General features: G+C 37.8%; 2 protein-coding genes and 1 long non-coding RNA gene across 11 annotated transcripts; 2 read left to right on the top strand and 1 right to left on the bottom strand.

Annotated features, from left to right (window-relative positions):
• Nucleotides 1-23,525: 23,525 nt before the first annotated feature.
• Nucleotides 23,526-28,691, top strand: LOC109046778 (CCN family member 2-like). The gene is made up of 5 exons (XM_019064581.2): nucleotides 23,526-23,681; nucleotides 24,650-24,866; nucleotides 25,019-25,282; nucleotides 25,541-25,752; nucleotides 27,050-28,691. Exons 1-5 carry the CDS (start codon nucleotides 23,625-23,627, stop codon nucleotides 27,353-27,355), a joined length of 1,056 nt encoding a protein of 351 aa, XP_018920126.1. The 5' UTR covers nucleotides 23,526-23,624; the 3' UTR covers nucleotides 27,356-28,691.
• A 6,098-nt stretch (nucleotides 28,692-34,789) lies between these two features.
• LOC109092047 (protein 4.1-like) lies at nucleotides 34,790-104,489 on the top strand. 9 transcript variants are annotated; one of them, XM_042776014.1, is made up of 21 exons: nucleotides 34,790-34,856; nucleotides 59,244-59,626; nucleotides 63,503-63,982; nucleotides 66,042-66,146; nucleotides 66,643-66,685; nucleotides 66,805-66,880; nucleotides 68,631-68,849; nucleotides 69,097-69,184; nucleotides 70,026-70,178; nucleotides 70,833-70,930; nucleotides 71,032-71,207; nucleotides 74,426-74,670; nucleotides 75,010-75,084; nucleotides 79,156-79,194; nucleotides 81,569-81,631; nucleotides 86,003-86,173; nucleotides 96,466-96,594; nucleotides 97,924-98,022; nucleotides 98,413-98,493; nucleotides 98,782-98,898; nucleotides 101,610-104,489. In XM_042776014.1, the coding sequence occupies exons 3-20, from the start codon at nucleotides 63,557-63,559 to the stop codon at nucleotides 98,878-98,880; spliced, it is 2,385 nt and encodes a 794-aa protein (XP_042631948.1). In that variant the 5' UTR covers nucleotides 34,790-34,856; nucleotides 59,244-59,626; nucleotides 63,503-63,556; the 3' UTR covers nucleotides 98,881-98,898; nucleotides 101,610-104,489. The 9 variants fall into 9 exon arrangements, with proteins under 9 accessions (XP_042631948.1, XP_042631939.1, XP_042631947.1 ...); XM_042776004.1 differs by lacking the exon at nucleotides 34,790-34,856 and adding an exon at nucleotides 44,321-44,477 and having other exon boundaries at nucleotides 59,226-59,626; XM_042776005.1 differs by lacking the exons at nucleotides 34,790-34,856; nucleotides 81,569-81,631 and adding an exon at nucleotides 35,449-35,476.
• Nucleotides 73,095-80,292, bottom strand: LOC122148731. The gene is made up of 4 exons (XR_006162579.1): nucleotides 79,767-80,292; nucleotides 79,122-79,260; nucleotides 74,385-74,659; nucleotides 73,095-73,374 (listed from the first exon to the last, which is right to left on the bottom strand). It is a non-coding gene; the product is annotated as an uncharacterized LOC122148731 (long non-coding RNA).
• Nucleotides 104,490-144,179: the final 39,690 nt, after the last annotated feature.

The following is a 144,179-nucleotide window of genomic DNA, read 5'->3' as shown; positions in this document are numbered from 1 at the left end:
AAAGCATATATTATTTAGTCCCCACAGATCTGGATACACTCATGACATAGTAGGGAGTGTATGGACACCAGACATGTGCACACAGACATAAAGCGGGCTTGAGCACCCGCCCTTTTTCTTTTTTCTGGGGAGTATTTTCTTTTCTTTTTTTTTTTATAAATGAATATATGTATTATGTGTGTGTGTGTGTTTCTGTTTGCACACAGCTTTCCCTGTCAAATAAATAAAAAATCTAAATATCAGGTCTGGTCGTGAAATGTTGAGACTCATGTCGAGTTCTGATGCCTTTCTCCCCTCCTCATCTCAGCTCAGCACAGCAGTGTAGCGCACATTATCTGCACATCAGACAGGCAGAGAGCCGCAGAAGTGAAGCCCTCTCCCCTTTCCAGTTGTGTATGTCTTTATGTGGAGGTGAGTGGTGATGAACAAAATACTAAGCTACCTGTGCCTTGAATTTACAGCTAATTATCCAAAAGACAAAAGGCAGATATAGTCAATTTGTTAACACCCATGACTCATGAGCTATAATGTAATAAGTTAGTTAAAGTTTAGCTAAGGCAATATATAATGGGCATAAAGGCTAACTTAATGGAGAAACAACAGCTGAATACAGTAAAATTAATAATGTCATCAGAATCACCACATTGCTATGCAAATTAAGCATTAAGTAATTAAAATGCGCTAATTTGCATACATTTGACACAAGGCATTGCAGATGAATAGGATAAACAAAATAACTAAAGCATATCATCACAGAACTTACCCAGTTATTAAGAGTCTTTTCGCCTGAAATGTTATGTTTAAATATGCATATAGCTAATTTTAGTTAATTTAAAAGAAATCTACAGAAGCAAACAGACGAGGGTAGTAGGCTTAAAACAAACACCTTGATGTGTATTTTGGAAATTTCCTTTCCATTAGAGCAAAAGAAGACATGGAAGCAAAATCTCAAAATTGAACTGTACATGAAGTGTCCTGCCTTAAACAATAACTTCATAATTTTTGATTTTCATCTAATAACTTTTTATTCTGTTAGTATGTTGAATGCTGATAGATCTGAATTTCCTTCCCTTAAATGTGCAACAAAGTTCCTGTCACCATCAGTGTGTGCATGTTTGTGTGCATGATACAGTAAGTGTAATTATAACAAAATTGTGAACTGATTATTTTGTAGACATTAAAGGGCCTTTCGCACCACATGAAACTTTTAATTGTGGAACTACCTACTTTTTGGCATTTTCGCACCGCAGGAACTGGATGCAGTTTTAGTACCAGACTGTCTTCATAGAGAACCAAATTAGCTCCTACTCCGGAGCAGGGTCTAACCAGCACAACTGGTACTACCCGTGACGTAAGTAGACATTGATTGGCAAAACGCATACAAAAACACCCTCACCCGCCATAATTTAAAATGCTGTGTAAACAACATACTGTAAACATTGTGTCAATTTATTTCGCAAGTATGGAGAACAGCGATAGATGGACAGACGCAGGCACTTGTAGCAAATGTAGCACTGCCAGTTGTCGTTGGAGATTCTTAGTCCTCCTTTCCGTTCTTTCAATCGCTTTACGTATATGTCGACATTCCACGTCTATTATTGTGAAACCTGCAAGACACAAAAACACAGCTCCGATCACAGCATCCTCCATCCTCCCGTTGTTAACGTTGTTCTTCTTTGTTTTTGTTGTTGAACATTGCGCAAAAATGGCATCGCTGTCAACCGGCTTACGTCATGTCCTAGTACACACTGTCGGTGTGAATGCAACCCTTTAAATGATACTGGGAAATAGTTCGCGCAAAATCATCCCAGTACTTTAGTACTGTACATTTAGTCCTGGAACTAAAGCTGTTCGAAAGGCCCTATTTATTTGGCTTCATATTTGTTCTGTCTCTTCCCCGTTTCTTTGTTGATACCATCAATGTCATCAATTTCATATACTCTGTTTAACTCTGGTAAACCTTCTGGTTTTCTGTCTGTGAGCTTCCTCTGTTGCTTTGGCTGAAAGGATAACCATATAGTGCTGGGGTATCCAGACTCAGTCCTGGAGGACTACTGTCCTGCAGAGTTTAGCTCCAACTTGCCTCAGCACACCTGCCTGGAAGTTACTAGTATGCTAGTAAGACCTTGATTAGCTGGTTCAGGTGTGTTTAGTTGAGGTTGGCGCTAAACTCTAAAGGACAGTGGCCCTCCAAGGAGCAGGACTGGACATGCCTGGTATAGTGAGATGGGATATATATATATATATATATATATATATATATATATAATATATAATATATATCTTATATATATTTAGATAAATAATTAATATTCATTCTTTCTAGATAAAATTTTCTTTTGTGGTATATGTGTACGCATTTGGACTTGAAAGCCCTAATGGAGTTGATTTGTTCATTCCTGTCATCACTAATGGATGGAGCAGATGTGACTGAACAAGTATGTGTGTTCTCTTTTTATGTGAAATAATGATAAATATAAGATTTAGCATGCTGACGAATTAATAAATTACTATTTTTATCGTAACCATTGGTATATAAAATATTGATGCTGAAGACTTTATATTTAATTACTCTATATAGATATAGTTTTCATTCATTTTCCCCCTCGCTGGTGAAATGGTGGGGTTGTGTGATGTTTACTTCAGGGAGGCATGCTAAGGGCGGGTTTTAGAGTAGCGCTGCTCCTACAGTGGAAATATAGCTTGATTTTGGCCTCGCGGTTGAGGCGTAAGGCTATTGGCCCACCATGGCTAGTTGTTAGCCCTGGCTCGCTCTGGTCTGACAGTGGAAAAGTGGCTATTGAGCCCATTGTACCAGTCGCACTAAGACATTTCAAATTATAATAAATATGATTTGCATTTATGTAGAACATTATATTATGCTGTTGACCATTCTGAGTGAGCTGAGTGAAGGGAAGGATGGGAAAAGTGAGATGTGGAAACACATTCTGACCTTGACCTTGACCTTGTTTGTATTGTCCGTACCTCAGAAGATCAAAGTGCCTGAGGTTCTTCCAACCTTACAACCAATTCATAGAATGGACCTCACAAATCAGACATTGTTAAGACATCGAGAACTAGGACTGTAATACTGGAAGTGAGCTTGGACGATGGCGTCTAAATGACTACTATGTTATTAGATCTGGTGTGGAAATATGTCCTTCTCAGTTAGAGAGAGAGATGTGCTCCTTAAGAACAAGGGATTGGTGATGAAGGAGGGAATAGGGAGAGGTGGTAATGACAGAAGAACCTAATTCTGATGGGCTGTGTCTCCCTGACTCTGGGAAAACTGGTCCAACCATCTCATCCACCTCCCCCACCCATTAATTCCTTCCAGACAGGCCGAATGTTGAAGCTGGAAGGCCTTCAAGGGCCTCTCCTGTCTGGAATGTGTGAACGCACTTTAGGGGGAAACAGTGAGACGGGTTACTGGGCGCTGGAGAGAGCCAGGGCAATGTGATATGCCACCCCAGCCACTGCTGAGCACCTGTGAGATTTAGTTTGAAAGGAAAAAATTCCCCTGCTTTCTTCCTTGAGGGCTGTCGGCTCTGTGAACACTCGCTGCCCAGCCGATATACCCCGGCCTCCCTCCCACTTCCAGCCTTCAGCCCTGGTGCAACATTTCATCCGTTCAGCTCAATGGAGACCCACCCCAGAGTCAGTATGGGCCGTGCCAGAGGTATTTCCGTGCAAGAATCTTTCCAAGTCAAACCTCTGGGGATGGAATAGTCTCTGCCAGCATGGAGCAGTCAAAACAAGCCTCTATTCTGACCAACTGCCCTGTGGGTCTACCAGTGCCGAATCCAACCAACAACTCTGGCTCTTTACTAATAGAGCAAAGGCTGGTTTGTCTCTTCTGGTTGGTTTATAACTTTCCTCACATAGGGTTACCAAATGGGGTGGTGAATATGTCAGTTGAGAATATGTCTGTAATAAAGCATAGTGATTGATGTAGAACATTTGCTCTAGGTATAGGGTTGTGTAATATGATGTATTGTAAAGGTATTATCTATGCTAAAGATACAGGAGGGATCAAGACACTATATGTTTGGTCAACAGGTCAAGTTTCAAGTTATATTACTCACAGCATCATATATGAGCTAGTCTCCATTTCTTAATAAAACAAATTATGCATAAAACACAAAGAAGACACATTGTGATTTTGTTCCCACATGTATATAATAATATAATATTGGTGACACTTGAGTTTTGGGGGTGATTGTGTTAAAAATCTTTGGAAGACATGTGATTTGGAATAGACATGTGAGTTTTCTTGACGCTATATATGTATTTATTTGATTCATGCACCTGCATCAGAAAGGTAAGACTATCTTACAGTTCGGCTTAAAATTTCTAATAAAGTTACCAGCCTAATGGCAAGACAATTTTTCCTTATGTTTGGAACTTGAATGGCAATAGCGGCCTCATAAATTTCATTTGGCCTTTCAGTGTATAAATGTTTCAAAGTACAGTATCATATTTAAAAGAACACTAATGTTGTTATACCGCATGGAAATATTCACATTTTAGCTAAGGGAAATGACCTTTCAAACCAATGTGATGTGTTGTTGCTAATTTTAGCACATTTAGCTCCACCCTTTCAGCTATGTAGGAAAAGCCGCAACCATAGTGTGCATGAAGTGTTGAGCTTTCCATGCTTATTTTTGTCAGTTGAACAGGTCCCTCTTCCAGCCACTCATAGTGCACTATACTTCAATGTACGTTTCAGTTGTAGAACAGTGCTAATGTATGTAGAATGCACTTATAGTATTTCCATTTTTAACTTGCTAATTTCTTTACAATGTGAAAAAAATAAATGCCTCATAGTTGTTAAACATTTGAAGACTGATTTGTCCAGCACAACCTTTCCGTCACCCCTGGTGCTGTACATACAGTGTATTCACCACAGCAGCCCCCCCCCCCACACACACACACACATGCACACGCACACACTCACACACACAGACAAGCATGTGGAAAACCATGTCTGCTGCAGTGCTTTGCATTCCTGTGGTCTGACCTAGAAGAACATTCTTCAGGTCTTGTTGCTTTTTTCTCCTTTGCTCAGTTTGTCTTTGTCAAAATGTACAAAGTCCATGCAAACCCAGAGGCAGTGATTGTGTATCCATGCAGGATGCTTAGCTTTGCTGTGGCCATGAGAACAGCTACCACATCTTTGAGCCACCATTCACTGCTGATGCCAGACTGATTAAGATGATAACAAGAGTTGCGAGTTGACACAGATGTCCGAATGTTCTCATATCTGTCTCATATCCAGCAGTGAGAGGGAGGTCTTTTAAAACTGTACAAACAGAGGGACCCTTTTTTTAAATGGCAGCCAAGGATACAAATTCAAGACCTCATGTTTTTCTGGTTGCCACATGCAATGACTGAAACCGACAGGATTCATTATGTTACCTATAGGAACTTCAGGACATCATAATAAATTTGTATCCCACCCTAAAGATCTTCCCTAAGCCTAGCATGCCAAGAAACCATAAGTTTATAGGAAAAGCAGTATGAGTTACGTATGATCTGAAAAAGCTAAATTCTGGGGATAACCGAATGCAACCCAAAGCTTTTTAGTTTGTGAACAAAGTCTATAAGACTTTATAGACATTACAATTATGATCAACATGAAATAAAATGGCCATATTTGCATGTTTATCAGTGCACATTATTCAAAAATAAAAAAAAGTTTGTAATGTTACTTTAAAATGTAAAACCTTGCTTTGCTTTGCCTTTGAAAAACTTTGAAAAACTTTTGAAATCTAATGAACATCTATATAGTTTCTGAAGAATAAAAAAACATTCCCACTCTAGTTTTCTTTCTTAAAATATCCTGTTTTACTCAAAAATATGTTAGATTGCAGAAACAAAACAGGATGAAAATGGCATGTTGAGCAAATTGTGACTCAGTATTTATGAGTCAAAGCAAACATTACTTGGATGTTACTGGTCGTTTTCATGTCTTTCTGTGTCACACTGAAGTAAATTTGAAGTAAAGTCAGAATGATTTTGATGTCCACAAATTGAAATTCCTACATAATATTTATTTTCTTCCTTCACCTGTGCATTGAATAAATACTGCTTTCATTTGCCTTACCATGATTTTCCCGATGCAACTGTTCTTGCTATGATCCATTCATGCAGTTCTGCGCACACTTAAATTGGCCTTCCAGCTGTGCATTTTTCTGGATCACATTTCCATTGAGCGTTAGCCAGTCACAATGGCTAAATTTAGTACAGTGTTCTATAGTGAATGAACAATGCAAATCGTCAGAGCTGATTTTGTTGTTTTTCTTCAACATTCCGACTGCTGCTGAGAAAATTACAAGACATTACAAGAAATTACAAGAAAATTATAGACATTACAATAATGATCAACATGAAATTAAGTGGCCATATTTACTTTCTTAATGTATGTTGATCAGTGCACATTATTCCAAAAAAGAAAAAAGTTTTCCTTGTAATGTTACTATAAAATGTAAAACCTTGCTTTGCTTTGCCTTTGAAAAACTTTTGCTCACTATTCTTCTTTTTCTTTCAGAAATGTACTAATCTAGTTACAATAAACTTGATTATATACAGTATATTCTGCAGATACTCAGACAAGCACACTAACCAGATTTATTTTTTATTTATTTTTTATAAACATCAGAGGCATGCCTTTATTAAACAACTGAATAATGAATAATATCAATAATAACAAATTTCAGAAAGAACCCAAAAAAGGCAACACTCAGCAAAGGAAAGAGTCATTTCTGAGAAACAGAGCTCATGTTCCTGTAAATGTTCTCCCTGCCTGTGTGTGTTATTCTAGCCTCATTACCAGGTCATTTCACATGGAGCACAGGGTCAGCTAACAGCAGCAGATGCTGTGGCTTACACTGATTGTTATATTGAATATGCACTCATAACTTGTCAGATTGGGTTTGATGGTTGACCGGGCACAGGGTAAATGAAGAGGAGGGTGACTGTGGAAGCATGCGGATGAAGGAGTCATGAGACAGTGACGTGGACGTGCATCATTCAATCAGCACCTCTCATCCACAAGAGTAGAGAACGTGAAGATCTTCTATGAACACACTCTGCAATGTTTCAGAAGTAGCAATGGCATTCATTTAGATACTGCAGCTTTCTTTTAAAATAATTGACATTGTCTTTACTGTTGGTGATGTAGATGCATATACAGTCTAACCTGAGTGCATTTACCAGTCTGCATTTGAAAATGCATTCCACAGCCAGATTTCGGTAAACTCCAACCTCCTGAGATCTCATAGCGGTGCTGTTATGCAATCAGTTGTTCAGGTGAAAAGTTTCCACAGCATAACTCACATAACTGTTGTGCATTTGTCTCAGAATAGAATGAAAAGTCCTGTTCGACTCATTGCAGCTCCACGTCAGCAATGCTAAGCCATATTAGTCTTCTACTGTATTAAATTCGAAGTGTCCAAACCCACCCTGAAAATGTCTTCCTCAATCTCTTGGGTCAACACAGTCAATGTAGAACTCTGTTCAGAAAGTAGCTCACAAACAGAGTCCAGTATAATGAAAATGAACAGTCAAACCACATCCGGGCTGTAGGTTATAGTTTCTTGCCTCTGCAAATACGCAAATTTTGGGATGAGACATCAGACCACCCCAGAGTTTTGGTAGAGTTCCATTCTGGGACAGAAACACAAATTTTTAACTCAATATTTCATGGAGTATATAATTTTGGAACAGCATATGTCTCCCTTACCTCCCATGTAAAGCACAGAAGTGTGTGGGAGAGATGAACACATGCCGAATGAACAGCTTAGTTTGACATAATTCACCTCCATGTTTCTAATTAACACATGGTAATGGTTTTCAGGATGCCTATAAAACAAATGTTGCTAATTATATTCTGAACATTCTGATGGCGTAAATATGTACCAATTACAACCACAGCTCATTGGAAATACATGCTTGTGGTAATATTTTAGCAACAACGATATTACGTACCTTACTGCACATTTTGCAGCAGTCTTAAAGTGAAATATCGTTTAAAATGTGACCGTGTGTTTTTATTACGTTGGTACAGGCAGGTATTGTGGTGGTTCAGAATTCAAATGTGAGTGTTAGAAAAGGGTAATGCTCTATCTATGTCTACTAACTTCCATTCATTTACTACTACATGTAAACTAATTGGTATTAGCAGACTGTTAGGTTAGGGTTAGGGTTAGTAGAATACGTTACTTATATGAATGTCTGTTGTAACATGGTCTGCCAGCCTAGGAAAGCCTAGGAAACCACAGAATGGTTAAGCTTGTGTTCAGATGGTTTGGCTGGTATCACAGCCTGATCGGCTCCAAAGTACCCAGACTCTTCTAAAACTAATGACCACCCTGACCACCCTGAAAGAGCAGATAAGTCCAGTTTAGGTTGGGTTTAGTAGTGTAGTCCTTTGAAAATGGCTTTTATAGGTGCTAGAGGGAGTTTTACCCTCTGAAGTTAAAGTCAAATTTTGTGGTTTTAATGTGCATGGTAATCATTAGGAATATAAATGTAACCAGTATAATATAATTAAGCCAAATAACTATTCAGCCATTGTTTTAAGCTGTAGGTAATTAAACTTTCCTTTCCTTTTAATGTTAATGTGATTAAGGTTACACCAGTAATACTGTAGCAAATGATGAATTTGATCAAGTAGGGTTAGCATTAGGTTCTCTGGAGATTCTTGAATTTTACAATTCAGTGCAAAACTTTTTCTCATTGATTATCAGTGTTTCATGTTGATTTTAACCTCATTCCAGAATGCATGTCAGGTGCTGCTCTTGCTGCTATTTATAGGAACAGGGGTCTTCTTTAGGGTTCAGGACCTCTACAATCATTCAAGGGTTGAATATGGTTCATTGACCTCAGCTCAGGGGTCATCAGTTAGTAGATGGTTGGACCACCTTCTGGCCGGAATGGTTCACATGTGTCTGTACGTGCATCCTCTGTGGATTCACATGCATTCAGTGTGTGTGTCTCACCTAAATTGGGTTTATCAATCATGTAACTGCATTAAAAGGTCAAGTGACTGTGTGAGATACATGCTTCAGAAAGGCACATCTGGGCTGCAGACTGGAAACCTTATATTGAAATTGGTGGAATCTGGAAGCACAGGATGTTCTGGAATTTGTGGAACATTGAACATTTAAACATTCTATCCTTTTCTTGTTAAGGGTCACCGGTAAAATCTCAACCTTTGTGAAAATGAGGACTTTCATGAGTTTCGGTGCACTGATTTCATGTAAATTGCAAATAGCACCCCATCTTTCACAAGTTCTGACATTGAGTCACCCTTGTGAAATACAAGTGTCCTTCATTTTATTGAATGTGCACTTATATCTTTCAAAATACTGTAAATAATATAATATTAATAAATTAATACCACTTAAGTGTACTTAGAGACTTCATGACTATATTTCTTAACACACTTAAGTACACTTTTTTAAAAGTGCACTTTGTAATAATGTCAAATTAAACTTAAAAGCACATTTTAAATCGTTTTAATATTTTGTTGTGCGCTTATTTTAACATGTTTATTAACATACAAAAACACATGTACTTGATTATGTACTTGAAAGACAAAAACGAAAATGGATGATAATGCAGATGGGTCAAGTGTGAGGAATGTACCAGAAGCTTCAACAACATTCTGAGGAAAAAGAGAAAAAACTATTTTTAGCCGAGTACGATTCACCTCATTAGAGACAAGGTGCTTTTGTCATCACACTGAGTTACAAGAAACCTTTATTACATAAAATATAGAGTCCAACAACATGGGCTGTTGAAGAAATAATTCACCCCAAAACAGAAGTTCTGTTTTCAAAGCCATATGACTATTTCTGTGGAGCACAAAGGTGAATATTTGAAGAATATCCTGGCTATTTCTCTGGCTTGCTAACATCAGTAAACCAACAGTTACCATAAAGATTAGAAAACTCTGGCTGTGTTTTGAAAATCAATGATGAATAAATGCTTCTCTCAGAAATCACCAGTCAAAATAAAGAAAACAGCATCATTTAAGACATTTAAGAAGTGAGGGGTAATCTGTAAACATGTAGTCTAATAATGGTGAAAATGATAGTCCATGAAGATTAGGTCATACCCTTCTTAGTCATTTAACAAATATAAAAAAATTAAATAAATAAAAAATAAATAGAAGAGAGAACTCACTGTAGAGGATTAAAATAATCTGAAAGCAGGTTACAAACCAGGTTAAAAAAAAAGTCCTAAAAGCTTTCTAAATCAAATCCAAATCACTCAAAGTAAAATAATGAAATTATAATACAAGACCTATCAACTTTTTGACTCAATAACTTTTTTCAACCTCTTGACTATCAACAGATTTATCAGTTTAGAATCATCAATGAATTGAATTTAGGGCCTAAAACCCAAACTGAGTTACACATAAATTCAAAATAAATGTACCTCTTTTCTTTTTTTCCCAGGTAAAATAACTGAGTATACATATACTGAGTTGACCCTAATGTGGCAGCATTACAATTCACTAAAAATGTTGACACATTCATGAGTATAGCCATGTCCAATTCATGAATCTATCATTCTTTCAGTGAATAATGACTCACAGAAAATGATCTGTTTTTATATGGCCCGCAATTATGGAGAATGATGCAACCAAGACACCTGTAGGTTGCTGTAGCAGCTTTTTTGAAGATTCAGTCACATCTATTGTGACTAAATGGAAAAGAATGCCCAGTACACTGCTCAAAATTTCTTCTTTTGAGTACAACAGAAGAAAGAAAGTCAGATGAGTTAGGAGTTACATGAGTAAATTTTCAAAGAATTTTCATTTTATATGAATTGTTACATTAATGTCTGCACATTTATGGACTTTGTCTTTTGGAACCGTTTGCCTACTATGAAACCCTTCACCTAGAACTTTTTTAAATGGAGCCTAAAAGTGTTTTACTTTAATTTTTGCTTTAAGAGAAAAAATTGACAGCTGTTTTTTGTGCCCTCCCCACTCATGTCCAGTCACTTATTGAATGGGCTCTTTATGTATGTTGGGAAATTGAACTTGTTTTAGATGTTAAACTTACTCTCTGTTATTAAATTAACTTTGACTGAATTGTGTCTGACTATTTCAGACAGATGTTGAAGCAATTTATTGCAGCCTACCGAAACTATTTGAACCAGCGTTATTAGAGGGAATATTGGATTTGTACAAGGCTCTCATTGACAATGTCTTACATAAAACTTTTGGAGTTGGATAAAAGAGCATTTAAAAAGTTGGAAGGCCTCCTGTTTAAAAGAATGTGACCAATAAAAGAGCAAATTGTTGGATTTATTTCATTGGGTTTTGGGAAACAACTTGATTTATAATTTCACAAATCTGTGTTTCTTTGTTTTAAATAAGCATGCTAAAGTTCACAGCAACCAATCTATCTGCTGTAGTTCTTTAATGTGCCTTTTGCTTAAGGCCTTGACACACCAAACCAACGTCGAAGACAACAGCAACAATGGCAATAACTATGCAAAGTGCACAATGCAAAAACTGGGCTGACAGATGCTCAGTGAAAAATAATGACAGAGGAACTGCCATGCTCAGGCTCATAATATAGTGAAAACAGAACACACCTGGGCCTTGTTTTACCTAATCATTACTACTGAAATCCACTATCATGTCTCTCAAAAGAACACCAGCCTCTCTGCACTAAACTAACAGCTTGGACCATTCCTTTTATCTCTGTCCAAAAACTCTGTGCACTACTCTTTTATTGGATAGTGTGTGTACTTACTCTACTCCCATTTATGTATAAGGGGTCCAATCACAACTCTAAATCTATGTTATCCTGAATCAAATAGTCATGTTGTCTTGCTTTTCTATCAGGACAATTTTTTTGGTTGTTTTTGGTGTCCCCATCAGGCCTCTCATCTTGCTTAATAAACAAAACTTCCTTGGTCAACCAGCTTTACTATTCACTGTTTGCACTCCTGAAATCCCCTGCGTACAGCAAGACAGAAATCAGATGGAGAGTAAGCAAAGGCAGGTGTGAAGTATGACATACTCATGAGAACAGGTGCTTACCTCTGCATTCAGTCAAAAGGGGAGATTAACCAAAACAGGAGCCGCCTAATGAAAGTACCTTAGACATAAGCATGAAAATATACCCAAAGCTTTGCCCATTCTGGGGCTCTTTGAAGTGGGAGGTTATGAACTGAATACAGGATAAGTGCACTGAGATCTTTACAGACATGATGTTCACCCTCGTCTCCCACATAACTAGCACATAACTACCAGAAAATAAACTAATAGCTCTGATCTAAGACTGTGATACAAAGTGATCTGATAGGGAAAAAAAAGAAATAAAATACACACTCTCAGAAAAAAAGGTACAAAGTCTGTCACTGGGTTGGTACCTTTTCAAAAGGCACACTTTTGTACATTTTAGGTATTAATATATGCACTTTAGGTACTAATATGTACCTTTAAGTTACCAATATGGACTCTTTAGGTACAAAGGTGTGCCTTTTGAAAAGGTACCACCCCAGTGACAAAAAAAATCTGAGAGTGCACTGTGCTTCTTTCTTTTTAATTTGCCAAGATGTGGTTTCATTGGGTAGCACTGTTGATTCACAACAAAAAGATGTGTGGAGTTTGCATGTTCACCCTGCATTGGTGTGAAATTTCATCTAGATGCTCTGCTAGGGGTGAGTGTGAATATGTTTTTTTTTTCTGGCCAACTTTGCAGGACAGCATTTCTCAAAAGCACTCCACTCCCCATTAATAAGATACTGTACTAGGATGGATTGAATCTCAGAGTGAAATGTTTTGCCCCACCATTTAGAAAACCCAAATGGACCTAAAGGTGAGCCTTGAAGGAACCTCAGTGAAAAAAACTCTTTATCTTTAAGCTGTTACACAAATGCTCTGCCATTCTATTCTTTCTGCTATAGTGTTAAAAAGATAAAGACAAATGCAAAGTCTCAAACTATTTACTGTCATTCAGATTGGTTAGTAAATCTTTACAGATGCATGATTTGACAGTTTGCGGAAACACTTTCCGTAATATATTTTTTTTTAAAGTAAATTTCCCATTCTCAATGTATTTTAAATTCCAGATGTACTGTAAAATGACATGTTAAAAGTTTATGTTTTCCAATAAAGCATGTTTAGGGTCTCAAAAATGCATGCATAATTTTTTGTAACTATAAACTATCCCATTCGGACATGGAATTAAAGATCCTCTCTGTCTCTGTAAAATGATAGCAGTGCTGTGAAGGTTATCTGCTGAGGCTACAGGAAGGAACCAAGACTTCAACTTGAATAAGAGCAAACACCTCATGTAATGGAGAGCCACACAGAGAGGTCAGGACCCATCCTCATATCCTTCTCTCTCCACACCAAAGGGGGCCAAGATGCTTCCGATAGACCACAGGATAGATGCATGTGATTTGGGCTGGCGAAGTTAACATGCCTTTGGTGAAGGATGTTACATCCTCCTGACAGCAAATACAGAGGAATATTTCTTTTCAAGCTGTGTAGTGTGATTACCGGAAGATTCACTTCATAGTTAATCCGGTCAGAGAGGCTTGGAGTTCACAGCTAGAGCAGCTTAATCACTGAAACCATTCATTAGAGTCAATGTTTTACCAATGATTTTTTCCTCCTGAAAGGCTCAATGAAACATGAAATGGATTAATATTCATATTTTTCCCGGTCTGCTGCCTTTGATGTTACAGTAGTCAGTAGTGGAGGGCATTGGGACTGTGTGTGTTCTTGTGTTGTCATTTACTGGTTTTCTATGGTTATTAGGCATACTATATTTATGGCTCTGGTAGTTTCAAGAAGCCAGTACTTTTTATTCAACGTCATGTTTAAAGGTGGATAAATGTCGCTACAATAACAGACTGCCTTGGTGTAACAGACTAAATGTATATACCAAATATATTCCATTACTTCACCTTAATCTCAGGAATCTAAAGGTTCGGCCAAGCTCAGAAAATAGTACTTTTCCCATATGAGATGTGAACACATCTCTTTTAAATTTAAATGCCTCAAACTTGTAAATAGACAGAGGTTTTAGTTTGAAAACTCACATACACTAGATGCTCCAAATCATCCCGAGGTGGCTGCATCTGCTCCAGATCGTCCCAAGTCACTGGCATCTGCTCTAGATCTTCCTGAGGGAGCATCAGCTCCAGGTCCTCCCGAGCAGTCAACATCTGATTTAGATCCTTCTAAACTCCCTGCTTGTCCTATTACGATCAGGGAGGTCAGCCTTGAACTTCCTGTTTGTCCTGTCACAGCCACAGAGGCCATCCTTGAATCCCTTGCCTGTCCTGTCACGGCCACGGAGGCTACACAACTTTAAAATTGTACTCCTTTAAGCATAGTTTTGTGGGTAATATTCACCTAAAGCATGAATAAGTCACAACATTGAACTGAAAGGCACTGATCTGATTTTGATTAGATCATGCACATTAGTTAGTAGACAGTGACAATCAATTTTTTTGAGATGCATAACTAATCCTGAAAATATGTTCCTTTAGTCACAAGAAATTCATAACAGGCTACTTAAAACTTCTAAGAACAATATATGACTGCATTTGTGTCACAGATACAGTGCTGCAGAAAGCAAGAGCAGTCATTTTATGTCCCCATAAATTTGTGTCATTAATTTGGGATAAGGTATACCAAAGCCTGGAAGTAAACTTGCTCATATTGTGAAAACACGCCACTCTGTGTTCCATAACCACTGAGACAAGCAGATGGCAAAAGGTATTTAACCTGCGTACAACATGTTTGACCACTACACTATAGGTGTTTTGTTTTTCAGGCCTCAGCTGAAAAAAAAGAGAGTGAGAGAAAAATATATACACGCAACTAGGGTAAGATTAGACACTGATGTTGGGCAGTTTTCATCAGAAGAGAATCTCTTCATTTGTAATGTCCTAAGAATTAATGTCAGAACTCCAAAAATCTTCCAGATAAACACATTAATCTAATAAAACCTAGCCTGCTAAGATAACTAGCTACATTTACGTGGACACCTGTTGTTTCTGTCAGAATGAAATCATTACGATTGATGAATCCGAACATAGTGTTTACATGAACGCTAAAAAAAGCGATGGGGTTGACGTGCGCATTTAAATGTCACAATCTTCCAATCGGATTTGATCTTGTGACATGCAAACACTGCACAAACATGCAAAGTTTCCCTGCTGATTGAAGATGCATGCTAGCCATCCTCTTACTTCTTTTCTTTGCTTTTTAAAAAACAGACTTTATAAATTTATCTGTTTAGGGTCCTAAGTAGGAGGCAACAAACACATGAATTTTTATGCTGTGCTGGATATATTTATCAAAAAGTAAAAATGCCACTTTCCATACCCAAAATGCAGTGATGAAAAGAGTACTGAAAAATTGTACTTACTGTAAGTAAAAGTATTGCTACTTAAGGAATAATTTACTTGAGTACAAGTAAAAGTACTGAAAAATAATATGACTCAAGTAAGGGTAAATAAGTAGTAAAAACTACTCAAATTACTGGGTTACAAAAGTACTATTGATTTATTTTTCTATTTTAATGGGTGTTTCACAAATGAGACTCATAAAAGTTTTAAGTTTTTGATTTATTTTTAAATTATATAGGTTATATGTTATATGGAATAAGGTATTATTTATTATTTATGATGTGCAAATAGAAACGTTTTGACTGATGTAATATTAAGACAATTAAACGCACAATTGCAATGATATATATGTGTTTATATCTACAGGACAGTGGGTCCCCAGGAACAGGGTTGAAGTCCTCTGCTTTAAACCATTTCGGGTATTTTCATAAGAACGATGTAAATAATGCAATGCAAACCAACATTGCCTGTATCACAGTAAAGAATTTTATAAAATAATATATTTTCTGTCTCAGTCTGTGATGAGAAGCAACGCAGAACCAAAGAAACAAGTTATCTCAAACATAAATGTTATATAGTGATTTTGGAGCAAAACATGATATTAATCTCATAAATTATCATGTAATTTACAATTTAGTTTGCCAGTAAAAAATAATGTGGGGTATGTGTAGATTCCACTTATTGATTCAGATTTTTCGATTCCTACAAAAATATAAAAAAAAAAAACATTTATTCTAAGTCTTATTGCAAAACATGTCATTGTAGCTGAATACTATGAAGTAACTTGGGCATCATAAAGATCACTTACTCAAATAACCTTTGCCTGGTTTAAAAATATCATAACAATAAGAAATATAAATTTCAAGCACTATTAAAGACAAGTAAACAATCAGTAATTCAAAAAGAACAAATTAGCAATCACACAAATAAGAACAAATTAATTAGCAAATAAAATAAGCAGTGTTTTAAGATTTTCGGGTACAGAAACTGTAATAAATATACATTACAATATAGTTACAAAAGTTATTTAGTCAAGAACTGCAAGTGAATTTTCTGTCTTTTGTTTGACTAATGTTATTATAGAGACAGCAAAAAGGAATATTAGGCTGCACGTATTTAATAAACAGTTACAGATGTGCTTTCTTTCCGAAATCATAAAAAGACATGGAAGAGGACTCAGTTCAGTATCACGCAGTATGAGAGGCAGCTTTCTGTGCGCACATCTTGGATGTGTGTGCACTGTGCAGTACAGAAAACAGCGCATGAGTCTTCTTGTGCTTGAATGGTTTGAAGTCATATTAAAATGTGCTTAAAGTAATCAAAATTTTCATTTTTTTAACAAGTATCCGATTCTTAAATATCTAATTCCAGAATTGGAATCAATTTTTGAGTCCCAAGCCTAGGTATGGTTTAAAATGTTAAATAAAATGCTTTTATTTTTATTTTTATGAAATTTGTGGATTCGTACATTTACTGTAATTGAACTGCACTGCTAAAGAGGGCAAGCTTTACCATTCAACTGAACTGTGTGCATGCATTTTAAACACTTAAATTATTCTTGCTCCGTCCATGCAATAACTGTTTCCTTCTGTCAGCCGAGTTTTCTATTTACTTAAACTGCTGAGTGCTGTAGTAATATCAATGGCATGACCCATTTCAAAAGCAGATTGATGTGGTCACATGAGAATGTACAGGAAATGTTCTCACAACTTTCAATAACATTTTTCCCAATGTTATATAAATGTTAACACAAAACGCTCTTAAATAATCTTTATGGAACATTTTCATATATTTATTAATATTTGATATACATTCTCATAATGTTGAGAGAAAATGTTCTGAGATTAAGATTCTCGGAACATCCTGATGATGTTATTTGTACTTGAACGTTCTAAGAAACCTTTTTTTGTAAACCTTTAAATAATGTTATAAGCATGTCATGTAGAATATTAAAACTAATTCAAATAACATCATATCTGGACATTAAAAAAACAAAAAATAAAAAATAAAACAACAACTGGACATTTCACCATTTTTGAAACATTTAAAAACAATGTTCCCACAACATTTTTGTAGCCTAAATTTGTAACCTGGGATGTGACTTTTTTATTGAGACTGGGTTACTAGTCCGATTACAAACTGATTATTCGGGTAGTATAACACACCTAGTGTCACCATGAAAAATATGATTGTAAAATTTGAGATGGCACAGGCTTATCCTAATTATATAGAACAGCTTCGACAGTTTGTTGATCTAATATAAAATATCGCTCATCAGCCTATGGAGGAGTTTCATAATCATTGTGTTCAGAGCAACAGATCCTCACTCAACATCTTGTTGATATTTAATGCGACTCCCATCCTGATATAGTCTGAAACCGGCAGAAGACTGAACACACCAGATTCGGACATAACAGATTTGAGAGAGTGAGTACAGTTAGGAGCATGTCCCACAGTCATGGTAACTCCACAGTCTCACAGCTTGAGGATATTTACAGCACTCAATAGTTATGTTTCTGTTTTGAACTTAAGTACATATTTCATGGCCATACCGGAGTATCCCATTGTTATAGCACAATCCCCAACCCACCACTCTGGAGGAGAGGAAAGAGACCACGGTGCACTGCTTGCTGTTGCATTCTAGTTTTCAACTTTGAGAAATAAAATTCCCATGAAAACAAGAGAGCTTGTAGCACGCCACAGCATGATAAGGCCTCTGTTTGCAGTGGATATCCGCACATTTTAGTAGGCTGCATTGACAAAACTAGTATAGAAGTCTGCAAAGCTTTAACATATTGTAAAGTAGCAAGACATGTTCTGAGGTTGTTTTGTGGTAAATTTGTTTAATTTGTTTTAATAAGCATGACATTTGAATTATATTCTAAGTAGTTTTTGTGCTAATTTAAAAAGTTGTACACATTAAGAATTTTTTTTTTTTTTACTAAGTTTAGGTCGCTTCCTCAGTGTATTTCGCCCAGTTTGATATGATGCGATCCGCAGTGTTTCACTTCGTCACTGTAGTACCATTGTGTTGTTTGATAATGTGAAGAGCAAAAATTATACAATGACACATCTTTATTATCGTACTTTACCAGTGGACACAACGAGAGAATCAGTACCTGTATGGCTGATTAAGCAAAATGGTTTGAAGCCAGAAGAGAGAAGAAAAATTGTGTAGACATTGGCACTGCATACACAAGATGGACAGATTTGATGATGGAGAAAATTCGAACTACTGATGCCCAAGTTCTTGTTGGATGGATTAGGGAATTAATTAATCGTGTAGACTGCTGTCCAAGGGGACATGACACTGTTTATAGATAAAAACTGTAATACGGGGGAACTTCCACTTCTGTTAATTGTGTAACAACAGCATTTTTGGGGCCTGAAAACAGGTTTCAAAATGCAAGTTTCTGAAAATGATACCGTTATGATCTCTATGTAAACTACAAAAAAGCAAATTTTTGAAAATGGTGATGTCATGCTAATGTGCATTACATGTTCAGTCTATAGGTATTTGTGCAGGCTCGTAGTGTTTCTTTACAAAGTTACATCATCATCTTCTGTCCTGGCTTAAATAGTACAGCATTTTTAGTCATTTTTACAATGTTGTTGCCACTGGGTTTCCAGCAACACATTCTGGGTTCAAGTCCCAGCTGTGATAGCAAGACTGAGCCATAAAATGATGGAACCAGCAGAGGCTGAACAGATTCATGGAGCCATTAGCAAATAAGGAGTCTTGCTTGGATCAAATGAGACATGGCTACAGATGCTGTGAACCAGATCGGAGAGACTTTGCAACAACTACAATAACTTTTTTCTCAAGAACCTGTGGCGATAGCCATATGCTGATTGGTATTAGCGATACCAATGTCCCAGGAACCCAAGATTCTATCCCCTAAGCATTATGATGCTAAGCCTGGTACCTGCAAGTGTTTCATGACTTAAGTTTCTCTCACTTAGAGAGATACTAAGGAGAAGATGATTACATTGAAAGCATTTGTGGATTCAGGTGCAGCTGAAATTTTTTGGACATTGATCTGGCAAAGAAATTATGTATCCCCTGTGAGACTTGTCCTTCATCCTGGAAAATTGAAGTCCCTGATTGCAGACCTGTTGTGTCTGGAATGATCAAGTTTAGAACAGTTCCTCTTCGTTTAACCATTGAAGCTAACCACCATGGAACAATATCCTTCTATCTTATTGAGTCTTCTAAAGAATCCCTGATCCTGTGTTACCCCTGGTTGCGGCTTCACAACCCTCAATTGTCTTGGGCCTCGGGAACCCTTCTTTTTTGGGGTTCTGCGTGTAAGGACTCCTGCACCCCTCCTGCTTCCTTCATGGCTGGGAGTAAAGAAATTCAGGTAGCAGTTGGAGAGGTGAGTGCTTGTTCCTTGAATAACCAACTAGATTTGACACCAATACCCTGTAAATACTGTGATTTGAGAGAAGTATTTAGCAAACAAAATGCTTCCAAGTTACTCCCTCATAGACCATACAAATGTGCTATTGACCTTCTCCATGGCACACTCCCTCCACACTCATCTATATTCCCTCTCTGCCCCTGAAAGTAAGACCATGAATTAATTTATTCAGGATGCTTTAAAGTTTTGGCATTTGGAACCAACTGGCCCCAGTCCAAAACACTGAAGCAGGTACAGAGATTTCTACAGGAGGTTTATTCACAACTTCAGCACAATTGCAGCACCCTTTTCTGCTCTTACTAAGGGTTCACCCACTCATATTTGCCAGACTCCTGAAGCTTTGAAGTCTTTTGACAGATTAAATAAACTGTTATCTTCTGCCCCAATCTTAGTACACCCAGAACCTGAATTACCTTTTATTGTTGAGGTGGATGCACCTGAAGTGGGAGCAGGAGCAGTTTTCTTTCAGAGATCAATCATTGATAACAAAGTTCATCTGTGCTCATTCTTTTCCAGAAGCCTGTCTTCAGTTGAAAGAAATTACGATGTGGGAAACTGAGAACTTCTAGCTGTAAAACTTGCACTAGAAGAGTGGTGCCACTGGCTGGAGGGGTCCAAGCATCCTTTCACTGTGGGGACAGACCACAAGAACCTGTCCTGTCTACAGCAGGCAAAGCACCTTAACCCTCAACAGGCTAAGTGGGCCCTCTTTTTTACCTGTTGTAATTTTGTGATTTCTTACACACCTGGATCAAAGAATGTTAAGGCCGACACCATGCCACACCAGTATGATTGTTCCCAAAAGAACCATTCCCCAGAACTCATCATTCCCAGAGACCACATTCTGGCACCTATTTGCCGGTCCATTGAAGATACTGTGCATGAAACACAACGTGGCACATGCTTTCTAGATGAGGTTCCAACAGGATGCATGTTTGTTTCCAAGGAAGCAAGATCTGAGGTCCTTAAATGGGGCCACCCCTCTCCTCTTGCTGGACATTCAGGGGTAGAGAGGACTTTGGATTTTATTTTTGGTGGCCAGAGATATCAAGAAAGGTTGGATCTTTTGTGCGGGCCTGCACAGTCTGTGCTCAACAGAAGTCTTCTAATCAGTGTCCTGCTGTTCTTGTGTTTAACAGAAGTCTTCTAATCAGTGTCCTGCTGGTCAAGGTAACACTGTTGTTTTGGTGGTGGTGAACTGCTTTTCTAAAGCTGCACATTTCATTGCTTTACCTAAACTTCCTTCTGCTAAAAAAAACTGCTGAGATTGTTCTTCAAAATGTTGTAAGGATCCATGGAATTACAGCGGATATTGTTACCGATCGGGGTCCTCAGTTCATGTCTCGCTATTGGAAGGCATTTTGGTTTCTGTTTGGCCCTTCTTTCAGTTTCTCTTCAGGTTTCCACCCTCATTCAAATGAACAAATGTTTAATCAGGAACTGGAGAAATACCTTCGCTGCTTCACATCCCATCAGCCATCCTCCTGGAGTCGGTTCCTGGTTTGGGCAGAGCTGGCATACAACACCTTACGCAGCTCATCCACTGGTTTATCCCCATTCAAGTGTCAATTTGGTTTTGAGCCATCACTGTTCTTCAGTCAGAAATAAGAGGAAGGGGTTCCTGGTGCTGAAAGGTTCATTGAACAGTGCAGAAGGTCATGGAAAAGGACTCACTTGGCCTTGAGACGTGCTTCAACTCATTACAAGAAGCAAGCTGACAAGAGAAGGAGGGTGACCCCACTCTTTAGACTAGAACAAATGGTCTGGATCTCAGCTAAGGACTTGTCTTTAAGAGTTGAATCCAAAAAATTTACCCCAAGATTTGTTGGCCCATTTAAAATCACCAGACAGTTCAACCCTGTTACATACCAGCTTGTCTTACCTAGATCTATGCGAGTAAGATCTACTTTTTATCTTTCTCAATTGAAAACTGTAATAACCTCGCCTTGTCTTCTCCAGCTCCTGCCTCTCACCCTCCTCACATTATAGAAGGTGGCCCCACATATACAGTGAGGAGATTGTTAGATTCAAGACAGCATGGCCGGGGTTTTCACTACTTGGTCAACTGGGAGGAATATGGGCCTTAGGAGCATACTTGGGTGCCAGCACGACACATCTTGGACCCAGACCTGATTCAAACATTCCATGGCCTGCATCCTGACCGTCCTGGGCCGTCTGGAGTCGGCCATAAAGGGGGGCCCTGTCACATGACAGTCTGTCCAGAAGAGGGAAACAGAGAGTGCAAGACCTTCCACAACATACTCCTGATTTCCTGTTCATTATTAGCTCAATGATATACCACTTGTTAGTGTGTGTGTATAAGACCTGCATTTGTTTGTATTTTTACTCAGTCTTGAAGTTCTTATGATTAGGCAGATCTATGGTGAATGCATGTTCTCTTAAGACCCATGTTTGGATCACTTAGAAAGACTTTTACACAGATATTTCTGACCTGTATGTTTGGGAACTATTCTTTATGCTACTGGACATTTTGCCTGCAAGTCATTGGGAATCTGTACCTTCTTCAGCCCTTCCTTTGATGCTTGATTTTTTAGGACTTAAGGACTTACTTTTAAGTCCTTACTTTAAGCACTTAAAGTAAAGACTTTTTACCTCAAATCCTGACTCTTGTTATTCTCTGCAAAAATGGGTCCACACTGCTCCATAGTGTAGTGGTTAGTGCTCTGGTCTTCCAGCAACACACTCTGGATTCAAGTATCAGTTGTGGCAATTTCATATAATTCTTTATTTATTTATTATTTATTTATTCATTCAGTATATCTGAGAGAAATTGTGTATTGGAATGATGTGGAGGGACCTCAATAACATAAGAATATCACTGAACTTGGGAGTGGTCCAGTAAATAACCACCCAGAAACACCGGAAACAACTTAGGACATTTTAACAACTAAATAGCAATGACTTGACAACCACTGGCAGTAATGTGGCAGCCAGTTTTGCACCGGCACTGCCACTCATGTTTTCTTCAGAAATGTAAAAGTCTAGTCTGAATTGCTTACTGTTGTTGAATACATTTTCTCTTTTCTCTCATACAGAATCTCAGGAGATTGACATGCTTCAGGAAATAGCTGCAAGGAGGGAAAAATAAACAATTTCATTCTACCACGTTTCTTTCTCTGTACCTGACAGACGGATTTCATGAGCTTGTTTTGGATTTCCAATAAACTCAACTTCACACTGTCCTCTTTGTAATTTAGTCTCAACAAAAATTTAATTGCGGGCTGTGTCATATCCTCTGCCGTGCAGGCCTGTCTAGCATGACATCATGTGGTGGAAAATAATTTTGTATCAAAACAGTCTGTGTATATCAGTTTCAAAACATGGAAGCATGCATGCATAGTTTTACACAGAACCTGTATGACATCTAAACATTGTTGCATTTCAACAGTATTTGATGAACATTCTAATCTATGATCTGCCAAAGCATCCTGAACCGTCCCGATTGACTGGCCCACATTAATATTCAGATAAACAGCAGTCCAGACATTTTCCCCCCATGTGCACACTCTGGAATCTGTAGTGATTAATTGAAAAGCTGGTCGAAAGCATCTCTTGAGTTTTCAAACATTATGGGAAACCATCTGGAATTGAAATATTTTCACCCCTCTGGGGCGTGTGGCATAGCTTGACTCTGGTGGGCTACACCCCATTCTGACAGTATTTAAAGAGGGGCTCTCTGCTCTCCACTCCACTACAATCCTGCAGTCTGACAGCGATCACAGACACCAGAGAACCAAAACAAACCCGTGGAGTGTGTGCTTCTGTAGGGAACTCTTGGAGGAAATGGCTGGAACAGTAATCATCAGATCATGCATCATTCTCTGCTTGCTTATAAATACGGTGAGGGAACACAACAATGATATATTCAAAGTAAATGAAGCTCTATTGCTACTAGCACTGTGCAGAATTTACATAAATTAGTTGATTTGATTATGTAGATTAATGATGTATTATTTTACGATCATTTGAAATGACATAACATAAATAGTAATTAAATAATCTATTTTACGATCATTTGAAATGACATAACATAAATAGTAATTAAATAAGTCACAAGTGTAGTTTTAGGTAATTGGTCTAATTAGGTTTAATTAAGTGCATTCTAAGTTTCCCATAAAAATGTTTAATGTGAAGATTATATGTCACTATACTGGTTTGTGCTTGCATGTAATTTTGTGATGGTGAGAACAGTGCTAAGACTCCAGTCTACCATCTGAATGAATGTATTTACATAATGTAATATATAAACCTAATATTTATGTATAATATAAGTTGCATTTAATAAATATGTCTAATTTATCATTATTCTTTTACTTTTATATTTTCTGTGTACACTGTAAAAATGATTTTTCTAAGTTAGAAATAAAACAAAGATTACTTGAGTAATTTTACAAGAAAATACTACTTTAGTTTTTCTACTTCTACTAAATAAATTCGCTGTTACTACTTGTTTGTGAAATTTACTAGCAATTTCTGAGTGAAAATTGTTTCAGTGTAGCAGGCACTCTTTTTTAAACCTTTCATATATTTCTACACCTTTCATTATTTCAAACATGTTTTATGTGCTGAAGTTATGCTAGAGTATTTTCAAAACATCACGATCCAAGTTACAACTGTAATGCATATTATCTCCCCCTTGTGGCCATCAAGAATATTGCATATGGACTGTCTGATCATAGCAATTGATTTGTCCCAGGCAGACAGAGACATTTCAGAATAATCTTGGGAGTTGATAAAATTATTATTACCACAGATTAATGAGAGAAAGCTTCTGTTGCAACCCTAACATTTTGTCATATTTTATGCAGGTGCTGTGTCAGGACTGCTCTCAGCCCTGTGACTGCCCAGCTGAGAGCCCTTTATGTCCTGTAGGCACCAGTCTAGTGCTGGACGGCTGCAGCTGCTGTAAGGTGTGCGCCCGACAGGCAGGAGAGCCCTGCTCTTTCCTGGAGCCATGTGACCATCATAAGGACCTGTATTGTGACTATGGTGTGCTGAGTGACACTGAGACAGGCATCTGCATGGGTGAGTATAATGTTGCATTTTGGAAAGTAAATGTTATGTGAAAAGGAGAGAATTCGAATGTTTATGCGTGTATTTCACTACACCTTTTGTCCACAAGTGGGAGTCTCTTAGTGTTGTCTTAAGTTGTCTTATGGCTGTTGCACGTGTTGCAGCTCAAGAGGGTCAGACGTGTGACCTTGGTGGTGTGATTTACCGCAGTGGTGAGACGTTTCAGCCCAGCTGCAAACATCAATGTGTCTGCATGAATGGGGAGATCGGCTGTGTACCAACATGTGCCAGCAACATACGGCTGCCCTCTCCAGACTGTCCCTACCCAAGACGTGTCCAGATCCCTGGCAAGTGCTGTGAGGAATGGGTGTGCGACCAGATCCCACAGGACGACACCTTCCAGTCAGCAATGGCTGGTAGGCCAATCGGCAAGTCAACTTTTCTTTCATGTTTTCTTTCACAGCTGGCCTTTTTGAAATCTCCCAATCTTCCAAAAGCACTCTCATTGGGCCTAAGAGAAAAGGGGACCACCTATAAATTCAATATGCTGAAATATGGTCCTAGACCAATATTGTCTTTTGCCATACCAAAGTCATTTTATTAGCCACACTGCATTACAATATTATAATATGCTTTCCAAGTTGTCATTGGTGCATGAATTTAACATGCACTTCCTCTTTTTTCAGCATATAGAGAACTGTTTGGTCCGCATGTCCAGCATGAGAGTGCAAGGGACAACTGCATCGTACAGACCACTGATTGGAGTGAATGCTCCGCAACCTGTGGCATGGGGATGTCCTCTCGTGTAACCAACGACAATGAGCAATGCCAGCTGGAACGGCAGAGCCGCATGTGCATGATCCGCCCCTGCAATGCAGAGCTGGAAAAGGACATCAAGGTAAGAGAGCACTAAGTTAAACCAAACATATACTGGCCTTGTTCTGCTCTGGCTCGCTAACAGACTGTGTGACGTAAATTTCATCTTGAGCACTGATACTGTAATTTGAGCACTTAAAAACAAAAGGTCACCAGGATTGGGAACCACTGACCACATTCCTGGAGGACCACCAACACTGCACATTTTGCATGTCTCCTTAATCAAACACACCTGATTCAGGTCACCTTCTCATTAGTAGAAACTCACAGACTTGTAATGGGTGTGTCAGACAAAGGAGACATGCAAAATGTGCAGTGTTGGTGGTCCTCCAGGAATGTGGTTGAGAACCACTGTGCGTAAATTTCATCTTGAGCACTGATACTGTAATTTGAGCACTTAAAAACAAAAGGTCCTCTATGTAGTGTGCGTACACACAATGCGTGGGTTATGGAACATGGAAAATTAAGTATATCCTGGACTTAAGGCAAAAAAAGTACAGCGCCCTGAAGATGGCATGCGAAAAAACAACCTTGTTTTAATTGAATTCAGTCAAGTCGTAGTTTTTAACCCATTGAATTTGAGTGGGAGACGTTTATTGTCTTTTTTATCTTAATTTTATTTAGTTACTTATTATTATTATTTTTATTATCTTTTATGTTACACATGACATGGATTTGTTTATAAAATTTCAAGTCCAAGTCCGAGTCTACCCTAATCTGTCCAAGTCCAATTTCATTTCAAACTGCAGTCTGAGTTGTAGTTCCCCGACTCTAAACTACACTAAACTGTCACCATGTTTATAGCTATTTAATGGCACAGACTTTTGAAAGTAAAGCCGAAGGTTTACCTCCCATGTCCGTGTTTTGTACCGACTCACAGAGAGTTTGCGTGATATAAATCTGATATCCTAACACACCATCTGCATGCAGCCTGCACAGACAACAGCATATATGCAAGTGATTTCAGATCTTGAAAAGAAAGAGCCACTAGATCAGGGTTGTCCAATCCTGTTTCTGTAGGGCCACTGTCCCTGGAGTAGTTGGTGATAGTCACCATTTTCACAAATACACATTTTTGTAGTTTACACTGAGACGATAATGGTATCGTTTTTTAAAAACTTGCACTTTAAAACCAGTTTTCAAAAGTTTGCATTTTTAGACCACCAAAAAGGCATTTTCATGTAAAGGAACAGCCAAAACATATAACATGTTTTCCATTGTTAGTTGAAAGTGGTGTTTAGTTTGTTTTTGGCCTTTTTTTTCATTAAACCCATCAAAAAAACGTCAAATATTAATAGCTCACCTCTTTCCCTTTATAGAGAGGGAAGAAGTGTGTGCGGACCCCAAAGAGCCAGCGCGGGATGCGTTTCGAACTGTCCGGATGCCAGAGCGTCAGGCTGTATAAGCCGAAGTTCTGCGGGGTGTGTACAGATGGCCGCTGCTGCACGCCTCACACCACCGTCACGGCCGAGGTGGAGTTCCGCTGTCCCGAGGGAGACTCCTTCAGGAAGAAGATGATGTTCATTAAGACCTGCTCCTGTCATCACCATTGCCCCCGTGAGAACGACATATTCCTCGCCTCAAACTCACGGAGAATGATTGGGGACTATGATAATGACATGTGAGGAGCTGTCCAGTGTAACACACGCACACACACACACACACACACACTGATGATCAAGCACATGTGCACATGAGGCAGCTCCGTGTTTTACTGGACCTTGAAATTCTCACGACTCGTGAACAGAAAAAAAAAGAGAATGTTTGACATGAAGTGGCCATTGATAATGGCCCCGCAAACTTTTCTTCTCTTGTTTTGTATATTGTGAAGCTCTGAAGTCATCTGGCTGTTTGACTGGTTCTGCTATAGCAGACCTAAAGCACTGAGAACTTTGTGTTAATAGAATAGTTTACTCAGAAATTACATTTCTATTATCATTTACTCGACTGCATGTTGTTTCAAACTTATAAACGCTTTTTCTTTTGGAACATAAAAAGAGAGTTTTTGGAGAATCTTGACACAGGTCTTTTGCATACAATGAAAATTCATACCACATCTGTAAAGCTTATAAAAAGGAGCACAAAAAGCACCACAGAACCAAAACCGAACTATAGTCCATACCAGTGTTTCACTGTATTCCAGATTCTGATTTCATGCTATAATTTGTTATAAGGAACAAATTAAAATTTAAATCGATAACAATTTGTTCACTATACACTGTCATTGTACAAAAAAAGCTTAATGAAGATTCTTTAAAAATTCTCCTTTTGGCATGGTTTTGGAATAGTCTGAGGTTAAGCAATTACATATATTGATGATTTTTTTTTTTAAATGTATTCCTTTGGTTATTTTTGGGTAAACTATTCCTTTAATACATTGTGGACATGAAGTAGCCTACTTAATTAAATCAGTCATATAATGAGTTAATTTCAAGAACATTTTCCTCAATACAGGAATAGACTGAAATGACAATAATGTAATCATACATTTGATATGTATTTTTTCGTTTAAATTGTCAATTGGGTTATCATTATTTACGATTATTTTTACTTTACAACAAACAAGGTACAATATTTAACAACTGACCTTAATAATTTTGTATCTAACTGAACCCAATCTGACAAGTATGAAAATCACTAATGAGTCCCAAAGTATTTTGGGAAGAAAACACTTCAGCAAATGAGGCTCAGATAATGAGATACTGCCTATGTTGTTTACTGTTTATTTAATAGGAAATGAATGGAAAGGAATTGAACAATGATGAATACACCTTCTGTAAATACTTTAAGAAGACCGTGTACAGATTGTACTAATTTATGTAACTGTTGTTTAACTCTTAAATGTAGTTTCATATGTGTACTGTATTACTCTGTGTTCATTGTAATCACCTGGCAATGATACCAGCGAGTTATTTTCTGATGCACTTTTATTTTCCAATAAAGAAATTATATTTTTATATATATTCTGTGGATTATTGATTTTTAAAGTCACTTGATATGGCAACAATAAAAGGCAAATGTACATTTAATATGATTAATACATAAGGAACAATAGAGTTACAGGTCTAAAGAGGTAAAAGTGCTCGGATTGACCCTGTAATACCCAATTATATAATACGCTCACTATGAAAATACTATAAAACTGTCTTTTCTTTGTTCTTTGTTGTTGTAAATAAAAAAACTAACCTTAACGTGTTAAAATAATGGTAGTTAAATTAATAGTTGCAAATGAGATTTAAAATAAATATTTCTTGATTTTACTTGTTTTACTAATATTTTCACCTAAATAATCAAATCAGAAATTTGTTTTTGCACTGACAATTTTGAAGTTTACATTAGATAAAGAAGAATTAGCAGGAGTTCTAATCATTACTGTCTATATTTCATTCTGCATCTATAGTGTATTTTTAGAAAATATGTTAAGAAACAACAATTCTAATCAGGAAAATTTTGATTATTAGAGTACTGTTTTACTTTTTGATTTTGTATTAGAATTTGTTGTTATATATTTATTGAAAGGTTCATGTTATGTTGGAGCAATTAAATGTAATGCCTAAAGAATTTATATTTCTAATAAATAAAACGAAAATAAATAGAAAAAAATAGACAAAGAATAGAGAATGCTAGTGTTAAATACTCTTTCATTTTAAATAAAACAAATGGTTAAAACAGAAATAGAATAGAAAATGCAAATGTTAGAGGGTCAAGTCTTTTTTAATAAAAAAAACAAACAGATAAAATTAGAATTAACATTAGAATAGAGAGTGCTAGACTAAAGTGGCAAATGAAGATGAAAGATGTTTTCAGCTGTTTCTTGAAAATGATTAAAGGGGCGGTTGACTGTTTTTTCTAGGCTTGATTGTGTTCATGGGGTGCAGTCTAACGTGTTTATGCTTCGTAAAAAAAAAAAAAAAAAACACACATTATTTCTCACATAATTTACCTTTATTCCACACCGCTCTGTCCCTTCTCTGAGAAACGTGCTGACCATTTCCTGCTTTTATGAAGCCCCTCCATCAAAAATAGGCGATGCTCTCTGATTGGTTAGCTAGACCAGTGTGTTGTGATTGGCTAAACCGCCTCTAGCGCAAGTCTAAATCTTTTTCTGATTTTGTGGATGCTCTCTGTTTGGTTTGCTAGACCAGTGTGTTGTGATTGGATATCGCTTGATTGGTTAGCTAGACCAGTGTGTTGTGATTGGCTAAACCGCCTCTAGCGCAAGTCTAAATCTATCAGTTTGATCTAATGGTAGGACTATGTTTTTTGTTTGTTGTTGTCTCATACTTTTAGATACGCTGTTATTTGTAAATGCTACTGCTTATGTTAGCTTTTAATATATGGTTTTATCCTGATTAAAGCTTTAATACAGTATGGCAACTGCACGCGTGTCCATGTTTAATGCTTCTCATAGCTGTGTGAAAATAAGTGTATAATTTGAACAGTTCATTGTTGGAGCTGAGCTGAAGGGGGGGAGGGGAGAGAGAGAGAGAGAGAGAGAGAGATGCAGAGGGTGTGCAGAGCAGAGGGACGCAAGGAACAGTATTAAGAACTGCTGCTTTAGAACATTGATTGTGAAACTTAGAAGACAGAATCGCAATTCATTTATGAATAGATTTTTACGTGCAACTCTAGTTTTATCTTCCTCTTCTCTAAAGCAGTGCAGCATGGCCTCACCCCCTTTGCTGCCTTTTCCTGAGGGTGGGGTTTATCTGTGTTTGTTACGTCACAAACCCGGGAAGTAACTTGTAGGCCCTATAAGCCGTTTTTGTAAACTGCCAGAAATTTAAAAGTTTATATTTTCGTTTGCATTGAACTTTCAGCTTTGTAACTTTGCAGATATTGTTTATGTTCAAACAGGAACATTACAAACTAACTAATGTTAAAAAAGTGAAATCACAATCAACTACCCCTTTAAGGACTGCTTGGATTGAGTTGGGCAGGTCATTCCACCAGAAAGGAACAGTTAATGTAATCCGTGTAATCCAATGTAGTCTGTGAAAGTTTTATCATAGATAGAATGCAAAATGTTTTAATACAAGCATTTCATTTAAATGTAATTTATGCAATATTTCAGACCTTTAACCTACTTGGGAAAATCAACCCAAGGCAATAGATTAAAAGTAGCCCAATTCTGTGGAAAAAACAAGGAATTGACAACCCTACATTTAACAAGAGCTGCAGGAGTCAGATCTGATTAAAAACAGGTCTAGGAGTATAGACTGACAAGGCCATGCTGGAGTATTTGCTGCCTAACAGATCCTGAGCTCATTGACAAATATCTGATCTTGTAAGATGTGCTCCCGGTCTTTACACAGAGTGCCTGTGATCGCAAAATCGAAAGTCAAAGTGAATAGCGCAAACGCTCATTCGAAAGAGATTTAAATACTCTGCATATTGAGAACTGGTCCCTGATGCACCAAAATTATACAATATTATAATGTTTAAAGGAGTAGACGCGAAAATTGCAATGAAATTGCGAAAAAAACAAATGTTGTGGGAGCAGGCGGCAATGGTCAAAGATTTAGCGGGAGCGGGACTAAGAAAACAGCTGAATCCTGGACATTTTGTGCGATTAAGAAATCCCGGCCGGACGCATTTTCTAGGTCCAAAAAGAGATGTCTGTGGAAAAGAGTACGTATTGTCACCCTACATTTACACCTGTCCATCTTTTTAATTTAAAAATAAATAAATATATAAATCAATCTTGGTTATGTCACACTATGCTGCCGGAAGGAAGACAGAGCCGAGGATAATCAAAATAGTCTTTATTAATCCAACACAGGAGTAAATCCGACATGGAGAATAGGAAGAAGACACACGTATGGAAATCTTAGACAAAATTGAACAGAAAGGACTGGGGTTTATAAAGACAGGATAATGAGGGAACTAAGGAGACACACCTGGGAACTATTCAACAATCCATGGGAGACAGAAACTAGGTCACAGAAAACAAAAAAACAAAAAAAAAAACACACACACAGATAAGTTCATAGTTCTGACATTTCGCCCCCCTCCCGGAAGGTGCGTCCTCGCACAGTAGGCAACAACAGGAGGAGGCATGAGTGGGAACTTGGGAGGAGGCTCCGGTGGAGGACGGACCCCCGGGAGGGGGCCGGCAGAGAGAGACCACGGAGGGAGGAGACAGGGAGGAGACAATGGAGGGAGGAAACAGGAGGAGCTTGGAGCAGGAGGAGTCCAGCTGGACCCAGGTCACAGCCATAATGACGGCCCATGGTGGAGCCATCGATCCATCAGCTCCACCGGGCTCCCTCGTCCCTCTGGCTCCGCCTTGGTCAGGCGTCGACCAGCCATCGCCTCTGGACTCCTCTCCCCTGGCTGCGCCTAGTCGCTCTCTCCCACCAGCTCCCACCAGCTCCATTGGGCTCCTTCCTCCCGCCAGCTCCACCTTGGTCCTCAGTTGCTCTGGCTCCACCGCGGATCTCTGGATCTCCGCCTCGGTCGCCAGAGGCGAGGTGGAGCCACTGGGACTCTGGGCCGATGCGGAGTCCGGCCTCAGAGGCTGGAGGCGGAGGTGAGGGAGACTCTGACCATGGCGACGCTGGAGGATGGCAATCCCGCAGGCCTCACACCACATAGATGGTGGGCTGAGGGCGAGCAGAGGGTCTGCCAGACGACAGTGGTGGAGGAGGCAGGAACGGGTGGCAGGGCGGGCATATTGGAGGAGCGGCCACTGGAGGGCACATTCTAGGAGCAGGCACTGGAGGACACTTTCTAGGAGCAGGCACTGGAGGACACTTTCTAGGAGCAGGCACTGGTGGACACTTTCTAGGAGCAGGCACTGGAGAATAGGAAGCCCCCTCAGGGTTGGATGAGGAAACCAAGGACGAAGGGGTGCTGGACGGGACGAGCGGAGACGACAGAGAGAGGAGAAGGGGCAATTCAACCTCCAGTTCAGATTCCCAGTCTATAAGATCCTCCTCCTCATTTTGGCCCTTTTGGTGCTCCATACTCGGCTCACCCTCAGCCGGGATGCAGGAGGCAGAGCTCCACTCCGCACTCACACAGTCCGCGGCTCTCTCCCTTGCGATGGGCACTGCAGCAGGCTCTTGCACCTGGTCTAATGGGTTGGGCTCCATATCTGGGGTAATCCTCCACTCAGTCGCTCGGCATTGCTTTGGCTCATTGATCGTGGCAGTAATGGACTCGCCGTCATCAGTGGGCAATCTGTTTCTCGCCAGAATCCACTCAATGAAGGCAGCGAAATCTGCTCAAGGGCCATCTTCGGAGGATGGCGCTCTGCACGTGGGATTGAGGCTTGCGTCATAGAACGAGCAGAGCACGTTGTCCGGGTAGGTGGTAAAATGGGCGATAGCCAGAAACAGTCTGGTATGACCCTCAAGCGAATTTTCCCCCTGCTCCAGCAGGAGGAGGATGAAGTCAGGGCAAAGGAGGGGATCCATAGGGTACACAACGGAAATAAAAAGCAAAAACAAACAGAGGGTAGACACGCAATTTAAACTGTTAAGGTCGGGTCTTCTGTCACACTACGCTGCCGGAAGGAACACAGAGCCGAGGATAATCGAAATAGTCTTTATTAATCCATCACAGGAGTAAATCCGACATGGAGAATAGGAAGAAGACACATGAATGGAAATGGTAGACCTGACAAAACTGAACAGAAAGGACTGGGGTTTATAAAGACAGGATAATGAGGGAACTAAGGAGACACACCTGGGAACTAATCAACAATCCACGGGACACAGTAAATGGGTCAAAGGGAAAAAACACACACAGACAAGTCCATAGTTCTGATAGGTTACAGTAAGACAAAACTGAAGTGAATGGCGCCAGTTCGGCCAAAACATTGCTTATTGTGTCAAAAGTAAAGCTACACTAAACACAATAAAGTTATTTTTGTGGTAATGAATATAATGCTGCAAATAGCTTTACTTGCACTGAATGCAGAATATTCTTCAAAGGGAGAGTTTACCCAAAATTTTTAATTCTGTCATCATTTACTAATCATCATATTAATCCAAACACATGAAACTGAGATGGATGGTATGGATGTGCACTGATCAATGTACTTATGAATAAAAGATTAAATTAAATCCCCATATAAAGTGTGTCTCTTCAGAAGACTTAGATTAAACCATTTTATTCTTTTGAAAACTTTTACAAAGTTATTTATAGAACTATTTGAAGCTTTACATTTTTGGCCCTTCCAAGTGGTAGATGTGTTTATGAACGGTGAATTGGTGCCATCAAATCCAGAGTTCAAACAGCTGATAAAAATCAATAATCCACACGAATCCACTCAATCAGTTAACGTTAAAGTGAAAATCAGTGTTTTTGTAAGAAACAAATCTATTATGTTTTAACCTTTGCTTCCGGTCAAAATATGAATCCATAATCCATGCAACACTTCCTCTGGTAAAAAAAAAAAGTAAATAGATAATCGTTTGTTCTTTTCTGTTTACTGTTTTCACTTGTAAACAGTGATTGATCTGTGTATATTTCTCTCCTGATTCAGACAAGATGACTTTTTCACTGGAGAAAGCAATATCAGTCAGAGCACTTGTATTTTAGCCGGAAGCAAGTTTGAGGATAAAAAAAGCTTTTGGATTACTTACATTAGCCTACTTGTGGATTATTGTGATGTTTTTATCAGCTGTTTGGACTCTCATTCTGACGGCAGCCATTCACTGCAGAGGATCCATAGATGAGTGTTGTAATAATACAAATCTGTTCTTAAATTTTCATTTTTGTTTGAATTATTCCTTTAGTTGACATGACAGTTATTTCATAATGCAAAGAGAATGACTTCTGAATGAATAAAGGCTTCATTTCCATTATGCAAAATATAATTTTCTTTTGTGTGGGCAAGGTTTTGTGAGAATAGCCCTATGGTTCCCTTTCTGGAGTTTCCAAAATATCTTGATCAAGGGCTCAGTGGTAGTCCATATATTAACCCTGCTGAGCTTTGAACCTACAACCAGTTTCCAGATCCTTTACAACCACAAACACCCACACAGCAGATTTGAACATCAGAGAATCATCAGAGAGCTGTGACGCTCGCCTACGAAAGAGCACAGCGTCGACTCAAAAACAGTATTGGAAACCCACGGAACGGGGATAAAGGACAGCGCCTTTTCTTCGCCTCAGGTAAACACTTACTCTTTCTGGGTTCGCCATTTAAGCCGGCCGGTCAGAAGAGTGAAATATCCCTGACTCGCGTTATTTCGAGTACAGCAGAGGTGCGACTGGTTATTACTGAGGTATGCTGCTGATTGACAGATAATGTTGCTATAGTTACAGCAGTGACCGTTAAGAGCGGTTCGCGCCTTCAGCTGGATCAGCGCGCGCATAAGACCGATCCAAATAAAACACATTTAAGAAATTTCCAGCTGGATTTATTTGCGGAATCAGATAGAGATGAATATTCTGCTCATTGCTAGCATGGTTACTATTATTGCATTATTCTGTCGTGAGTTCTGTCATTTCGATGCGGTGCTGAATCGCTGTTGTCATTTTATGTTTTTATTTGGTAATGACCGACGATTTCGATTAGTTTCAGTCATGTAATGCAGATTTGAAGCATATGGGTCCGTTTCTATCCGTGTCAGCTGCTGTGAGTTATGTAATGCATATGCATTATCGTGGTGTTATTTATCGTACTGCAGAGAAATGAGCAATCTCTCGCACATCTCCCCCTCACTTAAATGTCGTGCGGATGTAAACATGTGCTCGAGTGGAGAAGAAGAACAGTTTCATGCAAATTAGCAGTATGTAGATTTTTGTTGTACTGCTGTTTTTAGACATTTGTGCATGATAGTCTCGTGTGTTCATTGTGAAAATCATTGTTTGAAGCATCTAAGTGAATAGAGTGGTGAGTATTCTTACATGACCTTGCAAGGTCATACGACTCCTAGATTATTGGAAAATTCATCTCCTTAATGGTGTGAATAGTGATAGCATTGTACAGACGTGGCTGAAACCATCACTTTGGCTCACCAACCCTTGAAAAATGGGTTAAAATCAAAACCCTGAAAAAACACACATTTTTTAAGGAACACGTGTACACTACAACAACTTTCGAAACTCCATAACCCTTTGAAACGTGTTACATCACAGAGTAGGAAAAATAAGGGAGAAGGGGAGAAGAAGGATGTACTAAATGCATTATTAATGACCAGAGAGTTTTGCTTTGCATGTGCTACTGCACAGCAAACAGCTCAGATCCAGTCAAATAGATACAAAGCACTAAGAAACAACACATTCAATATTCAGAGGGATGGATGTATAGATCATATGAACATATAATGTATTAAAGTGCAGGTATTAGGGTCTGGGCATACACTAACCTGGACGTTTATTACGCTCAAAGTAGAAATTATAATGGGGAAAAGCTCAGGTGGGCATTGTTTTATGAAGTGAAGAGTGGCTGGAAGCGTTGGTAAGTCTGTTTGGGTTATTTTTAGTTAGATATTTTAGTGTTACAGTGGTTTTTTAGTGTTAAGCTTGAGATCAACAATGTGCTTTAGTGTTTTTGATGTGTTGTTGTAGGTGTTGTCTGCTTTTTTTGATGTGCTCAATATGGGATGTCGGCATTGTTATTTATGAGTCCAATAATAGCCATGTCGTCTGCATATCTGAAGATTTCATTGAGCTGTGATGGGATGTGAAGTGGTTTGTCTGGAGAGAAAACCGCAGAGATTAATGTTTTAAAGCTGAATGCTGATTGTCATATTCACTGCTGTTCAGGGTTTGAAACTGTAATCATAAGCAGTTCTTTTCCCATCATTTAATGTCTTATATTTTACCATTTTTCATTTATATAGTTCAGCACGTAATGTAGTATATTAATTTATATTTAAGCTTAACAGATTAATACTTCTGTGAAAGTTTTAGTTCTTTGACTGAGAGGCCCTGAGAAGTTTTTGGACAACTAAGTCATGCATAAAAGCATATACACATCATTTCATTAGACCAAGAGGCATGCATTTACAAAATAAATGATAAAAATGTAATTAAATAAATGAATAAAACATTATATGAATTCAAAATTACTAAAATAATTAAAATAAAAGATTTTCTGCTTTTCTGTTTAACAATGAAAGTTCTGTCATAATTTTGTGATCCTTATTGTCCAAAATGGTATGACTTTATTTCTCCTGTGGAACACAAAATAAGATTTTTATGTTGGTAACCAAACAAGTTTGCTGACCATTGACTTTTATTGTAAATAAATAAATAAAATAATACAAACAGAGACATTTTAATATCTTTTTTTTTTTTTTCAAGAAAGCCATACAGATTTGGAATTAAATGAGTGTCAGTAAATGATGCATAATTTTCATTTTGGTATGAATTAATATGATTCCTTATACCTGTGGTTACTTTCCTAGTACACCTGTAATAAAAACAAAAAACAAACAAACAAAACAAAAATAAATAATTAAATACAAACCTCTTGACAAGGCTAAAATTTACATAAATTACTCTTAAAATCAGCATTTGAGTCATTTTTTAGGTTTTTGGTTTAGGTATTTAATGCAACGGCATTCATACATTTTAAGTGTTACTTTAGTATGAAAAAGAAGAAGCATACTTAGCATACAGTACCTTTAAAAACTAGTGATATTGAAATAATATATTTTAAATCAACATACTTGCAAACTCAGTGCAATGTTTTAAGACACTTAATTTCATGTTATTTACAATTAAATAAAAAAAATGCTATGTAGTTTAAATTCATGTTAAAAGCAATTAGTTGAACTTTAGCTGAAGAGTCCTTTTTTAACCCACTTAAGTAGGATTTAAGTTCATCTTTGTATGTAATTTCTTTATTCTAGATTGTCTGAAATGTGTACTGATGAATGTACTAAAGCATTCATGATAAAATTCAATACACTTTAATGTCATTTCTACTGAAACTTTTACATCATGTATTTAAATATTATATGTAAATACACATTTATAATGACAAAGTTGCAATTTAGTGTACATTTAGTGCAAGTAGAACTCTTACTTTGGCTATTTCCACGTAAAGTAAAAACTCAATGCCCCATAGACCACTGTATGTTTTTTTTTTTTTTTTCTCACAGCAAGGATTACCGTAGCTTTTTCATCCTGATGAATAATGTTTGTGGTGAATTCTTAATGTAATGGCATGCAAATACTCATTAAAAGATGAGAAGGGATATACAATTGTCCGTGTGTTTAAAGTCAGATGAAATAGCATTGTGTGAGGAGCAAAGTTTAAGTTGAGTTATTTTTCTCTAAAAACCTTCAACTTATGTCATCCATCCGCTTGATCAACTCATGTTCTTCACTATCTTTTGGAAATGGAATTCAGGGGAGCAAGAAAGGCAGTGGAGAGGAGCAGCGTCAGAATAATGAAACACGAGGCACCTGTCTTCAGCTTAATGGGGGTTTGGTTTAATTCTGGGCAACATTAAATATTGAACATTACTAGCAAGAGAAAGTATTTATAGAGAGCTAGCTCATATTTTCAGTTTCTCTTTTCTCTCTCCCATTTTTTCAATCTGCTGAGGTAGACAAGAACTATAAACGTTGACTGAGTTTAGAGTAGCACTTGGAAGGAACAGAAAAATCCCTCTTACATTTGTCCCTTTAGTACGATTGACCACACTTTAAATTGGCATATGATATTTAATGGTTTAGTGCAGTGATATTCGACTAGGGAGCAGAAGACTTCTAAGGGAGCCTCAAGATAACTTCTTGACCCAAGATGTCTAGTTCACCCAAAAATGAACATTTGCTGAAAATGTACTCAACCTCAGGCCCTCCCAGATGTACATGAGTTTGTTTATTAATCAGATTTGTATAAATGTAGCACTTCATCACTTGTTCACCAGTGGATCCTCTGCAGTGAATGGGTGCCGTCAGAATGAGCGTCCAAACAACTGATAAAAACATCAGAATAATTCACAAGTAATCCATACCAATCCGGTCCATCAGTTAATGTCTTGTGATGTGAAAAGCTGCATGTTTGTAAGAAACAAATCTAAAAAAACTTTTACATTTAAACCATTGCTTCCAGCTAAAATACGAGTCCATAGTAACGTAAAAAAAAAAAAAAAAACCCCCCACACACACGCTTGTGCATATTTCTCTATTTCATGTAAATTTCATGTAAATTAATCAAATAGTAAAGCTCCATAGGTATTTTTTATGATAAATACATAAAAAAATTTCTAGTTATACTGAACTATATTTTATGGTGTAGAAATTGTGAGTAAAATTTATTTTATCCCAAAAAAGTTCCAATAAATCCCTAGCTGGAAACATCATGGGGCCTTTGAATACTGTTTTAGACAATGAAGGGCTTTGGAGTCAATGTTTTTTTCATACAGAAGTGAATGGAAATGTCTTTGAAATCAAACTTAATATTTTAATAAAATATTACCATAAACACAGGCCCAAGAATATCCGAAATTTAAGAATATTCAAAAATGAATGTCTTTCAAGTGTCTATTGAATTTCAATAGATTCATTGCACAAGTAATAATAATAATAATTATATATATATAATAATATAATATATATTATATATATATATATATATATATATATATTATATATATATATATATATATATATATATATATATATGATATATATATATATATATAAGGAAATATAAAGAACAATAAACAAAAAACAAACCAAGTATACCTTTACATGTTATTATGTATTTCTTATAACTTTTCTCTGCCTCTTTTTTTCTGTTTTCACGCTCTGGACTGGATCATCCTTCATTGGCTGCTGATGTCGTTGGAAATGACCCGGTGTGATTTGTGGTGAGTCTGTCAGTTTACTTCTAAACTTTAGGCTTCCCACAGTGAACTCACATTTCTTTAATGCAGTGTGTAAAGCAGCATCAAAGAAAAATGTGTGCTGTCTTCTGCACTGATTTCATAATACTTGCTATTAAGAACGAGACATGGTTAATAAAACTGCTTTTAAAACAGGTCTGAGACAGACAGATGGAATCAGATCAGTGTATCTGTGCTTTCAGAGATGAGGCCTGAAACACAAAACCTCAGGCTGATAAAGAGACGCAGGTTATCAGCACAGCACTGAAAAGAAGTTGCATGTGGGTCTTCATGGAGATCTCGTTATTTGCATGTGGGTGTTAATGGGTTTCTTGTTGGTTTTTGTTTATTTATTGTTAAATGTTGATTATTCATTGACTGTTGCAGATGAAATATAACATAGATAACATTAAAAATACCTTGTTTAAATACATTTTTTATTTACCCAGTTAAATGTTTTAATTACTTCCATGTGGGTCTTCATGGTTATCTCGTTAAATTTTGTTTATTCATGTGGGTTTTAATGTTTTCACTCAAAACATCCACCATGTTGTTGTAGTTTTTTAATGCTTTTTATTCCTGATTTGACAGTTCTGACACACCCACCAAACAAGACCAAATCGTTTCTCAACCGTTGCACAATGGAAATGTGTCAACCCCTGAAAAAGATTGTGGGCAATATTCATTCAGGTGTGTTTGATTAGGGTTGGAGCTGAATTCTGCAGGAAAGTGAGTTGAGAACCCCTGCTCTAAGCCATATTTTACAAGTGAATGAGTTCAGTGGGTCATTAGGAAGCTATGGTATATGAATGTTTGAGCCAATACCATTCGGTTATTTTTTTTTTTTTGTTTAAAGTTTATGTATTGTTTTTTTTTTTTTTTTTTTTTTAACTGGAAAGATTGCAAACTGGGTGAAAACCTGATTACTGTTTGAAATGAAAGCTGAAATAAAATCAGGCTATTTCATCGATTTTTGTTCCAATTTAGTTTAGTCCAATTTTGGTGTGGGTCTTTGGGATTTGTAGGCTTTATTACTGTGGTCTTGCCTTTGATTTATCATTTGGATAAATTTAAAAGTTATTATTATTATTATTATTATTATAATTATTATTATTTAATTTAGCACATTTAACACCAGCTTAATTCTAGCCTCTCTCTTCATAATTTATACCATTTGAATGCAATAACTTAATTGTATAGCCAATATGAGCTTATGCTCATTAAAACATATCACACATATCAAACACTTTCCTTAATTTTCTTAGGAATGCATAGGATAGCTTATTTTATCGTGCAGGATTGAGATATATCATACTTTATTTGCTTCATCTTGTAATCCAGAGATAAAAAATGACCACAAATCAGCACTCATGTGATTCTTAATACTATCAGCAGATGGCAGCAGAGAGTCGGATGAGGAAATGGGGAACAGGTGGCCACTGGCTTGAGCTGTGGATTAACAACATGCCAACATGAGTTTAAGTGTGCCCTAATGGGATGCGATAATTAAATTAATCCCAGGAGGGCACACTGAAACTCAAAAACACCCAGCGGAGGAGAGCACGTACACTAGATGTTTTCATCACATCAGCCTTTTTTTTTTTTTTTAAAACACACACACACACACACACACACACACTTAAAACACACACACACACACACACACACACTCACACACACACACACAAAAAATATATATTTATTATGTATTTTTATTTTTTTTTTTTTTTTTTTGTTTTGTTTTGCCCAGCTGTTAAACTTTATATTTCATTTATTGACTTATAGCTGTGACTAATTCTATTTTACCTCATTGTCACCAAAATGGCATTACATTAATGTTTCTTGTCATCTGTCTTCTTATTTCTACTTACACTGTCAGTTAATAATCCGTAGTAATACGTTTTTAATGTTTTTGAAAGAAGGCTCTTATGCCAGCCATGGCTGCATATTTACTAAAGCTGTGATAATACATTAGCAACAAATACTGTGAAATATATATTGTGATCAAAGCTGAATTTTCAGCATCATTACTCCAGTCTTCTTCAGTGTCACATGATCCTTCAGAAATCATTCTAATAAGCTGATTTGATGCTCAAGAAACATTTCTGACTATTATCAATGTTGCTGCTGCATCAAACGTAATACTTTTATACAACAAGAACAGACTGAATTGATCAAAAGTGACAGTAAAGACATTTATAATTACGAAAGATTTCTATTTCAAACAAATGTTGTTCATTGAATTTTCTATTCATGAAGGAATACTGAAAAAAATATTACAAATGCCACAAAACTATTAAGCAGCTGTTTTAACATTGATAATAATAAGAACCATTGTTATTGAGCACCAATAGTAACTGAGCATATTAGAATGATTTCTGAAGGATCATGTGACACAGAAATTAAGCTTCACAACAGAAATAAATTATGTTTTAACATATATTACAATAGAAAACACTTATTTCACTTTGAAATAAATATTTAACACAATTATATATATTTATTTATTTATCAAATAAATGCAGCCTTGGTGAGCATAATAGACTTCTTTGAAAAACATAATTATTATTATTAAAATAATTCTTTTTTACTTTAGCAATGCATGTACTTTTATGTCAGTAATGATAGTGTTTATAAAGTGTTATCTGCATTACTATATGTAAATGTGACTGAACTTTGACTGAAGTCTCTAGGCATCCTGTGAGGCTCAGAAATGGGTTGTGTTTGAAACACAGCCGGGGTGCTGGCGGTTTTTGGCTTCACTAACGATCCCCAAAATTTCTGGCCCATATTAGTGTGAGTGCGTCTGACATGACATCATTCATCCTCCGGTAGGACGTCTCCTATGGCCTGTCAGGTTAGAGGTATTTGACTAATGATGTGGTGCTTGACAGGGCAGTAATTATGGCTTTGGTGCCCAGCTGGTGCCACTAGCACAGATGTTAATGGAGAAGATCTGGGGGCAGGGTGGAGATGCAGAAGGTTCTGGAAGGAGGGGGTGGGGTGTGACTGTTTCCCCTCTGTCACACCCATCTCTAGGGACTTTGTCTGTCTGGCTGGTGCTGTCATTTTGTTTTAGCAGATGTATGGTAAAGCACCTGCCCTTTAAATTAGTGAAGGGAAGGGCCAATTCTCCTGATGTAGGATGCCACAGAAGATAAGAATGTGACTCACAGAGATTCATATACTATGAATTATCAATCAAACCAGCCTCTGATAAAAGATCCAGTTATGTTTTCAAAAAAGGACAACGTTTTATGACGTCCCACTAGGTGCCTAAAATCAAATCTTATTTTAAGTGACTTTTTTTTAGATTTTTTTTTGAAAAATTTTTTTTTTCTAAGTTTTGGGTTTTATGAGTGATTTTTGGTTCCCCAAGAACCTTTCAGTGAAGCATCCTAAAAAGAACCATTTTTTTCTTGTGTTAAGAACATTTTAATATTCTAAAGAACCCTTTCCCTCTGTATAGAATCTTTTGAGAAATGGAAAGATTCCATGGATGTTAAAGGCTTTTCATGGAACCATCAATGCCAATAAAGATCCTTTATTTTTAAGAGTGTTGGCTGAATGCTTAAAATGTACTTCCACAGCAAAGCAAATAAATGTGCACACATGAAAGTGCTCATGCACTTTTTGTTTGTGTAGTCGCTAGAGCGGCACCATCATGCATTATTAACTAGTACTGATGGATGATGGCGTATTTTGAGGGCAGAGGGAACACACCCAACCCTCCAGTCATAATTATTGTGTGGTTGTACAAAACGCTGAGATTTACTACAATCCAATGGATACATTATATGTCCTTTAATGACAAGGGACGTACACCTCATCATAGCTGAACCTGAATTATGCCGTTTTTATCTGAGATGTGTGGCCATAATTTATTTTCTTTAAACGGACTGGTAATACAATAAAACAGAGTCAGACCAAAATTTATTCAGACATCTTCAACATGTCACACATTATTACAGTTTATTCGCTGTAGTTTAGAAAATGGTAATAAAATATAAGAACTCAGAATTAAACTGTGTCAGAATAAATTCATCTTGATAATGTCAGATAACACTTGGTCTGGTGAAAATGTCTGAATAATTTCTGGTCCCACATTTTTATCAGTTTTACTGGTAGTCCACTGAATGAAGAATTTTTCAGTATAATGTCACAGTTTACTTTATTTTGGTATCCTCACTTACATAAATGAACTACAGTGTCCTCCACCCACTAGTAAAAAAAAAATAAAATAAGTAAATAAATTGTGTTATATATATATATATATATATATATATATATATATATATATATATATATATATATATATATATATATATATATATATAATATCTGGTGTCTGATTAATTTTGGTTTGACTGTACATAAAATAAAATAAAATAATAATAAAAAATAAATAATAAAATAACATAAAACAAATAATTTATTAATAATATAATTTCCCAAAACGGCAGATGAAATAACGAAATGAATCCACTTTAGTCAAATACACATAACGCTTTTCACCTAAGATTTGTGGCTTTTTATTTTACTTGGGGGATAAACAGCTGTAAAAAAGCTTTGTTTTTCAGTCATTTATACCTCTTCTGGAGACAAAGTAGCATCTGAAACGAAACAGTAACAAAACAAATCCAGTTGGTCCCGTTTCTAAACAAGTCTCCTTGGTTACGATGCTGCTACAGCCTTAGCGCCAGGGACCGATCTCGCTTCTGATTGGCTCATTCCAACCTCTGCTCGTCTCCCATTGGTCACCTTTACAAATACGCTCGGCTCATTGCATAGCGAGCCCCCCCCCTTTCTACTAGAATCTAAACACCGTTTTAAAAAAGCTTGGATGATTTTGGACACGAGTTCGCTTGCGTGATATCTTTGGAAAAGCGGCGGCTGGATATTTTGTTGTGGATTATTTCTACCCGTTGATGAACTGAAGGGAGAGGTAAGAGGGGAATCTTGCTGCTGGATTATGTATTGTGTGATGCTCGCCAGAACGGGAATCTGTTGACAGTGTATTTCTTGTGTTTGTTTTTTTTCACATTCCCATTCCATTTTCAGACATTCCACTGGCGCGCGCACCTGCTCACCCGTTACAGAGTCTCAGCATCAAAGCGTTCTGATGGACGGCTGTCAGAAACTACACGAGCTTTAAAGTTATAGCTGTTCGATGAGCGCCAGCTCGGATTTATTGCATTGTTTCGGCGCTCTGTTGGCGGGCTGTCCGCATCGCACATAGATATGATGGTTAATAACACTCAGTGCATGCAAATGTTTTCATTTGTAAGCATTTTTTTGTAAGCAATTTGATAAGAAATTTAGCAGATTTATGTGTGGTATGTTTTGTTTCTTTGTAGTCTGTCTCGTGAGGCTGTGAGAGAATAAAGCGCATGTTTACTTAACGCAGGTGTATTTACTATAAACAGTGTTATTTTGCCATTTGAGTGTTTATTAAAGCTTGTTGTGCATAATACGGTTGTAACTCGGTTTGATGGGGTGGGAGAATTAGATTATCTAACATCAAGTTAAAAAGGCGCTCAAGTTACCTTTGTTCTCCTACTGTTTCTTTCTTTCTTCGATGTAAAATCATTTGTCAGGTAAAACGTGCTTCAGATGGTAACATCCAAATCAACGTGTTTTATTCAGTATTATTTAATAAACCTGGCTGCATTAGGCTACACCAACAGAGTTCATTTCTAAATGTCAGATCATATTTTGGGCAGTTTCACTTTATACACTTCAGATTGGTGGTCTAGAGGAAAATGAAGCATCCTTTTGCAACATCAGTCTGCCAGAGCTGCTCACACAGTCTTGAAGTCAGCAGATCACAAGCAGGGAGTCCCAGAGACTTTGCATTGCATTTCAAACCCAGAGGCCGTGTTACTGTAATAGCCACCTTCAGTTTATTGTTTCTGTGCTTTGGCCTCAGTCTGCGCCCATTCAGAAATGTTATGCAATCAAACCCCATTTATAAATTGAAGTGATGTAAGCCTTTCCTGTGTATTTGTATGAAAGGCAGAAAAGAAGTGATATTTTCCCTCTGACTGAACAGTGTTCTCTCTTGAACATGCATGCTCTTTGTTGTTGTTGTTCTGACATGCAGCAGATGCACTCAGGAGTTTGTCTGTTTATAGTGCAAGAGTACAGTTACGGTTCCTTAAGGTCTTTCCGGTGTTTGTGTGTTCTTGATGGCTCAACAACTTCTGCATTTCAGATCAGACGTTTAACACTCCAAGGGTTTGTGCGTTTATGGACGCTGTTTTGTTAAAATTAGAAATTCTTAGTAGAATTATGAGTTGTGATGTTTATGTGTGTTTATGTGTGTGTATACCACACCTGGAGTGTTAATAGTTGAAGTGTTATTGTTTGGGGCCCTGGGTGTTAAAAGTATAACAGTTTAAGATAGTTCTGTTTCTCATTGATCTGCTAATGAACATTTTGATCTTTTAATTCAAGGTACCTAGTACATTTTGAGTCATTTTCTTCTTTGTTTTGTTAAATGTTTTTAGTTAGTTCTTCTTTTCCTCTCTTCCTGCTTCTCTATTTTTTTTTTTTCTATTGTGTCTTTCCCATCCCTGCTTCTTTTTGTGTTCTTTTATATAGGGTGTGCTGTGGTGTCGTGTGCGTGGATGTGGTCATTGATTGGTTTGATTGTTCTGAGTTCATCCTCCTGAGCCCCACTCTGTGTGTGTGTGTGTGCGTGTTTACGGCCCCAGCCACTTAGCCTTTGGTTGTCCCAAGAGGAAACTCTCAGTTTTGTTAATTTGGTCCTATATGGTCTGTCCATTAGCAGTTTGCTGAAAATTGGCATCTTAATTTGGTTTATCGGACCTTTCCATGACTTGACACTTGTGTATTAAATCTAGAGGCTCTCATAATGGTAAAGTGTGTAATTTTGGCACCATTAGTGACAACAAATGGAATTACAAAAACAACTACATTATTACTTTTATGAAAATGCAAAGTGGTTGCAAATCATATATATATATATATATATAATATATATATATATATATATATATATATGATTTGCATTTATCCAAAATGTATTTTAAGATTTTTTATTATTATTATTTTTTTTATGTATTGGATGCATTTTTTTTATCTCTTGAGATATTTTGTAATATTATGGCATTTTATGGTTTAAACAAAGCAGAGCTGTTTACAAAATATATTTAGCATATATTTGAATATTTTTTTTGTCCAGAATTAATTTATTTATTCTTTTTTCTTGTATGGGATTAAATACACTTAAATCTGCACGTCACCTCTGTCTTTCGGGGCAAGAACAATCAAAGTTCAGTTAATTCTTCAATCACATTCTCTAGGTTTGTTAGTTTGTGTCATTCAGGTTAAGACATTTACTTTAAAAAGATATTTTTTAAAGGTGTGTCTTTTTTTTTTTTTTAATGTGAATTTTGTAGTGTGTGTGTAAGTATTCATGAAGTCAGCCTGCTAATAGCTTACTGATAGTCTCAGCTCATTATATGAAAAAGGATTCAGAAAATCAGAAAAAATAGACACTTAAGCTTTAAATGGTCAAAACATAGGCTATACTGTCTCCATCCATGATCCTCATTTCTGTTGTCTATGTGAATCCAAATTGCTCATGCAAGAGTTTTTGGGTTATTCATGTCTGGCTCTTGTCCTCGAGCTCAGGGTGAGCAGAAACCGGGTGTCTAAAGATGCAGACCCACATGACAGTGAGAACAAGAGCATTTGACAGTGAGATCCAGATGCTTGTTCTACCTACATTAGAGAGAGAGAGACAGAGAGCATTTCTCTCTAATCCCACACAGGACCCCGATTAATTTTAAAGCCGATTTCCAGTCTTAAGCTCACTTTATGCATCCAGTTACAAAAGCGTACAGCACTTAGGCTTTCCACTACTCTGTTTACGTTGTCTTCCCAGCGTTTACTGTCACTGTAGTCCTGAAGTGCCTCTGTTGGTGTGGCATCAGTCGTAGGTGTGATTGGAGGTAAACACAGTGGAAGAAACAAATAAGAGACGATGCACCCAGAGGAAGGAACATTTGTTGCACATACATCCAATCAAGAGCCAAAGTTGTGTGCATATGTGTTTTAAAGGATAGTTCAACCTAAAAATGAAAGTTATGCTCATGTCAAATCCTGTATTATTTTTTCTTGAGTGGAACACAAAATCAGATATTTGGGAGAATGTTCACGTTGCTCTTTTCCATCCAATGAAAGTGGATGGGTACCGGGGCTGTCAAACCAAAAAAAGCAAGACTCTTGCACTAAATTTCAAATGATCTGAATGGCGTGAATGTGTTTGTGTATAAATGGGTGTACTGTCACTGTCAGCATTCGGGTCGTGTACACTTGTTCCTGTGGGGCTCCTGCTTCCCTTTTTATGCCCAATCAGCAGCTCCTGCTCCTGCCAACCAATCACAGAGCAGCATTTCAGAGCTGGAGCTGTTATTCCTGCGGATTTAACCAGAGACTTCCAGCACTCATCATATTCTCTCCTCACCTTCCTTTCTCAATCAAAAAAAAAAAAAAATATTAAAAAAATAAAAATAGTGATTATACATTTTCTAATTATGTTAAATTATATAATTCGCTAGAAAACTCTCACGCTATTTTATTTAATGAACACTATAAATAACCAGTAATAAATATGTCATAAACACAATGTTTGACTTAAGCTTAAAAGCTTGCACCCACAGTTGTTGAGTATTGTACAATATGCTGTGGTTTTATTGTTTTCATATTCGTAGACATATGTATATGCTTTCTGTCTTTAAATCCTTAATCTCATGTGAGGACTCTAAAGCATTGAACTGCACACTTGTGTCTGACATGCAAACTCAAACTTGTATATTAATGCTGGCTCACTCACAACACTGATGATCTTGGACAGAGTGTTATACTCGAATCTCAGCTGATGTAACTGTGTAATTAAGACCAGAGCGTCAGAATGAGTTCAGTACATCTATATACACTGTTAAAACCTAGCTTGCCATGCAACTTAAATGTACTTAGTTTTTGCATTTTCAGTTTTGCATTTTCCTGCATGTGAAATCTGCACATTTCCTTTTTGCAGATTGATATTTACAGTATTTTTTTTAAATTGAAATACACTTTCAATTTTGAAAAGATAAGACAGTATGTTGATGTATGATAATGTAACTCCATGACAGATATAAATAAATAATAGGGATGCACCCAAAAAAAATTCTGGGCCGGAACCAAAACCGAAAATGCTTTATAATAATTATTTATTATTTTATTAACTTAATGATTTGTATTGTAATTATTTATTATTTTATTAACTTAATGATTTGTATTGTGAGTGACGACACATTGACCGTTCCAAGATGGAGAGCAAAAGCGTTGCATTCAAATTTTAGGTGTGCGTTAAGGAGGCTTAAGGAGGTGCGTTAAGGAGGATAATTTTCGGCATCCGAAATTTCGGTGCATCCCTAAAAACATGCACTACTGTTTAAAGCTGTATTTATATATAAAAAACTGTAAAAACAGTAACCTTGTAAAATATTACAATAACAATATTATTCTAATATATTGTGAAATGTCATTTATTTCTGTGATCAAAGCTGAATTTTCAGCATCATTCTTCAGTGTCACATGATCCTTCAGAAATCAGTATAATACACTGATTTGCTGTTCAAGAAACATTTCTGATTATTGATGTTGAAAAATTCAAAAGAACAGCATGTATTTGAAATGAAAGTCTCTCTATATCTTTACAAGTAATTACTGTCATTTTAAATCAGTTTAATGCATTCTTGCTGAATATAAGTATTAATTTCTTAAAACAAAAAACTTACTGGCCCTAAACTTTTGATATAAACATGATAGTATGTTTGCTGGAAAATGATGGAAAAATTAGTTTAATGATTTATTGCTGCTTATGTTTTCAATACCATCACTAGTCATTCTCACAGTTTCAGATTCACCCGAATTCACAGCAGTGTTCATTATATAATAAATCACAGAAAACCTCATTTTTAAGATTGCAAGGCAAGATCTAGTAGAGTCATTGGGCAGAACTGGCCCAAAAGAGCAAGTGTGAGTTTGGTCAATTGGCCAGGAGCACACAGCATCAGTGCGCTGGACTGAGACGCGAGTCTGCTCTCTGACTGTATAATATAGTACTCTTTTATGAAAATGAAAACAACTTCCACTTTTACACATCTTTGTTTTTGAATGATCAATCTGTGCTTCCTGGAACGTTTCCACAAGAATCCCCTAATTAGCTTGATGTTTGTAAATAAAAATAAATTTAGTCTAGAAGTTTAATGTAGCTGTTTTAATTAATTACTGTGAATCTGCACTACTGAATAAACACATACTGAACTTGATGATTATTGAAACAATGCTTTGTCAATCATCAAAATTTATTGTAGCTGTTTTAATTAATTACTGTGAATCTGCACTACTGAACAAAATGTATCAAAAGGTACACCATTGTACCTTATTTACCCCTAAAGGGTTACATATCGACACCTTAAAGGTAAATTGTAGTACCTAAATGGTACATATTAGTACATTTTGAAAAGGTACCACCCCAGTGACAGCTTTTGTACCTTTTTTTCTGAGAGTAACAGACCCGTATATATAGGACAGACTGATTATTATGCCAATGTTTGGCTGTTTTGAGATGATTGGCATTGATTGATGTGCTTACTTGGTTAAATAAAAGAAATGTGATAGTTATTGAATATATATTAAATATCACCAATAACAGACCGAAAAATGAGGTATGTTTTATTTTAGCTCTACAGCCCAACCTGTTTCTCTTCCAGAAAAGAACAGGACTAGTCTGTATATAAGTGACAGTGAACAGTACTGTTGTGTCAGTGTAATCTGATCTTTGGTTCTTGTGGGATGGATGATGATCTGAGTCAATCATTTGAGTGTGTGTTGCTCTATGAAGGGTGCCGGACAGGTCAGAGGCGAAGGGTCTCACATATGTCCACTTTTCACGGCCTCTGAGAGGCCAAAACACCCCACACACATGCCATCTGTCACCACTGCACCATCTGACACGTGTGTGTGTGTGTGTGTGTGTGTGTGTGTGTGTGTGTGGAAGATAAGGAAGATGGCTTCAGCAGCACGCAGATGTGTTGTGGACGTGTTTCCTGCTGCCATCTGAGTGCAGTCGACTGTAATATACTGTAAGTGTTGCAGTGAGATATAATTGGATGAGTGTGTGTGTGTGTGTGTGTGTGTGTGTGTGTGTGTGTGTGTGTATCTGCACTTGATGCATAAGAGGATGAGGGAGTGTGTGTGTGTATACCTGTGCGTTTAGGTGAACTGTAAAGGGATGGTGTTGTGCGTGGGCAGGCCTGTGTTGATGTTGAGAATGATCTGTGTGTGTGGATAATTTAGACAGCTGTAATTAGATAAAGTGTCCAATGGCAATAATGGGAAAAAAGTGTGTTTTGGTTCGGGAGAGCTCGGGATGTGTGTATTTTGAAAGAGTTATAAGTGATGTTATTTGCATAGAAGAGCTGTGTGATGTATTGATGGATGGCAGATGAAGTAGGGAGATGGAAAAGTGTGTGTGTGTGTGTGTGTGTTGTTATTTGCATAGGGGGACTGTAGAGTCTGGATTAGTGTCAGTGCAGTGGTTTTAGCGACCAGATGATCCAAACAAAAGCAGAAATACACAGAGTTTGTACAGTGGTGTATTCTTAATGGTCATTATTTACTTATTTAAAGGTGACCTATTATGGAAAAATCACTTTTATAAGGTGCTTGAATATAGATGTTTGGCCGCAGTGTGTGAAAACAACCAGCCTACAATGGTTAAAATGCACGGTCCACTCATTTTTGATATAATCCCAATGAATCATAAACAGTCCCTTCAAACGAGCAGTTCCAGATTTCTCTCTACAATGACATCTTACTGGGGAAAAAGTCCCGCTCATTTGTGACACTCTCTGCTTTATTAGCATAGACCCCAACCTGATTGAGAAGCAACAGTCTGCCATTACTGTTTTCTTGCTGTAGCTGCTGGAGACACAATGTCAGCGCCGAAAAGGCATTACAAGTGTTGAGTTTGGGGATGCACCAACGAATATAGGAGTCTCCGTAGACTGCTAAGGGACACGGGGGTTAAATTTCATCTTTGAAGGAAATGTCCTCGAAAAAACACTAAAGTCTAATGTTTGTGCCAATCATGCTGGAGCATCATGGAGATCATGAAGCTCCGCCCTCTTCTGAAAAGGGAGGCGGGAGCATCAACTTATTTGCATTTAAAGAGACAAACACAAAAACTGTGCGTTTTGGCTCATACCCTAAAAATGGCGATTTCAATAAACTATAAGAATTATCTGTGTGGTATTTTGAGCTAAAAAAATTCACATACTCACTCTGGGGTCATCAGAGACTTATTTTACATCATGTAAAAAGGGTTATAATAGGTCACCTTTAAATATTATATTTTTCATTTTTATTACCAATACTATTTATTTATTTATTCTTTCTTGATTAATATCCTTAATTTTTTTTTTATTACATTTATTAAAACATTTTCTTTTTCTGTCACTGGCTTATTTATTTGTATGTCTGTTTTGTTGTTTGTTTATTATGTTCATTAATGTCATGTATTTATTCAAATATTATTATTTTTTTATGTGCAAGTTATTTGAATTTTGTTGTGTTTTGTTTTGTGGCTGACTGATCTCCTGATAAACTCAGCATTGGTGTTGTTGTCTGATGATCCGGCAGGGTTCAGGGCTTCAGCATGTCTAATGCGTCTCTGTCTCGGTTTGGTGTGTTTGTTTCAGTCATTGTTGTCTCAGTAAATCCGTGCCGTCACGCCCTCGGCCCCTCCTTCCTCCACCCCATACCATTAATAGCAGCCCTACAAAAGCATCATAAAGCACAAATGCATGTAGACAGGCCTCATATTGAACAGGATATTAGTGGTGTGACAGCGCCTGCAGAAAGGATGACGTTGATTTGGGCGAGGAATTGGACAGCCTGTGGGGAAAGAAGCTTGTGTTTGTCTTCTGTAATGGCAGACGGGCCGAATTATGTCCCAGGGATCTTCCAGACATCCACACAGTCTTATTGCTCACCTGTTCCTCCAGGCCAGCAAAATGAGATGGGCTGAATTATACCCCTTTCCCACAGACACAGCGCCGAATACAAGACAGTTCTGGGTCAGAAAAATGTGCCTTGCACCTGCTGGTCTCAAATCAGGAACTGACACAAAACAAAACTAGATCACTCCCATCATTATCAACCAAGTTATTCAGACTGGAAGCATTCGGTTGACAGAAACCACATTACTGTTGTTGTCAAATTACACACAGGCTCTAGACACTTTATTTACCTTTTTCATATGAAATAAAACCATAGGGTCATTCCAGGTGAACTCAACAGGCTAAAAATTATTTAGATTTTTTTTTCTTGTTAAAGTAATACATAAATGAAGAAAAAGCCAACATATGAAATGTCATGGATGTACATTTACTGTTATTTTGATTTTTTTTTTTTTTTATTGTTATAGTTATATGTAGATGAAGAAAACATATGATTACAGGGGGGTAAAAAGGCAGCATCATTATGCTATTTTTACACAGAGACTGGTAGGTCTGTTAGTAAAATCTGTTGACTTTAGCAACCTTTGTTGCATTATTTGCCATTGGTGATGATTCAAAAATGGGAAAATCACTTTTCAGTTTTCCCTGATGTTTGCATGGCTGTAACTCAAGAAGTATTAAATATATCTTAAACTACTTTTAGATTTTGGTTCTTAATAAAATTTTGGCTTTATATGGTCAATTTCCAGGTATATTGGGATTGCACTGTGGCTCCATGAGTAAATTGCTAAGCTTTTCAGTGGTCAAAAACCACATGTGGGTCAACTTATACTAACTGTCACCATTGGCGTATAATGCAAACAGACCAAATAGGCCTGACAATCTCTGCGTAAAATTAAATTATGATGCTGCCATCTTTCTAAAGTAATTTTGTTACCCCTCCTAATATCAGGTAAAAATGTCATTTTGACCCCTCTCTGCGAAATAGTAAAATACATTTGATTTGACAAGGAATGGCCCTGTTTTTCTTACAAATATAATGTTCTCAACTAGTAACATGATTTCAAAAGTCGTAAACAGAGACATCATGCACCGTGTGTTTGTGGGCAGGTTGCAGTTTGTGTCATCATTTGACTCTCAGGTCAGTGGAAACGTGGGCCGGTTCTGAGAGTTTCACAGATCCCCTAGCAGAGCAGTGTCTCTCTCTCTGTGTGTGTGTGTGTTTGCTGTAGGGTCAGTCTCTACTGTTGTACGCATGTGAGCAGGTAGATCCAGTTCTTTAAAGTAAGAATCTTTGGCAAAGTAGAAAGGCACTGCAACACACACTCGTTGCAGGAAATCATATTTTTTGTTTGTGTTTGTGCAGCTGAATGGTTCAGTCCTATTAGACACTAGGTGTAACGTTTGGTTGTTGAAGACTTTTAAGTAGATAAATGGAGAAGTTGAGAAGTTCACTTCCTGTTTGGTTTAATTTCAGATTGGGAGGTGTAACATTTTGCTTTGGGGAGTCATGGCACACACCTGCACTCTCTTGAGAAGAAGCAGCCTATATTCACACAATCCTCTCTGCTAAGGGTGGGCATAATGGCAAAAATATCTCCATTTGTTTTCAGGAAAATCATGATTCTTTGTCTGAGCAGTACAGTCAAACTAATTTCTCTATTTCAAAAACCAAAGCCTTACAAGGTAATAAAATATAAAATAGAAAGGAATGGCAGATATTTAGGCCAAGTCATTTTTTTGTGTTTGTTTTTTTATATTGTGATTTGTTATTAAAATTTAAGATAAAAGTTATATGTTAATAAACCAAATAGTGCTTTTTTCGGTTGTATTCAGCAGTAGGATTTCGAGAAACTAAAACTAAAACACTATTCACAGTATAAAAGATGCATTGCTTCTTATTAAAGCAAATGTACTTAAGTTCTTCAGTCAAGAGCTGTGAGTTATTTTTTTCTTTGTGTTTTCTTTGTGTTTTGTTTTATTAACATTAAAGGGATATTTAATGTTATTTGATTTGTATATTTGTATTTTGAAGAATAATGGTAACCAAACTGGTCTCCAGTGACTTCCATAGTATTTTTTTTTCCAACTATCAAAGTCAATGGGGACCAGCAACTGTCTGGTTACCCACATTCTTCAAAATACAAAATATTTTGTGTTCAGCGCAAGAAGGAAATTAATACAAGTTTGGGAAAACACGAGAGTGAGTAAATAATGACAAAATTAAAATTTTTGTGTGAACTATCCCTTTAATGACAAGCGGCAGCATGTTTAGTGCTATTAGTCTGCTGTCACTTTAAGACCTGCACACATCTAATATACAGGAATGCATCCACTCTTTTCTCAACTGTTTACTTTCACTTTAGACATAACCAGCTGTTTATATGTAAGCCTTGTGTGATTTTGACAGTATTAGCACATTTAGAAAGATATCTTAGTCCAGTAATCAAGTGCTGTTTGACAGGTTTAGTGTGGATGTGCTTCAGGTGTACACACTCAGAAAAAGAGCACGTAAAAACAGCACGCAAATTAAATATTTAACCGTTTAAATATTTAAAACGTATGCAAATAATGTACTTTTGCGAAGAACTGCATATGATAGAATGTGCGCTGTAGCACAATACTACGATATTTCTTTAAAAGCAGAGATGTGGAGATATTTTAATCATCCATGATCAAAAATTGTGTTATTGCACACTCCTACTGCGTTTTTATACCGTGTTTGTCATTTCTAGTTTAATTAAAGGAGTAATTCACCTTTGGCAAGATGGGGTTTTAATAAAAGTTGGCAAGGTTAATGACAAAACTTGCAAGGTTAGTGAAATTAAATGTAAATTAGATATTCAAAAACTTGTTTAAATGAAATGCGTATTTGCTGTATGCTGACTGTGGATGACAAAGTATTATAGTGTTTTTTTTTGTTATTAATAATAGTAAAGCAAATGTTGGAATGCTTTTTATATACCCTTTATTAACTTAATTTAAAAGTTCTGTGTAATAATTTATTAATCAGGAATGTTCAACAGAGACAGTAAACTGATAAAGCACAATGGGAGCTCCATGCACTCGTGTTCTGTTGTGATCATTTTGGTCATAATAAAAGTCCCACTTACAGCATATCGTCCAACAGAAAAAAAATATTGGCTAATGCCAATATTTAAAAATACCAAATACTGGCCGATATATCAGTCTCTGTGATATATAGTGTTCAACCTCTACCCACAATGCAACTGTATGTGAGCAGTAGAGGTGGGAATCTTAAGGCACTTAACGATTCGATCCTATTTTATTTGTGCCGAGTTGTTTGAAAGATTGAGCGTTATTACATTAATTAATTATTACCTGTGTGACTTTCGCTCATAGCACGCGTTTGCAGAACACAAGCTGCAAGCTTCCACTCATCTGTAATGTAGTGTGCCGTAAATAGTGACATACTATTCTGTTTGTAATTGATGTCCATGCATCGCATGTTATTGCCACTCTGTCCGTATTACTTAGGGATTCTAAGATGTGATCTTTACACTCACTGTAGAGTGCGGGGGACAGCCGTCTCACTAAAATAACGACGCGAGGGGCAAAGTGTATCGTGGCTCAAGTACCTGTAACATCGTGCGAAATCTTGGTTTTCCACAACGGAGTACGGGCGCAGATCTTTGGCAATAAAACCCGCCACTGATCGGGTAATTCGTTTTGCCATTTTTCAGAATTCGGTGGAAGCTTTGCTACTTGATCCAGGGTCCTGTGAATGTAACCGGGAGTGTTCGTGATTGGAAGAGAATTCTGTTTCTCCAGCTCTGAGTGGAAACCGCGTAATATGTTTCTTCATGTTAGTCGTGTTTTGCCGAAATATTTGAATTTGGCGCTACAGACTTTGCACACAGTGTGGCTTTTATCACGACGACACCCTTCGGTGTCTTCAGAAAATCCAAAATGTGTTGCCACACATCCGATTTCCGTAAATGAGATGGTGCAGGTCGTAGTTTGTCCATTTTATTTATAACGAAGCTAATTCACCAGCATATGAACGATCGTCCATCAACGTCTTTTTTGTTTGGTCACGTGAGTCTTGACAGCGCTCGCATTTGAATTGAACACAGAATCGATTCAGAATTTTTGAGAATCGATTCTGGATCGTTAGATAACGAATCGCGATGCATCGATGCATCGAGCTTTTCTCCCACCACTAGTGAGCAGGGATACAAAAATGCAGAAGTACAGCCTGTAGTTTCTACAAAAGCCATGAAACTTAAAGACTGCCAGATAACTATAACAATACAAAGCTGGCTCAAACTTACCCTTTAAGTTATTTTCCTCATGCGGACCATTTGCTGGTCCACACGATGTACGTGATTTCAGACTTTACTGTCCTTGTAGGAACATTTAAAAACCTGACTCACAATTGATAACAAGGGCAGTTGTGCTCTCAACTAGAATGGCAACTTAATAATCAATCATTTTATTAATTGTCATCTCCATTAATTTAGTTTAGTCTGAATCTGTATGGGACAGCGTGAGAGCTTGTTTGATGAGATCATGTTCTTTGTAGTTTCAGTGATTCTCCTTTGATGTAATTCAGGTGCAGCTAGTTTCCAGCAGCCGTGTGACCAGCTTGTTGTGTTTGTCCAGGGCGACGCTGACACTGACACAGCAGCACAATAAATACAATGAGATTCTTGGAGTTAAGGTGCAGTCACATTAGCATTTTATGGCAAAAAAGGTCCAGTAGTGTAGCGATATATGAGGCATATTTACACAGAAGTCACTTTCAAACCGAGCAAATTTATTTTGGTGAACACAACTAATTCACTTGACCAACTTGAACCTGTTGTGAAATCTGCATGGGGAAATGTTTCACCCTCACTTTGAAATTCAAGATTGTGAAACACAAGTTTCGCTCATTTTCAGGTTGGTTACATGAATTCATCACGTTGAGCTGTGTAAGTGGTGGTTCTTATATCTCTACGCTATTAAGAAGAGACAACTGACCTTTTTTCGCTTGCAGTTAAACGTCAGCTTTGTGGGTTGAACGGAACAGTACAACATTTGAATTATTCAATGAGTCGCTCATTAACCAGACATCAAGGCATCTCTGATGAACATGACAGGTACAGGGTCTGAGTAACCATATGGGCAATTGGGCTCATGGCCAGGGGCGACATGTCCTGAAGAGGCAGCAGTGCAGGCACTTGCACATATTTACAGTGAATTGACAAAAAAAAAATACAGTTTCGCTGGATTGGGTTCGCACATTCTTTGCATTTGAAAGTCAAGAAATTGTGGGCAATATTGGCCCAAGAAGTGTGGACGGACACATATGGCCCATCAAAATGCCCACACTTGCGGATCTTTGTATCTGATCACTTGTCTACTTACAGTCCATTTCCTGTATTTGGTCCAGGTATGAATATCACAAGTGTTTGTAGAACTGCTGATTAGCCAATGATACACACTTACAACACAGAGTTGTAAAAATGCAAGTGAAATTTTTATTTCGATTTTCAACTATGCACTTTAAAATAATCTTGTAAATGTCTGTTCAGCGGTCCTTGTGTATCAGACAACACAATTTAGTGATTGTGATGCTTCTAATTAAGTGATATAAAATAGGTGCTAGTGTTTTAAAAAATACATATGTTCATTTATATACAGTACATACTCATCTCTACACCAATACAATGTGTATACAAAACACTTTACATTTTACTACTAAATTATATGTAATAAGTAATTTAACTTAAACTGTTTCTGTGAATTCTTTTGTTTGACAATCAAACTATGAAAATGAATTTAACTTACACTGGATAGTTTATCAAATTCTCAGGTTTTACTACACAAATTATATGTAATATCTAATTAAATTAATTTACCCTGTAAAGTTTTCCTTGATTTCTCACATTTTACTACTAAATTATATATAATAACTACTAAACTTTACCCTGTAAAGTTTTCCTTGATTTCTCACATTTTACTACTAAATTATATATAATATGGAATTTATTTAATTTGCACTGTAAAGTTTTTCTCAAATTCTCATGTTTTGCTATAAAATTATATGCAATATCTCATTAATTTAACTTACACATTAAAGTTTTTACTCATTCTTGTTTTACTACCAAATTATATGTAATTAATATAATTAAAACCAATGTTTTCCTCAAATTCTTCTTGTTTTATTTACTGTCAAATTTACTAATTAATTTAACTTACACTCTATGTAATTAATATAATTAAAACCAATGTTTTCCTCAAATTCTGTTTTACTACCAGATTATATGTAATACCTAATGTATAGTTGTATAGTGTATAGTTTTTTGCTACCAAATGTCAACTTATCCAAACTAATATCTAAAAGTTTTCCTTTAATTCTTGTGATTTCAGGCCACATGAGTTCTTGAACCTGATAATGGATGGGATGCACTTACTTAGCCTCAAAAACAAAGTGATAAAATAGATTTATTGTGGGTTAAGGGCACTGAGCATTTTTTTCAGACCAGACAGTCTTACGCACTTATTTCCTATTGCATGCACACATTCTGAAGTGCCTAGGCCACAAGTGTGGGTACTGGGACAGACACATACTGTGAAAATCCACTGGAAATAGTATAGCATGTAAAACAGATACGTGACTTTAACTGAAACGTCTCTTCCTCCAGTGACTGCCATGACCACAGACGAGGTGGAGAGCGTTCATAAGAAACAGGTCTGCGAGCAGCAGCAGGAAGAGGAGGACCCCGCTGCACAGGAGCCAGGCCCCGCTGACACCGCTCAGGACAGCCCCTCTGGCACCTCGCCGCTCCCTGGGGGCTCGGAGGAGGAACAGCAGCTGAAGCCGCGCCAGCGCACCTCCACTGGCCGCGGCCTCTCCCGCCTCTTCTCCTCCTTCCTGAAGCGCCGCTCACAGTGCTCGGACGGCGAGGGGGTGGAAACAGAGAGGGCCCGGGAGAAGGACAGCCAGGAAGAACCCAAAGCTCCCATAGCGGACCCTGAGCCAGAGCTGCACATAGAGGGCGATGTTGCTCTAGATCAGCACTCAGTCAGCAGTGCTGAAAACCAGGTGAGAAAGAGAAACAGATTTTTACAAAGCTCATCGTTCTGAAAAGCGAGGTGTGCTCTGATTGGCCAGCTATCCAGTGCGTTGTGAATGGTCGAATACCTCAAGCGTGTGATGTAAATGTTACACCCCTTACCAGGTTCAGGAAACTTTCCTCCATAAAATGCACTGCACACACTCGAATATTTGGGTTGAACTGTTCTGGAACAGTGTTGTAAATACAACTTAGCCACTGATTTCTAGTTGTGTCCTCTTTTGGAAGGCCAAACAAAGTAGGTTGGCTTTCGCAACGAAACAAGCCTTCTTTCTTTGCGTGTACATTTGTGCGGTGTTATGCAAATCTTCCCACACAGTGACGTAGACATGTGGTTGAAAGAGGTGTTTTAGGAGGCCGTGGCTGAGCATTCATTTTTATAAAGAATCTCTCTTTGGGTTTGAGACTTTAAACTTTACAGATCTTCTGTATGCACAAACAGAACAAAGCACTCCGAAGACCAATGAAAACATGAAACCGCATCATATGACCCCTTTAAGATTGAACTTTGACAGAAATTCAGTGATGTCAAGGCTGTTGTAATGTTTTGGTTATCAAGACACATGAAAGCTGACTGTTAGGCTTTCTCCAACGGAAGAGCAGTGAAATCTTTCCATTTAAGAGAATCTTTACTAAAATGTACCTCATCATTTTGAAAATTTTGGTTTTCCATTTAAGAGAATCTTTACTAAAATGTACCTCATCATTTTGAAAATTTTGGTAGCTGATTTAGATGACAATTATGCTGCTATTTCAGCACATAATAATAATAATAATACATTTATTTTATATAGCGCCTTTGTTTGTTGCTTTGTTAACCAAACTCGGTCCTGGACAGCCGGTGTAGCTGCAACCCTAATCAAACACACATGAACCAGCTAATCATCTAATAGTTCGGTGACCCCTGGTTTAGGCAGTGTGACGTGAAGAGCAGAAGTTAATGGCTTGATGCATTAGATTCATTAAATATGATTACAGCACAGTTGTTAAATCTAACATCATACCTGTTCCAGATGTTTAACAAAAGTGACTTTATTTGTTTTATATGGTTTTTATATATTTTTGTATATTTATATTTTTATTTCATATATTTATGTATATGTTTTATATACTTGTTTTTATATCGAATTATTGTTGGAATTTACGTATCATTGAAGTATGATATAGAAAACTTTTATTTTTCAACAAACTTTTATAAAAAGGACGAAATGCACCATGAAAGTAGTGATGTACTGAAATATTTTTTTTTTACTTAAACTGAAATTAATTTAGCTGAAGATTAAAACCGATTATAATTAAATATAATCGATTTATCCGAGTATAAACATTTAAACTGCATATAAGACAGTTTTTATATCAACTTTTTAATGATATACTTGTGTTTCTACTCTAAGTCGTTGTTAAATGTATACATTTAAATAGTGGCTGTCAGAAAAACCTGTTTTCATGACAGATTTAGTAAAAAGTGCATTGAATATTGAAGACAGTGTAAAACATATAAACTAAATGTAATACAGTATAGACCATTTTAAGGGATGAAACAATCTAAAGCAACAGAAACTTTTGCAACTGAAACACTGATTGGGCGATTACATGAGTCATGATACATTTTAGTATGTTGTACTGTTTTTTTTTTTTTTCAACATACCTTTCATATTCATATCAAATAATGTTTGTGATGTTTTATTCAGGCATCAACTGAAAATAGCATAGACTAAAATACTAAAGATCTTGGTTGATCAAAATGAAGATCCATTAAAATTGAGAAATTGATATTGTTAAACCAGCCCTAGAATCCACGCAGCTGACACGTTAGCCTGTTATAGTTCATCCATTGTGTTTGTAGAAAATAGACACCGACACTGTCAAAATGTCTTATTAGAGCATTGCTAATTAAACGTCACCATTTCCCTCCAAATCTGTTTTGGCTAAAATATAAGTGCTCCACATGATTAAATCCTAAATCTTCTGAAGCAAAACAGTAAAGAATCTCCAAAACGTTTAAAAGTCAGTGTAAACCTCAGCCTACTGGTGTGTGGGCTTACTGACAGATATGACCTCAGGGTGACAACTGGATGTTCACACTTTTTGCATGTAGCAAGGGATGTCTGTGCAAATGCAACTGAACTGTGGAGCTTCACATTCTCACATTCACACATTGAGTTACGTCCAAAAGTTGTGTGTTAAAACCTTCTCTGTGCAGCTCTCATCTGCTCCAGCAGCACAGTTCACTAAAAGCTTTCTGAGAGGTTTTTCATACTGAATGGATGGTATTTTAGGCATTGCTAACTGCTGTCAACATGCTTCGGCTTTTTTCCACCAATGCTAGCTTTTCATTATTTATTCAGCTTTCTTTTCTCTTTAATATTTGAATCGTTTTAAAGAGATGACTCACCTATAAATGAACATTTTGTCATAATTTACTCACCCTCATGTTGTTCCAAACCTGTATGAGTTTCTTTCTTCTGTTGAACACAAAATAAGATATTTTGAGGAATGTTGGTTACCAAACCAACTAAGTGGCCATTGACTTCAATAGTATTTTTTTTTTCCATACTATGTAAGTCAGTGGCTACACCTTGAGGGTAAATGATGACAGAATTTTTATTTTTCAGTGAACTATCCCTTTAAGGTACCATTTGCTTAGTTTATATCCAATAATTTTTGCAAATGTTAAAATAAAAAAAGAAGTTGCAGCGCAACAGAAGTAGTGACAGATAATTTCTAGAGCATTGTGGTGTACAAATGTGTAATGAAAAATAACAAATTTAGGCCAGGGACTTAGTTCAATGCATCGGTTGTTGATTGGATTGTGAGATGTGGACTTTGCACTCAAAAGTGGAGGCAAATGAACATGAGCTTGCAGGGATGGGGTTAAGTGGACTAAATGATTGGAGAAGTCCTACATTCACCTCCAGAGATACATTTTTTGATTCAAAATTAACCGTAAATTAAACAAAAAATGAAACATATGCACAATTTAATCATTCATAAAAAGATCCATAACATGCATTGAAAAATAAAGTGAATTTTCATTTCATTACGACTTCAGGAAGGTTTTTCTGAAGTAAGTCAAAATGTGCATTAAGGTGATAGAAACGCATAAACGATGACGTGTTTTAAACAGTTGGACATGGAGGAGGAGGCAACACACTGAGGATTAATTTACATTTATGCATTTGGCCCACTGTAAACAATTTCAACTAAATTCAAATTAAAAATGTAATGCAGCAGCTGAACTTGTCTTTGCACATAATTGAATTGGCTGTACAAGTCATTTGAATCCTTAATGAAATCTACTTGGCACAAACTGATTGGTCTCTGCTGCATAATGAGCTTGCTGCTCAACATTAAAATATTGTGGTTCTGAAACCCTCCACCTCCCCCAGCACCACCTGTATAGATCTGCTATAGTTAATTTTCTATGCTATTTGTGCAGCAGCAGTATGTCTTACATGCTCACAGAAGCATGTCTGTGGATGCACTGGCAGTATCGGCAAGTCTTGTACTTGCTCTGTAGGAGCAGCAATTACCATGCCAGAATATTCCAAGAGTTATGATTGAATATAAAAAATGTTGAAGTAATGGAAAAACACTACCATGACTTATTGATCATATAATTATTGGTGGTCTGCTTTAAACCATGAGGATACATTTGCTAATTTTTTCATAGTCAGTGTTAGTATTATCTGAGACTAAAAAAATGGCTTTTAGTTTACACATAGTTTTTTTACACATACAAAATGATTGTTTATTGTTAAGCAAGTTGGCCTAATTTAAAAAACTCTGAAATAATCATTCTGTAAGAAACCCTGATTCTAGTAAAGGTTTTTGTCTTCCTTCAGCAGATCGTAGCGGATCAGAAAGAAGACGCCGAGCTGGAGTCCGGCAAGGGAGAAATGGGGGAGAAGGGGGAGAAGAAAGAGAAGAAGGAAAAGAAGAAAGAGAAGAAGGAGAAAGCTGATAAGGAGAAGCCGGAGAAGAAGGAGACGCCAGGGAAAAAAGAGAAAGCAGAGAAGAAAGAGAAGAAGGACAAAAAAGAGAAGAAGGAGAAGAAAAACGAGGACAAGGCCAAAGGAGAGGAGGGAGAGAAAGACAAGGAGTGTGAGAAGGAAAAAGAGAAAGTAGAGGAAGAGGCCAAGCCGGAAGATGCATGTGCGGCAGAAACAGAAGTAAAGGAGGAAGGAGAAATAGAGGAAGAGAAACAGGAGGAGAACATGGTGGAGGAGGAGGAGGGGAAGAAGCAGAAAGCATCTCGCCGCCCCAGGATCATGCACTGCAAAGTCAAGCTGCTGGATGATTCTCTCTTCGAGTGTGAGCTGGAAGTAAGTGACATACGCACACACAGAGCACACCACTGCCGCTTTTGTTGCTTATCAAGTGCGGCGTATCGTTGTCTAGTCCCAGCAGAGCGACTCTGAAACTCAAGCATTGCTCAAGGGCTTTTACTTTCTTTGCTAATTAACTCTCAGACTACTGAGAGACTATTTCTGCTGATGTGACACTTTGGCCTGTTTTTGTTGCCATCGTACCGTGCGGTTCTTGTCTCTACAGAGATAGCATCCTAAGCGAAACAGAACATCCTTATTAGCAGCAACTTGACCCGCAAGGCTCGCTTTACCTTCACAGCTGTTTCTGCTGTTAACGTGTAGCGTGCTAAGCTAACAATTCGATTTCCACACAAGAGGCGTGTTCAGAATGGAATACAACTATTTTTATAGAACATGAACTGTATACGTCAAAAATAGTACGACAAATAGTCTGCATAATTCCACATTTCAAAGAGCAGTGTGCTACTTTGTCACATGACCTCCCTACTTTGCATGTGTACTAGTTATCATCTTGTAAAAATGTCTTAGTCTTTGGCAGTCCCACAATGATAATTAATCAAAAACATGATGTCCCTAATAACTTCCAGTTCATTCACCCTGGAAAGTGAAGTCGTACACATTGCATTGTGGGATACAGTATCCAGCACAATGTGCTCGGTTGGGTACTGTGGAATATGTAGGTATGTAGGTCATCTGGGTATTCCATGCATAGAAAAAGTTTGCTTACTGTGCACAGCATACATTTTATATTATGGAAGCACATTTCTGCCACATAAGAAAAAAACATCATAGTCATGGCATAATATCTCATAATTTGCACTTTTTATGTCATAATCGTGAGTCATGGTTATGAGATAAATAGTTGAAATTATTCACTTCAAAAATGTTTTCATATTAACATTGTTGTACTTATCATTTCCGGCTTTTGTCATAAGAGTGACATGCCTTTTTATTTATCATTTTGGTTTTCTAGCATAATTATGACGTTTTATGTCATCATATGAAATGTTTATGTAAATTGGTTGTTATAGTTTTTACTTATGTCATAATTTTCTCTCGATTTTGACTTAGTATCTCAAATTTTTTACTTTTTTCGTAATCATGAGTCATGATTATGAGATAAATACTTGAAATTATGGGATAAAAAAGTAAAAAAAAAAAAGTCACATTAACAATGTCATATCTCATAATTTCAACTTTCTGTCATAACTATGACATTTTATCTTATAATTTCAACTTTCTGACACAGTTATGACTTTTGTCATCATCGTAACTATTTATGTCGGTTTTTGTTAGTTTTAACTAGTTTTAACGTCATTTTGACGTTTTCTTTCAGAATTCTGATTTACTGTCACGATTATGACTTTATTGGTAATTTCAATTTAAGTAATAATTTTGACTTTTCATTTAATAATTATGACTTAATATCTCATAATTTCAACTTTTTCTCTCTTAATTTTGATATTATAATTCCAATTTACCAAAGCATTTTTTTTTCATGTGTGGCAGAAATTGGTTTCCATACTATATACCAGGGTTCCTCAAATCTTGTCCTGGAGGGCCAATGCACTGCAGAGTTAAGCTCCAACCCTGATCAAACTCACCTACCTGTGATTATCTAATGATCCTGAAGACATTGATTAGCATGCTCAGGTGTGTTAGATTAGGGTTGGAGTTAAACCCTGCAGGAAAGTGGATCTCATATGCCAGATTTGAGGATCCCTGCTATAGAGTGAAGGAATAGAAAAATAATATTATAGTAGTATGCTACTCTGCACATTACATCACTTGCTAATACAGCTGCTCAGTGCATAGACCTAAAACTCTGAAGAGAATTTCAAGCTATGGGTTCCCTCACAAATGTCTTGGACTCTCATGTTGTGTTCTACAAAATAAATTACACACAGTCATACCTCATACATTTTGAAGTCACTGTATGCTTTAAAAACATGATGTCGCTAACAAGTTTCTATATAAGGACTACAGTTGTTGTCTGACTAAAATACTAAAATAGAATTGCTTCTGTGTTTTAACTACATGTCTTTGTTTCCAGAAACATGCCAAAGGCCAGGATCTGTTTGCAAAAGTGTGCGACCACCTGAACCTATTAGAGAAGGACTATTACGGTCTGGCCATATGGGAGACGCCAACCATAAAGGTGCCTCAATCTGTCAGCACTCACTCTCACTCAGACAGCTTTTTTTACAGCATGTTTTCTTCAGGTTTAGATTAGCTTTTGGAGTGTAATTAATGTCAAAACTGAAAGACGGACATGTTTTTCTTTTAAATTATGGCCGTATTGATGTTTTTTTCTTTTTTAGTTTATCTTTTGTGGTTTAATTAATGTAAATGTTGTTAAACTCGTTTTTAATGTAACTAACTATGAAGTTTTAATGATCTTTCTACTGTAATTGTCTAAAAATAGAATTATAAGTTCACGCCACAGTTATAACAATAACTACACAGATGAAAAAAACTATTTCAGCTGATGAGCAATAAAAACATTGACAGCCAATCAGAATCCACTCGACTTTAAAGAGCTTGAGCTTTTAAAGTGGCAGACAACTTAAATGCAGAGTGTTTCATTGGTGTGGATAATAATATAGGCGTAATGTAGTTCTTGGTGTTTAGTTAAAGCTTTATTTGTCTTTCAGACATGGCTGGACTTCACCAAGGAGATCAGGCGACAAGTACAAGGTGAGTAGCATCATGCTGCTCATCTCTTTGACATATGAAATAACCATCAGAAAGTCAGTCTTCTAGTCTAGTTTTCTGTACTGTAGGTCCGGTTTTAAATTATGTTTGTATTTATCTAGGCAGCACCTACGATTTCACATTCAATGTGAAGTTCTACCCACCTGATCCAGCCCAGCTATCAGAAGACATCACCAGGTGAACAGCACTTTATTTTATGTATAATATGCTAACTGGTCAGATGATTTGACTTTTAAATGAACCCCTTCAATCACCCGTCCCTTTCCCTGTCTCTCCTTAATGTGTCCTATTCCTGATCTCTAGGGTTATATATAGCCATATAGAAATAAAATAGATTTTGTGGTATAGCTCAGTGGGATTATCAAATTGCAAAGGCTGCGATTTAACTAAATAAATATATGTGCTGCTGTATGTGTGTTTTAGAGTGATTATTTAGTGTGAACTGAGCCTGGGACGCTGAAACACCAAATTATGAGCCGCACACAGTGCCGTGCTTCACTTTTAAATACACATTGCATATATTTATTTATTGAAATCACAGCCTTCGTGATCTGATAGTCGCACTAAGTTCTATTTTGAAATGGACAGTACGTGTGTAAATGAACACAGTGCTAAGCTTCACAAATATGTGACATATTTATTTGTTGGCAATCCACTAAAATACAAATTTGATAGTGTAATATTTAAAAATGAAATAATGTAAAAAAAAAATACTTTTAGTAAATACAAAATTTTACTTAAAACTATCATCATATATCAATATATTTGCTTAATATTTTAATACTTTTCACAATTAAAAAAAAAATCATAAATATTACTATTATTTTATGGTCATATTGAATGGGCCAACAGTGGAAATGCGGAATATTAAATATGTAGTTATTGTTATAACTGTGATATGAACTTATAGATCTAATTTTAGAAAATTACAATAGAATGATTATAAAAACTTCATAGTTAGTTACTGTTAAAAAACAGGGTTTTACTGCTATCAGAACTTCTGATGGAATATATTTGCTTAATATTTTAATACTTTCCCAATAATAATAAAAAAAAAAATCATAATTATTATTATTATTTTATAGTCATATTGAAATGGCCAACAGTGGAAATGCGGAATATTAAATTTTGTATTATTTTTATTTTTACCTTTATGGCTACTGAAAGAGGATTGAGTTGGTTTATATAAAGATTATACCCAAGTGTGAACATACACATTTTCGTTCAGTCCTGAACTTTAGTAAAAAAATAAGTAAACAATCAGTCAGATGTATAACCATATTTTGCATATAATGCATATTTTTATATTCAAATGCATTGCCCTTTGAAATCATCTCAATCATTGTAGAAGTTTTCCGATATTGTGCAGCCTTAGCAGGAAACAAATAATTTAGTAACAGAGTAGATGAAAACCCTACTACAGTACCTCGTGTCAAAAATGCATTCAGCAGTGGCACTGCGACTTCATTTACAAGTGCCACAAAAAAGAACAAAAAGTGATTTTTGTGATTTGACAGTTGGAGACAAGTATAATTCAAGTCCTTACAATTCTCATCCTTACTGATATCTGTTTCCCGCCATATAAGATAGCAGTTTGTCTCTCTCTCGCTTGCTCACTCACTAATTTTAAAACTAATCTCTGATACTTGCCAGATTATATCATTAATAAAATAGAAAGCCTCCTGCTGTTTCCTACCAAGTGAGCATGCAATTCTATATCCAGTTTCATTATCACACTCGTAAATTACAAAAGCCCTTTCACCCTGAATAATCACAGCGGCACGCTGACGTCACTTTACTGCTGTTGTCATGGTAACAATTCTGGACTCTTGTGTATTAGATTTTGCAACAACATCTTGTCCCGACTTGTAACATGTGATAACGTGGCACATAATGCCTTTAAGTCTAAATTATTTGTGCTCTGCAGGTACTACTTGTGTTTGCAGCTGCGGAAGGACATCAAGAACGGCCACCTGCCCTGCTCTTTCGTGACCCTGGCCCTGCTGGGATCTTACGCCCTGCAGTCTGAGCTGGGCGAGTACGACCCCGAGGTGCACGGCACAGACTACGCCAAGGAGCTCCAGCTCATCCCAGGACAGACCAAGGAGCTGGAGGAGAAAGTCATGGAGCTTCACCGCACATACAGGTGATCATGACTGCTTCTTACTGCTGCGCTGATTATTTACACATGTATATTCTTATCATAAATGGATGTTTGGGAAATATTTGTTAATACCGGCGAAATAAATGCACATTTACAGGAGGTTAAGATTAAAATATAAGTATTTGCACTTTGCTTTTCTTTAGCAAGGTAATGTTGTTATGACACCTGAATAGTGTGTTTTTTAAAAATGTATTTATTATTATTTTTGTTTGTTTGAATTTTTCTACAGATCTATGAGTCCGGCTCAGGCTGATATGATGTTCCTGGAGAATGCTAAAAAACTGGCCATGTATGGGGTTGATCTCCACCAGGCAAAGGTACAGTAGATCCACAGGAGACACTTTTCACAAATATGATGAATAATAATAAAAACAAGCAAACAAATAAATAAATAAAAATGGTTAACCTTCAGGAAATTTTGTTTGTTATACTAAATATTAAATTAGTTGTTTTATTGTATTTTTTTATGAGGCTTGCAATACATTCTAATATTTTCTAAAAAAAAAAAAAAATGAAATAAACTCGAATATCAAATAAATAAATGTTATTTATAAAAATGTTTAACATTCAATAAATAAATAAATAAAAAGAAAACCTATTTTATTTACATGAAGTTGGTTTTGCAATTATTGATAAGTTTTTGTTTTACATTATTTGGTTGTTGACTGGATAGTAATAATAATAATAATAATAATAATAATAATAATAATAATAATAATAATAATAATAATAAAATATTTACATTACATAAATACACTAAGTCTCCATTTACTGAGGCATGCTGTGACTTAAAATACATTCAGTTACAGGTCCCAGTTAGACAATGTGACTTTCCCCAGCACTGATTAAACCACTGCCTTCATGTGAAATCATCGATCTGAGCTGTGGTCAGATGGAAATATCCTTCATCTCACAGGAGTGCTTGTGATGTTGCATGTGCTGTCACTGCTCTGAATTGATAGCTGAAACCAGGTCAATCTGTTTGCATCAAGCCATGGATTTAAATAAATTATGGAGTTCACTTTTTCAAAGAGAAGCAAGGTCGCCCCGTAGTGGTGGAACTTTGTAATTGCAAAATCTTTGTTTATACACAGGGCTTCAATACCTCAAGTCAATAATGTCAGTAGATAATATATATTTTTTTCATCTTTGTGTCAGGATCTGGATGGAGTGGATATAATGCTGGGCGTCTGCTCCAGTGGGCTGATGGTGTATAAGGACAAGCTGAGGATTAATCGATTTCCGTGGCCCAAAGTTCTCAAAGTCTCCTACAAACGCAGCAGTTTCTTCATCAAGATACGGCCATCTGATGTAAGTGTACATAGCCTTAGAATTACCAAATTTATTCAAGTCGCATTACATTTTATTTTGTTTTGATGTTGCAAGTTGTGATAATTTTTTGATGCTTTAAAATATATTTGTAATTATTTTCTCTCTTTATATTTTTTAAATATATTCTTAATCATTCATTTTTAATGACTTATTTTAACATTTTTATCATTTAAAAATATTTGTTACATTTAAAAAAAATTTTATAGCTCATTTCTATTCTTTTAAATACAATTAAATATGAAAATATAATCAAACTTTTATTAAAAAACAATTTTACAGTTCCTTAATATTTTTTTTAAATAATTGTATTGTATTGTTTCAGTTTTAACCATTGTTTTACAATATTATCCAGATATATATTGATGTTTGAAACATAAAATAATTTTTTATTTACAATGTCAGATATTTGATACAACATACAATAATAAAACAATTGATCATGTTGTTTAAATGTATTAAGTTGTCTGTTTTTCAGCACAATTAACTGGAAATCTAAGATTAAACAGTACATTATCTATATGGTCTTTATATATTTAAGAAGACACACATATACTCACATATTAAATATCTTTTTTATTACTATTAATTTTAGAATGGTATTTCAGTCAGCTTTTGTTGTACTGTATTTTTTAGCTGGAACATTACGAAAGTGCCATTGGCTTTAAACTGCCCAACTACAAGGCGGCCAAGAAACTGTGGAAAGTGTGTGTGGAGCATCACACATTCTTCAGGTACGAATGTCAAACAGTGCATCATCACAACATGCATTCACAGCTTTAGTGACTGTTTGATTTTGTGAATTCATGAGTCCACGTGATCTCTGTGGTCTCAGGTTGACGTCCACAGAAGCGGCCACCACTCCCAGGAAGTTCCTGGCTCTGGGATCGAAGTTCCGCTACAGCGGCCGCACCCAGGCTCAGACCCGTCAGGCCAGCTCCGTGATCGACCGACCCGCACCACATTTCCAGCGCTCCGCCAGTAAGAGGGCATCCCGCAGCTTAGATGGAGGTGTGTCAGCAGTTATTCTTCTCGTTTACACTTTATTTGCATAGACATTCCAGTATGTTAATTTGGGTTTGGGACTGAATGTAAGCTAGGATTTTTTTTTGGTGTGTTAGGTTAAGGTTAGTAACATAAGTTGACATGCACTTCGACGTGCAGAATGTCTAAAGTGGACTATCAAAATAAACTCTTTTTTGGCATTTACTTTAGTCAGTTCTGATTGCCTCTGGATACAGCTGGTTAGGTGGAAAATAGAGGCAGATGATTGGCCCTCTTTGTTGGATTCTGGCCAATCACTGCCAGTCACCTCGGGGAGTTCCATCACAAGTCCCACACTCGCTTTTGCTCTGTTTGGGATCTCTTTTACTCTTTCAATCTCCGTTTCTCGGCCTCCTTCCAGTTCTCTAATGCACTTCTCATGGGGAGGTTCAGACTCTTTATGTAAGTTGTGCTGCGAGCATTTGAGCTGTGAGCAGAAGTCATTTGTCTCTGCTGGCTTTGCGCTTAAGGACGGATAGTCTCAGCATTCAGGCTACTCTCAGCAGAAAAACTCACTAACAACCTGATGCTGGACAGCTTTCTCATTCCTCAGGTGTGGGGTTTGAGTCTTGACTCCTGCTGGCCTTTTGGGGATAGAAATGTTTAGAGGTCGACCGATATGGGTTTTTCACTGGCCGATGCTGATATTTAGAAATCAGGGCAGCCGATGGCAGATATATGATGCCGATTTTTTTTTGGGCCGATTTTTTTTTTTTTTTTTTCATTCATCTCATAAAAGTGAGTTTGATCAAATTATTATTTCAGGGTACAAGATAGTAATAGTAGTAGTAGCCCAATTTAAAGTAATAATACATGGCTCAAAACTTAAGCCCCTTCTCAAAACAGTTCTGAAGCAGCTTTTTGTTTATGTTTGCTGGCTTTTTGGAGTGTTTCCCACAGACTGCAAATTAATTCTCTGCCAGCAGGAGGCACTGTTGGAGCGGAGATATATCGGTTTCTCCGGTAACGGCTGTAATCAAATAACACTGCTCACAAACACTATTTTTATCAGGCATGACATGAAAAACTAAATGAAAATGGCATCAAATCTTTTCTAAAGATAGTCGGTACTTTTCAAAGATACATTTATATAAAAACACCCACGCTGCATTTTAATTCTGAAACGTGAAGCACTCATTTTATTCAATGAAGTATGCCGATTAATTAAAAAATGCCAAAAATCGGACGATTAATCGCCTGGCCAATCAATCAGTCGACCTCTAGAAATGTTAATACAGTACAGTGTATTTCTGAAATGTGCATGTGACTCAAACTTGTGTCAAGTCCATTTCACACTAATGCTGCTCTATAGGATGCCTCCATTTGGCTGAATAAAAAAAAAACAAAAAAACAAAACAGCATGTCATACTTCATGGGAGAAAAGTCAATCCCAGAATGCAGACCCTTGTGAAAAATAAGTACACTTTAGCAAACTTTTAAAAAGAGCACTTATTACGGAAATAATGCAATGAACTGAATGTGTTATGTAATGTTTTTACACACTTAATTTCATGTTATAATTTAAATTTATATTAAATGCCGTTAGACCTAAGTATATGTTTATATGCAATTGCATAGCCTGTGTGGACAGTGACAGAGTTTGGAACAGAGCCAGAGTGTCTCTGAGGTAAAGTGGAGGTCATTTCTTGTGGTATAAATAAACTGTGTTTGCTTTAGGCAGTGCAGGAGAGAAATCATAGCAGGGTTGCGATCCAGAAAAACAACCCTGGTTAACCCACTGATAATTTAACCGTTCAGCCCTCAGGTAAAACATGGATGCAGATTAAATTACTTTCTGCAGACTGTAGGTTATTTACATAAAAAAAAAAACTCCTTGAATCTTACACAGTCAGTTGATGCAATCAGCAAACGACCCTCTCTGAGATGCTTGTAGAAGAAAAAGCGAGACAGATTGCTGTTTTGATTAGTAGTTTGATTGACAAGAGACATTTAACTGAAGGTAAGTTTGGTATTGTTAATTCTTGTGGATCACAACTCCCAGAATGCACTGGTGAAGACATTAAAGTCCTGAAGCAGTTGTTTTTGTGTTTGTTGGAGTTAAAGCGCAGAGCGTCTCCCACAGTCCAACAGGAGCCTGATCAATTCAAAAGGCATGAAAGTCCTAGAGCTGAAACTAAAAAAATGTATATCATGGAAAAAAACAACAACCCCAAAACAAAACAAAAACCAGTGCTGGTTGATTGTTTTCTGCTCTGGGCTGCACTCTTCCTGAAACCCTTCTGACTCGAGGTGGAGCTAATTACCCTCAGCTTGATCTTCTTTCCTCCTAAATATTCAGCTCTTACAAAAAACAAAACATTGTTACTGTGTTTACATGATCTTGAACGTAATTTTATGTTTTGAGATGACTCAATAGACTTTTTTTTTAACTTGCCCTTGTGCAAAATGTAGTGCACTTGATTGTATTGAATGTGCACTTGTAGTGTTCTTCAAATCTTAAAAGTATATAAAAACTGTACTTGCAGAATGTTATATATAAATGAAATAAAATGCAACTTGTGACTTAAAGAGAGACACTTTCACACCTAAGCAGACTTTTAAAAAGTGCACTTTGTAATGTTAAATTAAAAGTTTTAATATACAGTATATTTGAAATCATTGTTTAATAATCTCTTGTGTTTAAAGTACACTTATTTTGATGTGTTGAGAAACATACTAAAGCACAATTTATGTACTTGATTATAGTATTAACTGTAGTTTGTTTTTGATACTACATTTTGAGTTAATATATAATAAATGTACTTAATGCAACTTCATTCATCATTGAAGATGCATGTTCAAATATATGTACTGTACATACATGTCAATAAAAATGACATTAAATTATATATTAGTTCATCATAAATGCTTGCCAGTACATTAAGCAGTAAATTTTAACCAAATTTCAATAAAATAGAAATATGAAATTATATTTAAAGATGCATTTAAGTCTTACTTAAGTGGTTTATAAAGCACTCTCGTGTTCAGCTAATAGCATTTAAAATAACTTTAAATTTAACTATGTTTCTCATGAGAGTTGCACAGAAAACAGTTAAACTGAAGAGAAAACCCACACAATTAACACTCTCTACAATATGTTAATGTGAATATGGATTTTCAGTCCATCACATTAGTGTAACATACCCTTTTTCTTTCTCCTCTGTCCCAAACAAACTCTCTGACAGCCATGGTCTCGACCCCGGATAAGAACACCCGTCCCGTCAGCGCTCCCATCATATCTCCCATCTCTCCAGGTGACATGGCTCCTTCCCCAGTAGCATCTGTCGCCCGCACTGACCGTAAAGAGACGTCCACGCCCACGGGCCGTCCACGCTCCACTGAGAGGAAGAGTGAGGTGAAGGCAGAGGCCCATGTGACAGATGGCTCCAAAACACACAGCACCAAAGCAGAGGGCACACCTGAAATCAAGGTATGACACACACACATACACACACACTTAAGCTTTTCAGTGAAAACTTTAAGAATGCTTTTTTTTTAAACACAATTTAAGAATGCTTTTGATCCTTGAATCATTTTTATAAACCTGCAGCACAGACTCCTACCTGACTTTTGAATTGATGGACTAAGTGATCAGAGAGAAATAAATTAAGAAGCCTTAAGGCTTATTCTCACCAAGATTGGCTTAACAAACCAGTGCAAATTAGTGGTGAAAAACATCTTTACTTGTGACCACAAATGCAAGGCAGCCACGATATTTAGGTCTGTGTGAGACAGCAGGAGTATGTGTACTCTCTCTGTGCTGCTGCAGACGGTAGCCCGGCGAGAACGGCGGCACCATGATGCCCCGGTGGTGATGGCCACCAATGGGGAGAGAAAGAGCAAGGTTTGTGCTCATGATTTCAGCCAATCACATAAGAGCATGTACAACAGTGATTTACCCTAGGATCATTAAGATGTTATTATATTATAAGCAATTGACCCTTCACTAAGCCCCACCCATTTTTAAAAAAATGTTTGCTTCTTATATATGCAAAATAAGTGTATAAAGTAAATTAAGTTATTAAAATTAATGTACCTTTTTAAACATATGCAAGTCAAAAGTTTGCTACAATTAAGATTGTTCACTGTCTTTAAAAGAAATCTCTTATGCTCATCACGGCTGCATTTATCTGATCAAAGATACAGTAAAAGCAGTAAAATGTAAAATAATCTTTTCATGTAATTTATTCCTTATTTGATGCTTGAGAAACATTCATGATTATTATCAATGTTATTCAATGTTGCTGTTTAATTCACTACCATTCAAAAGTTTAGGGTAAGCACGGTTAAAAAAAAAAAAAAAGGAAATTAATACTTTCATTTAGTTAGATACATTAAAGTCACCATGATATCAAAATTGAAAATTCTTACTTTTTTAATGAAATACTGTAGTGTTTATTAGAAATAATTTATCCGTGCACTTCATTATTTTTTTTTAATTCATGTGCCCTCGTAATCTTTAATTAAAAATGTTAACCTCCCCTCCCCTTAAAAGGACTCATCTTCTCTTCTGGTCACGAGGTATGGCGCAAGGGCGGAGCTAGTGACGTGAGGGCTAAACGCTGGGGGAAAAACTGAAGCTGATTCTTCACTTTATTGAAATCAATGCATTGACCAGTGCTGACACAAGCCATGGGGGAATAAACTACCCTTAAAAATTTAAAGGATATTATGATATTACCACAACATTACTCTTAGGACATTGCAAACAATTTTTTTTTATGAATATGACTTAACCTGATGGAGGACGCGCTCGGTCATTCAAGCAGTCTCTCTCTAAGCACATTTTGTGCCGTTGATTGTCCTCGTCATCGTCTTCCTCAATAAATAAAACATTTCTTCATGCTAGGGTCTGGCCAGTGAATCCAGTGGAGAGAAATCCCCTCACAACTAAATGCAAACTGGCATTCAGATCTGCCTCAATTTTGTTAGCAATGCGCCAACAATGATCCGATCAATTCCCGAAGGACGAAATCAAGTCCTGCTCTCACATTTCAGATGCAACTTCACTAAGATAGACGTCACAGTAAAGAAAAAAGACAATCGCTACTTCCGTTTCATGCCGACTTTAAAGGGGTCCTATTATGCTCTTTTACAAAGTCTTGATTTTGTTTTGGGGTGTACTAGAACAGGCTCTCATACTAGGTTGTTCGAAAAACACATTATTTTTCACATATTTTACATTATTACAACACCTCTCTTCCTAGTCTGGCATGAATGGCTTGAATAGTTCCCGTATCAAATGAAGGCCCGCCTTCTGAAATACGAAATGTTCTGTGATTGGTTAGCTGGGCCAGTGTGTGCTGTGATTGCAGGGTTTCCGCGGGTCTTAAAAAAGTCTTAAAAAGTCTTAAATTTAGTTGTATCAAATTTAAGGCCTTAGAAAGTCTTAAATTGTACAGGAAAGTCTTAATTATGATTTTAAGCGGTCTTAAATTTGGGGAAGAAAGACCAGAATTGCGATATGGCTGAATGTGACGATTAAACTTCAAAAGGCTAAAGTTATGATTTCACGCTTTGTGTACAGCTGTTACCGGGGAAACAGTTATATTTCTACCAATCGCTCCACCTGCTGTCAGAATGAATAAGCATTTTCAATAAAACTGTTTTTTTTGTTCAGAGTTCAGACCAAACTTGCAGAGTTTTTGAAAATAATTTGATTTAAAAGATGGTGCACACTTTTAGAAAAAATGGCCATAAAACTTGTTGTAAATGATTAATTTCTATTATTGCTGTGAACTTACCAAACAGAAGATGAAGAATATCAAAACATTCAGGAGCCAGCTGTTAGCACAATTAGAGATAAGATATCAGCCCAATAACACACTCTATAGCAAAATATTATCTAATTACCGCTATCAATAAAATCCCAGAAAATTATCGAGATATAATTTTTTGTCAATATCACATACCCCTAATTTATATTATTTAATTGATATATTTTATTTATAATAATTGTTTAAATTAATATAATAATTAATACTTTTTACTCATCTATTTTCTTAAAAAATGGTTTAAAGGCTGAAATGTAAAGTTTAGCATTTTATAAAACGCTTTGTTTTTGTGAAAACTTGTATCTGAACTGTACTTTTTACAGTAATTTTACAGTTTAATATGATACTATAGACATTGCCCTACCCTGCTCATATGGTATTAATTGAAATGTTTGAAATTAATTCAAATGTTGTTGACAGCACTCGGCGCCTGGCCGGGAAATGTCATGCCCCTTACCATAGCCGCCTGCTGTGAGCTTCAGTGTAAATAGTCAAAATCAAATCAATTTAAGCGCAATTTAAACCCGGATGATTGTAACCACTCTAAGTTCGTCTGCCTTGGGAAAGCTAGCGTGTCTCTAATATAGTAAAAACACATCTCTATTGCAGCTCAACCAGGTCTCGTCCCATTCGTCACAAATCCTGGAAAAAATGCTTGTAGTCCAAATGAGTTGTTCATTGTAGTTTTTGAAAAGTTGTTTCTGTTACATAAAATATCTACTTTTGAATTAGACTTTGAGCTTTGTAACTTTGCAGATCTTTTTAATGCTTAAACCGCAACATTACAGACTAACTAAAGTTGAAAAAGTGAAAAAAAGCATAATAGGACCCCTTTAAAAGGATCAAAGGTAACGGTAAAGACAGTGTTACAAAAGATTTCTATTTTGCCAATCAAAGAATCCTGAAAAAAAAAATTAAAAAATAACACGGTTTCCACAAAAATATTAAGTGGCAAAAAATGTTTCCAACATTGATAATAATAAGAAACTTTATTAAGAAATGAGCAGCAAATGAGCATTTCTGAAAGATAATGTGACACTGAAGTAATGATGCAGAAAAAAATAAATTATATTTTAACATATAATGAAACCGAAAACTTATTTTAGATTGTAGTAATATTTCACTATATTACTGTTTTTACTGTATTTTTGATCATGAAATGTAGCCTTGGTGAGCATAAGAGTCTTGTACCTTGAATGTCATGTGAGTCACTTTGGATAAAAGTGTCTGCCAAATGCATATATTTAAAATGTAAAAATGTAGTGTTGGATTGGTCAGTAAAGTAAAGGTGGGGCTTAGCAAAGGATCGATTCCAAAAGCAGCATTAGCAGTATTAGCATCGGGGGTTATTCTGTGATAACAACCAGCTGGATGTACATTATCCCGCTTATTACACGGCTACTTGACAAATATGTAAATAATTAGACACAAAATATTGATTTAAGTTGAAATATTTGAATGCAAAGCTTCCGTGAACACAGCAGTTGCAAGCGGCAAGTTCAAACTAGACAGACATTTAAGAGATATGGTGCACATTTACATTTCACCACATAAATAATTATGACGATAAAAGATTTAAGACGAAAATGTTTTAAAATCTTACCAGTTTGTTATTTATCTTATAATCCAATTACAGCAAACAGAACAGTCATCACAAAATGGCTGCAGCTGCATTTGTATGAAGCGAGAGAGCGAGTCCATGATACCAGGATGACATAATTAAAAAAATTGTGCACAATTTTGAATCGGGTTTTAATATTTTATTAGCTAAACAAACGCATGACTTCCACCAAGAAAAAACTGTTCCTGGCAAGAGTACAGCGCCGACTTCAGTTACCCAGATGAGCCTGTGTTGTTAGTTTTTACCGGTTGTTATCGAGGGATAACATACCTCGGAATGTCGTGACTGACCAATCAGAATCCAGTATTCCACAGAGCCGTGTAATAAGACTATGTGTTAATGTTAAATATGTTATGTTAAACTATACATTAGTGCTTGCTGACAATATTACATACTATAAAACGTAAATGAACAGCTGAAGAAAGTACAATCATCGTGAATGTTTTTTTTTTTAGTAGCAAAGTGACTTGTTTCATAAACACTTACATGCTCTCTTCCTTCCCCTCTGGGGTCTGAACAGTCGCCACGGGCGGAAACAAAGATGGTGCGCATGAGGAAGGTCAGAACTTGTTCCGGACGGGTATCGCAGCATGAGGATGATGCCATTGTACTCCTCATCTGCTCGCTGCCCATGTTTTACAACAAAAAGATCATTTTATTATTGTTTTCTCATCTGCTTTGGCTGTATCTTGCTTGCATTTGTATGAGTTTGGCCGTACCAGACAGCACTGTAGCTGCCAGATTGTACTATTCCAGGCAGCGACAGTGACTCAGTACAAACTGAGTTTTACGGAATGAGGAAAGTGTTCATTATGAGTGAAGTACAAAAAAACTTTGCATTTTAATTTGCATTTCAATTTGGCATTTACTCTAGCTGCAAACCTGAGTTACTCCAACTTTAAGACTGAGATAATAATTGAAGAAAAGGCTTTTAATAATAACTGAAGAAAATACTTTTACAAACATTTAAATCTATCTTTTCATTTATAAACATTTAGAGAAGCAATTTTAAACTTCACATTTAAAGTTTGTACAACTGAAACATGTTCATAATGTATAACAGAACTGCAGAACTAAATGAATGAGATGTTTGCCCTTTATATACACTACCAGTCAGAGATTTGAACATACCTGTTTTCCTGAAAAACCCACATCCTGGATGATCCCAGAAGAAATATATATTTTGAAAAGAGGCAGGGGCCAAGCACCGAACCCTGCTGTACCCCTGTGGTTAATTGATACCTCATGATCCCCTGAAGAATCTGCCTGTAAGGTAGGACTTAGGAGCCTCTCTGCACTTGTTTGTGATGCCCAAGTTGGAGAGGTTAGAAAAGAGACAGTGTCAAAGGCAGCATACAAGTCCGACAAAATGAGGATGCATTATATACTTTCCACCCACAAAGGCTTCAGTCAAGGCCGTATCTGTTGAATGTCCACTTTGTAATCAACTCAGGCAAGTCAAATCCTCACTGATTGCTGTACAGCAGCTTGTTCTGTGAGAAGAAAGAAGAAAACATCTCAGTCAGGTTTTCGCAGTGAATTGGAGAAGAGAGACTAGTCTGCAGGTGGTCTGGTATTAAATGTTGGTTGCTCAAGTCGGCTTGAATGTGTTGGGAAAAGTGCCAGTGCGTAGTGATGCATTTAAGATGGATGTGAGTGTGGGTTAAAGTGTAGGAGAGATGCCGTGTAAAAGATGGGAGGGAATTGGATCAATGGGGCAGGTGGTAGGATGGTTGGAGCGGAGAACTTTGGAGACCTCTGCCTCCATGAGAGATTTGCATGCAAGTTGTGGGTGTTTGTTAGTTTGTTGTGTTGAGAATTGGCTGCTGCTGATTGTTACGGTATTTGTGAAAAATTGGCAAAGTTGTCAGCCATTAGGGAGGATGTGGGAGGAAAGAGGTGAATGCCTCCTCAGTTTGCGAGTGTCTGAAGTATTGTTGATCTTGTGTAGTTGAATGCTTTTGTAGAGGTAACATTGGCAGAAAAAGAAGAGAGCAGAGCAATGTGTCTCTTTTCTAATACTCTTGCCTGACAGCACACACATTCTGTCATTCTCAAAACCATTTAAAACACCTTTCAAACAGACCTAGACTATACATAATTTTCTACATTTTTATACAGAACCATTAGCTAGATAAAGCTATAACTCACAATGCATTCCATGGGTCTAAGACACTATCACTTGTATGTGTGGCCTGAGTTGGTACTAAAATTCAAATAAGCACAATAAAAGATTATTAACAAAATTTTAAAAAAGTACAATTTGAACTTTTTACAGTTTTTTTCCCTTAACATACTGAAATATTGACTGAATTAAATATATATTGAGATTTGATGTACACTACAAATACAATGAGTACATTTCTTTTTTTTTCACTAGACCAAAAGCTTTCTAAGACCACCAGAAATTAATATTCAGTCTCGTATGTCCAAACCTTTCACTGGTAGTGTGGTTTTACATATTGCAGATAATAACCTGTTGCAGGTTTAACATATTGCAACATATTGCAAAATCAAGGGCAAAGACACTAATATACAGCTTATAACAAGACAAGATTTACAGATGTTGAGCCAGTGTTGCTGGGTCAGGATACTGTTTTGATGACACCAGAGAGTTGCACAGCAAATACACAGTGTTTCAACAACGATGGAAAAGAGGAGCTTTATTTTAACTTAATCTCATTACACTTTCATAACTTAACCCAATGCACAGTTATCTCTGACCTTGCAGTCACCCCTGACTTCTGACCTCTCCTCTCTGTCTAGCTGCGGCTGCTGCGGTTCATCCATATTTGATTTGTCTCCATTCCTCCATGTCCCCACACACTGAATGCAACTACAGATCAAACTTTAAAAATGATCCAAGATTCATTTCATGACTTTCTCTACGTTCAAACACTGCCAACTCTATTTTGTTTTCCTGTTCTTCACAGAAAAGAGCTAAGAAAATTGAGGGTGAAACTATTTATATCAGACATAGCAATTTAATGTTGGAGGTTTGTATGGAAACTCTGGAAATGTCTTGTTTTTGCCACTGCATGTCTCACTGCATGAGATTCTGTTTCGTCTGGTTTCTTTCTTCATTCTTCTCACTGCACTCTCTTTTGTGTTTTGTTTTGTTTTGTAGCTTAACCCTAAAGGCTTGGCATGCACTATTTACCTCACTAACTGTAATGCAAGTACTCACTTCTATTTATTCTCTGTTTGCTTAGCACTTTTTATTAAATATATGATTGGGAATTATTTTTTTTTTTTTTTTTGCTTCTCTTATAATAAACATGTTTGTTTTTTTGTTTTTGTTTTTTATAATTTAATGCAAAATTGAGCTGATCCAAACATGTAGCCAGTAGTTGGATCACATAAAAAAAAAAAAAAAAAAAAAAACTTTTTCCAGCATGTTAGGCTCTTAGCATGAATGCCTTTTATTTAATTTTAACAGTAAACTCTGTGCCTGCTCTGTTCCAGCTTTTTCTATAGTATAATATTTCTAATGGGTTTTTCACACTTGAAACTAATGAATAACCCATTTATAACCCTGAGTTATCTTGTTTCCTGATCACATAGTTCATACTTTACCTTGGATTGTTAAATTAATCCTAGGAAGACAGATTTCACACTAGTATTAGCCTTGTGGTTTGGCCTACAAATTTATGTCATGGCTAAACAGATCTATACTATTGATTGGACAAGTAAAACGTGTACAGAACTGTCCACTTGTGAAATTGTCACCACATAAATCTGCTAATATACAAACATAGCAATAATACTGTCTCTTAGATCTAGATGACCAGTTTTCTGTCCCCATTTAACATTTTAATGGTTTCCCTGAGACACTGAAACTAAACACAGCAGCTAAATGAAGCACATGGATATTTAATCAGGGAATTGTTTAGTTTAAGATTGCTCTTTAATTGCCAAACTGCTTGCTGTAACATTCTACCACATTGTTTCACGCTGTTTGGCACCACAGATTGGGGTTAGCACTACAAAATAGGTGCAGACCTGCTTCTGAACCAGGATTTCGTTACTCAGGGTTAAAGTGGGCAGATGTTTACCCAGGGTTAAACATACTGTGACAAGCCCATAACTACACTGTTGTTTAGCCAAATATATAATCATTGGCTGTACATTTAGCTCAATAATGCATGTTGTTATTGTTTCATTTCTTATCAGATCACATGATTATAATATTATTGATTTGTAGTGTTATAGATTATACAGTCTATACAGCCTGTCCCACTCCCAGTCATATATTTTCATACAGTATAGTTACTACAAAGGCTGTTTCCACTGTTCTGAGGTCTAATGAGTCTGATAATGAGTCTGAAAACCAGATGGATTCTGTGATATTAACCCCTTCATACACCCACTGACCCCTTCTCTAACCCTGTGACCACTGTATCTAACCATATATCATATAACACTGTCTCCATCACATGCACTATCATTATATTAAGTGTTAAACATTGCTGTTAGTGTTTGAGCCAAGCACTGTTTTGCACTCTGCTTTGTTTCATAAATCAACAGACATGGGCCAAATATCTATCATATGCTGCAGTGAATTATGACAGCATATGATTCATTTAGTGCACTAGTATTGCATAGGTATAGACCAATTTGTGAAACCGCATGTGTAGAGATCAGAATCCAGTCATTTGACCCATGTCTGAACCCAAGCTTTGTTCACTCTGTACCTTGAACAGTTTATCTAATGTTAAAACTGCTGAAGTGCTCACATGATCGCCACCTCATCTATCTCCTCCTCTTATAACAAATTAGCAATTGGAAGGGTCCATTAATGATTTAAAATCAGAAATTCTGTCTTTTACAAACCATAGTGAGCTGCCTGCCAGACTAGCTTTTTAAGTAAGCTCCAGCAAAACCATACTTGCATCGATTCTTATAGAGCTGATATTAGCATGTTGCTAAGCTACAGACACAATACTTTAATATATATATATATATATATAAAGGTATCTTTGGAGGCAGAATAATGTTGCAGACTATAGGCAAATGTATACTTCGCGTATACTTCGGTTTTTATGTGAATGCTAGGCATATGTGTACTGTGCGTGTGATGTAAATTTATCATTGGCAGATTTTCTAAGCACATATACTCGCACATGCACCTTGAATTTTTTGGTGCTAATTGTTTGGTCCACAGAATGTGGCAGCACTGTTTTACAGTTCGTAAAGAAACACTTTGACAAGTGCTTGTGTGAGGGCATTAAAAGATGCCCACAACATTAGTTTAAACAAGTACAAAGATATTTTTATCTCCATAACTTTTGGAGAGAAGCAGATACTGGATGAAGATTTCAAGTGTGCATATGTTGAGGAGAAGACCTTGAGTTTTCAACAGAGCCAACCAACCCTGTTACGTAGACGGCTATGTCTCTCCAACAAGGCGGCTCGCTAGCTAGATGGCTAGATAGAAATTTGGAAAATTAGCTGTAATAAAATTTAGCATTAGCAGTGGCAAAAACATGCATGTTTAATTTCCACTTTAAAATGTCTAGCTTGGCAGCTCACTAGAGTTTGGAACAACCATATTGTCTTACTGCAATCCTTTTCATTTGCTATAAGTTTGCCACATAACAGGTTCAAACTACTAACCTGTAATTTATAGCTTGTAACTTGAACATTGCTTAAAAGGATTAGGTCACAATGTAAGGAGGAGACGGACAAACATCATGTCTTTTTAGTGTCAGCTGTCTGTCTGAAATCAGGGCTGTAGATGATGAGGGCAGGTTTCTCATGAGAGTGTTTCATTCTTGCAGATCAGTTCTGCTGGGCACCAAGACACAGGTCTGGTTTATTTCCAAAATCTGTAGTTAACTGAATAAAGATCCACTGATATTTTAGACTGTCGGTCTGTCTCTCTCACTCTCTGTAGCTCATTAATCACAATCTGTCTGTGCACACATGGATCATTTGTTTTGGGCAATCACAAAGCCTCCTCTCTGACATGAATATTCAAAGCCTCATAGTGTCTGAGCATAGCTGATTACCCGATGCCACTGAGGGGAGATGATGGGAAACAAATCAGGCCACAGAGACTATATATATATATATATATATATATATATATATATATATATATATATATATATATATATATATATATATATATATATATATATATATATGTCACGTCATGTTTTTTTTTTTTTTTTTTTATATATGTATATATATGTATATATATATATATATATGTATATATATATGTATATATATATATATATATATATATGTATATATATGTATATATATATATATATATATATATATATATATATATATATATGTATATATATGTATATATATATATATATATATGTATATATATATATATATATATATATATATATGTATGTATGTAAGGTAAAATGCAGTTAGAAACCTGTGAACATGGAAAGGAGAGACCTGTGTCTTTGTGGCCAGCAGGCAATCTGTAGAATGGCTTTGTGTGTGACATTCACTTGACTGAAAATAATGTAACTAAGGATGGGAATCACAGGAAATATACTGATTTTGGTTCCTTAATGATTCTATTAACTATATAAAATGTACTATTAACAATTCTGTGAGTGAATTGTTTGGTGAGTTCAAACCCGTTACAAACCCAGGAGTTCAGAAGTTTTTTGGCTGATTCGTTAAAAATAACTGGTTGAGTCATTCACACCTACACCGGTTACACTGTGCTTGATGTATTTGATACAACATGCAACCAGTGAGGACAACATAATATAAATGTGTAGCCTAGTTATTGTTGTTGTATTATTTTGTATACATTCCTAAAAATAAACATTCTTTATTGTCATCTAAAGTATGCTGAAGAACCATCCATAGAACCTTTCAACTGCACAAAAGGTTCTTTAGAGGAATAAAAAAATGGTTCTATTAAGAACTGTTCACTGAAAGGTTCCGGGAGGAACCACTGTGAAATCCCTTTTGGAATCTTTATTTTTAAGAGTGTAGCTCAGTCTTTCTTTCATATCATATTCAATTCAGACTGCAACCTCTCAACCAACTCTAGATGGAATCTATTGACATTCAAGAATCGTTAACGGAACCAAACATCTTGAAATTATACAGTACAAATACTTGATTCCCTACCCTAGATGTGATGCCCCTGAGATAGTTTGGGGTAAAACAGTGCTTCATGTCAGATCATCTTACTAATGAGATCTCTTCATTGGGTTATTTCCCTCTCTTAATTTCTGTCCTTCATCTTCCTGTGTTCTCTTTTTTCATCTCAATTTTGCTGTCGGTTCCCAAATTTCTCTTCTGCTATCCTCATTTTTTTTTTCTTTTGACCTCCTTGGTATGCTTTCTCTCTGCCTGGACCTCTCTTTCTCTCTCAGGATGTGGATAAGACACAGACAGAAATCATGCGTCATCACACCAGTATCAGCGAGCTCAAGCGAAGCTTCATGGAGTCAGTGCCCGAGCCAAGGCCCAACGAGTGGGACAAGCGTCTGTCCACCCACTCGCCCTTCCGCACCGCCAGCATCAATGGCCAGAAACAGCCCGACGTGAGTACTGGGGTTAAAAGTTATGCTTCACTGTTGGATTTAGAGCCTTTGTATGCCTTTTTTGTTGAAGATAAAGACTGACTTGTTGATGATAGATTGCTGGTTTTATGAAATGGAGGTAACTTTGCCCATCTATTGGTGTTTAGTTGTGTAGTATGTGTGCTGAAACAAAGTTTCATACAATGAGCCCTTTGGAGAAGAACTAATGATTGGTTTTTCCAAAGTTTGCCAGTTTAGTGGCATAAAATCTTTGGATATTTAGTGTTTGTTTGAGTTAGTTGTGAGTTAATTAGATATCAACAAACAATGGGTATATTATGCTTTCTTTTCTGAGTTATCTCGGTTTTAAACTTTTGGATGTATTTCAGTGCTGTTTTCAGTCACTCTGTTTTCTATATATTTTCCTATTTAGTACTGTGGTATCGTCAAAGTGTTTCTAAATTGCTGGCCTCTAAATAATGAAACACACACACACAAAGAGAAAAATAAAGTCACTTTATATGTCAGTAAGTTTATAAATGTTAAATATTAATTGTTAAATATTTTTTAGTGATGACTGACGAATTGGGATTTCGCCAGAGAGACCAGTCCACTTTGAGTGTAACTAAACGAGTCAATGGACATTGGCATACGGTATTTCACATCTGGCTGCCATACCCCGTAGCGCAGGTATAAAAGGCAGCAGGTGCACCGCATTAATTCATCCTTTCGTTTTGGAGAAAAGCGGTGGTGCATCACTGCTGCTCTCCTGTTACGAGTGATTGCAGAAAACGAGTGCGGGCATCATGGCACAGCTGCGGTGGTCATGGTCTCACTGCAAAAAGATTGTCTTTGTGTAGACAGCCACACCAGAAGTGTGCGCTGGCCAGCTCCCCTGCATGCTTCAGCGCAAAAAAAGCAATCTCTAAAAGAGCAACATGCTCTTTGCTCACTCTTTGTGGGGACATGACCAACTCGGAGTTGCATAAAAGACTCCGTTTCGTCAAAGGTGGCAGAGTCCTTCTGCCTCTGCTGCAATCCAGTCGGAGGTGATTTGAGGATCACAATGAGGGCTTCCCCAGCGGGAGTTCCTTGCCCCTCAAGCACTCCGCAGCTAGTGGAGTTTCCGATGGAGCGTGCTGGGCTATCTGCTAGACAGAGTGCACCATCCGTATCCCTCGGTGCTCCCGCTGATGACCAGATGTCGATCGCTTCATCAGAGGGCGAGCTGATGATGACACGACTGTGTTGCCCTCTTCGGGTGTGGTAGCGTTGTCCGAACCAGACCCAGAGATGACTGATGGGTCTTCTGGTTTCTCAGAGACGCGGCACCCTCCGGCACCCATGTCTGGACCTGTGGAAACTTCACTTCTCTGGATGGGACGCGGAGATTCTAGGTGACCTACCCCAGGAGGTAGCACTCACTATCGCTTCAGCACGAGCTCTGTCCACAAGATGGGCCTATGTTCTGAAGTGGAACCTGTTCGTCAAATGGTGTTCCTCTCACCACGAGGAGCCCGGGAAATGTTCGATCAGAGCCGTGCTTTTCTTCTTGCAGCAAGGGTTGGAGCGTAGGCTGTCCCTCTCCACCCAGGTTTACGTTGCTGCTATTTCCACCCACCACGACCCCATAGAGTGGTCCACCCATAGACCCCATTACCTGGTCCTTCAGGGCCCTAGCTTTGCTCTGTCCTGTATGCGCACTGTGACAGTACATAGATAGAACTCAGAGCTTTAGGACCTCAGAGAGCTCTTTGTTTGTTATGGAGGACAGCAGAAGGGGAAGGCTGTCTCCAAGCAGAGGATGGCCCACTGGATAGTGGATGCCATCACCTTGGCCTATGAAGCACAAGGTGTGCCTTGCCTGCTCAGGCTGCATGCTCACTCCACTAGGGGTGTTACATCATCCTGGGTGCTGGTTCGTGGTGCCTCGCTAGCAGACATTTGTAGAGCTGTGCTCTGGACAGCTCCTAACACTTTCGCTAGATTCTATAGCCTACATGTCTAACCTGTTTGCCCCTGTGTTCTCACCTCAAAAGGGTAGTGGCACTGAGAGGCCCGGCTCAGAGTTGGCTTGCAACGTCCTTAATGCCTAGTTCTCCAGAGAGTTCCCTGGAGTGAATGAATTCCTGAAATCTGGTGGCAGCACTGGTGGCGCTTTGGTAGGGATCCCAATTCGACGGTCATCACGGACGTGACATTGAGAGTGACTGACTGAAAGGGAATGTTTTGGTTACGTATGTAACCCTCGTTCCCTGAAGGAGGGAACAGAGATGTCACGTCCTGTTGCCACAGTTGCTGTACCACCGCTGAGCTGCTGGATCACCGGCTCAACTTCTCTGCGAAAACATGAATCAATGCGGTGCACCTGCTGCCTTTTATACCTGCGCTGTGGGGTGTGGCAGCCAGATGCGAAATACCGCATGCCAATGTCCATTGGCTTGTTTAGTTACACTCGAAGTTGATTGGTCTCTCTGGAGAGATCCTAATTCGTCGGTCATCACCGACGTGACATCTCCGTTCCCTCCTTTAGCGAGATGTTGAAGGAAACCTATTTAAATTGGTTGCCAGAGCAACATTGAATTAACAAATAAAAAAGTTTTTAATAGTTTTCGTTTTTGCTAACAAAAGCTGCAATGAATTGCAATAAACATATACATTTTCTCAGTATGAGTCTCAGTCTCAGTTTGATGCAGTTTTTAGTCATAGTCTGTTTATAGTAATGTGACAGGCAGTAAATTATAAAAGTTCAGAACTTCACCCTTGGATCTGAATGTTTGTTCTGACAGCCTGTTAAAATCGTTCTGAATCATAAGAACAACTTATGCTAATCAAGCTCAGCTTTCTTTCTTCTATGGAATACAAATGAGAGTTGTGCTGGTTGCTCTTTTCCATGCAATTTGTCCCTGTGGGAAACAGTAGAAAGGATGTGACAATGCCAAAAAGCAGTCTGTATGACACATGGAGTACTCCAGATCTTCTAAAGTCATACAAAAAGAAGTTTAAATCTTCGAATTGTCTCCCTTTTGAAGAAGAAAGGAAGTCATACAGAATTGGAAACTACGTGTATCAAAGAACTAAAAAATTGTTGCATTTGGTAAGGATTACAAGTTTTATTAAAGCAATAAATTAATTTTTTTCTAAAAACTTTTTTTTTTTTATCAGAATGTTGCTCATGTAGCATGTTATCTGATTAAGCAGTTATTTTATAAACTCTCAGTGTGTTTGTGTGTGTGTGTGTGTGTGTGTGTGTGTGTGTGTGTGGGCACGTGTGCACACAGGTGAAGACGCCTCCTCTACTACCCGTACATAGAGTAGCGGGGGATATATCAGAGGTAAACGTAATCTCATTTGGTCATTACTGCCAGGCCATGCAGCAACCGCACCTGAAAAGACTGGTGTTTCTTTATGTAGATAAAGAACGACACAAACAGAAGCGCAAATGGCCGCTGGACGCTATAGCCATGGCCCAGTCAGAGTAGGAGATGTCCTCTCTCTCTGAATCTGGTCACTGCCCGTGGCTTTTATAGACCCCTAACCACACCCTCTCCCAAAGCCATGCCCCTTTACTACTACTGCTGCTGCTGTCTGAATGGCTACCGCCGGCTTTCCTCTGCTTTGATCTGCCAATCGCATGGCTGGATTACACTACATGATGTAGCTGTAAGTAGGTCTAAAAGGAAAAAGTAGTAAAAAAGCAAATAGGAAAAGCAACCATTAAGAAACTGACTCCTCCTCCTTTTCATTTCATTGTCTTTTCCCTCTTTTTTCCTCCTGTTCCTGTCCTTCACTGGTTGTCTGTCCTTTCCTTCCCCTTGTTTACTCTCCACCATCTCTCCTCGCAAAGTCTTGTCCTGGATCGCAGTCCTGTCCTCCTCCACTTTCATCCATAATTCCATCTCCATCTCAATCCTCCTCCTCTCCACAAGCAGGAGTGTCTAGAAGCGCCCAGAGAGGGGCACGTTCGTTCGCCCCACGGCCCTCTTCTGCTGAGGCCTGCTACATCATGTACCAGTCTCAGACCTGAACGCATTAAACTGCCCTATTACACACTCCTTCCAATTCAAAACATAAAGTTTGAACTCATTCTCTCAAATTCTCTCAAGACAACATGCACTTTTTAAGATTTCACTTTTGAACAAAACTGTCCAGTGTCTTTTATGTTTATCCATAGTTTTTAAAAGCACATGTCCAGTGTTGAACGTCTCTGTTAACACTAGAGATAGAAATTGGAAGGAATGGAAAGATTTTGGTTTTGATTCCATCTAAAAATTAATGGGAGTGAAGGTTTCCGTGACTGATTTACTGACAATTTGCAAATTAAAGAACACAGAAGCAGTCGATCATTTCCATAATGACAAACACAATCTACCAAGAGCAGCACAAATTAGCGTCTGCTTAAAGACTTGCTTTTTTGGAGTGTTAAATAATGCCGCAAATCCCAGTAATTTGACAAGTGCAAACATTAGTAAATTGCATTGCATGATATATTTTAATACTCTCTTCCCGTAAATTTTGCGTCTGAAACTCCTACAAATTCATATTCAATAAGGTCAGGCACAAAATTAACTGTATCCATTCTTCACTGTGTGTCTTTAGTAAATCCTGACAGTACTATTTTAACGGCAAAAGACAGTTTGCGCTGGCGCAAGCTGTTAGTAAATCTGGCCCTTAGTGTTTCTTTACAAAATAACATTGCCAACTACTGGCCTGGCATGAATAATACAGTGTTATTAGTTGTAATCGCGGATCTGTGTGAACAGGGATCGTTTTGACAATGTTGTCTCTATGCGAAACTTTTCAAAAAAGCGATTTTTTTAATACATCGCTGTCATGTAAAGGTACAGGTACCATAAGTCAACAACCGCTCTGGGGTGTGTTTCCCAAAAGCATCCTTAGCCAACTAAGGTTGTGAGTTCTTTCGTTATCAACTTAGTTCAACAATTCTGTTGTTAAGCTATAGTTACAATCAGCAACAGCTCTTGACCTGTGGTTAGTAGCATAGTTAGTATGACATGGAAATAGATCTTGAGCAAAATAAGCAGGTTACTGTAACGTGTAATCTGTACCTTTCATTCCATATATAGTTTATACAAATTTTAGTTGGTCAAGAGAATGAAAGAACTATTTTTAATGATTGTATGTAATGTACACATGTACATTATTGCTCTAGTACTCCACAAACCCCCAGAGTATGATGTAAGAGGGAATCTGTGACAACGGAGAACAAAAATAGATGCCATGTTCATTATTTAGAACAATAATCTGATATTAATTTGAGAATGAACCAATTAAATGGACAACAGATAGGTGACAGTTACATTGGTTTCGGGAAACAGACGTGACTAGCTAGGTTAATTTCTCCAATGATGTGTATGGTAATTAAGCAGAGAGTCGCACTGTTGTATGGGAAATGCACCCCTGACCGATTCAGTTAATCAGTCATTAGACTGATAACTCATGAGTTGATTTGTGAGTTGTTTTGATCAGTTTACCTAAAAGAACCAGTTCATAAGAGTCATTCGTCCATAAATCAGACAACACCGGTCATGCTGTATGTTGTTGCCATCGGTCATTTAGAACAGCGAGATCTTTTATCATATTCGATTCAGACACAAACTCTCAACTAGAACAATTTATTTGGCTTTGGTGCTGCAGATTGATGAAAGACTGACACAGATTCACTGTTTCTTATTTAAAAGTATTAATTGGTGTTCAAGAACTAAACAGAAACAAACGTCGTGAAAAACATAAAAAATTTAACCGATTCCAAATGTTAGTTAGCTATGATTGTTTGTTCTTTGCGGATGTAGTAAAGTCTGATCTAGCCAATGACCGAGTCTAGTTCTGTGACAGACACATCCACTGATCTGATTCTCTGAGGATTTTGCTTATTGACCCGTTCCACCCAAACCCTGATGGTTTTTATGGTGTTCTTCTGTCACTGATGGATATTTGCACTGCCAAAACATTGTCTGCTGCCAATCTTAATGTCAATCCGGCGTCCACCAACGCCATAAAAACCCTCAAGGCCTTTGCTTCAATCCATCTGGCCCACTTAAACCACTCTGGCATCCTCTAAGCTCAGATCCTGAGCCCGGACCCTTCAAACCTACCCAGAAATCTCTGCTACCCCTCATCAATCTCTCCCTATGTCTCTCCCCACTCCACATGTCTGTTCATTGTTCTGTGTCTGTCTTGGTGTCCCTTTGCCCTGCGCAGAGATGGCACATCGAGGCGACAGCAGGTAAGGGTCAGGTGGGCGCCTGCGCCAGGAGGCCCGCCGCTGCTGCAGCATATGGAGGAGGATGAAGATGATGATGATGTTTGTGATGAAGAAAAAGACACTGAGGCTCAGGGACATCCAAATCTTCATAGGCATGTCCACAAAGAAAGAGGCCTGTGTCTGCCAGGTGTACCCAGTGGTACTGCATCGCCCCCGTGTCTCCTTCCTGTTGAGCAGCCTGCTGGTCTTGACGCTGATGCTGTGGTGGCTTGTCTTCATTTGAGAGACAGTGAAAGAAACTAAATAGATATCAGGGAGACAGCAGCCGCTCTCAGAGTAATCTTATTTGGATTATAAGACAATAAAGAGGGAGAAAGGATGAGGTCCTTCCTGTTTTTCTGTTTATTTCCTCTGGGACTCTTAATGATTTCACCATTTCACATTGGATGTTGATTGACAGCTTATAGTTTTAAACAATTTATGTCCTTTGACACAAAAACCCTGGATGCAAAAGCACTATGATATCTTAATAGGACATAATGGTTTATTTATCAAAGCCAACACATTCACTTAACGTTTCTCTGGCTTTTCAGATTTCCTTAATTGTGAACTCACTGCTTAAAATAACCATTCAGTTACAGTGTTTGCAAGATGAGTTTGGATTAAATTAAACTGTTCTTATTATTTTTCTTAATTTTCTGCATTTAATTAAGTACAAACCATTTACCATACAGACTAAAATTAAAACTTTGGCTTCTAGGTTCTTTCAGGTTTAAGTGTTGTTTCTGTAAAAAAAAAAATAGTTTTAACAGTAAACAAATATAATTTTGGAAATGTCCCACTGACTTACACTACCATTCAAAAGTTTGATATCAGTATAAATACTACACAAAATAAATAAACGAAATACTGCTTTTATTCAGCAATTTATATTGTAATTCATATCGGTTTTAATAACTACAGTATACATAGTATAAGTATGTTGTATTTTTTTTTGGTATTTGTTGTTTTATTGTACATTTTATTTATCAAAGGGGGGGGGGGGGGGGTTCCACAAAGATATTATGCTCCATAACTATTTTTAACATACTGTATAGGTTAAAAAATAAAATAAAATAAAAAATACTTTTGTTGATGTGCATCAAATCAGCATATATGAATGATTTCTGAAGGATCATGTGAAAATTCAGCTTTAAAATTTATATTTTTTAATTTATTCAAATATAATTTATTATTATTAATATTATTGCAATAATAAATAATATTACTGTTTTTGCTTTTTGTTCCCAAAACAAATGTGCATAAAATAATTATTTCAAAAAACATTAAAATATCCTACTGACCCCAAACTTTTAACGGTATTGTCAAATATTTGAGAGATACGTTTAACTGATAACAATGATGTTACCCTAGTATTTGCATACTATGCACAAACAAAGACTAAAACCTAAGCTTACTAGCTGAACTTTAACACAATTTTTTTTGCTGCCTTGCAAACACTAATTCCTTCAGTATGTGCAAATGTAGTTGTAGCTTTCATAGTTTTTATGTTATTCGCTGGCTTCAAACATCACCCTGTGACCACTGGATTTCTCTGGACAACTTTTCAGCACATGTTGCACTTTGCTTCTCTTTGCAGATATAAATCTCTTCTCCATTGTCAGCTGATGCATAATGAAAGGGACGATTTCTATAATGCCGCCAAAAAACTAGTCTACTTCTTCGTGAAGTGTATTTATGTTGTATCAGCCCTTAGCAGGTCAGCATATCAGGGCTTTAATTACACACCCCACAAATATGATCCTGTTTCTCCTTCCATGGGACTCTAGCATGCTTTAAAAACATCAGTACTACTGTCATGCTAGCTTAAAATTTAATTTCCATGTACAACAATCACAGCCTCTCTCTCTCTGCAGTGAGTAACAGCATAATGCATAGAAGGGATAGAAGGAAGAGATTGCATTTTTATTTATTGTAGTTTTTTTTTTATTTAATACGCATTTAAGTAGCTTTATTTATTTAAAAAAAAAAATACATTTATGCATTTGCACTTCTATGAACTTTAGTCAGAGTAGATGCCATATTTAATTTGACACAAATTTTGGATGTCTGGACTATCCAGGATCACACTGGTGGAGTGATGCTGGATAGTCCCAGTAAAGTGAAGCAGATTGTGGATTTGACAGAGTAATATTCATTCTGAATGATGGGTGATTGCAAATTATGCTCAGTACACATCTCTGTTTCTTTAGTGAATGGCACTGTCAGTGGATACACTTCGTTCTTGTTCAATAGGTTGTCATAGACCATCTCATTTTGTGTATTTTTTTATTTTATTTTTTTATTTCATATATTTCAAATACTGATTTTGAGTTGCTTCAGGTGATATAAAACAACTGCTCTGACTAAGGTCCATTCCATGATAAAGAAAATCCAAGGTACAATCAATAAATTGTAAAATATATATTTTCTATGAAGTCATTTGCACATCTAGAACATCTTGAAATCTAGTGAAATAGTTTCAGGTGTACATAAAAGTCTTATTAATTTCAAGCTGCAAGCTCAAATGTCTGAAACTCCCTAATGTTGCTTTATTGTGCACTCTGAAATCGCCATATCCACTGCAAATCTAATTTTCTTAATTATGTTCTTGTCATGGTCATCTATAAGCCCAATATATTTTGTAATTTCTTAGTTACAGCCAAATTAACTTTATTTCCAGACAAATTGCAACTGCTTTATTTATGCTTGTAAGAAGACAGGAAAATGTATGTCTAATATTCCAAAATATTCATAATTAATCCATTTTTCCTCAGTCTAACTGAGAGCATGTAATCCATTCTGTATGAAAGCAGCTTATGGAGATGTTATCACTTTCTTTTGTGGTTCCCTGGATCGTAAGGATATAATCCAAAACAGTTTTCCAAAAAAGTACATAATCTCAGACTAATTAGATTTTTCAGCCTTAGCCTTTTTTTCTCCATTATCTTATTAGGGTGAGTTTGTGGCTACTTGAGAGTTTTTGGTTTCTGAGATTTAACTCTTCAGTTCCCCTGCAAAAGACTTTTCTGCTAGTCTTTGGTTTCTTTTGGCTGATGATAGACTACTTTGAGTGACTTTAGTTTTAAATGCACTAATAACTGTGAAAGGAGACTTGCAGACTGTTGCGAGACGTCACACAGAGCACTTCTTTTGAAAGCACCACATGGTGAGCCCATGATTTGGCTTGAATTTGTCATTCCCATCATCATCTGTCAACCTGACAGCGCCATTATTGGATGAAAATAATATTTGACTTACATGTGCCAAATGTTTCTAAATCAAAAGCTTTTTTGGCTTGTAGTGACTGTAGATAAAAGATGAAAAAGCAAAACCATATTTGTGATGGTTTTGAAATGCATAATCTGCATATCTGAGCCAAATATTGTGGGTTAATAGGAACGGTGGGCTTCTAGGCGTGATGAAGGCTTCATTCAGGTCCTCTCATTCATGAGGATGTTTCTAGTTTTGGAATAAACACTCCTCGCTCTTAATGGAGGAGTGTTTGTGGAGCTTCCTGATGGATTTTGCTCCACTGGGACGCACTTCTGTGAAGCATAATTTCATTCCAATTGAGACATTATTTTCATGGTAATTTATGTTAATATACTTATTTTGTGAGCAATGTCATGCCATCTTTTCTTAGGCTGCATATCCAGAAGTAGCTGAGAACAGGTCATATCATGACTGCGATATGTTTGATTAATTGGACAGCACTAATTTCAGCACACATTTCTCTGAGTTTAATATTAACTCAACTTGGTGGCAGATTTATACAATTAATGTTTGAGAAATACGGTCAGTAGAGATTTTTACTCTTTTACACACCATTAAAGAAAATGATTTGATTGGAAAGGGTGATAAAGTACATATGAAATCATTGAAGTGGCTATATTTTGTACCTGTTCTAGCCCGGTGGTTTTTCTTCTTTTCTTTTCCCCCCCCCCAGTCTCACTAGGCTAAGCCTTTTTCTGTGTGAGGTGAAGTTAATGTAGTGAGAAAAGCGATTCTCTGCTCACTCTCCACTGTGTCTTGACCCCTCTCACAGTCTCCTGTGGTGAAGACGAAAACGTTCACCATTTCTGATGTCACCAACTCCCTTTGCACCGAAATCGCCAGCAAGGACATCCCGATTGTGCATACAGAGACCAAGACCATCACATATGAGTCTGCACAGGTGAGCTGAGGCGCTTTTTGAATCAACCTTATTGCTGACATCAGTTTTGGTTAGTCTTTTGCTGTGCCAGGGTTTGTCTAAATATCCCACACAAAGAATGAAAAATAAACTGGGATGCAAAAATATATCAGCATCAATACATGTTGGTAACCACATCACCCAGAAGTAGGGATTTTGTAAATAACCAAATATTAATAATCAAGTAATGGTCGATATACGATGTTTAATTGGATTTTGGTAGCAGTGCACATATTGGCACACATCTGTATTAAGAACAGAATATATCCCTTTCATAACCTTCTCTTCTGTACTGTATGTGTTCAGTCTTTGCTGTAATCTGTCGCAGTGCTGTCATTTTCTGAGCGAGTTTAGATAATCATTAAGATCTATTAGTTTTCTCTCTTTGAGCTCTACTATATAACCCGAGGCCAGTTATTAAAAGAGTTTCTAACCAGCACACCAGAGGTCCCACTGCTGTAATAACAAGGGCTTATTTTTTTCACTCTTTCAAAAATATATCAGATTATAGAAGAAAATATAATTAGCATATAAAACTTATAAAACATTTTTTCCCCTTTTTTTATTCATCTTCTTTATTCTTCTTCTTTTTCTCCCCTGAACCAAAGATTTACACAGATGTACAATATCATATCAGCTATTGGCAATACTGAAAAATTATTAACTTTTTGGCTTTGTGGTTTGGAGAGAGTTTCTATATAATAATACACTTTTGATTGTTTTAGTAGGAAGCATTTGTTTTATTATGAAGACAATAAAGGTACATGGTGATGGAAAAAAAAAAAAGATTTCATTTATAAAGAAATATATATTTCAATGCTTTTGCATACCACGAGAAACAAAACTTTTGTACTGTCTCTCTCTAAAGTTGACATCCTGCAACTGAACACAAAACTGCTGATAGAAATAATATGATGTGCACTCTGAGAAATAAAGATACAAAAGCTGTCACGGGGGCAGTATACTCTCAAAAATAAAGGGGTAAATAAGGTACCAATGTGTATCTTTTTTAAAGGATACAGCACCGGTGGCAGCTTTCGTACATTTTTTTTTTTTTTTCTGAGAATATGGGAGAAAAAACTATATTTCAGTTATTTTGTGAGAAACGCAAAACATTGTTTGAGAGAACCCAAACGTAAAAGCATTGTAATACGTTTCCTCCCATTTCAGGGTTTTTATTTTTTATTTTATTTTTTTCTTATCACTGTTTCCCATTTGGGTCTGTAGTAGGAAATAGCTTTGGATGGAAGTGATACATGAGAGATGTAATGGAAGAGTGTTCTAAGCGCATGTGTTTTTGTTTGCTAATAGTCCAACGTGATGTCAGAGAAGGAGTCTGGGATGCTGTTGAGTGCTCAGACCATCACCTCAGAGACTGTCAGCACCACCACCACAACCCAGATCACCAAGGTACTTGAAGCTGCGCCTAAACCTGCAATATCACGAAAGATCCTGCAATGTCTGCCTCTTAAATAAGAACAGATTGATGTTAAATTATCATATGTAAAAAGTATAATAAGATTAGCACTTTCTACAGAACATAATTGCAGAAAACTTTACAATATCCAACTTACAACAGATTTGCATGTGCTGCACACTGCAAGGTAGGGCACGATGGTGCAAAGAAGCTGCGAACATGTGATAAAGCCGTTGTTAATTACAGTTTATATCACCATTCTGCAGTTTCTTCCCATTTTGCAAAGTTTGTCAAGAATTACCGTACTGCACAGATGAGATATTCGCTTCACTGTGTTTCTGGCTCTCTCTCATTCTCTCGTTCTCTTCCCTTTCTCTGCTCAGATGGTGAAAGGCGGGATCTCAGAGACCCGTATCGAGAAGAGAATCGTAATCACTGGAGACACTGAGATTGACCATGATAAGGTGAAATGCACCTACAGTTAACGACCACGTCGGCCACACAGATGCAGAATGTTGACATTCTCATAGAAAGCATTTTATTGGACAAAAATTTCCATTGATTATGTCATCAACATTGGTCTATTTTCCTGAAAGAGAACAATTAAATGCATATATCTGCTAACAGATGTGTAAGACCTCAAAACTAACAAGCATGGATTAAAAGCCACAAAACTTCAATTTTGATTTCATAGGGCCTTTAAATGTGTAAGTTTAGAGGTCTGGTTGAAAACTGTCCTCTCTGCTCTCCAGGCTCTCGCTCAGGCTATAAAGGAGGCGAAGGAGCAGCACCCTGACATGTCTGTGACTAAAGTAGTGGTGCATCAGGAAACAGAGATCACCCCTGAGTAACCCCTGCATGAGACACAGGTTAGTTTCCTCCTGCACATCCTGACTGATTATTGTCTGGTGTCGGCAAGCTTTGGCACGTGAACGATTACAGCTAGAGAGATTAATATTATATGCACATATTATTTTATTTTAGAAATATTGAAGTTATCTGCATGCCAAACGATGTCTTGCGGTAATGCTTTCTCATCGTCACTCAGCATGTTTTATTCAATTATGATCAATATAAGAAGCCAAACACTGGAAAAATGAAGTGAGTGATTGAAAAATGCTGCATGGTGAACTAGAAGGTGCAGTTTGCTAAAAGAGTAAAACCTGAAAAATTATGATTAAAAAAAAACCCTTCCTTAGGTTAATGAAAATTTATTTTTTATCCCTTTAAATAAAGAAATAACTGATCTTTCATTTTGTCAGCCAGCTGTTAACAGAAGACTGCTGTCAATATTCGGTGATAAAATGATAAGAAAATAAGATCTGGTGCAGATATGCACATGCTTTGAAGTTTTGAAGATCATGTGGCCAAATTGCTTATCTCTGCAGTCTAATTTCAGCATATTTTATTCATAAGGCTGACAAAAAAACTACACTTCTGGATTTCTTGCTTTATTTGAAGTGCATCATCTTGGCATGTTTTTCTTTCAAAAACAGAAAAATCCTTTCAAATCTTTTGTGAAAAATGTATAGAAATGAATTTTAGTTCCCTATCTGTCGGTCACTACGAGTTATGTCTTGGCGACATTAGAGGTCTAACTTGGGAGGCAAATCATCTCTGGGTTTAAGAGAAAACGCCTCAGAGACCCATTCCAAATGTAGTACTGCCCCCTGGGTCAGTCCATATCAGTATCTCCACATGTCACCTCCCTACGGGTAGGATGTGGTCTCCGTAGCGACCTTTTTCTTAAGGCTCGAGCTGAGTGGATGCACGGGGAGTGGCTCAGCGTGCAAAATCCACTAACCAATTTTCACTGGTGTTTTCTGTTAAACTCAGAGATGATTGGGCTCTCAAGTTAGACCCCTAATGTCATCACGACTTAACGTCTCAGTTCCCTCCATCAGGTAATGAGGGTTACATACAGTACTTAACCAAGACGTTATTTTCCACACAGAAATGGAAAATGAAATTTGGTATGAGGTTGTCGACGTGATTTCAAGATGATTTCATGTCAAAAAGACCCTGTTTTAAGAATATACATTTCAGATCTATGGTTTCATCCAATACCATGCTTTCACTTAAATATTGCATGTAGTGAATGTCAAAGCATTGATACAATTATGTATTTGTACAGCAGCAGTGATATCGCCTTCTCTCCCTCTGTGGCCCAGACCTTTTAGTGTAGCTCTCCAATAGCACTGGAGTTTGATGGGTTTATGGCATGTATTTAAAGCTCTTCTCTCATGGGCCGTACAGCCACACCGTCTCCCATGATACATTAAACTCATTACAGCATTTCTGAGATTTTCTCTTTTAAAAGCAGTGATGAAATTGCTTACCATCAAAAACAAACAAAGATCGCTTAAAAAGATGGTAACAACAGAAATTCTCCATATCAAACCTCATACCAACAGAAAGAAGTGCATAGGATCCCAGAGAATTAGACACAGACACTTAAGCTGTATGATTTACTGTCACCATTAACAGTGCTCCAATAAAAACCTCAGCACTGTTATACTGCCATATTTACAGCCGTTATACATGCTTGTGTCAGAGTCGACGACATTCAGCACTTAAACATTCCAGTTCAGCTCTAGAATTTCAATTGAGGTAGCAAAGAGGATGCAGAATCGAATTTAATATTAGAATGTATTAGATATTAGATGAAACCTCATATTAATTAGATGACATTAGATGATATTAATATTCTGTGTTGTTAATGCCACCTGTAGAAATTTGTATTCAATTTATTTTACTGTCTTTAATAAATGACTATTTATTTTTTGGTCCATGCTGAAGAAAATTGTTTTGAATTAGCTTTTATTAAATATTTTCAGTTTTTATTATTTTTTTGCTTTAAATATTTATTTTAATGTATATTTATTTCAGTTTTATATTTTTTTTCAGTAATTTTAATACTTTAACATTATTATTGCTTAATTTTGTAAGCTTTTTTTATTTTTCATCTAATATTTTATTTTATTTTATTTCATCTTTTTTTTTTATTAACAAAATGGTTTTACTTTTTAGTTAACAAAAACAATACTGATACATACATGGATTTTGGACTGCTTTTGATCTGTTTTGATATTTGTTTAGACTGTATAGAGCTTGGCTTAATAAAAAAATGAAAAACAAGTCCAGAAAGTGAAGCGTCTCAGCATTGGGACTCTAAATGTGGGCCTTTTTTAAACTGTTTGTTTGAGGCATTGGGCGTCTGGTGCTGTTTAACCAGCTGTCAGGGTGGTATGTATACAGACGCAGAGCTCCCAGAGGATAATGGGTAATGCTGCCCTGTTAGTTTGTTCCCACAGTGCCCTGTTTTGTGCGTGCTGAGACCCGGTTCACCCCATTCGCCCCGTCAATGTTTACTTCACTTTCTTTCACTCAGCCAGAGAGTATTTACCATCCACTATTATTTCCATGCCGCTCAGGTCTGCATGCCGCAGGCCATCCCGGTTTTCGTCACTGACTCCGTCACCCATTTGGGATGTGTTTACTTTTGCCTTACCAGAAATGCTGTCCTGTTTTGTTTGTCTTGGATGATTGTTGATCTAGCTTTGATCTCACATCAATGCAGGGTGAAAAAACGGGACCAGTCGGGTTTATGAATGTTAAAAGACAACGCAAGATCCCTCACATCCAGCCTCCTACCATCAACCCACGAGTTCCCCTCACGGACAAACTCTTCCTGTAGCAGCGCATGTCCCACCCAGCCATTGCCATCTGAGACACCACTTTCCAGACCCTAACCATCTGTCAGATTTCAAGCGTCCCGTACTGCAAACTGAGCATCCAGCATCTACTCCTGTCCAGTGTCCAGAAGCAGAATTCAAAGACCAGTTCTCATCCTCTTCTCAACACCTTGGACAGACTCTTTCAAAAAAACCTGCCTGACCTCCACCACATCAAAGACATTCCATGATGGACTGAACCATGTTACAAAATCGTTTTCTAAAACAGTGGCTAAAGAGCAACTTTTTATCTTGAATTCATATAGTATTTTTAGGGTGGATTCCAAAGGGATGGTTCACATAATAACAACTGGGCGGCGGGAATTTTCTAAAGTGTCAATTTGTTGTTTATTTTTTTACAGCTTAATTTAATATTTTTTTGCAATTGGTTGATTATCTGTAATAATCTGAAACACCTAAAAAGGGGATGTTCATCCAAAAGTCAAGTTCCTCATCTAGTGATGCAAAACTGTATTTTAGCTTTTTCTTTTCTCAATGGAACAAAAAAAAAAATTGAAGTTTAGAAGCTGCTCTTTTCCATTCTTTTTCAAGAATTTTGAAGACTTAAATTTAGGGATAGTTCTGTCATCATTTACTCAATGTCGATCCAAACCAGTATGACTTACTTTTTGATAGATATTTTGAAAGAGATTTTTTGGTAATCATTAGTCACCAAAACTGTTTGATTACCAACATTCTTTAAAATATCTTCTGTGTTCCATGTGTCATATATATATTTGTGAACTATCCCTTTAAGTTGTTGTCATTCTCTAATTTCATTTCCGGCCATTTACATTCATATTTAACAGGTTTAAAGTCAATAATGTTTAAACATGCAAATAACATTTAAAGGGATAGTTCACCCAAAAATGAAAATTTGATGTTTATCTGCTTACCCCCAGGGCATTCAAGATGTAGGTGACTTTGTTTCTTCAGTAGAACAGAAATTATGATTTTTAGCTCCAGTCTCTCAGTCTATAATGCATGGCAAATGGTAACAGAATCTATGAGGGGAAAAAAAAAAAAACATGCACGAACAAATCCAAATTAAACCCTGCGGCTCTTGACGATACATTGATGTGTAAAGACACAAAACGATCGGTCTGTGCAAGAAACTGAACAGTATTTATATAGTTTTTTTTACCTCTGATTCACACAATGTCTGAACTGCTTGAACTCTTGTGAACGCGCTTCACAGCAGCAGACATGTGAGACATCACCTTCTTCTTGCTTGCTTTATGGCAGATTGCAGACTTATAAGTGCATTACTGCCACCTATCTCTCAAATGGACCTTTAACACTCTATCTACAATCTCAATCAGGAGTGTCAATGGTTCTAACAGTTCGGACATTGCGTGAATCAGAGGTATAAAACGATATAAATACTGTTCAGTTTCTTGCACAGACCGACCGTTTTGTGTCTTAACACATCAATGTATCATCACCCAGGTCCCTTTCGCTTTCATTGAATGGAAAAGAGCAGCATGAACATTCTGTTAAACATCTGAATTCCTCAGAAGAAAGAAAGGTTTTGAAAGACAAGTACACAGAGAATAAATGACAGGATTTTCATTTTTGGCTGAACTGTTCCCAATCTAGAATACATCATGTTGTAAAGTCCCATATTTTATGTTCTTCTTAAATGTGAAAGTATTATTTTGTTCTCGGTGTAAAAATAATGTGTTATTTTCATTCAGAATGCTGGAGCAATTTCAGATGTTCTCTTGTGTTTTTAAGTTACATTACTTGGCATATTTGTTGAAGGCTTGAATATTTTTTCTTTTGTTTTGTTGGTAATGTTGTCCTGTGTCATCATGGATTGGGCGTCCAATGAAGATGGGGTGGGGTATTGTAGTGAAACTACACTCTATGATGTTTCTATTTATTTTCATCAGTTTTGTTTCTCGTTTGTGTGCGTACTTTGCATTTTAGATGCCCTGCTCTCTCAAACTCAGCTTTGATGTTTTGTATTAGATCCAGAATCCCAAACACCAGCTCCCACCAGTTTTTAAATGGGATTTGCAGGGACAACTCTGCTCATTTTCAGTATATTTCTACTTTTCTACTAGAGGGGGCAGTATGTTCTTACCCATGAGGTCTACAGCAGATCTGCAAAGCCTTCAAAACGAGCATCCACACACAACCTGAAGTGGTTTTAGATGAATTGGAATCGATAAGCCATGAACGGAGCTAATTAGCAGTTATATGGTAATTAATTGTGAAAGCAATCAGACGGATTCTACAGCAAATTAAAATGCGTCTCAGTCATTCATTGAGACATTCAAATGCCTCCGTTTGACTTTAAAGGTCAAGAATGGCAATTCAGGTGCGGTAATTCAATTCTAGAAAATCAAAGTGGGAATGTGAAGATTTTATATCGTGCATCAACACTGCCGGTGGTGTAAAGCATACTGCCCCACGTCAAACTGACGAGTCCAGCACGTCCTGTTTTTAAATGTGTATTTTAAAATGTTACGCTTTTATATTAGTTAGTATCCTGTACAGAGACCGAGGTGTTGTAGTTCGTTCAGTGTGTTGTTTTCTTCATTGTGGCACTCCTTTCCTATGCTGGTCTGGGCTGAAGAAAAGAAAAGAATCGTATGTTTTTCCTCAGAGGTTCTTTTTCTTCTCATCACACCCCTCTTTCGTTTGACGTCACTGAAAAAAGACAAATGTACAACATAGCACCATGCACTGAATAAACTCCAACTTAGACACATTCTTCACACAGTTTCATGAGTGTTTGTTATTCACAACTTTCTTAATACACGTTTTCTTATGAGTGTTTTGTACTTTGTGCATGTTATTGCATTCGTAATGTTTGATTAAAATGAAAACTTCCTTTCTGGTTGACATCAATCCTTCTTATTAAACTCCTTGCCTCTATTTTACACAATCCAATCAATTCCCAAGCATCCAAGCATTTCGTGTCATAGGTTGTGCTTTATTACCAGTGTTTAGCTTGATGAAAGCAGGCTGCAGTGATTGCAGTGGATTCACTCATAACCCTGGAGACAGGCTGAGATGAGTTGAACACAGAACGACACTACAGAGTCCAAAATAAAACCAGATTTATCAGCAAGGTCATAGAGAAAATTGGAAGAAAAAATTCAGCTGGAAATCACAGTGGCAGATTTTCTTGTCTTTGCTTCATACTTGCCTCATGCATATATGTTTCAGTTTAATTTATTACAATGCATTTAGGGTTCTTACTGGCCAAAACATTATATTTAGATTTTTTTGTACCTAAGACCATGACAACATCATTTATATCAGGGTCAGACTAAAACTCATACAGTAGGCTAACAGGTATTACTGTATGTTGACGTTTCTGATTACTCTGTTTTATTAATATTTAATGCTTGGAGGGTGTTAATTTTGCACCCTATCCCAATTCACATTCTATATATTTCTATTTATTTAACATGTAAGATTGGATTTAGTGCATACCAAATCATAGTATGCTGAAAATAGCGTGACAAGGCATAAAAGCCATAAGGATAGAAATATGTAAAACTGCATTTCCCATCAAGCACAAGGAAGATAAAATGAAAATAATACATCATTTACACATCTAATATGGATAATTTACTTTTTATTTTGTCAGCATTTTATCATGTCTTCGTTGGGAAGTCAAAATGAGAGAAAGAATTAGAAAATTGCTCTTTTTTCCCCCCAAAATAAATCATTAGAACTTACTGTTAGCGATTGTTATGCTATTAGGATTTTGCTTGTAAGTAAAGGCAAAGTCCCAAAACTCGTCCACCAAACTTAATCAAAAGTAGCCTAGTATAGTACAAAAACTTTCAGAAAAGTGAAAATGCTTTGTTTGTATTTTTTTAATTGCAAATGATTTTATACGTATTAAAAAAGACCTGAGAAATGAACATGAATTCCTTTGTACTTGGTTTGTTCCTCTTTTGCTTTAATGAAGTATGGACTCCACAAGTTGGCACAAAGACATTCACAAGGTCAGTGTCACATTTGATTATTGAACTGCAAATAGTGATTCTTTCTTTGTGAAGGACATATGTTACAGTGCATATTATAAATGCTAATTAGAACACAACTTTAATGTCCCATGTTCTTTGATAGCTGCTTATTCCACTTGAGATTATCCTATTTATATCATATAAAGATGGTGCACACCATCATGTTCTGATCATGTCAGCCTGAGCGTCTTGTTGTCTTCAGTCTGTCAGAAGGGATCAGGGAGAAATATTTAAGAGCTTCAGAAAGGCTCCATCGCTGTAACTCATGAGCTGAAGTCAGCTGGAATTATCCAGGCAATTAGTTTTTCCTGGAGCTGTTGTTCATGGGAATACTCTGAATGTTTTGAATGTTTAATCTCTGATTGCCAATTAGCATCTTGCTAAAGGTCAGTGAGAGGGCTGGGCCACAACAATTGTAGCATTATTTGTTCATCCAACCAACAGGATTCAAGGCTGTCTTACTCCTGAACATCCGCACGTGCGGCAGACTGATTAAACGTTGAACCGTGGCACCTGAAGTAAATTAGGACAGTTAGCGATGGATGACAGGCAATACCTCACTCTGCTGAATGCCATCTTAGATTTATCCCTAGAATGCTAATGAATTTTCTTTAAATGATGTTTTATTAACAAAGTTCGGGAGGAGCGCGTCAGATACTTAGCCTTATTAACACAAGTGGAGCGCACTCAAGTTAATCAACACCAGTAGGTATAAACCATAGACTGTATAAAACATAGACGTAGTGTCCGTGGCATCACCCATAGATTTCTAAAGAGTGTTTTTGAAGCTCAAAGCAGGCGGAGCAGGCCGTCGCCATCTTGGCAGGGTGTCACTGCACGTCACTCCCGGATAATCAAAAATGGGTAAAGAGGCGGGACCTCATTGCTGAAACCACACCCACCTACTGTAACTCGCCGGCGGTGACAGCAGCGGCAATCCACCTGTCACTCAAGTGGCCACATCCTTAATTATGCAGAACTTTAAGGCTTGATATAATTTAAAGGGGTCATACGATGCGATTTTAATTTTTCCTTTCTCTTTGGAGTGTTACAAGCTCTTGGTGCATAAAGAAGATCTGTAAATCAAAGTCTCAAATCCAAAGATATATTCTTTATAAAAGTTAAGACCTGTCCACGCCCTCCTAAAACACCTCGTTTAAACACACCCCCACATCTACGTCACTGTGTGGGAAGATTTGCATAACACCGCCCAAATGTTCACGCAAAGAAAGAAGGCGTAACTTTTATTCTCGCTGTAGTATTGTTGTTGCCGACATGTTGTAGAGATGCTGTGTTTTGTTGTGAAAGCGAAACTACTTTGTTTGGATATCTGCTTCGTCACGCCTAGAGCTGATCCGTGCTGGTCGCTGAGGAAATACATCAACTTTGCGCTGTGAATCGCGGATCGGCTTTCACCGTGGACGAAGCAGAGTCCAGCCCGATGACGTCACATGTGTCCTTTGTCGAATCCGCCGGCCGCGCCGTTTTCACTCAAGCCCAAAGTGTGTGATGCTGTGTGACGCATTTTATGGAGGACTGTTTCCTGAACCTGCAGACTAGCCTACAATGGGTCTGTGCTCAAAGGCTGTCCTATAAAGTGGAGCAGTTCCAACTTTGCAAGGACAGTCTGGCGCTTCTGACTCACAGTCTTTAAGTACATGCTTTACATTAAAAGAATTGCCACTGATGATTCAAACGGGAGTTTTAAGCAGTGTAGAGTAGTGCTTGTTGTTGGTTGTTTCCTCCAATCACAAATGCAGACATAGTTTTATGTTTACGCAGTGCGATACACAACACGTAAAACACAGTATAAGTCATTATAATCAGTAATTATGTCCCCACTGGATGCAACAAATGTCTCGTTTGTAATGGGTTTTATTGGTTTTGTCTGATTGTGCCGGGAGTGGGCATCACAGTATGTTAAGGGACGTAACATTTCAGTCACACGCTTGAGGTATTCAGCCAATCACAACGCACTGGATAGCTGGCCAATCAGCGTACACCTCGCTTTTCAGAATGATGATCTTTGTAAAAATCAACACGTTTCAGAAAGCCGGGGCATAGAGGAGCAACAATAATGTACATTATGTGAAAAATAATGTTTTTTGAACCTTAAACCGCATAAACACATTGCATTACACCAAATACACAAAATAATGTTCTTTTTAGCAACGTCATATGACCCCTTTAAACGGATGAGTTATAAAAAAAAATTCACCCCCCTCAGTTGTAAAGAAGGACAAAATTAGCTATGTAGACCAAAACCACATTTTTTATCAGGCTGTAAACACATTTTTTTCTGCTGTAAAGTTGGGCATTTTAACATGGAGAGTCTATGGGACCTACTCCCTTATGGAGCCAGCCTCTAGCAGCCAGTCGATGAATTGCAGTTTAGAGACCGGAAGGTTGCCGCTAGGTATAATACAGCTGACTTACCTCTATTAATTGATGGTTTATCAGCATTCCTCCACCGCCCCATCTCCTCACCTCAAATTCTTACTACACTTATACGGTGGGGTACTCTAGGTTCGGGCCATTCCCGAGCTCGGAGCCGTTCCCCAGACAGCATGCCAAATATGCATTACCATACTTCAGCTTATTATAAGTAAGTGTGAACTCATTAAAGTGTAGTTCCAACCCGATCTCATGAGATCAAAGGAAAAATCATAAAAAAACAGGATTAGAAAAAAGCATGAAGCTCTACCTATAAACCTAACTGTCAGTGGGGCGTAGGCAGATAGTACAAAAACGTATGAATGAGATCCAAAGTCATACAAATAGTTATGAATTGCAGTAGATTGTGTTTTGTAATGTTTTTCCTACAATCAGTCTGACACCAGATACATACTTTACACAAGACTGTACACGGGCAGTTGTGGCCTAATGGTTAGAACATCTGAATTGTAACCCAAAGTTGCAGGTTCGAGGCTCAGTACCAGCAGGAACTGTAGGTGGGGGGAGTGAATAATCAGTGCTCTCTCCCACCCTCAATATCATGACTGAGGTGAGACCCTGGAGCAAGGCGCTGAACCCCCAACTGCTCCCTGGGTGCTGAAGCAAAAAATGGCTGCCCACTGCTTTGTGTGTACTGCTGTGTGTGTGCACTTGGATGAGCAAAATGCAGAGCACAAATTCATGTCACAGTAGATGTAAATATGTTTACATGACATTGTATGTTTTCATGACTGATGTACTAAAACAGAGGAATTTCTTTTTTGCATTTTTACATGTAAAGACAACAATGTTGTCAAAACCATCCCCATTCACATGGATCCATACAAATTAGCCACAAATTCACCAAAACATAAAATTGCCATGCGATTGCGTTTTGGAATGTTTTCCCCACAATCAGTGAGAGACCAGATGCATACATTACGCACATTGTAAATGCAGATGTGCATACTTAGGGCAGTGGTTCTCAATTCCAGTCCTGGTGACCCCTCTTATTTGCACATTTTTCATCTCTCTTATTTAACACACCTGATTCAGATCACCAGCTCATTAGAAGAGAGCTCCATGTATGAACTGGGCTACTAGTTCCCCTACTCCCTGAGCTGGGGAAATCTGTTGAAGTTTACTTCACTTCGGAACATTCATTCACATATTTGCATTACGCCACGGCCTGCAGCATCTTCACACACAGACAAAACTTACTAGAGAAGTGTTACATAATATACCTCTGTAAATAAATATAGTTTAAATTCACATCTCACACACTTTAATGCCCTTTGAATGGAACATATACGCTCTCTTCGAACTGGAATCATAGCCGAATATCCATTGATGTCCACTTCACAGGGCACTTATGGTCAAATAGAACAAACATCTGAAGTGATAAGAGATATATACAAAATGTGGAGGGCTGGGGGTCGTGAGGACTGGAATTGAGAACCACTGGCTTAAGGTACATTTATATGACAACAATGTACTAAAAACACAACATTTTGTCATTTGTCAACCTTGTCATTTGTGAAAAGTTTTGCGTATAGATGACATCAATGTCAAAACGATCCCTGTTCACAAAGATCTGTGAAAACAACTAAAATTGCTGTGTTATGTGGCTATGTACCTTTGTAAAAAACACTACTTGCCTGTACAAGTTTATATTCCTATAGACTGAACAAATAATATGCATGTGCATAATGTCACTGTTTTCACAAATGCACTCCTTGTTGTTTGCAAGGAGACAATAATGATATCGTTTTCAAAAACTTTGAATCCAGTTTTCACAAGTTAACATCCCCAAAACGCCAATGTTGTTTAAATGAACAGCCAAAACATAAGAAGTTTTCCAGTTTTAGTTGAAAACAATGTTGTGAAAACGCCCCCTTAATCAAAACTTTGAAAACATGAAGTAATTCATACTTTGCATGAATTACTGGGGTGATACGACACCCAAGTATTCAACAGGGCAGTGGATTAAAGGGTTTGAGACTCCAAAAATTGCTTACTCTCAGAGTAGGTAAGACATTTGATGAACTTCAAGCAATGAAGAAAGTATATTTTATAAGGTATGCATATTGGAAAATTTGGCATATCTAAACCTTCAGGTAGTCCTGTTCCAGCAGAGCAACTGCCATTGAGATGAACGGGAATGCGACATGAATGCTACATGGAATTGTAATTGTCTACATGAGACTGAACATCTGGGATGTCAAGGTTGAAGTTTGGCTTTGTGTACAGAGCTTGTTAGAGGAATTCCCAGCTGTTTTACACAGAATATTTGAAATGTGTATCGCCCATGGGTGAAGAGTGATTTAATAATGTAATGAAATAATGTAAGCTTCCAGCATGAGCCACAAAATGAGCTGTGAGGCCAGCAGCACATGGTCTTAAATTTATATTCATGAGTGCACTGAGTAAAATGATTATTATATATTAACAGCAGATGGTCTTCCTTATGTGGATCTGCCCAGTCGTGATATCCATGGGTCCAAGAGAGGAATTTAAAAAAGATATCTACTTTTTTTCTGCTTTAACTTTAGGATCGTTCACACTTAAATGAAAAAGGCGGCTGTTTTCCCACCCTAGAGTTTATTTTCCTAGAATAAACATGGTTTTGGAACAGTCCAAGCAGGGGTGCATTTCCCACCCTAGAGTTTATTTTCCTAGAATAAACATGGTTTTGCAACCAACAAAGTTGCTAACTTAGTTAGCAACTATGGTTTTGAGAAATGCACCCCTGGTCTGCTATAACATTAAAAATCAACTTTTCTTAATGTGTCAGTGTCAATTTTTTAGGAGTTCTGACATATTTGTCTTTGTGAAAATAGTGGAGTGGTAGCTGACGTTAATATTTCTCTATGCCGATAAACAATATTTGAACGAAAGGTCAACAGAAGTTCTATCCTCTTTAACAGTTTAACAGTCTTTAAATTGTTTTCGCCTGTCTTGGTATATTTTGATTTGGGTCCTAAATACTGCAAGAAAAAGAATCTGAGGCCAAAGGAACTTCTCTATGCTAGATTTAAAACATATTTTCTGTGAGAAATCATTTCAGAGAGACTATTCTGTCTTAACAGACTTCACTGTTGGTGAAAGGTTTTCATGATCTATCATCTAAATAGGTGTTGATTACAGGCATCATTGTGATGTTGGTATTTCCAAAAAAAGGGGAAAAATAGGTACTCCCTTGCTTTTTTCTCTGTTTTGGAAGCTAAAAAGCGTGCAAAATAAAATTGTAATGAAATGCTAACACAAGAGACTGGTTTTCTTATTGGCTTCATCTTTAAACATTAACAGTACTGTTTAAGGATGTGTTGTTTTCCTGCTCAGTGAAGTCAGTCCTGCCCTACAGCTAGAAACCAGTGTGTGCTCAGCCAGCCTGCTTACATAAATACCACCATTTGCTTTGGTTGAATTAAATTATTTATTTAAAAAAATTGAGTATGTTTGACTCTTAAAACAATTTTCTACTGAAAATACTTTTCATTGATCTTTTGAAATGAAAGATCTTGATGTAACTGTAAGATTAAAGCTTCCTCCACAGTTCATAATATATATACACATTATTGATTATTTTTGACATATATATATATATATATATATATACACAGATATATACACACACACACACACACACACCACACACACACACACAGAGGACACACAACATATATAGAGATAGATAGAGAGATATATATATTATATATGAGAGAAACTAAACTTGAAAAACATGGAGTCTTAAAGGTAAAGTAAAATTTAAATGATAAGCTGATTTAATACAAAAAGGGTAGAAAATTATGAAAATATTGACTGTTTTAAGTGCAAAAAAGTATAACATTATAAGTAGACCTTAAAAATAAAAAATGTACGTCATGACCCTTTACATCTATTACTAAGGGAGAAACTTTGCATAAATTGTCAAATTCATTATTAAGCTAATTACAAACAGACTGTACAGAATATCTCTTGGGTCTACCAAAATTTGACCTTGGTTTCTTTCCATAAAATAACACAAAAACTGCAGCCATTTTTTCTCTTCAGAAAAAAAAAAGTTTAGTGTTCTTAGGCTTGTAACAATAGCTGAACTCTTTTAGTTTCATGCAGTGCAGGAGAAAAGAAGCTTAAACTCCAACACATAGATCCATCTCAGGATAAAGGGGCTCCTAAGAACAATTTTAATTAAACTACTGATCTTGATTGCTGCTTTGACGTAGTGTCTGCCTGCATGTTTTAGGCATATTTGGTAATTCTCTTTAGTGTATTTGCCCTGATTTTATCCGTTTTCCTGGGAAATGTATCTATTTTTATATTATTTTGTCATCATTATTTTGTTTTAAGGAATTAAAAATGATTCTTATCAACCTTGATTGTCACATTATTTTGGCAGGTAATATTTTAGGTGTTATTTTGTTGGGGTGGGCAGGTTTTGGTGAGCTTTTGAGGCTGAAAAACTGTCCATCCAATCTGGCAACACAACAGATGTGGAAAAGAAACAGAAGCCATTCGACTTACTAGAAGTCAGTGAACCATCATAATGATTTTGAAATTGAAATTGATATTTCAAGGTAAAAAAAAAAACCCAAATAAATAAAATAATGCGTACATACAGTTGCTTTAAAATTAAAAGTTGTATCTTGTGATATTGTTCAATGGACCTCAGATAACATTTAGTTGTATTTTGTGAAAATGTGTTCCTTACTGTTAATGTTAGTTAATGTATTAACTGGGACCATATTGTAATTTGTTACCATGGTAGGCTATATTTGCAGGCTATAGCCTATGTTTCACTATGGAGTGGAGCATTTTTCATTTTAAGGCTTTAGTATTTAAAATTGTATTTACCTTTTATTTTCCTGCTATTCAGTTTGTAAGATCAAAGAAAGGGAAGCTTCAATTTCTCAATCTTCTCGATGAATGAATAACAGAATGTTTTATTGATGCTCATGAGTATATTATATGCATGCCGTATGATTTATTTTGTTTGTTGATTCGATGACATGGAAGTGGCCCCTGGGTCTCAACAGCCAACAGAAACAATTCAACAGCCAGTAATGATCTACTCATCATATGCTGACAGACCCTCTCAAGAGCTCAGTTGACTGTGCACACTCACACTCTCTCTAATTAGAGTGACTGATCATAAATACAGGAATGAAGCCATGGTGTAGAAGAAAGACTGACACTTAATCCCAAAGGAGAAATTCAGGTGCAAAATTACCAATATCAGCGTCCATAAAAACCGCCCTGCACTTGCAGAAAATGCAGTCATACTGGACATTACTTCAAAAAGGCAATAGTATTATATTTTGACAGTCCACATACTGCTGGTACTACTCACAGAACCCCACAGGCAAATTGCATTTTTAATAAATGTTGTTTTAATAAAAAATTTAATTTAAATCAATTAATTTGGCAGTTTTTTTCTCAGATGTAATCAATATGATTAATTGTGAAATGAAAACACAGCTGTTGTTGCTAGTGCAATACTATACAAGTCAAGTTACAGAAACATATTTACAAAAGTAACACTTTATAAGTATGCACTGATAAAGAGTGTAACAAAACAAGCCAATGGACATTGGTGTGCGAGATTTGCATCACGCACCCCGCCTCACAAAGCTGATATATAAGGAAGAGTGAGTGCAATCACACATTCAGCTTTTTGCTTTGGAGCGGGGCATTTGTGCTCTAAATCAATTATCTGAGAGTACAAGTGTCTGTGTGACGGCGTGTCAGTGGTGGTCGTGATCGTTGGTGCATTTCCTGCTGCCGCTGCAGCTTTCTATAAGAGCCTTCTGCACACTGCAGATTAGTGATGTTCTGTCAGTTGTGCTGCGACCTCCCCTTGGGTGATTCAGCACCTGAAAAGAGCCATTTCCCTAAAATAGTGACATGGGTGTGATATTGTGACATCTTTTTAAAGATTACCATCGCAATGCTGTGGTCAAGGCTCAAGTACAAGCGAATCTAGTTCTTCCTCATGGGGGAGGACTACTTCGGCAAATAGCCAGGGTGGCCTTAGGATAACAGTGAGGGCTTCCCCACCGAGTATGTCTCCATGGGCCCCTCACTCCTCTAGCACATTGCAAGCTGCGGAGCTTCCGGATGACAGATCTAATCCTTCTCATGGATGTACTATTGTCTCATTCAGGGCTCTGGCGGAGGACCGGATGTCAATTGCTGCATTGAGCTAGAGTCCTCCAGGGGTGAAGACTCAGCTACATTGCCCTTTTCAGGAAAAGTAGCGTTGACCAAGTTAGACCCAGAGCTGATAGTTATGCTTTCCCGGGCTACCGAGAGCATCTGGGCTCATGTGGAAGCCTCCACTTTGTACCGAATGTTCAAGGCTGGATGACTGGTATCTGGGGGTGCAACACGCTGACAATTCATTGTCCATCCCCGGTACCCTTCTTTCCAGAGGTGCTTGAAGAGGTCACTAGGTCGTCGAGAGCATTGTACTGTGCCCGAAACCAAGATTTCCACCCTCACTACTAAATTTCTTGACTCCCCGATCTCCCAGGCTGGCCTCTTTGGCAACGTGGTCGAGAACTTTGCCCAACAGGTCTCGTCAGCACAAAAACAGATGCAGGTGATCAAACACATCCTGATCTGGCAGCCCGCTGCTGTCTCCACCCTGCCGCTGGCTGCAGACCCTCCATCTGTTCGTCCCTGAGGGCACCCTCCTGCAGTTCCCACCGCTGCTCCTGCACGGTCACAAGCAACACCCTCCACCCAAGCCACAGTGTGGAGCCGGCAAAAGGAAAGTGGTGCAGCCCGTCTCTGACGCTGCCAGACCTGTAAAGCATCAGATCAAGTGTCGTTCCTGAGACGGGCAACCTAGGAATACAGGATCCTGAAAGAGGCACTCGTATTCTCAACTACATCAATGACTAGCTCATACTGGCCCAGTCTTGAGCACAACTGTGCAAACACAGGGACCTGGTGCTGTAACACCTCAGCCATCTGGGGCTTCGAGTCAGATGGGAAAAGAGCAAAATCTCCCCCATGCAGAGGATCTCTTTTCTCTATATGGTGTTGGACTTGTTCAACCTCAGTCAGCTTCACAACCGAGTCTCGAGAGGGGCATGGCAATGCAGAACGCACCGGGTTACAAACACCCCAACCTGCCACCAAACCTTCAGCCCTTGGTTGGACTTTGCTTTTATATGGGCAGGGATTCCCCTAGTGCAAGTGTCCAGGACAGGACCTCAGTGGACCTCAGTGTTCCTGGACAGGACCTCGACTGCATTGGCACATCAATTGCCTCAAGTTTCTTGCTGTATGGCTTGCTCTGCACCGCTTCAAATCAGTGTTACACAACAAGCACATACTGGTCCGGGCAGACAACATGATTGCTGTTGCATACATCACTCATCAAGGTGGTCTACGCTCCCGTTGCAACTCGCCTGCCATCTCCTCCTTTGGAGTCAGAAATATCTGAGGTCGCTTCGTGCCATTCATGTCCCAGGCAAGCTCATTCGTGTAGCCAACGAGCTCTCACGACAGCCCCCAAGGGGACCCTCGGCATGGGTGCACTGGCACACTTTTTAGTGTGGAATATCTGAGGATATGTGTTTTCCGCATAATACTTCCTACATGCAGGATGTGGTCTCCACAGTGTTCTCTTATGGAGGTACACTTTCCCAGTGTTTTCGGGACCCTCGGCATGGGTGCACTGGCGTGGTGGACACTTCTCTTTCTAAGCCCTGTCCTGTCTTCCACCCCAGTAGGAGAGCAGGGATTCGCTGGCTTATACAGGGCACTGGAAGGGGCAGCAATAGTGGTGCTTTGGTAGGGATCCCAATTTGTCAGTCGTTCTGACGCAAAGTCTCCGTTTCCTTCTTCACAGAATGAGGGTTACATACGTAACCAAGGCGGTTTCCATGTTGTCTCCACTGGTCAAACAAATTAATATGTGTGTTTTATTGTCTAGTTTTTGCTCTTCGCATCTCCAAACACTACGCCACAGATTTGGCCACCGATGAAAGTGAGGAATCTCTTAAACCTTTAGTGAAATGATTGACAACATGCATTTCAACATGCAAAAAACACTGAGATGGTGACCCGCACAATGCAAAAAACATTTTTCATGGAAAAACTACAATGGGTACATGTGAGTGTACACTATTCAGATGACTCCTCACAAAACACTAATCATTTACTGTTTTAATAGGTAAAATTTTAAATTAGCACCAAAACTACTGACTGCACCTTTTTTTTCATAAATGATAGATTTTCTAAGATTCTAAGAATATACAGTACATAATATACATAATATAAAAAATTGTGCATGTACTAACATTAAACCATGTCATATCAATTAGACTTGTGTAGCAACTCATATTGTATTTACTTCACATAATGTAAAAACTGCACATAATTTAATGTATTACATTATTATTGTAATAAAATGTTCATAATGAAATCATTTTCTCAAAATGTAATAATTTTTAAATGTAATAAAAAATGTTCACATAATGTAATAGGTTATTGTATGAGAAATTTATTACATATGAACACACTGTGGCAACTTATAATGTAATAATAGTTCATAAGGTAATACCAGCACACAATTTAAAACAATTATTATTTTGTTTACAATATCATAATTATCTTTCAATATAATAAATTTGAGCACAAAACAATTATAGTTTTATTAAAAGAAAATCTGGCTTATTAGGCCACTCTAACGTGGAGTCAGAGACATTCGGATCCATATGCATTAGTTTATTATAGAGTGGTCAAACAGGCAGTAATCCAACAACAGCATCAAGTGTGTAAAGGGATATCCAAAATCAGTAACAGTACCAGGCAGAGGTCGGGACAGGCGACAGAGAATCAAAGGTGGTATACACAATCCAAAATCAGACAAGGAGAGAACAAACACTAGGAAACCACTCGGAAATGCTAGACGGGGCTAAACAAGACTTCGCAGTGAGTTGGCGTGAGTGTGCTGCTTATGTGTGTGTGTGTGTGTGTGTGTGTGTGTGTATTAGTTGCAGGCTTATATGTGTAATTAGATGTAGGTGTGTGTGTGCAATCAGTCCCAGGTATGAGGCAGGGTGGGAATTGGAGTTCGGGAATGGAAATGGACACCAAATGCAAGAGTCCTGACCTGAGTGGAGTGCCCCCTACTGGAGTTCATGGGCACTCCAGCTGATGATCATGACAGCTACATTGTGATTTTTTTTATTTTATTTATTTTTTTTAATAAAAAGCTTACTAATTTTGTGATTATGACATGCTTAATTTTTGAAATATAGGACTGGTTTCACAGTCAGTACTTAGACTAAGCCAGGATTAGGCCATAGTTCAATTAGGACTTTTAAAGGATTAGGCCATAGTTCAATTAGCAATTGTCTATTGCTATTGTCTTTCCAAAAAAATTATTTTTAAAGTTGTTTTTTTGATGTTTTTTGTTTTTCATATTTTTACATGGGATGCAGGAAAATGGCATGCAGGAAAAAATAGTAGGCTTTTCCGTAAAAAATAAAGGCACCAATATATTTTAAGATCAGTAAGAGCAAGTTTCTTCAACCATTAGTCTGCTGTGAGTGAGAGATTGAGCAGACATTAACATTAACATTATGAGCTCAAGATTTTATTACATTTGATAAAATTATTGCATTATTACCAATAAAACCCCGTTCTCTACTCAATATTCCGTTTTCAGTTGGAAATATGTCACCACACTATAATCCAGTTGGCAGCAACTTCATGTTCACGCAGACTTTAAAGTAAATATGTCAGCAAACTGCGCTCTTTCAAGGATGTGCATTTAATGCATGGCCAAAGTAAGAACATGATTTCAGTGTTTAAAACTTGCAAAGTATGATTGCCAACTGTTCCTGTATTTAAGCAACATTCCATATTAAATCCATACAGAAAGCAGTTTATCCTGTCATGCCCAGTTTTTAGGGAGCCAATCACTCTGACAAAAAACAAACAAACAAACAAACAAACAAACAAACAAAAAAACTACAAACAGAGCACACTTAGTTGAAACTGTAACTGTAAAAAATACCCTTATGTGCATATTTACTGTACATTTGCACTCTGGAGAACATCAGATGTTTCTATTTACAATGTTTGCAGCGTTGAGCATTTTGGTTTTTGAATCCCACAGACAGGCTCAGTGCATTTGAAATTATAAAGGGAGCACTCTTTGCACACATACTAGACTAATGCTTTCAGAATTTTAATTGAAGAGTTTTTTGTTTGTTTGTTTTTCATCAGTCTAACACAATGTCCCATCACTAAAGTTCAGCTATTGTTTAGTTATTCTATATACTGTATATATATATATTATACACATAGGCTAAATAACAGCACAGATAATTTGACTGTCCTTTATACTGGGATGCTTATACTTTATTATAAGTATAATTATATAATTATGAGAATATTACAACATTTTTGGTCAGTTTATATTGTAATACATTTCTCATAATGTAATAATTGTTGTAACATTATGAGCTCAAGATTTTATTACATTTTGATAAAATTATTACATTATGAACATTTTATTACAATAATAATTTAATACTTATTACATTATGTGCAGTTATTACATTATGTGCAGTTATTACAGTTGCTACAGACATGCAAATAAATTGAGTGATTGTTGTTACTTCAGTTGCTGCCCAACACTGCTGGTGTCTCTTTTTTTGTTTCATGAAAAAAACTGTCCTTGTTCAATGTCAGTAACTCCTCACTGAGAGAGCCTGCAGCAGTAACGTAGGCAGAAGGCGCATGAGGAGATATTATACTGTCTGATGGCAACCGACAACACTGTGCAGGAATAAAACAGTGCCTGGAGGTGCTAAATACTGGCATTTTCAGTTTAATTTAATAAAGCTTCAGAGATCAAGGAACAATACTGTATCCCTTTTCCAAAATGTAATGAACTGTCTACCTAGACAGTATTTTTAGGTACACTGATATAATTTTTTTTGGATATAGCACAGTTTTGATGCCTTATGAGGCGGCTGCCTATGTAGACATTAGAAAGCTCACTAGGTTTTGCAATAGAGCTTGACTACACTCACCTGAGTATGAAGAATAAAGATTTCCAATTCTGTTACTGAACCTGACCTGTGTTTTTGCCTCACACTGAATTCTGGGATCTGTTCAGTTTGGCTGGAATGATAAAGATGAGCAGAAATGCTCTCTCACTACCTGCAGTCTGAGCCCTTGAGACACTTTGCTCCATATTGAAGCTCGCATCTGCAATATCATTCAACCTGCAGTCTGAGCCCTTGAGACACTTTGCTCCATATTGCAGCTCGCGCACTTTAAACCCTGTCAAGCACAGAATAACTTTGGAATTCCAAACCACCTGCAGTCTGAGCCCTTGAGACACTTTGCTCCATGTTGTAGATGTATTTTTTGGTTTTGTTGGATTTTTTTTTGGTGCAATTTTTTAGGTTGTTTCGCATAAATGTTCCTGGTTTGGTGTATGCTAGTTTTGTGCATTGATTAGCATAAAACTTTAATATGAAGTAGGAAACTGAAAAATCTTTCAAATATGTGTAGTAGACAGATATAGAATAGTTTGTCATGTGCTCACTGTAAAAAGTGGTACCCGGCAATATGTAAATCCTTGCATGTGAATTGGTTTTTCCTGTATATGCACACTATAACTGTGCAAAACCACAATCACCCCTTGTAAAATTGCAATAATGGTGGCCTAATGGTTAGAAAGTTTGACTCCTAACCCTAAGGTTGTGGGTTTGAGTCTCGGGCCGGCAATACCTTGTCCTTGAGCAATGCCCTTGAGCAAGGCACCGAACCCCCAACTGCTCCCCGGACGCCACAGCATAAATGGCTGCCCACTGCTCCGGGTGTGTGTTCACGGTGTGTGTGTTCACTGCTGTGTGTGTGCACTTTGGATCAGTTAAATGCAGAGCACGAATTCTGAGTATGGGTCACCATACTTAGCTGTATGTCACGTCACATATTTTACATCCCTTAATCAGCCCCAATACTAAACTTAACATCTACCTTACTAACTATTAATAAGCAGCAAATTAGGAGTTTACTGAGGTAAAAGTCATAGTTGAAAGTGAAAATTTGTCCCGTGACCAATGCATATAATCAGAACCTAAGATTTTCATTATCACTGGACACACAGTTTGTATGTTGTTGTTCCAGAAATAGAAACCATCCCAAAAATAGAATTCACAGCTGCATGTCTCTGTCACAGCTGATTAGGCTAAAAACTCTGATAGACATTCAAAAGATTACATGTATCGCAAGTCACAGCCTTGCATGTCATCTGATTTGGTTATAACATGTTTAAGGTTATTTTAGATCCTTTATTTTCCATCATGTTCAAACAACAGCCAATACTCAGACTCAGTCGGTCTTGGTCTGCTTTAGTGCTTCTCTGCTTTTATGGTGACCTCTCCTAAAGCAACACTGACTCCTTGCACATAAAGATGATGTCATAGACCTCGTCGCTTCAATCCCATGTGTGTCATCAACCTCTCTCCAGACATGCATCTTTTAATATACTGTGTTTTTCTAGAAACACAAATGTTATTACAAGAGCGGAATAACATTGAGGTGCAACTGCAGCCTGTGGGTAGAAGTGCACTGAGGCTGCCAACATTGTTTCCAGGTTTGATAGATCACCACCATTAACAGTGATGTAACTGTGCACCATGACATTGCAAAGACACGATTACAGTTGACTGTAGTCATTTACTGGATTCAGCTGCACATGAACACTCTTAAAAACAAAGGCTTTTAGTTGACTCAATGGTTCCACAAAGAACCTTTAACACCCATGAAAACTTTCAGTTGCACAAAACATTCTTCAGATTATTAAAATCATCTTTACACTAGGAATACACTGAGGAATTAAAAATGGTTCTTCTATGGCATCACTGCAAAAAAAAAAAAAAAAAAAAAATTAAGAGAGAAAAGTGGAGAAAGAGTTAATTTATTCTAAGAGTTCATTTATTTGACCAATGCCTGAAACGTGGTATTACGAGCACTTCCTGTGTCTGTTTGCCTCTTTAAGAAAAATTGCTTTATGTATTCCCCAATTGTAAGTCGCTTTGAATAAAAGCATCTGCAAAATGACTAAATGTAAATGACTAAATGTATTCTGATGTGAAAAAAAAAATCATAACAAACACACGCTGAAAGATTTAAAGGATTCCTCTTGGTGACGGTTCCCATGAAGCACCACTCTGCTGGTATTCACTGCAACACAAGTTCTCTGCCAGTCACACGCTGTCCTGTGTGTACTGTACATGTGGGTGTGTTTGTGTGACGTCTGTGACCCAGACGCTCCCTAAACCATCCTGTCGTATCTGTTACTAAAGACATCCAGTTATGTGCTCCCACCATGCTCAAAACCCAGAAAGCTGTGCAGGAAAACCAGCCAAGCCCAGAAAATCTGTGAAGCCTCATGTTTCAGACTTTATTTTCGGAGTGTGTCTATGGAATTATGACTTGTGTGTTGAGTTTTGTTTATGAGTATCTGTTTGGGTTTCATCTGATTTTTCTTTGGTCTTTCTCTGGATGTTGGAGCATTCATATGTGTTTATGTGTGTATGTGTGATGCATCTCACCCCCTCCCGGCACAGTTCCGCTGTGTTTCCTGTACAGTACACATTGGCAGTGTTCTGCAGCAGATTGTTAGTATTATCATCCACACAGACCTTCGCCAACAGTAGTGGCATTTATTTTGATCTCACCTCTCTCTCCTTCATCTCATTCCAATGCATTTTTCTGCTTTGTATGCTATTCTGTTTCATACTGATTGCATCATGCGGTTTACAGAGTAGGAGTTGAACAGTTTCCTGAACAGTTGCGCCAATTTTCTGCATGGTTTTCAGTGCAAAGACTGGCATCTCTTACACTAACCGGTAGCAATTCGATGCTGGAATAGGGCTGAGCCATGAGTATTGAAATAACATCATGGTCATTTTTTTTTTCAAAACAAACACTAATTTCTATGCAAAATAGAAATTATGGCCAACATTATTATTATTATTATTATTTTATTTAAATGTTTCCGTAGATGTGTCTGTAAATTTTGGCAGCAGTAATTTATCAAATGATAATCAGGTGAGAGCAGCATTACAAACAGGCATATATCCAGATGCACTCTGCAGTCAAGTGCACTTTTAAATTTTAATAAGTCAAGTAGCGTGTCTACTGTAGTTTGTGGTGGTGGAACAAATGTTCAAAGGTATTAGCAACTTTTGCTCTCCACTTCACTACAACTTGTCAACAAGGCTTCATGTGAATGTGAGTGCATTAGCAGGTAGTTGTGAATCGCTGGTGTTTTATTCAAGAGGAAGACATGAATGCAGCCAACAATGAGGCTGAAACCAGCACATCTAATGCAAGAAGCAATTGACTTTTTAATTTGACATAACATTATTTTATTTATCTGTCATATTGAAGAGAACTTTTTGAAAAATATTGGTTTACTTGCCCTTGTTGAGCACGTGTGCTTCACTGAGACTTGAGTGTCTGTAGACATTTGAAGAGGCGGTTGTGTTGACATTGATTTATTGGAATTTTGAGGTGTTCGGTTTTATTTTTATTATAGGACATAAACGTGATTGCGCTCCTCACAAATCAGCTCTGTTTTTCACTGGCATGTCTCTTAGGTGTTGTAGGTGTGTTGAGGACTAGTGCATCTTAGCCTATATTCAGTATGAGTAAAATACTTAAGTACTGTTAAAATCAGATACTCTAAGACTTTTACTCAAGTCGTTTTGTAATTGTTGACTTGTAACTTGTAATGGAGTCATTTTCACTGTAAAGTATCTGTACTTTTACTCAAGTATGGTTTTCAGGTCCTCTTTACACCTCTGAGATTAGAGGTGTTGAAGGAAGTGACAACTGTTTTTTTCTTTTGATATACTGCATGTTCTGATATCCATTAAACAAAATATTCTGGGGGTCTTGAAAGTTTTGTGAAAATTGCAGCATTGCTCGTATTTTTGGCGAAAATCATCTATCGAGAATTAAAGTGAAGCTAATATAGATTTGCAAAGTGACTCATAAATTTGTGCAGGACTACAAGTTTGCTTAATATCACCTGAATTGAAACATATGGTTTATGAATAACATACATTGTTCATTAACCTAAACAAGTTAAGCATTGGTTTATTCACCGTTTAACAGCTGTTGTTCCATTATGCAGGCATTCACATTTGCAATCCATAGAAATCTGATTTGTGTTCTGAATCAGCAGTACTGTATGTTCCCTAGCCGGCAGTGCTCTGCCGTTTCCTGACTCGCAGGAAATCTCTAGTGGGCTGAAAATTACAGCATGCCACATTCCTTTCATTAGCTGTAGCTGCAGGTTAAGCAGAGCCAACTGAGACTCAACCAGATAGCAGATTTAACTTTTCTCTAGCTGCTCAATTTGTCATACAGCTTAAAGGCCTTCAAAAGGTCTTCAAACAATATTAAAATGGTCCGGCAGTTGACGCACAAGCTTTAGACACAGCGATGTTTCCACCTTAAAAAGAGAGCTATATGAATGTTAAAGAGTGATGGTGCTATAGGATGTAGTGAGGTGTAGTGATTAAAGCTAAGGTCTGGTAACTGGAAGGATGGTGGTTCGATCTCTTCAGGAATCCATAAACCATTTCCATTTTGCCCTTGAGCAAGGCATTTAATTTCACGTTGATCCAGATGGACTGTGTCTGTAAAACAGGTCATGATCAAATTTTACCAGACCTGGTTGTGGGTTATAAATACAGGTTAAATTGCATATTACTAATGTGTTTTGATTTACTAACAAGTCATCACATTTGGCACGTGTTGGGGATTATACGGAATGAGAATTATAAAGTGCATCGACCAGTCGGTAGAACTGATGGAACGATGCAGCCAAAGGATAATGGGGTCAATATCACTGTAGGGTGCCTTTTGACATCCTGTACATAAATAACTCATTTGCCATGATAACTTAACATAAAAATGACTATGAAAGGGTGTGTTATATTAGGCTAAGTTTTTATATTCATAACAAAAGCATTACTTGGCTCTTTAGATACATTTTCTAGATTTTGTTTTTAGTTTTGTGTAAGAGGATGCATGTTATTTTGCTATGTCCCATGCACCGCTTATTAAATTTGAATGATAGTAGAATACTGTCAAATCATAAAATTAAAAAAAAAGTTTGTTATCCTATTGTAACGAAGACTGACGCGGTTGTGGGTTTGAATCCATGTGCAGAGTTTTATTAAGCACCACAGCACAAACAGAGGCAAACGGAGAGCAGATATCGTGGTCAATAAGCAGGCAAAGGGTCACAAACAATAGCGGCAGTCGAGATAGCAAACACATCCAAATCGGGTAATCCAAAAGACGAGGTCAAAGGCAGGCAAAAGACATATACAAGCAAACAATCCGTGACTATGAAATACGCTTGGTAGAGACAGGGTAAACTGGCAATACTTCGCAACATAATGCACAACCAACATGGCTTATAACATGTGCCGGCAGGAAGTGATGAGAGAAGAAGCGGCAGTGTTCAGTATTCGGGAGATGGCTCCCTCTGGCGGTTGGATGAATGAATGGCGGATGCAGATGTTACAGAATCCCTCCCCCTATGAACACCTCCAGGTGTTCTCCGAGGCCGTCCCCTTGGTCTGGGTGCAGGACGATTAGGGTGTGCCTGGTGGAACTCCTGGGTCAACGACGGGTCTAGAATGTCCTTGGCCGCCACCCAAGATCTCTCCTCTTGACTGTAGCCTTCCCAGTCCACCAGGTATTGCAAACGGCCCCCATGACGCCTGGAATCCAGAATCTCTTTTACCAAGTAAGCTTGGGCTCCATCAATGTCAAGTGGCGGAGGAGGTTCTCTCTCCTCAGTAGTGGGGCCGGAAGCAGGGTGGACCGGTTTCAACAGAGATACATGAAAAGAGGGAGAGATACGGTAATGAGCAGGAAGCTTTAGCCTGTAAGTTACTGGATTAATCCGTCGTAAGATACGAAATGGGCCTACATACCGTGGGCTGAGCTTCCTGCTGGGGAGCCGCAACCGTAGGTCCCGAGTCGACACAACCAGACCTTCTGGCCCGGCTGATAGTTGGAATGGGGACGCCTCCTGCGGTCTGCATTGATCCTCTGGGCTCTGATCGCCCTTTGCAGCCTCACATGGGTACTGTCCCACACACGTTCACTTCTTCTGACCCAGTCGTCCACCGCAGGCACTTCAGAAGGTTCCCCAGACCAAGGGAACATGGGAGGCTGATAACCTAGAACACACTTGAAGGGGGTGAGTCCTGTAGATGAATGAGTGAGTGAGTTCTGTGCATATTCCGCCCAAGGTAAAAAGTCACTCCAACGCTGTTGTTCCCGACTACGATAAGATCTGAGATAACGCCCCAATTCCTGATTTAATCTCTCAACCTGTCCATTAGCCTGAGGGTGATAGCCAGATGTTAAGCTTACGTTAATGTCCAGTTGCTTGCAGAAAGCTTGCCACACACGAGATGTAAACTGTGAACCCCTATCAGAAACTATATCCTCTGGTATTCCATAAACACGGAAAACATGGTGAAACAATGCTCGTGCAGTTTCCATAGCAGTGGGTAGGCCCCTTAGCGGGATAAGACGGCATGACTTCGAGAAACGATCAATAATTACCAGGATTGTGGTGTAGCCATTGGAGCTGGGCAGATCTGTAACGAAGTCCACGGCCAGGTGTGACCAGGGGCGCTGAGGAATTGGTAGGGGTTCAAGAAGACCAGCTGGTAGTTCCCGTGGTGTCTTGGACTGAGCACACACACTGCAAGACTTGACATACATATAAACATCTTTAAATAGATTAGGCCACCAAAAGGAGTTACGCACCATTTCTACTGTCCGTTGAATGCCCGGATGCCCGGAGCTCAACGATGTATGCACCCATTGTATAATTCGTTGGCGGAGAGACCTAGGGACATAATGACGGTCAGGGGGACAATCTGGTGGCGTGGGTTCTGTTTGCCTTTCACGTTGCAGTTCTTCCATTATATCCCAGCGAATGGGTGCCACAATCACCAAAGGAGGTAGAATAGGCCCTTGGCAGCAAGAAGTTTCATTCGAATCAAATCTTCGTGAAAGGGCATCAGCCTTGCCGTTCTTGCGTCCTGGACGGTAAGTGACTGTGAACTGAATCCTAGTGAAAAATAATGACCAACGGGCTTGTCTAGGGTTGAGACGTTTAGCACCCTTGATGTACTCCAAATTCTTGTGGTCAGTAATAACCTGGAAAGGATAGCGAGCTCCCTCCAACCAGTGTCTCCACTCTGCCAGTGCTGCTTTAATTGACAATAGTTCCTTATTACCCACATCATAGTTCTTTTCTGCGGTTGTTAGCTTTCTGGAAAAAAAAGCACAGGGAAATACTTTTCCAGGGTTTTCATGTCTCTGCGACAGAACTGCTCCAATGCCGAAGTCAGAAGCATCTACTTCTACAATGAATGGTAATTCAGGATCCGGATGTTTCAAAATTGGGGCTGTAGTAAAACTGGTTTTCAGAGTCTCAAAGGCTGTCTGGGCAGACTGGGTCCAAGATAATTTCTTTGGTTTTCCCTTAAGCAATGAAGTTAGAGGGGCTGCAATGGAACTGTAGTTACGGATAAACCTCCTATAGAAGTTAGCAAATCCCAAAAATCTTTGTAGCTCCTTTAGAGTGGTAGGACGTGGCCACTCTGTGACTGCCTCAACCTTTCCATTGTCCATCTCTACTCCTTTATGACTTATCTTATAACCCAGAAAGGTGGTACTAGAAACGTGAAACTCACACTTCTCTGCCTTGACATATAGATTGTTAGCCAGCAGTCGGGACAGAACATTTCCTACATGATGGATGTGCTGCTCACGTGTCCTTGAATAGATCAGAATATCATCAATGTAAGCAATAACATAGTGATTCAGAATGTCACGGAAAATCTCATTAATGAATGATTGGAACACAGACGGAGCATTGGCCAGGCCATACGGCATAACGGTGTATTCATAGTGCCCCCTGGTGGTGATAAAGGCGGTCTTCCACTCATCACCCTCTCTGATTCTGATTAAATTGTAGGCACTGCGCAGATCCAATTTAGTGAAAATAGTGGCTTCACGTAACTGTTCTAATGCAGGAGGAACTAATGGAAGTGGATACCTGTTTTTGACAGTCACTGTGTTGAGACCGCGGTAATCTATGCAGGGACGCAGACCTCCATCCTTTCTTCAACAAAGAAGAAACCTGATGCTGCTGGCGACGTGGAAGGACGGATGAAACCGGATGCTAGAGCCTCCTCAATGTATTTTTCCATGGCCTGCGTTTCTGGAATGGTTAATGGATATACCTTGCTCTTGGGGGGTGCGGTGTACGGTAACAGTTCAATGGCGCAGTCCCAGGGGCGGTGCGGAGGTAACTGGGTGGCCTTGGTTTTGCTGAAGACCTCGTTGTAGTCAGAATATTCTGGGGGAATAACAACTGATTTGTTAGATGCAGGGCTTTCAATGCTGGTGGTTAAACAGGGAAGTCGTAATGGGAGTTGAAGGCAATGGCTGTTACAATATGGGGACCATTTAGTAAGCTCCTTGGAGCTCCAGGAAATCTGTGGGTCATGGATAGTTAGCCATGGATTCCCCAAGACTACCGGATGTTGTGGTGTAGATGTGACATACAAATAAATTGTTTCTGAGTGGAACAGGCCAATCTTGACAGTAATGGGCATAGTTTGATGGGTAATTCCTCCACCAATACTGTAGGTTGGCTATTGATGGCAGTGATGTTAATAGGTGGTATGCACTGGATAACAGGTACTGTATGTTGAGTTTATGGACCAATTCATGAGGGATCAGATTTAATGCAGAACCGGAGTCAATTAGCGCTGGGACACAATGAGCAGAATTAGCATGGTTGATTGTGAGGAGAAGAGTAAAACAACTGGTCAGCATAGTAGTTAGGGAAGTACTCACTTTGATCTGGGAGGGCTTGTTAGGGGCATGAATGACATTGATGACCTGATTGACTACCGTAGAAATACAGACGGTTAATTCGGCGTCGTTCCTTTTCTTCCACAGAAACTTTAGTGAAACCAATCGGCATGGGCTCAGCGGTTTCCTGATAATTAGTGGCTGGGGTGGACATTGAAGTAGCAAGCAAACTCGGAGGGTTATTACGTAGAAGATTATCAATCTCGATAGCCATTGAAACCAGTTGGTGGAGATCTGAGCTAACATCCTTGCAGGCCAGTTCAGCCTGTAATGTCTGATTGAGGCCCTGCTTAAACACTGGTTTCAATGCCACCTCATTCCAACCACTCTGCGCCGCTAGGGTGCGAAATTCAACTGCATAATCAGCAGCGGTGCGATTCCCTTGACGTAACTGTAGTAGCTGCACTGAAACGTCTCTCCCACCCGCTGGGTACTCAAATACTTCAAGTATTTGTTTGGCGAAGTAATCAAATGAGGTTCTTATACAATCATTCTGGTCCCAAACAGCTGTTGCCCACTCGAGCGCTCTTCCCGTTAACAATGACATCGTAAATGAGCACTTCGTCGAGTCTCTAAGAAACGCCTCGGGCTGGCTATCAAAATAGATTGTACACTGACGCAAAAATCCCCTGCATTTTTCAAGTGAACCATCAAACTTATCTGGTAGAGAAAATCTTACCGGATCAGGCCTGGTTGGTGGGAGGGATTGAATGTAGCGTGTTAGGTGTTCGTTTGTAGCTTGCAGAGAAGAGAGTTGGCCTTGGAACTCCTTTATCATTTCGTTCTGATAAGCGAACGCGGCCTGTAGTTGCGTCAACTCTGCTGGATTCTGGTCAGGCGAAGTATTCTGTAACGAAGACTGACGCGGTTGTGGGTTTGAATCCATGTGCAGAGTTTTATTAAGCACCACAGCACAAACAGAGGCAAACGGAGAGCAGATATCGTGGTCAATAAGCAGGCAAAGGGTCACAAACAATAGCGGCAGTCGAGATAGCAAACACATCCAAATCGGTAATCCAAAAGACGAGGTCAAAGGCAGGCAAAAGACATATACAAGCAAACAATCCGTGACTATGAAATACGCTTGGTAGAGACAGGGTAAACTGGCAATACTTCGCAACATAATGCACAACCAACATGGCTTATAACATGTGCCGGCAGGAAGTGATGAGAGAAGAAGCGGCAGTGTTCAGTATTCGGGAGATGGCTCCCTCTGGCGGTTGGATGAATGAATGGCGGATGCAGATGTTACACCTATTAATATTTTGTCAAAAAAAGAAATTACTCAATTTGAGTGTATTGATCATTTGGTAATAAAAACAATATTTTTATTTAATAAAAAAGAAGAGTTTGTCCATGTCCCTTGAATGGTTGTCCACCCTGTCATAATGGAGAATCCACCCCTTTAAGAAAATGCCATCCACTATAGTGAAATCAGGACAACAGATTTTTTGTCTCTTCAGTGGCGGGAATTTCAACGGCTGAGGTGAGTTGTGAAGTTGGTGACTTTTCAATTGACAGATTTTCTTTGTCTGAGTTTGCTTACTTGCTTTGCCAAGGCTTAACATGTCCACCCTGTCGGCATAAAATATGCCAGAAGTGATTCAAATAAAGTATTTTCAAAATATGTATGTTTAAATAGACCAAATTCTCTTCAACAACCAGACTAATTATTTAACAAGTCAAAATTATTTTGTAAGCTAATATACTAATTGAAGCTCAAAATGTCCACCCTGTCGCCACTTAGACTGGATAGAGTGGACATACACATGACAGGGTGGACATAGCATTCATTTGTAGTTAATATTGCTAAAAACTAAAATGAACACATATCAATGTGACTGAGGATGTAATTTTATTATTTATTATTATTATATTATTTTTTCGAAGTTGAATAAATTTTTCATTGTCATATTTTGTGTGTTCTGCATTATGTGTCCACCCGGTCATGTGCTGGTCCACCCTGTTATCTTGATCATTTAAAATAATATTTTAAATAATAATTCAATCATATCCATATAATCCAGTGTGTTCAATAGCTAGGTGACAGGGCAATAACATGCAAACAAAAAAACTGCATATAAATATCAGTTTTCTCCAAATAAGAAAAAATATGTGCAAACTGTATGAGTTTCTTTAAAAACACATGATTTACAATGATTTTTTTTATGTATTAATAATTTGAAAGCAAAAAAATAACCCTGTCTAGGAAAGGGACACCATACACAAAATATAATTTGCATCTTAATTTTGCAATGAAAATGTATTTACCAGTAATATATATGTCCATGACAGGGTGGACATATCTTATGGTTTATGCTTCAAGTAATGGCCAATAATTATCAAAAAAAAAATGGGAGCTCAGCTATTATGTTTCTATAGTACTTGAGTGTCTACTATTTATGACATGACTTAAAGCGAATGGGAAATTAAAACCAACATTTTTGAGTATTGTGAGGGTTGAAAGGCACTCTGGTGATATTGACCCAATGATGATAATCCTTTCAAGACACCCTCATTAGTATTTCAGTCTATCAGCCAGAACAAGAATCATATTTGGGCAGGAAATCATTTCAAGGGAATCCATTAGCTTGTCCAGTGGGACTATTGGGCCTGTGAAGTACCACGTAACCAACTTATTGAGGACTTTTTGTTTTAAAATATTGAATTTTACAGCCACTGTCAAATTACAAGGGCCTCTATGTACATGGGTAATATATCCCAATATTTGTCAGGATCATGGACCTGTTTTGTTGTGTTTTTGCCCCGTTTCTATTCCTATTTTCCCTTATCTGGTCATGTTAATGTCCTCGTTTAGTTAATAAGTCATTCAGTACACCTGTGTTCCTCCCAATTACCTTGTTATGTCATGTATTTAAGTTTCAGTCTGTGCATTCTGTGTTGGTCTCCAGTTTCCACGTCCAGCCCTGAACGCCCGGAAGCTCACAAATGCCCACCCCCCCGCCCACTCCTGCCTCCGCTGTTGTCTGGTAGCCCCTCTGCTCGCCCTCAGCCCACTATCAGCACGGTGCGAGCTTCACGGGACTGCCATCCTCCAGCGTCGCCATGGCTGGAGTATCCCTTGACTCCACCTCCAGCCTCTAAGCCCCGGACTCCGCCTCGGCCCATTGACCTGTCCACTATGACTCCTAGCTCCTTCCTCTCCACCGTGGCCAATCTGTCCACTGGCTCCGCCGGGCTCCCTCGTCCCTCCGGCTCCTCCTTGGTCTGTCGTCGACCATCCTACGCCTTGGGACTCCACTCCTCTGGCTGTGCCTCATCCCTCCATCCCTCTGGCTCTGTCAGGCTCCTCATTCCCTTCGGCTCCACCTGGGTCCTCTGTCGCCATGGCTCCACCGCGGCCTTCTGGATCTCCGCCTCGGTCGCCAGCGCTATCTGCTCCGCCTTGGACCTCTGCATCCTCCCCGTCGCCCTGGCTCATCGGCTCTCTGTCGCCTTGGGCTCCTCAGCCACCTGCTCCGCTGCCATTGACCGGCCTCCTGGAGTTGTCGGCCCTTCCTCCTCCATGGCGCCTCCCTCCGTCAGCTCCACCGTGGGTCACCATCATGGCTGTGGCCTGGGTCCTGCTTGGCTCCTCCTGCTCCAAGCCTCTCTTGGCACCTCCCTGGTTCCTCCCTCCTTCGTCACCCCCATGGACTCTGTTTGCCGGCCTACTCCCAGGTGCCCGTCCTCCTCCCAAGCCTCCACCCAAGTTCCCACCCATTCCCCCCCTCTGTTGTTCTACGGAGTGAGGACGCGCCTTCCGGGAGGGGGGCGAATATGTCAGGATCATGGACTTGTTTTGTCGTGTTTTTGCCACTGTTTCTGTACCTATTCCCTTATTTGGTCATGTTCCTGTCCTCGTTTAATTAATTAGTCATTCAATACACCTGTGTTCCTCCCAGTTACATTGTTATGTCATGTATTTAAGTTTCAGTCTGTGTTGGTCAGGTCTACCAGTTGTGTATGTGTGTTTTCCTTCCCTTCCAAGATTTATCCTGTGTGTTGGATTTATAAATGATAGTTTCGTTTATCCATGGCTCCTTCGTTCCTCCCGGCAGCATATTGTAACAAAGGTAAAGGTAAAGATAAAGGTTTAAAAATTAAAATGTTAAAATAAAGATATAAAAATGCAGGCTAAGTGTCACTAATTAAATAAGTAGGTGTTCAGCTAATTGTCAGCCTCTTACATGTATGCTTCGCATAATTAATGAATATGCATATAAACAGCCTTTTAATAAACAGAGTAGAATAATCATAGTAAGACATGCAAACGTAAAAGAAAACCAAACTGGAGGCAAGAACAGCTGTTACCTCTTGCTGGTTAATGATTATAACCTTTAAAACCAAAGGCGATATATTTATAAAAGCTCATTATCATCAAATATTTCTAAAATGTTTATGTTCCGAGGCAGATTGCTGGAAACAGCTATTTTACGAATAGTTTGTGGTTTGGTCTTACTTAGGAGTCCTCTTCATTACTCCTAATGTTACACAGATTTAGAAGCTTGTTTTAGAGCTAAAATGATTTGTGAAATACTTTTAGAGTAAAAATTTAGGAGTCATAAATTTATGATTGACACGCCCATTATTTTTAAGATTTTCTCCTAAATCGGTGAGTTACAAGCTACTTTTAGCCTTAAGATGTTTTGTGAATATGGGCCCTGGAACAATAACCAAGACAAACTCAGTGCATGTGTTGATCCTTCAGATAATACTATTGCATTAGATAACACCACTTAACAAGATATAGGTTACTCAAGGGAAGATTACCCCATAAGTGGCTTTGGATACGAGCCTCTGCTAAAGGACTTCTTACTATCATGTCTCTTGGGCTCTTGAGCTGTTTTTATCTGCATATTTAATAGTGCCTTTTCTCCTCTCATGATTTGCATGCTGGGACAGCATATGAGCTAGAACTGCTGATACATTAATGACAAATCCCTTTGGGCCGGTGAGGTGTGATGCTCGATCTGTCCTGTGGAGACCTAAACACATGACCTCACATGTAAATGCCTAACACTCTCACCAGCGTCTTAAAGTGTTAATGGTTTTATTCTGCTCAGCAGCACCAGCACATGATTTTACTGTATAATTAATGGAGTCTTCTCCAGGGTGACTGATCGTAGTCAAATACGAAGTGATTCTGTGTGTTACATCCATGAGCCATCAGTGCGTAGTTGACCTTGAATCCTAGGCTTTCCTGCTCCAAAAACAAAACCAAAATGCAGTGGCTCATAATTCATAACTCTTTCAAAGGCTTTTCACATTGTGCCTAACCCTAGGTTATTGTTGTTCAGAACCCTGCTTTCGTAATCCTGGTTGTAGGTAAATTTCACATCGTAATTTACAAGTGAGATTAGCACTTCAATTTCCAAATCCAATTTCTGTGCATATTCGATTGGAATCCGATGATTTTAAGCAAGTGTGACTGACAAAAAAAAAACATGTTTCAAGCTACATTCATATGTGGTTTGATATCCTTTTCAAATCGCATTTCTGGAAATCTGTTTCAGTCTGACTGCTCAGATTGGATTTTGTGTAACTTTTTTGCCCGTGTCACTTTCTCATGCTACGTAAAATGTAATCTCGTCAGGCGTTGTTTGTAGAAAACATGCTGAACGTCTGCGCAGACTCAAGGTTGTGTTGTTGCTAAGAGCGAGTCAAGCGGAAAATTACACTCTATAGCTGGTCTACACACCTCTTCGAGTTTTGGGACTGGCAGAGATGGCAACACGGAATAAAGCAGTGTATTCCAGAGGTGATATTATCCAGCGCGACGACAACATCTTGTCATGTAACAAAACAACATCTGTATTGCAAAATGGGTTGCTGTTATTGTTGTTTTTAGCATAGGCATACCAACGCAATGTCGCTACCATAGAAACCAATGCATATACAGTATTCAGTAAAATGAAAGAGTGCAACTGGACACACAAATCGGATCTGAACAGTTGCGATACACAGTGTGGATAGTCAAACATTTAGATCGGATTCCAATCGGATTTGGACTGACAGTCTGAACAAGGCTATACGCACCTTCTTTGGACAGTCACATTTGCAATGTGTTGTATAAACAGTCATTTTAGTATTTGAGGGGAAAAAATTCTAATTGTGATGGAAAACACGTCTTGGAGTGAAGAGACAATTTCATTCTAACCTTTATAGTACAAAAGTCCATTGTGGAAAACTTGATAGTATAGGTTGCGTGCTGCATTCATCCCATCAATAACACTGACACTGCACGGTTTAAGAATGTACAGTGTGAAACGTCAGTTTATAAATACCTAGGATTAATTGTAAACCCCAAGTAAATTATGAGCAGTGTTAAATGCATATTTAAAAACCAGAGTATACTTTGGCCTTAACACACTCAAAAGCATTACTTTTGTAAACATCAAATGGAATATGAAATTACATTGGACTAAAAGAAAAAAAAAACAGTACATGGAGAGATGCAACCTAATTTCAGAAGTTAACTACACATCACTGATAGAGCTGTATGAATATGAAAAATATGACTAATGAGGAGACCATTCACTTCATACAGTATAAATTTCTAAAGTTCCAACAATTTATTTTCACTTTAGAAATTTAAAGGTACGGACAGTGAATTTGTCTATGTCTATGTCTCAGAAGGTCACATGGCCTTGGGATAGCATTATCTTGCAAGTTTCAGTAATTTGCATGTTTAAGCTTGCCTCCTTGAGTTACATAAGAGCTCTTTTGGTAATATGCTGATTCAAACAGCCTGAATTCTGTGAGTCAGAGTTTAACTGGCTCTACAAAACACTTCATTAACCCCTGAGGGACATTTGTGTGAAATCTTTCCTAACAGTTTTGACATTTCCGGCTTTTAGTGCATATTTATGTCCACAGGTGCACTGAAATCAAATATAAAGTCATAGTTAGATTACTTACACCTGTCTATTAAGTCACGGTCCTGCAGAAATCATCAGGAGGAGTTAAAGACTACTTGCAGCTTTACTATTGTGCCTGAGCAGCAGTACGGGTAAGTAAACTAATTTAGGTTAATTTTTTTTTTCTTCTTTTGGTCCTAGGGACCGACAGCACTGCATATTATTTTGTAAGTTTTCCTTATTCAATACATCTGATTCAGCTCGTCAGCAAAGACCTCCATCCTTCCACTGAACTGAGTGTGTCAGATAAGAGAGACATACAAAATGTGCAGTGGACCTCTGGTCTAATTGACTGGATGCTAACTTGATGATTTCTGGTCTTATTGCGCAGGATTCATCAGTGTATGTTATTCCAAAGACAAAAAAATAAATAAAATAAAACCTTCCAGCGATCCCTGTCCTTCACATTATCCAAGCAAGGCACGGATGCCACTCCCCCTTGCAGTGACTACTTCTCCACTGACACTTTTTTTTTTCTGTTTGAACATATTATGTTCATTTTTTATTTAAAACAAAGTGTCTTTGCACCCACCGTGTCTGTCCTAAATCACACTGACACACTTGGTTTCCCACCATTGAACCCTTGAGAAAAACAACCAGTTAGCATGTTATTACCGAGGGAAAACGCGCCTGCCATGAAGATTTATTTATTATTTTAGTGTAGAATTTAGGGAGTATTCAGCCAAACACCGCCATAATAAATCCAACGGGAATGTTTTTGTGTACAGTGAGTATACGATTGTGTTCACACGAATGTGTTGCATGCAGGTTCTGTGGGTTATCCAGAACCCTGCCTACATATTGCTTACGGGAAATAAAGTGTAGGATATTTTTTCTATCTCTGCGAGATTTCCTGTTGCGTCAGGCCTCCATGGAAATAAACTGAGCCACAGGGCTAAAATAAAGCAATCACATCCTATGTTAAATTTGCATTACTATAAGTTGAAATTCATGCAAATAAACGAAAAAAAAAGAGGTTACACATAAACATGTTTGCCCTTCTGATTTGGACCCACAAAACAAAAGCTACATGTCACTGATATTTTGCCTGGGCACAGGGCTCGAAATGTGCCAGTGTGGAAGTGTCATGGGGAGCTCTGACTTTGCATCAATAAAATCTTCCCCAACATGGGTGAAGGGGGTGAGAGGGCTGATGGGAAGGCTTATCTGGCCTCTTACTGAGTGCACAGACGTTTCAACCTCGCATGACTAGGGAAAGAAGGGGGTGTAGAGAAAAAGCCTTTTGTGTGCAATACAGCTTCTGGAAGGAAAAGTTTGGAAGGATTGCACAATTATGCACACAGCAATCAATCTAACTATAGAGAGTTTCCATTGAGATGATGCCATTACAAAGGCAAGCGAGACAAGAGAATGAAGCCCAGAAATGGTTTTATTTCAGGAGTGGAACACCACAGCACACACACATTCAGCACCACAAATGATGGTTTCTTCTCAGGACAGAATGAACCTATGACATCCAACAATATGCCCTGGAACATTTGGTGCAGGTTGTCCATTCATGTCTCTTTGTTGCTCTAATATATGAAAATGTCCTTGATGCTTGTACCTTTGAGGCAATATGGGAAACCTTTGTGGAATCAGATTTTCACACTTAGCTACTGAATAATACTGCTCTTTCTGTATACTAAGCTTGCCTCTACAATGCTGGAGTGTTGAGAGTGATTCGTAAGGATTTTCACATTTCAAGATTGTTACTAAGGCATTGCTTTGTTTTTCTGGGTGGTCAATAGGGAAATTCTGATCAGTTTATAAGGTTTTTATGGGTGTTTCCTGGGCAGTTTAGGGTGTCTTTGGTGGTTTCTATATGGTTTCAGGGCTGTTCTAGATAGTTGCAAGGCAATTGCTAGGTGGTTACTAGGCATTTTCTAGATTGCTAGACCTGTGTTATTCTGGATGATTACTAAGGCATCTGTTTGATGTTCTAGGTGGTTACTATGGCATTGCTCATAAGCTGATAGGGTGTTCATGGGTCTTTCCTAGGCACTTTTTAGGGTGCCTATGCTTTGGTGGTTTCTAGGTGGTTACAGGGCTCTCCTGGAAGGTTGGAAGGTAGTTGATAAGTAGTAATTAAGTGGTTGCTAGATTGTTCTGGGTGACTGCTAGACCAGGTTATTCTGAGTCTTTACTAGTGGATTGCCAGGCACACTAGTGACTGGCGTTAGAGGCTTTGGTCTTTAGCATCCTTGCTAGTGCACCTGACCCCCATGCCAGATTGATGAAGGTTCAAAACTAGGGTGGGAGTGAGGTTTCAGGGGTGAGTGTTATGGAGACCAGCTGGTAAGAGCTGTGTAGATTTCCCATGCAACAAGGAAACTTGCTGCATAACCACTGCATTGCAATGAAAGTTGAAAGTGACGAAAGTAAAAAAAAAAAGTGAAAGTGATGAGACATACAGCCAAGTATGGTGACCCATACTCAGAATTCGTGCTCTGGTAACCCATCTTGCACCTCACATCTGGTACACACACCCGGAGCAGTGCGCTGTACCATTTTCTGCGGCGCCCACCTACAATTCCTTCTGGCCTGAGACTCCAACTCACAACCGTGGTACTGAAGATTGAGAGAGCTGTACATTCACTCCCCCCACCTACCATGACTGCCGGCCCATTCTGCCGGCCCGAGACTCCAACTCACAACCCTTGGATTGCAAGTCCAACACTCTCACCGTTAAGCCACGACTTCCCTTTACTCCTATATATATGCAATTAATTCAGTCAGCAGGTCTCTTCCACAATGTAATTTCTCATAGATGCTGCTGTAAATAATGAAAATGGCAACTGAGGACTACTTCATAACTGATTGTTGACACATTAAAACATATAGAATGTACCCATATTTATATGAAATTAAGGAGACAGAATAGAATGCATGCTTATTGTGTTCAAGAACATGATCTCTTCAAGTCTTTATGTTGTACTAACAATAAACTATGCTTCCAACTACAGGTGGAAAGCTGTAGTTCCAACCAGTTTTTTTGCAATGCTGTTTACGAGTGTTTGTTGGAACTACTGCATGATATCGGGAAATATTTAATTGAGAAACTAAGCTGTTAATGACAGAACTTGGCTTATAGGAAACACACTGCTGGGTGGTTGCTAGATCATTGCTAGGGTGTTGTGGTTGGTTGCAAAACGGATGCTTACTGTTCCCCAAGATATACTGGTCTCTTGATATGGCTTGGGTCCCTTATTGTAAGTCTATGGTTATTTTTAAACCTGTTTTATCATTCACCAGGCTGAAAAAGAGTATGTTTGATTGTAATAATATCTCCCCCAACAAGCCACGTGGTTTGAAGCATGACTCATATTTGTAGTGCAAATGTTCTGTGATGAGATGTTTAGAGAGGATGTTTAAATCCAAAATCCTAAAATGGCAAATAGTAATAATGATGCTTGCAGACTCCTCTAACTGCAAACGGTGAACCAGTACGAGCTACAACATTAAGGAAAAGCAGCTGGCTGTAAGCTGCAAATATTCTTGTTTCATCTTCTTAATGTTTCCCTGGCCTCCATCTCTCAGATGAGGAATGCACCCGTGATAAGACTCATTTTATCAACCCCTGACACATTCCTTTCATTCCCGATCCTCTCTTCAAAGCTTGACATCTCTTCCACCCTACTCATGTATGTCTCAGGCTATTCCTGCACAAGATTGTCTTCACTTAGACTGAATAACAAGCCATGTGTGCCTGCACTGCTCCATAATGGAATCTGTAACTGCTCCCCTGTTTGGCAGGATCATTATCAGGCTGAAACCCATTAGGTCCTGTGTCAAACATACATTAATAGAGTTGTATGTGCCTTGTATGCAAAAACAGCTGGAATTCCAAGCACTTGTAGGAAGGAGTCGAACTTTTGCTACATACAGCAGCGGAAGGTCAGGTGTTTCTGGTATTGAATGTTTCACTTTCTGTGCTGACAGCCTGAATCAGCAGAATTCTTATTTAACAGATGGCAGATAGAGTGCTAATAATACCCTCGTGAGCAGCTCATGTGGCATGCAGTCAGTGAAATGTGAAGAGTATTTTTTTTTTACAGTAAAATGAACTGTTGTATAAGTCCTTACAGTTTGTCTTGTACTGTAATGGAAGTAGAGAAGTACTGTACTTCCGTCTATTCAGCTGTATGAGTGTAATATTTCATGATTGTTGTTCAGAAATACGTTAAAGGGAAAGTTCACCCCAAAATGGAAACTGTCATCATTTACTTACTCTCATGTCGCTCCAAACCTGGATGACTTACTGTCTTCTGTGGAACATAAAAGAGGATATTTTGAGAAATGACTCAAGTGTTTGTTTATTTTTTCTCGGGCAGCAATACCACAACTGAGGTGCCCTTGAGCAAGGCACCAAACCCCCAACTGCTCCCCGGGTGCCGCAGCATAAATGGCTGCCCACTGCTCCGAGTGTGTGTTCACGGTGTGTGTGTATGTGTGTGTTCACTGCTGTGTGTGTACACTTTGGATGGGTTAAATGCAGAGCACGAATTCTGAGTATGGGTCACCATACTTGGCTGTATGTCACGTCACTTTCACTCTCTTTTCAAAAAATATAAATACAGTCTGAGAATTCAGTTGGAACTATGATCTGAATTGTTCTGTGAAAATCTGATGCCCTGAATTTTAACGGAACTCTGTTCCACTTTTGCATAGTCTAGAGATTTGGTTTTTAATGTGATTTTGTTTGTTTTTTGAATAGTCTAGAGTTTGAATGTTTCTGAATCTGACACACTCAGTTCAGTTCGGATCTCTCTTAATGAGCTGATGATCTGAATCAGGTGCGATAAATAAGGGAGACAAACAAAATGCAGAGCAGTGGGTTGGAGTTGAGAACCACTAGTCTAGAGTTAAGAATTTGCTTTTATATGTTACTGAAGCACGTGATTTTATGGTTTCTTTATATTTTTATTCACATTATTGTCTTTGGCAACCAAACATAACATTTCTAGCCATGGAGAAAGGATCATCACTTTTTTTCTTCACTTCTCCCAATGATTATTCTTTTTCAGTGGTTACATATGAACATATAGGGTCCTATCATACACCCGGCGCAATGCGGCACGTTGTTTAGATAGCATATGCATTTGCAACCATTTGTGCGCCCATGGGCATGCTGGTCTAAAAAAGAGGTGTGTTCAGGTGCATTTGTTTAGATAGCATATGCATTTGCAACCATTTGTGCGCCCATGGGCATGCTGGTCTAAAAAAGAGGTCATCATTAAGAGAACTAGGGAAAACCCGATTTAAAACCACACGCCCTGGCGTTGCCCTCCATTTTCCCGTCTTTAGACCATGCTAAAAGTGGATTCAAACATGCCCTGTTAAAACCTGCGCTGTGCACTTTAGACCATTGTAAAATAATACGGTTTAAAATCTTTATTTTTTATTTTATATAATTTATGAAATAAGACTTAATGTAAGCCACAGATAAAAGTGTAGTGTATGCAGTGTAGTGTAAGCTCTCTGTTCTCTTTGGGCATTTTAATTCGTTTAATAAAGACTGTTTCTGTTTATTCTGTTGTTGTCCTCTTATTGTAGCCACTGCTGCTGACATTGTGGTTGTCAAACATCAATGGTTTTAGTAATTCATAGTTTACTGTGGCTACTCTGCTAGGACACCTGAATGAACTTGAGGAGAACAAAAAGTGAAGTTTTAGGAAGTCAGTCACAGAGGAAGTCTGAGAAGAATGTGTTCCTACATCTGGACTCAGTGTGACAGATACTGGCAGCTCACAAACAAAACAGGCCTATTAAAAGTCTTCAAAGAGGTCCTGCTCATCCTGTGCTGAGGGCCTACACTTCTCTCTCCTCAGTGCTTCTGCTGTCTGATTCCCGTGGCGTTTGTCTCTGGGGTTCTCACAGTCCTCTTTGGCATTCGTGGCAGGTAGACCCACCGTGTGAAAAATGTAAAGATAGAGAGGGGGACTTTTTTGAAGTCTGGGTGGAAAGATGTAGCTGAAGGGATGAGATTTGCAGTAATGCTTGAGGATGCAGTTAAATCATAAATCAATTGTTTGGTGTAAATACTTTTTCATACTTAAGCCAAGGAGATAAAGACCAGACACTTTCAAGTGCCCTGACTCTGATATGCTGGTGTAAAATGTGCTGCTTCAAACATAATTTAGTAAACATTTTTTTTAAGTGCACTTTAAAGTAAATTTTAAATCTTTATGTGTAATAACCTTGTCTTACTTTAAAGAAGTACTCTTATTATGTTGAATATTATTACTAAAGCAGATGTAAAGTACTTGGATATCATTTTAACTCTGGTGTGTAATTCAATATTTTATTTAAAGTTAATAGATTTTAAATGTACAAAATTGCAACTTCATCTTTACAAATGTGTAATTACAAATATAGTTAAATAGATGACATACAAGTTTGCAATAAACTATAATCTATAATCTCGCAATTTTTTTTAATCTAACAATTCTGGCTTCTTCTTCTTTTTTTTTCTTTTTCTTTTTCTTTTTCCAGCTACGGAATAAAAAATAAAATCATAATTTTGACTTTTTATATCTTTTTGACTATTTTTCTCTAAATTGTGAATTTATGTTTCATGTCTTGCAATTCAGATGTTTTTTTCAGCATATATATCTCATACTTTTTATCGCATACAATTTTGACTTTTTTCTCAGCATTGTTTATATCGCTGTTTCTTAAATTCTTTTTTTTGTGTGTTTGCTTGTTTCATTTGCGGAATAAAAAAGAAAGTCAATTTTTCTCAGAATTGCAAATTTATAACTCACACTTCTAAATTTATATCTTGCAATTCTATTTTTTCAGCTACAGAATAAAAAAAAATAAAATTTTAAGTGTGACTTTTTAATCTCAATTTTGACTTTATCTCAAAATTGTGAGTTTGTCACAAATCGCCAATCGCACCATTCAGACTTGTTGGACAAAAAAAAAAACACTATGTTTTTGTTTTACTTTGTTTTGATTCAGCAACAGAATTTAAAAATTGTAATTGCAACTTTTTAATCTCACAATTTTTACTTTTTTTTTTTTTCTCAAAGTTGCTAGTTTATGTTCCAAATTATACAGTACCTTGCAATCCTGGGCGAAAAAAGAAGGAACTGTATGAACTCAAATATAAGCTCAGAATTGCAAGAAAAAGTCTGAATTGTGAGATAAAAATGCACACTTAGCTTTTCTTAATTTATGTGGTGCAATTAAGCATCCATAGTTACGAGAGACATATCTACCAAACACAAGTAACCAAAAGCAAGCTTTAACAAAAATGAAAAGCCCAGCACCTATAATAGATATAAGTACCTGGAACTGCTGGAATAGGCTTTAGCTGAGGGCTGTTTGACATTATGTGATGTGTTTAGCCTCCTGTGCTAAATGACTGCAAAAGGCCTCTGTTTATGTCTCACACAAGAATAATGTCAGCTGTGAGTGTAAATGTGCTGCTGTAAAGCAGGGAACAACATACCTGTGTCACGGCTCTTCAAAGCACTGGAGGACACGGCCTCTGCGGGCTGCATAATTCCAACATTTGCTGGCCACCCTTTCCATTTCTGTAATATTGTGTTGACAATGCAGTTCTTGACAATCCTGCAATGATAGCTCTGTGTGACCCCAGATGGCATTAAACACAATCACCATTCATCACCTACTTGCCTTCCTCAGCAGACAAATGTTTTTAGGTTTTCAGATAATAAGACCAATGTGCCGTTAACTGAGCGAACACATTTCTTTTTATGTCATAGCTCTGGATTTAATCCCTCTGCCAACTGGGCGGCAGTGAGAGCCAGGCTGACCATTCAGACTGATTAAACTGCTAATCAAAAGCATCTGAATGTATTAGAGAAAGTCAATCTGCAGTGCTCGTTTAGTGTTGTGCGGCTCTATGCATTGTGTCTTTTGTTACATTTCTTTGTAAAAGCATCTGGTGTGTGGTGTGCATGGCACTAAATAAGATTTTCATAAATGTTGTCTAGATGACTAGTAGTTCAAACAGCTCATTGACTACTAGCCTATTAAGAAAATATATAATTTTGCACATCCCTAATTAAAAGTCATTAATGGAATGTTACAAGTGTAAAAAAGTTCAAGGAATAATTTACCCAAATGTATTCATTCTCAGGCCATCCAAGATGTAGATGAGTTTTTTTCTTCATCAGATTTGGGGAAATGTGGCATCACATCATTTGCTCAGCAATTGATGCTCTGCAGTGAATGGGTGCCGTCAGAATGAGAGTCCAAACAGCTGATAAAAACATCACAATAATCCACAAGTAATCCACAACACTCCAGTCGATCAGTTAATGTCTTGTGAAGCCAAAAGCTGCGTACAGGGACAAGTAATGTCCCCAAGTAAATACACTGAATATGTTGTTATATTTGTATACTGTTTTATAATATACTACAAATAGTATTAAAGTTCAAAGAACTGCAAATAAAATGTATATTTAAACTATATATATATTTCTATTTTATCATTTTATTCATCATATTCCACATAATCGCTCAATAAATATGATCTTATTAAGCTGCATAATAATTTTCAAAGATTTTGCAAAATGACGTTTTGCATACATGGCACATCCCAATTTATGTCTACTTTCCAATTCCAGGTAATTTACCCGGAAATATTCAAACTGTAACTTGCTAGTTGTACTGTAAATGCTTAAAATAAGCATGAAATGTAGAAAAGCAGCTTACCAAACAAGAAAAAAAAGAGAAAGAATTGTTTTTGTCCACCATTTATTGACTGGATTCTGAAAAGAATGGAAGCAGAAGTAAGTCATATCAAAGGATGTTATCAAAAAAAAAAAAAAAAATGCTAATATATACGTATATATGCTCAGATGAATTGTTCACAATAATACCTGTCAAATGCATTAAGAATATGAAGATGTTTAATTAACTGAATGTAAATGTAATTAATTTAATGCAGACTTTAATGGTGCATTCAGTAGTTTAGTAGTTTATATACTTTAAGTAATGCCACAATGGCTGCTCTGCTATCTGTCAATGCGGTTCAGCATGATCACTCCTGAGTTTTCTGAAAACAACAACAAAAAAATTAGCAGCTTGGTCATCACTACTCAGGATATGCTCTGTCAGG

The sequence above is a fragment of the Cyprinus carpio genome, chromosome A19 (genome assembly GCF_018340385.1).
Source record: "Cyprinus carpio isolate SPL01 chromosome A19, ASM1834038v1, whole genome shotgun sequence".
Classification (NCBI taxonomy): Eukaryota; Metazoa; Chordata; class Actinopteri; order Cypriniformes; family Cyprinidae; genus Cyprinus; species Cyprinus carpio.
The sequence above is the reverse complement of the archived record's forward strand: the minus strand, read 5'-3'. Positions and strand labels throughout refer to the sequence as shown.

Excerpts from the sequence above, each read along its gene's own strand:
- LOC109092047 (XM_042776004.1), top strand. The coding sequence starts at position 59,234 with ATGACCACAGACGAGGTGGAGAGCGTTCATAAGAAACAGGTCTGCGAG. Across the intron at positions 66,686-66,804 it reads GATCAGGCGACAAGTACAAG|GCAGCACCTACGATTTCACA; the intron begins GTGAGTAGCATC and ends GTATTTATCTAG. Across the intron at positions 86,174-96,465 it reads ATGGCCAGAAACAGCCCGAC|TCTCCTGTGGTGAAGACGAA; the intron begins GTGAGTACTGGG and ends CCCCTCTCACAG.
- LOC109046778 (XM_019064581.2), top strand. The coding sequence starts at position 23,625 with ATGGCTGGAACAGTAATCATCAGATCATGCATCATTCTCTGCTTGCTT. Across the intron at positions 24,867-25,018 it reads TGAGACAGGCATCTGCATGG|CTCAAGAGGGTCAGACGTGT; the intron begins GTGAGTATAATG and ends CACGTGTTGCAG. Across the intron at positions 25,283-25,540 it reads AATGGCTGGTAGGCCAATCG|CATATAGAGAACTGTTTGGT; the intron begins GCAAGTCAACTT and ends CTCTTTTTTCAG.